Source organism: Aythya marila (genome assembly GCF_965140915.1).
Source record: "Aythya marila genome assembly, chromosome: 5".
NCBI lineage: Eukaryota > Metazoa > Chordata > Aves > Anseriformes > Anatidae > Aythya > Aythya marila.
In genome coordinates this window covers 64,475,913-64,610,603 of record NC_139046.1, presented here as the reverse complement: position 1 = coordinate 64,610,603, position 134,691 = coordinate 64,475,913, and the positions used below count along the sequence as shown (strand labels likewise).

General features: G+C 37.9%; 3 protein-coding genes across 21 annotated transcripts; 2 read left to right on the top strand and 1 right to left on the bottom strand.

Annotated features, from left to right (window-relative positions):
• Window positions 1-40,485: 40,485 nt before the first annotated feature.
• PTH (parathyroid hormone) lies at window positions 40,486-41,613 on the top strand (the record flags this gene model as incomplete). Its single annotated transcript, XM_082760561.1, has 2 exons — window positions 40,486-40,571; window positions 41,385-41,613. 2 exons carry the CDS (start codon window positions 40,486-40,488, stop codon window positions 41,611-41,613), a joined length of 315 nt encoding a protein of 104 aa, XP_082616687.1.
• A 4,438-nt stretch (window positions 41,614-46,051) lies between these two features.
• On the top strand, window positions 46,052-75,537 carry BTBD10 (BTB domain containing 10). Of its 3 annotated transcripts, XM_082761187.1 has the most exons (9): window positions 46,054-46,116; window positions 53,083-53,241; window positions 65,615-65,808; window positions 67,201-67,486; window positions 69,557-69,659; window positions 70,422-70,542; window positions 71,587-71,784; window positions 72,726-72,836; window positions 74,325-75,523. In XM_082761187.1, the coding sequence occupies exons 2-9, from the start codon at window positions 53,141-53,143 to the stop codon at window positions 74,633-74,635; spliced, it is 1,425 nt and encodes a 474-aa protein (XP_082617313.1). In that variant the 5' UTR covers window positions 46,054-46,116; window positions 53,083-53,140; the 3' UTR covers window positions 74,636-75,523. The 3 variants fall into 3 exon arrangements, with proteins under 3 accessions (XP_082617314.1, XP_082617313.1, XP_082617312.1); XM_082761188.1 differs by lacking the exon at window positions 53,083-53,241 and having other exon boundaries at window positions 46,052-46,116; window positions 74,325-75,516; XM_082761186.1 differs by lacking the exons at window positions 46,054-46,116; window positions 53,083-53,241 and adding an exon at window positions 59,366-59,965 and having other exon boundaries at window positions 74,325-75,537.
• A 251-nt stretch (window positions 75,538-75,788) lies between these two features.
• BMAL1 (basic helix-loop-helix ARNT like 1) lies at window positions 75,789-123,235 on the bottom strand. Of its 17 annotated transcripts, none has more exons than XM_082761182.1 (21): window positions 123,085-123,203; window positions 122,288-122,384; window positions 107,883-107,980; window positions 100,009-100,133; window positions 99,157-99,328; window positions 96,124-96,144; window positions 95,071-95,109; window positions 94,841-94,882; window positions 93,728-93,885; window positions 91,434-91,513; window positions 90,361-90,453; window positions 89,356-89,473; window positions 86,534-86,683; window positions 85,001-85,247; window positions 82,757-82,863; window positions 82,278-82,428; window positions 81,568-81,656; window positions 79,634-79,742; window positions 78,712-78,805; window positions 76,980-77,082; window positions 75,789-76,455 (listed from the first exon to the last, which is right to left on the bottom strand). In XM_082761182.1, the coding sequence occupies exons 5-21, from the start codon at window positions 99,294-99,296 to the stop codon at window positions 76,295-76,297; spliced, it is 1,902 nt and encodes a 633-aa protein (XP_082617308.1). In that variant the 5' UTR covers window positions 99,297-99,328; window positions 100,009-100,133; window positions 107,883-107,980; window positions 122,288-122,384; window positions 123,085-123,203; the 3' UTR covers window positions 75,789-76,294. The 17 variants fall into 17 exon arrangements, with proteins under 17 accessions (XP_082617308.1, XP_082617303.1, XP_082617301.1 ...); XM_082761169.1 differs by having other exon boundaries at window positions 75,790-76,455; window positions 99,157-99,304; XM_082761180.1 differs by having other exon boundaries at window positions 75,790-76,455; window positions 99,157-99,304; window positions 107,888-107,980.
• Window positions 123,236-134,691: the final 11,456 nt, after the last annotated feature.

The window sequence follows — 134,691 nt, the reverse complement described above, 5'->3', positions numbered from 1 at the left end:
GGCAGAATAGGGGAAAACCAGAAAAATACATGTAGAAGTTATCAAACATGTAATCGATAGGCTGAAAGTCACAGTTTTTCTTCACATTCATGGGTTCTGTGGGCTCCATACCTCTGACAAGATCACCACATCATCAGCACACATCAGGTGCATGCAGCACCACGAGGTGACTTAGCGGCAACACAGCAGAGCACAACATCACAAAGCTACCTTCAATGCCATCAGATCATTACAAGTATAAGAGCAGCCATAGCACAGCCTTATCCATTCACACTGATAATTGGTGAATTCTGTTCAGTGTACTCCAAATATCAACATGTTTCAATGTAGTAACATTTGTCTGACTCAGCCTCTTGCTGCACTATGACAAAATGTCTCAACAAAGCAAAGCATTCCAGTGATATGGAATGAGTTCACAATGCTGTAAAACTTTTTCATCTTCTCAAGAGCCTTAGAAATTTTAGAAATACTGTGAGATCCAATGATCTGATTATTTTTTTTCCCAGAAAATCCTGTCAAAGTCACAATTAATTTATCCTTCCTGAATTATTTATGAGCAGGAAAACATCACAGTGACATGGTAGCACAATACATTTGCACTTTAGTGCAGTAACATACAGCTTCTCAAAGAACCTACCCAACTGGTTATACTAGGTAGCAATGTGAAATCTTCATCAGAGGAAAAAAAAGAGAAGGCGCATAAACATGCTCTAGTTTGGGAATGCTCAATAAATTACTAAAAAAAAAAAAAAAAAAAAAAAAAAGGACAAACAAACAAAAACTAACACATAGGTTTGCATCAGTTTAAACAAAAGGTGTTTGAAAGCCTGTTACCCAGCACAAAAATGTAGTGTGACACAGGGTTATATAAATCTCCAGGTGAACAAACAAGAGAGCCTCCAAAGGCAAACCTTGGTTTGTTCTCTGTGAGAGTATGAAACAAATGCCCCCATATTCACAGTCAGGGGGAAGAGAAAGAGAGACTGAGACCCAGTTCATGTCTTTATATCCATTCAGGTTTCTGACACCTACCTACAAGTTATTTCATTCACAGGAATGTTCAAAGGACTAACTTAGTTGCATCTCTCCAATTTTAAGTGAGCCCAAGAGTTGTAAAAATGTTGTGCATTTTATTGACCTTTAAGTCTTTACTTTTACACCCTGCTTCCCAGACTAGGTGCCCCAGTCTCTCTGCTTTGGAAACTGAGAAAAGTGCCACCAGCAGAAGTGAGAAAGGACAAGTACCAAAATCATGAAGTATCACTAGAAATGACAGCCATGCCATAGGAACAAGCTGTTCATATAAAAACTTTGTTTCTCTGTGCATAACTTCATCACTATATACCTCAGAAACAGCTGTTTTTAGGCAAACAACCATCTTTTTTTTTTTTCTTTTTTTCAATAGGCTGTGGACATACTATAAAGGGTGCTTTTTTCTGCATAAACTAAGGCATGTATTTACCACAAGTTAGCTACTTGTGAGAGCCAAATGGATGCTCACTTCTGTTTGGTGAGCTTCTATATGGTAAATGCAACCATTTAGCTCAAGTATTAGTCATCATCAAATTTTACTTTCCATGCTGCCAGAAGTATGGACACAGACAGTTTCTGTTCAGCAAACTTACATTGTAGTAGCACTTTTGTGCTTGTGCTGATACTACACTTGAATTGGGTTAACAGCTGTATGTATAGGTGTTTATAAAGAGTGTATTTATGATGTTATGAGCATTAACAGATCTTACCCTTAAGCTGCAGTGCATTCCAGGACTGGGATTTATGCTAGAATTTATACTAGAATTTACAAACTTGCTTCTGCGGTTCATTGTGATATGGGAGATGCGATTTTGCAAAAGCACAAATCCAGGGCTTTGTATGAGGTACAGGATACTGTAATTAATACACGTAAAACTATTTGTTTTCTAATTTGAGATACTATGGTTGAAAGCAAAGGGCCTGACCAAAAGTAGTTAAACCAGTTTAGGAAAAGTCCAGGAAATTATTTTCATCTGTGTATTGAAACTAGTTACAGTACTAAAAGCTTTCTTTGGCTTCAAAACAGAGCAAACCTCTCATGAGAAGAAACTGTTACAATTTCACTCTCCCACGATGTAATGCTGGTTTTCGTCAAGCGCTGCTTTTGTCTTTTACAAATGAATTAACTGATTGAGTATACTTACTTAGCATTATGGATGTTTTTAAAATTTAATCTTTGCTGTGGGGGCACGTTGCTGGCTCACGGTCAACTTGCTGTCCACCAGGATCCCCAGGGCCTTTTCTGCAAAGCTGCTTTCCACCCAGTTGGTGCTATCTATATGGGTGCATGGGGTTCTTTCCCAGGGGCAGGACTTTGCATTTCCATTTGTTAATTAATGCTAATTAATATTCAGTCTCTATTGAATTTATAAAGAATAATGATATTCTACAGCAGTCTCTTTTCCTAAGCTAAGTAAGTTATTTTAGTCTTTTCTCATGAAAGATCTCTACATCCCTAGTCATTGTTGTAGTGCTTCTCTGCACTCTTCCTGATTTCATCTTTCTTTAGCGTGAGCCTAGTAACTATGATAATGTACAGCAATTAAAGCAATATTTAACTCACCCCTACTGGAAACTCTTTTCTTAGGTTTTATTTGTCTTTCTCATAGTTGCAAGAAATTACATATGTGTACATATGTACTTCTCCTTCTGTGCCATTCTCCAGTGAACAAGTCTCTAGCATGTAGCATTTTCATAATAGTTTCGGTCCAATGCCTAACACCCAGTACTATAAAATTTCATTCAACTTTCTCTTGCTTCAGTCTTCAGGACTACCTGGATATTCTCAAAATGTACTCTGATACTGTGCCTTTCGGCTCTTTCAGCTTTCTGATTACATAGATATTATTAACTGTATCTTCCCTTTTTGTACTGAAGCCATTAATAACGACATTATATATTGTATTGCCAAAACAGACTTTAAAGGAATTCAACAAGTAACTTCTACTTCCACTTGTGTATTTAGCACTGGTGATTATTTTCTAGTGGATTTGTCATCATTAGATGTGATTTCTTCACTGAAAATCAGTCTGCAATGGTGCGTGTCCTTTGCATTAAGCTTGTTCAAAAAGACTAGATTCACTACAAAAATTTTCACAGAAAAATACTGGCCTCTCACAATTTGTCTTTCATTGGGCAATACTCTGCCTTTTAGGCCTTAAGCTGCTCAGCTATCAGCTATGGCTGATTCTTATCTTTTCCTGCATGACTACACACAAATGTCACTTCTCTTTTTGCATTCTTGGTGCTTCACTTAAAAGCAGCAAAAGTACCTGTCCTGAGACAGGTATGATCAAAAGTATGAAACTTAATTTCCAAAGAAATTTATTTTTTTCATTGGAAATTAAGTTTCAGAAAATTGGAAATTAAATCTCAGAAAATCGCCTTATTTTGAAAAAAAAAATGACTAAAACACTTTTTACCTTTACTGGTACCATGCTATGTTCTGTCGGCTCAATATTAGTTATATTTGTGTTTGATATTTTCTCTCTTACTTTCTATTGAAATTTTCTGATGTAATTGCATTTTGGAATGGCTGATATCTACAAGAAGTGCTGTAGGGTGAACCTTTAAGAGGAAGGGTGATCCTTTAAGAGGAAGGACAGAGGCTTAGTTATGGCCATGTGAGGCTTAGGTCATCACACCATTTAAGAATGTGGCTATACAGATCATAGGACTAAAATATAACAGTCCAGTAAATAACAAGTTGTTGAAAGGTACCAGATATTACAGATGTGAAAGTTACTGCTCAGTTAGGAACAGCAGACTGGCTGAAAAAAGCTGTAAGACAGAAAGTGTAGTTATACGATCAAAGAAGCCTAATGGACTCTAGTGCCCAGCTATCGGAGGCACTGAGTCAGAAGTGTCCCTTTGTAAAATAATTGTATTCCATTTTTAACACAGTTTTAGTTTGTTTCTTTTATTTATTTATTTGTTTGTTTGTTTGTTTGTCCTTTAATTTCCATGCTAAATGTATTTATCAATGTACACCTTTCTTTCTCTGCCAGCACTTGCCTTTTGATTCAATGATTCCATGCGTAGAGAACAATTATTTCCCATTTCAGCTTTCATCTTATTGGGCTAGAATAGCCACATTCTGTAAACTTTCTTTTGTATAGAGAATCTCCTTCTTAATCACTCTGGGAGCCCTTCTTCACTTATTTTCTAGATTCAATTCACAATTGTATACGGTATTCCAGAAAAAGTTTCACTGAGAGCTTACAAAACAAAAATACATTCATGCCTCTGCAGAAAACAGATCTCTTGATGAAAGCTTAGCCTTATATTTGTTTTTCTATTAACTACCTCATGTCAGCAGTTCATAAAAAATGTGACTTTAAGTATGTTCTCATTTCCTCTTCTGTTATTTAAAACTGTTGAGGCTTTAGCACATAGCATTGTTTTTTGTTCTCAAGCACATTTCTATAAGCATTTCTATATAAATGAAACTTATTCCCCTACATATTTCTCTAGGCTATAGGCTCTTTTAATGTCAATTCAAACTGGTAATCATTAATTATTTGCGTTGATGATGTTTTTTTCATTTTATCACTGAATTACACTAGTGTGTGTCCACACATCAACATTGCCTGCTGCCATTTCCTTTTGTCAGCTTATTTCATGCTTCACTTTCACTCATTTTAGCTATTAATTTTCCATATATGATTGCTGAAATATGCTTATTTCTTTTGCTTAATAATTTCATAACATATTCTTAGATTTGCTACCTTTGAGTTCATGTTCTGTTCCCCCTTCTATTTATATTTCAGCTGTATTTTTCTTGCATAAGCTTCCGATTTGTTCTCAAGGACTGACTACACATACCAACATCTAATTCACATAAAAGAGGACAATCTCAGTCTTTGTTATTACAATGTCAAGAACAATCTTCTCAATCTTTGTAGTTACATAAAATTACACAAGCTTTTGTCTTATGATTACTTCATATTTTTTGTTGTTCTAGTATGCGGTTAATAATATCCTTTGTTATAAGCAGCACATCTTCTCTCAACGGTGTTAAAACCACAGCTATTTCTTTTTAGCTTAGTGACTGTTTCTGATTTTGTAACATCGAAATAATTCATATATTTCCCTGTCTACTCTGGTAAAAGTAAGACATTTCATGCTTTCAGCCATGACATAAGGTGCTATGTCTTCATCAGTAATATAATCACTGCTTCAGAAGCTTGCAGTTTGTTGGTGTTTATTGGATCCTTTATCCTTTGTTTGATAATGTTGTACTATATTCATTGCCACTTGACATGACAGGCAGATCAGAAGACTGAAGCAAGCTGTGATAAAGCCCCTCTTCATCAAAGGAATATGCAGAGGTGAGAAAACCTAGCCTGTCAAATACAGGGCACTTTTCTGTTGCCTTTCGTTTCTGTCCTCACAGTGCCCAGGTTCTCAAGAACAGATTTCAGTAGGGTAGTGGAAGAACTGGGACAGAACTGTTTCTGCCTTGACTATCCACTGAGAGGGATGGATGAAGTGAACACCTAATAGTGGTAAGTTACATCAATGTCATGGCTGGCACAGTTACCTAAGTATCTCCTGTGAAGTTGCCTGTGGATCCCTGTAGCAGGTGTGGGAATAGAAATGTTGTTTTTGCAGAGTTACATCGTTTAGAAGGAGGGAATGTGGTACTGAGATATGCTTACAGTGATAAGAAAGTTTAGCAGGCGACCTTGTAAAATGCAGACAATCAGACTCCTTAGGACAATTAGGTGAAAATCATGGTGTCAAGTCAAGTCAGATAAGTGAAGAAACATTACCACTTCAAGCAGTAAAAATGTCAAAAGAAATTTGAAATTTAACAGGCTGGCGACTGAAGGCCATGCATTGTTTGTGAAGCATCAGATAGATTGTGAATCTGGATTACCCACTCAGTGGGGAAACAGGGGAGGGTCCTGCCATCAAAAGGTATATAAACTGTGTTTTTGAACTAGTAGATGCGCTCTCTCCTGCTTGTGGGGCGCCCGCCATTGCAATTGCGAATAAATTACTACTTCACTGAGATCCTCGCCTGAGCCTAAGTTATTGGCTACGGAGTGTTTCTCACACAGGAAAATACTGAATAGAAAGAGGCATCTGCAGCAGAGGAGGAAGAGAACAGAGGGTTGGGTAAGCCAGAGAGAACAGAAAAGTTCCCTAAAGAAAGGTGGATCTGTTATTTTTTGTAGCCTGCAATGAATGAAAAGTGAGTCAAAAAACTCCTGCTTGGTCCTGTGACTCCAAGGGATAGTTAGTGGGTAAGGCCTATATATTCAGAAAAGATATATACCAGATTGCTGGGCATCAATTTGCTTATACCATGTGTCTGCCTATCCAAATTGAGCTGCAGGGATAGCACAGAGAACTATGGTCTTGTCATCAGGTCAGCAATGTATATCAGTTCTCTACAGCTCAGAGCTATTTGCTGTTAGTCCACCAGAAGCCCATACTTTCTGCCCTAAAGTCACGTTATCTAAAAAGCTCTACAGTTATCTTAGTTGCAGTCAGGTGCACTGGCACAGGGTGTCGCTGTTGCTGATTGGGTAGGGGAGATAGTTAAAGACAAAGCCCTCACAGAGTTTGTCTGTGGGATTTGGAATTGGATCCCCAGAGCAATGCTGGAAGGCACATTTTCCTGTGTAGTGACCATAATACTGTTATATATGGAGTGGTAATTTGTGTTGAGAATATGTTTGATATTAATAAAGAAGGGGATATGTGGGAGTGTGGCAATGGGGGTTGGCAAGCCCCTTGGTTGATGGTAACATCAGACTCTGAACGATGAGACCATCAGGAATGTAAAAGAGTTTAGAGGGAACAAAGAAGTGTGATTCAGGAGACTCCATGCAGTCTCAGGTTGCTTGTTCTCCAGCCATTAAGGCGTGGAAGTTTCTGGGTGTTTGCTGTTGCTGTTATATGCAAAGTTGTTTGACCAATGAAAAGCTGTTTTTGAAAAGGACTGCTGTGGGGAGAAGGGTGTAAGAGGGGAGCCTGTCCTCAAGAAAGAAAGAAAAAAAAAAGGCAACACGATGAAGTTATGTCATCAATAAAGAAACATGAAGAAGGAATGAAAAGGAACAGGCTAGCAAAACAGAGACCAGGACGGGAACAGGGACATTGATTGCCTCATGAAGATAGGTTCGGACAAACTCAGCAAACCGAGAAGTACAAGAAGCTCTTACTGAAAGTCAATGGAAATGGGCGCACTGGAGCTGCAAAGAAGCTCGAGCTGAGAGAAGTGGAGCCGCGCACACAACTGCCCCTCGCTGGTCAGCAGCTGCACATTATGGGGAATCATACGTCCTTAGAAACAAAGACTGTCCTGGTAACCTTGCAGCTTATTCTCCTTATTAACAATCGGACAGTTTATAATCCTGAAATATGGGACCAAATTGAGGTCAAGGTGTGGGACTCTGCTACGAAAAACGACAAGGTTACGGTGGGGTTGCTCGGCACCTGGCGAGCAGTCTCTGAGGCCTTTAAGAGCCATGTGGGGCCGCAATCAGAAACGTGTGGCTTGCCAGATAGTGAGGGAGCTGCGGGCTCCTTTCTGATCCCGACTGCTATGCCATCAGCCCCCCCTACCGCTACTGCCATCGCAGGCCTTTGCTGTTACGCCCCCTGGTGACCTGGACATATGATTGTCACATATGATTAACCTACTATAAATTACTGACTGGACAAATACGGGCCCTCTTGACTATAGAACTGGAAAAGATGTATGCAATTATACTATTTACAAAGTTAAAAATGAACATGATATAAAGAAAATCCATGCAGGAAGATTTTATCACATTGCGTTCCAAAACAAGACAAAATTTATTTTGACTTACACTGCTTCCGGCAGGTAAATTTTTTTTTTTCCTGCTGTTGAGACTACAGGGTTACACCTTCTCTGTAGATCTTTGCCAGAACATAGCTGTACTCCTCTGATCAAAACACATCTTTGACTTAACAGAAACGAATAAGTGCACGGTCTGAGACAGCAAGATTTATTTATGCTAGAAGTTCATTTTGGAAAATGAGTGGCTGAACATTAGTGATGTGAAGTGCCATTGACTTTCTTTCCTGTAATGTAGTCATGCCCCCTAGATTTGTCATTCTTCATCAAGGCTTTCAGGCTGGCAAAACACGTAGAGCCCTGGATAAATCACAAGAACAGCTACAGACTCAAGACAAAACAAAACTTCAATGCGTAAATGAGAGCAATATTCTTGCTGGAGATTCCATTCACAGATATTAAAGTATGGACAAATGCAAATCATACTTTAAGAAACCATATCATGATGAAACACATGTCATGTTGAAAAGCAATTCTTGTTGCTACTGTGAACTAGTTGCTCTGCCAACATCCCTGGCCCGAGTCTGGAAACTATCTCTAAATGATATAGCATGCAGCAGATATAGCAGTACAAAGACAAAAGGACTTTGTCTGGGTTACATTTATCTTCTGGCTCTTAGCCATGGTCCTGGTACCCATTCTGAGGTTTTTGACTTCTTCCCACCTGCTTGAGACATATTCTAGAATCCTATGTGGGACTGTTGTGGTTCCGCTTGAGTGGGCAGCCGAGCTCCACCATAGCCACTCTCTCACTCCCCCTCCTCAAAGAGGAATGGGGAGAAAATATGTGAAAAGGGCTCCAAGGTTGAGATAAGGACAAGAAGATCATGCAGTAATTAGTGTAATGGGCAAAACAGACTCGGCATAGGGAGATAGTAAGATTTATTGCCTATTACTAACAAGCGAGAGAAGTGAGAAACAAAGGAAAGTAACCAAAAAGCACCTTCCCCCCCATCCACCCTCTTCCACCTCCTCCCCCCGAGCAGCGCAGGGGAACGGGGGAATGGGGGTTATGGTCAGTCTACAGCACTTCTTCTCTGCCGCTCCTTCTCGGTCACTCTCGTCCCCTGTGCTGTGGGATCCCACCCACGGGATACAGTCCTTGATGAACTGATCCAGCGTGGGCTTCCCACAGGCAGCAGCTCTTCCAGAACTGCTCCAGATATGGGTCCATACCACGGGATCCATCCCTCAGGAGAAAACTGCTCCAACCTGGCTCCCCTACGGGCAGCAGCTCCTGCCAGGTCACCTGCTCCTGCGTGGGCTCCTCTCCACGAGCTACAGGTCTGGCCTGAAATCTGCTCCGGCAGGGGTCTTCCACAGGCGGCAGCCTCCGTCGGTGCAGGGCCACCTGCTCCACCGTGGTCTCCTCCACGGGCTGCAGCGTGGAACCCTGCTCCACCGTGGTACTCCATGGGCTGCAGGGGGACATCCTGCTTCACCATGGTCCTCACCACGGGCCACAGGGGACTTCTGCTCCGGCACCTGGAGCACCTCTCCCCCTCCTTCTTCACTGACCTTGGTGCCTGCAAGGCTGTTTCTCACTCCTCTCACTCTCCCAGCTGCTGTGTGGCGCAGCGTTTTTTTCCCTGTCTTAAATATGCTCTCGCAGAGGCGCAAAACAAAATCGCTTATTGGCTCGGCTCTGGTCAGCAGTGGGGCCCTTACCAAACATGGGGCAGCTTCTAGATCCTTCTCAGAGAAAAACACCCTGCTACCAAAACCTTGCCACGTTGAGTGGTATGACCTGGAATGTAATTAGAAATTAAAATTTAGAAAAATAGCAGTAGTGGTAGGAGATCACATTCACAGAAACTGTGGAACTTCCTGCAATTAACTAATTTAATCATACACAGCCACAAATCAGTAACAGAAAAAAAAAAAGAAAAAAAAAAAAAGTAGAAAAGACAGAGAGATCCCACAAGCACTGGGATCTCACATATAAGAATAGCATATTACACTGATTTGTAGCCATTGCCACAATGCCATATACAGTGTCCAGCTTATTTATGGCATGTAAACACCAATGAAAGGGAGATGTTGAATATCAAGGAGACCACCATCCTGCCTTTTGGTTTTTTTTAATTCCATTTCCTTAAGTGTCTGCTACTGGTCTTACTTTGGATAACATTGAGAAAAGTATTGGCTCAGTTTGGCAGTTATTATCTTTGTTAATGTCCACAGAGCACATTTACAGCTATTGAGCAATGTAATCTAAGTTTATGGTGCACAGCTGTGAAATGCTACCGATGCTGAGGCAGCTCTGTTAAGATAATTTCTCATCAAGTAATGAACTATATGAATTCTAATCCAGAAAGCGCTTTGCTCAGAAAAATTACAGTGAGTTGAGCATAGTAGAGAGCCTCATGTTAACATTTGCCATATTAGATTGCACTTTTATATTCTTGGCAACACAGTAAACTTAAACTTTCCCAAGGCAATGTTGTAACACTTGCTGCCATGAAATCATTTCTATTTAAGACACTAGAATTTATATTCTATGCTTTAATTTTTGATTGCAGCTGTAATATTGCTATAACATCTCTGCAATCTGAAACAGGACCTAACTCTTAAAGCAGGATTATCAGGTCTTCAGGTTCCCAAGGACCCAGCTTTTTTTTGCTGAAGACTACGTAGAAATCTTTGCTAATGAGAAATGAAGAATATTGGCTATTTGTCAAAGGTTTCTAGTTATACATGTACTATCATTCAGTCTTCAGCACAGAGCAGGATGTTCAGAAATCCCAAACAGTCTAACAAACACACATTAGTCATGGCATTGCCCTGCAAATTTGGATCTAATTTGCATATACTGTAATGATGGTTTGCAAATGCACAGCAAATCCAGCAACTCAGGGTGTGTTGGAATTACAGCAAATGCCTTGTTTGCCCATGAAGCGTATGGTCTTTGATGGTCTACAGCTGCCTGAATGTGTCAGACTCACTGTTTAAGTGCTAAACCTATGCACATATACTTCTGTCCAGGCAGAGACACAGAATCCCCACCCTAAGAATATCAGTCTAAATGCAATCAATGTTCATAAACTCTGCAGGACAGAGAAATAATTCTGAGCTGGGACCTCCTCTTGGAGATATCTAAGGGTCCAGTAATCTGGTTATTAAGGCACCTCCATTCAGGTGTTGGCAGACATGACTTCAGTCCCCACTTCCCAGTTAGTATCTTTAGTGTTAATTTTCTCCCAAGGTCCATGAGGAAGACCTTGGCAGCAGGCTATAATATAGCTTGTGTGTGAATCTTCTCTTGCTCACTGTTCCACTTCATATAATAAATTCTTCAGAACAGAGATGTGCATAAGAAGCAGTATGTGGGTTAGAAAATGGATCCCTCCTCCTAGTCAGGATCCTCTTAAGAGGGAAAACAGATCCCACTCTCCTCAGGAGAGAAACAACTATCTCTTGAGTTGTAAATTACACTTATCCCTGTTCTTGGCCAGACTGATTAGCAGGATTAGACTTGAGTGCATTGCTTAGATAACCTAGGTTTCCAATCGGGATCTGAAGCAATCAGATGCCTAAAAATCAAACACCTTTGCAAACTTTATTCAAACTAATTTGGTGAACTTTGAGGCTCAAATGTAGAAGAAATCAGACTGAGCATTTTTCTTCTGTGAGACATTTTAATAGCTCTTCTTACTTCATGATGGTCTAGGATGTCCAGTCTTTGGCCATAGGCTGGGTGTGACTTTCAGGGTATAGTTGGAGTTTAAATCTTACTTTTTTCTTCTGCTTAATGCAGGACAGGATTTTGCCAAAATTACTATTGCATAAAATACTGTTTTGTACTGTTTATTCTATCCAACCTTGTTTTCTCTAAAATCATATCAATTACATTTAGCTTATCTGTTTCCACTAGCTAAACATTCTTTGGTATTTCACAGGAATGAAAATTGTTCCAAAGTTCCATGAACTTTCCCTAAACTACAGTAATCTATTTGGTAGAAAGAACTGAAGATAAATCAAGCCTCCATATTGTTTTACAGAGGGTAACTTTTTCTTTCATTTCCTTCAATATTCCCATTCTAGTCCTCACTGTCCTGTATCTTCTTCTTCTGTTATTAGACAGGATGCTACAATCTCTTAGAATCTCTTCAAATCATAAAATCATGGGGAAAAAAATTGGCTGGAAGGGGCTTCATCTGGTCTAACCCCTGACTCAAAGCAGAGCCAACTCTTGACCAACTTCAAAATGAAATCTGACTGCTCTTGCTGCAACCCCCAATCTTTCCATTATTCTGATATATAGTGATTTCAACTCTATTGCTTCTATAAATGCCTATGCATGAGAAAGGAGACGTAATTGTTTTGGAATTAACCTAGATACAGTATAAGCACAGAGCTTGGGTGTTTCATTTTGTTCTTTGCATTAGTGTGTAGGTGGTAAGTTCTGCTGTGCACCTATGAACAAAGAATCATGTACAACCACAGCACTGCAGGGCTCTGTAATTTCCAAACCCTAAATTACAATGTAGGTAAGTGCATCCAGCAGTAATGTAGGACAAAATACACTACAGAGATCTTGAAATTAATCCCCAATTCAAATATTACAAAACAAGAAAGTTCACAAAAAAGGTTACATTGAAAGGAAAATCAAACTATATCAAGATAGGGCAATGGAGCTCTGGCACTCGCTGGTGACACCAGGCAGAAATCAAGGGAGTGGCAGATAAAGTCATTTTAGGGCTTGTGATCTCAGATTAAATTTCATGTAATAGCATGAAATGCCTCTGCTTGTCTGTTACATCACTCAAAGGAGAAGATAAAGAATGCAGACAGTTCTCAAAGAATAGCAGCAGAGCTGACCCATTGTGTTTTTTACTGGGATCAGATGCTTGTAAGTGAATTAGACTAGTAGCTAGATCAGTATCTACTTTTTCCCCTTAGAAATGTCATTAAATGGAGCTGTGCATCCAGCTGAAGATGCAGTGATGTGCTCCTCTTGTATTCCTCTTGCACGCAGAGGCCTTTTTCCATCCTGAGGCCCAATGCAGTCAGATAGGGTTGTCTGATCAAGGACTGACAGCACCCCACAGGAGGTGGAACACAAAGAACCTTAAGCAAATTCCCAGCAGACTAAAATGCCCCAGAAGGAAGCAGATATTAGCCCAGGCTATGGTATATTATACACCACAGGATAAACTGGAAAAGCCCTGTCTCTGATCGGCCAGCTAATTAATTTGAGTGCAGTGCCATGAGGATGCAATGATACTGCTTCCATTTCTGAGGTTAGTGCAGCCAGACGGGTTATGTGATATCTCAACAGTCTGGAATAGACACACATATAGTCAGTGTATAAGGGACATTAGCCTGATTATCTCCCTCAATAATTTTTTGATTGCAGCAGTATTAAGTAATTAGGAGTTGTGCTCTGGACAATGTTGCATATTCTCTTAAAGGTGACTTAATCTAGAAAAATTCAGATGACAGAGTTAGTTGCTTAGTCATAATGGAACTACGAAACAGTGCTAGGCTTTCCTTGCTGATCAAACATGCTGCCTTCTGGACACACACATTTGTCTGATTAACAGTCTTTCTCTGTCTAGACTGATGGGATTACCTTTGCATGCACAAACATGTAAGCTCTAGCTCTATCCTGATTCCACATCAAGGTGTGACTTGACTGTACATCACCCCTTCTTTTTTCTTCTCTCATGCCTGGGTTTGCAGGAGAATAAGATTTGGGGTTGTGCATTAGCAAGACTCTGCAGCATTCTAAAGAAGGTTCGCTATCTATGTGGTCAGGGGACAAGGACTCTAAGGTCCACTGCAATGTGGACCTTAGACTTCAATAGAATCACAGAATCATAGAACCACTGCACCAAGCCTGTCTGAATTTAAGAAGCGTTTGGACTGTGCTCTTAGTCACATGGTCTAAAATTTTGGGTAAACCTGTGCGGTGTCAGGAGTTGGACTAGATGATCCTTATGGGTCCCTTCCAACTCTGGATATTCTATGATTCTATAAGCTAAAAACATGCTTTTATTCTTTCCTTGCCTGTACCTATGGAATCATTCTCTCAGTGGTGTAATGTAACACAAAGGACTTTGAATTTCTGTTAAAAGGCTTCAGCTGTTTAAGGTTGAGAAAAAGTTGGATTTTAGTTTTAGTTTGGCTTTCACATGTCATATGCAACACACAGTTTCACCCATCATCTCTTTCTTCTACCTCTTTAATCTTCTTTTGGGGCAGCTCAGAGTTATTCTTTGCCCCAGCTATCGTGGTATTTCTTCATGAGCGTTCTTTGTTTCCCTCCAGTCAACAATGCAATGGCTGTTTTATTTTAAACTTACTTTCAGACAAGTCAATCCTGCTTATAATTTATGCCTGGGACCATGTTCTAATTCTTCAACAAATGTATTTTGTTTGGGGGTTCTGCAAGGACTTATCCTATATCAGGACATATATTTCACATGGACTGCTATGCTTGTTCTAGCTGCAATAACCCTTTTTGTTAGTGCACTGGTGCACTAGTGGCTAGCTTTGTATCCTGCAATTCTCAGTGTAGTTAAGGCTAACATACTTCATTTGTTCAGCCCTATCCTTTAGTAGAGGGTCAGCCTCACTTTGAAAAATTTATGAGATTACCCAAATTACCAACCCACACACCTTCAATTACTGCACTTTTTGGAGGAATCTTGCCATGCTCATTAGTATCCTCTGTTGTTTCCTGAGCTGCTATCTTCAGTTTCTCCAGGATGTTACATTATTAAAGATTTGTGTCTTTCTGTTTGAAATTCAGAGTTTCTCACATACATTCGTTTAATATGTGCCACAAACTGATTATAGCAAACATGCTCCTCTAGTTCTTCAGACACGTTTACCATACCCTGGAGCACTGTCCAGAATACTGTTTATAGATCCACTTCATTTGCAGCTCCTGAACCATTTTTGCTGGTAGTTTCCTTGTGACAGGCAATATAGTGCTGCTGGGATTCAGGGTCTGTCTTTCTTTTCCCCAGTTAGGATATTTCTACTGCCTAGACAGTGGTGGAACACTTGTTCACAGTTACAATTGAAAGTTATCAAATCCCAGCTGAATTCTGAGGAGTTCATCTTTCAAGCCATAAAATATTCATGTGTTTCCATTGACATTTTAAAACATATTAAAGAAGCATTTATACTGATCTTCCCATTAGTTAAAGCTTATGTTTACAAAACTCACATTTGGATCATATTTAATCTGATAGCTTCTTTTAATACCTTCAAAATGATGGCTTACTTGCATGAAATGAGTATGACAACAGAAAATACCGTGTTTTGAAAATGATTATGATAATAATAATTTGATTTGAAAATACTTGAGTGTACGCTTCAGATGGCTGCTCATGTTAAATAAAGCACTTCTCCCTTGAAATAGAGGATATTATTAGAGCGCCCCACTCCAAGTAAATATTATATTATTGGGTAGAACTAGTAGATTTTTGTAGAAATTTCTCATAAAACACAAAAAAGGTTCATCATTGCTGAGCAGAGTTCTTTAGAAGTAATATTTTTTTATAGCAATTCTTCCAAAAATGGCTCAAAACCACATTTGATCTAATTTTATTGTAAAATCCATGATGCTTTTCATTAGCAAAAGTTAGAAAAATGTTATGGGTCAATATATATTTTCTTGCTCATGGCTATCTGCTGAAATTGTCATAGCCCATGCTTGAGAGAAGTTAAAGCCAATGCTAGGTGAAAGGAAGAAAGTTTCTCCTTCACAGAGAAATTCCTTGTGTTGCCATGTACAACGGGACAAGACACACGTGCAACTTTGCGACGGAGTATCTTGAGGAGGACAATTGATAAAGGAAGCTCTGAACAATAAAGGAGCTTAGAAAGTTGTTGGAACTCATCATTTTCTTAGATATTCAAGTTGTTGCATGAAAAAGAGGTAGGTTTTTGGTTCAAAGAATATTTTCTCTTTCCTAAAGTTGTTTGAATCCTCCTGTGATGGAAGAAATGACACAGTTAGGGAGGACTCACTTTTTTTTTTTTTTTTTTTTTTTTTTTTCTGGCATATTTAAAATGTGAGAAAATAAGAGCACATTGACTAATTCTGCCAGGAGGAAAAAATTATCAAAACTGGTTCAGAAAGGATACTACATGCCATACCCAAAACCACGTTCCAGAGTCCAAACGGAAGAGAACAGAGAAAGCCAACTGAAAAACTGGAACTCCACTGAGTAAGATTTGCTTACTGCATGCCAGAACTTAGCACCGACCTGTCTAATACCTGGAAACCTATTTTCTTCTTAAGATCTAAGGGCATACTTTCATAACTCAAATGATGATTGCATGTCACATTTCGGTTCCCGCTGGAGACTGTCGAACAAAACAATTCTTGTTCACCTTAGCATTCAGGTTTTCTTTCAGAAGCAGTGCAAGTTTGATGATTTAGGGTGCAGCTAAATCAGCACTTTAACTCAAATCAGGCATGCACTTACAAAGCAAATCTCCTTATCCTATCCCATTACCATGCCTTTGTTCATACAGTGGAGCAACCTGAAACTAGAAATTTACTCTGGGAGACCTCCTAATGTGCCCCAACAACTAACTGGGTATTCAGTCCACAGCACTACAGTAAATCTGGAGTAGCCCCCTACCAAGACATGTGTGTTGGTTTGAATATATTGCAAACATGGGTTTCATTGTGGGTAAGATCAATTTCCTTGTGGGCATCTATACAAAAAGGATGAAATATTTCTCCTAGGCATTAAGAAAAAAGAACTTAGGGAAACTCTTGTTACAAAAACAATGGCACATAAACAGGACTGTAAATTGTATTCTATTAACTCATCCATTCTGCATAGAAGTGGATAGTATGGACTGAGTGTAGCTCCAGTGAGACTCCAAATTCTAGATATGGGATGATTATGTAGGAGTTTTAAAATATCAGGTTGCTGTAATGTTTTAATGGATCTCTTTCCAATGATTTTGTACCACAGAAAAGCAGAACTGATCCAGTTGCTGTGCAGATGGGCTGCACTTCACAAGTTTGAGACAAGACTGCTCGTTAAGAAGAGTGCATTTCATTCCAGAGGCCAGGACATACAAGTTTGTAAATGTTTATCCTTGGTATAGTATGATTGTTTCCTTGGCTCAATAAAATTCATAAGGAAATTAGGTTACTACTTCGGTTTTACTGATAGTGAAATTAAGGCACAGCGAAGTGAATTGGCTTGCTAAAGGCTAAACAGCCTGCCAAGGTTAAGAATAAAATTTGGCTTCCTAAGTCCACAGTTGCTGTTCTTTCTAAGCCAAACTGCCTTCAACTCATCCCAACATACAGACAAAAAATATTACAGCATTAGGTTTATTCAATAGCGTCAGCAAATATAGCCATGACTACTGAAAAGCTGAATACATAGAAAAGCTGGTGCTGAAAGTCCTACAACCTCGGAGAGAAGATGCATGTAGAAAAAAAGAGCTATGCATTGCATACCTATGAATCTTTCAAGACACAGTGGGTGCTGTGCATTGTCTTGTGCCACATAGTTCCCTGCAGGTGTCAGAATGCACCTGCTATTGAAATATGGTCTATATTTTCAGTCATATTTCTTCTGATGCAAAACCAGGATCATGAGGACATAGCTTGCTTTATAAAGTTTCTCTAACTTCTCCTGTATTTGGGGTTAGCACAGGGCCAGCATTAGCCCAGATTATATTGCAGGAGCTTTGTGAGCAAAATGGATGTATCTACAGTGATAGCTATAAACTTTATTTTTTTTAATTATACCTGCCCCTAAAATCATATAAGGCTAAGATTAATGTGAAACATAGTCATTTAACTGAATATTTTTGTCACAGTGAATTTATGTGTGCTGAGTGCACATCCAAGCATTCTAATACTATGACTTTAAATCAAAGGACTCTTCTGTGGACATGCTGCAGCATCTGAGTTAGTTCTGCTCTGTGTGTCCAAAACGCACTGCATGTCCTCTTGCACAGGACATGTATTCTTCTTTTGTTGGTTTTAGTCTGAAAGGTGATTCTTCCTGAAAGCATTTGCTTTCCTTCAGAAAATGGTGAGAGTGCTGTGCATTTTTTCGTCCAGAGAGGAAAGAAGTAGCTGGAATGTCAGTTTTCTTTAATTCATTTAGCTCTATCCAATGTATTATGGATAAGAAATCATATACAGCTACCTACATAAAGGTCTATATCAAGTCACATCCATGAATGTGCCAGTCACAAGCGTACAAGGTGGATTGTTATTAATGACAAAACACAATACTAATAGCAATGAATGATTCCCTTTACTATGTACAGACAAATAGAAAATTGAATCCAATGAAATGGCCGCCTGAATATCTGTCTGAGTCATGCTAAATACTGAGCACTAACGTTATCTTTCTCCAGGAAATTATTAACCACTTTCTTAGTAGGGAGAAAAGAAATGCCTTCCCATTCACAAAGATGATTCAGAAAATGTCTCTGCATGTCATAACACATGTTCATACAACTCCTAACAGGGTTTATAGGTTTCAGCTCGTTCTTTCTCACTGTCTAAATCAACTCATTAGCCTAACAGCAGTTAACTGTAAGAAAATTTCCACTGTTATCATGAACCACACCGCCTTTACCTAGACAAATGTATGTATTTTGTACAATTTGATTTTGCACAACTAAGACAAGAAGAAGCACGTGAACAACTCTATCATGAAATTTACACATTAATGCATTATGCCCTTAGATGGGCAGCCAAAGAGATGCAAAGAGTCTCTTTTTACTGTAATTTAAACATTTAAGTCATTAATTCACCTTTGTTCATCTGGTTTATAAGCTTTATACTTGCCTCAAACCTATTCTGTCTTTCCCATTTAGGGAAGTGGATTAGAGCTCTTCTGCTTTAAGATACGTTCTGACATACCAATTTTGATGCTGGGTGCAGATGCAGCTGTACACTATCTCTTAGTGTTGTTTCACTATCACCTCTACTATGTCTCTTTCTACTTGTTCCCTCTGCACACATTCTACGTGCTAGGTTAGAATTATGGGACTGACAGTTAACACTTTCATGTCATGAAGTCTGTGTGATTGTCTACTGTAGCTAAAAGGACAGAGAGGACAGAAGGCATGAGGAGAAAGAAAACCACGGGGTAAAACAGAAACCAACATTAGAGAAGCCATAAGCAAGTTCCAGCCTGGGACACAAGTACAGCTAGGCCACTAGATACCATGGGATAATATTCTGAGGAATGTTTTAGAAACAAATCTGGGAAGCATCATGGTGAGAAAGCGGCATCAGCCAGCTTTCAGTCATACAAGTGTTTTTTGCCATCATAGCCATTCATGCACAGAAAACAATGGAAAGCATTTCTGAAAGAATGAAATTATTATCATGGAGGATACAGCAACAGACTGATGTAATGCTAAAGACATTACTGGTAAAAATAGTCCAGTGTGTACCCTGCCCCACCTGTAGTTTAACCCGTCAGGCAGCTAAGCACCACACAGCCATTTGCTTACTCCCTGCCCCCCTACCCCAACCCCTCCCAGGTGGGAAGGGGGTGAGAATCAGGAAAAAAAGGTAAAACTCATGGATTGAGATAAAGATGATGTAGTAGGACAGAAAAGGAATGGAAAAAATATAATTATGATAAAAAAAAAAAAAAAAAAAAAAAAAAAAACACAAAACAAATGATGGACAATGAAATTTTCACCACCTGCTGACCAATGCGCAGCCAGCCCCTGAGCAGCAGCACCCCCCTGGCCAATTCCCCCAGTTTTATTGCTCAGCATGGTGCCATATGGTTTGGGACATCCCTCTGAACAGCTGGGGTCAACTGTCCTGGCTCTGTCCCCTCCTGGCTCCCTGTGCAGCCTCCTCATGGGCAGAAGCTGAAACGGCCTTGGCTCTGTGAGAGCTCTGCTCTGCAGCAGCTGAAACATCAGTGCATTATCAGCGTTATTCTCATCCTGAATCCAAAACACAGCACCATACCAGCTACTAGGAAGAAAATTAACTCTATCCCAGCTGTAACCAGGATACTCATTCTTGACGAAGTTTTCAAAAAAGTGATTCTTGGTTAATTAAACATGTAATCCTGCAAATAAAACTATGAAAGGTGGAAATACTCTAATAGATGTGTACCTTCCATTTGCACTTTCTTTTTGAACAAGACATTCAGTATAACAACTGCTCTTACATCAATTCACTACTGGAGCAAATATTAATATTCAAGCATGGACTATGAAATTCTATGTGCACCAATTTTCTGATGTGTTTGAATCCTGAAGGGTGAAAAAGAATTGTATATGTTGAGCTAAGGAGATGTCTGTCATGTTCATAAGAAGCATACACTTTTTAATGTACCACTAACTTAGTTTGGGACTTCTCTGGAAATGCTTTTGCCATGTTGGTATATTTAAATGATTTAGTATTTTAAATTATTGAAGGCAGAAAAACATAGAGCAAGGCATTCTGTTTTAAAAGTGGCTAGTGGAGCAGATCCTAGAGAAATAAAATGAAGTTACTCTTTATAAAAGATTTTACATGGAAAAAAACAAAACAAAACAATACTGGAACCACAGCGAGAACATACATGTATTATTGAATAATCTCTCCGTATGGCTTTAATCACTAGCTGTGTCACACTAAAGCTAGAAAAGCGGTTGTTGAAGTCATCCCTGTCATGAAACAATACTTCATATGGAATTTTCTAGAATCTCTCATGTTGCAGTCTCCAAGATTCAGTTTTCTTTTCTTTTCTAACTGGGATTAGCATGAACTAGAGTCTCAGTTGCTCTTTTTCAGTGTATTCAGATGTTAAAGGTAAAAGTCACAGCAAATGCCAGTTTCAGACAGTTCAGAGCTCTGATCTTAGAGCTATCTGTTAATGAATATAAAACTTGTTTTCTTGTACTGATTATGTTATTATGTTATTAACTGTGAAAGTACGCATATTGTTTGTACTACACCTGCAACTTTTTGTATTTCAGGTTGTGTGCAGAATCTTTCAGCCATTATTCTCTCAGAGTAGCTGTAATTTATTGCTAACAACATGATCTCTCATAAAAATTGTTTTGTTTCTAATACTTTTTACTTATTTTAAAATGAATCACGCTAGTCCCAGAATTCTCTGAATTCCTAATATTCAGGATTGTCTCTTTACATGTGGGAACACTGACTGTCAAAAAAAGGAGTTGGCATCCTGAACTTCATTTTGAACAACTGGGTAATCTACCTTGAACTGGAATAGTTTGTATGAGAAGAGACTTCATCTCAAGTAAAGGAAGGGAAGGGATAAAGAATGGTATGTTGTAATAGATGTTATGCTAATGTGAGCCTATAAAGAAAGGGACAAGAGCAACCGTACATAGCTGTCATTACATGGGAGAAAGGTCATAAAAAAAAAAAGGTATTTAGGATGAATGTTAAGTTACTACAAAAATTAGACAATGCTACTCACTTCCTAAGAGCAAACCTGAACTTCAGACTTGTCAGAAAGAGAGTGTTGGCCTCCTGAAACTTCCTTTGCATTCTTTTTGACCAAAATGTTCCTGTGTGCCATAGCTGCATGTGGCAGAACAATCAGGAAGCAAATGGTGGAATCAAGGAAGCTTCTTCTTGATGTACTATGCCTCAGTTAGAGATATCTGGGAAGGACCATGCAAGAGTAAGATGAGAGGCTTGGTGAAAATAAAAAAGAGCCCCCAAAAAGAATGTACATAATTTACAAATGATGTAAAAGACTTCCTTCCTGATCAAAGACAACATTCATTGTCAGAATTTACTGAGACATATGAATTATCTCTATCTGCTACCATAATATTTGCACCAGTGTGAAAGAGAACGCTGAGCAGAAATATGCTGGTACAGACCCACACAAACCACGCAGTCAACAGTGGAGTGCATTCTTGGAAGAAAGAATTGGCTTCACTCTAAAATGCCAAAGTGTGATCCCTGGGTCCTTGACTAGTTTGCAACTCTCAAAGATCACACTTGTACAGACAGGAGTGGTGGTAATTGTGAAGGTGCAATTCCAGCACAAAAGCACAGCTGCAGACATAAGAGTGGCATGTGGATGTGCTACACAGCTGTACAAGAACAGGTTGCCTGGAACTGCTGAGAGGATACATAGTTCTCCTACTTCCTCCTGAAAAATAGGGCTTCTCAACTGGAAGGCACTTGCTGTGCTCTTACACTATGTTTACTCTCCGCTACGAAGCAGGTTCTAGTCATAATTCCGCCATAGAAAAGCTTCTAGGAAGCACACTTATGCAAAGTGGAAAACAACAGCTGTGTTTTCTATTTAAAAGACTAAGTGTTAAATCACCTTCACGCAAACTTGCAGAACAATTTTCAAGGATTTGAGGAAAACAAATAGTCCTTTTGACTTGTTTTCCAGTTTGTAATGCTGAAATATTACCTGTCTGGAGCTGGTATTATTTAACCACAAATGTATTTTATTATTTTAATAATGTTCTTTACATGGTTTAAAGGTTTATAGAATTTGCACCTTTATATTGGAGAAGAGTATTACATGGTTTCAATGCTGATCTTCTTAGAATTAAAATTAGTTTACTCATACAATCTGGGTTATCAGTATCACATCAGTTGTCTAAAAAATATACATTTCAGTTATGAATTTGTTCAGAATTGAACATATGGTACAGTTGTATACATTCTAGCAAGTTATTTTCTTGCTTGTTTGAGAGGGTTTATGCTGATTTTGAGAGAATTATGAAAATTGTACTAATAATGCGAATGAAACTCTTTAATCTCCATGTCAGAGCACCATCTAGAGGCAAATAACACTCTGTATCATTGCACTCAAGATTCAATAAACGGACAATTTGTTTTTGAATTTAATTCAAGAATGTTAAAAAAAAAAAAAAAACAAACTTCTGTGGATTAGGGATTATTTTTCTTCTACAGTTATTATTGTTGTGATACGGAACAAACTGGTGTGAAATCTCCAGCAACTTTTGCAGAGAGTAGAATGGGAGAAATCAATGATCAAAAATGTATAATAATTTCATGACACCCAGGGCTGAAGAATGTTGCAGTCTTTCTGCTAGTCTTTGGAAGTATGGATACCATAGCTCTGTATGCTGAAAACATATGATATTTGCATGCCATGGTCTGAGACATCTATTAAGATTTCTTCAAGCAACATCCCATATTGGAGTACACCAGCATTAGCATCCACTTGAGTGCATTTAAATACCATTTCACATGCAGTAAAAGCCATATGCTTCCAGTATGATCGTTTGTGAGGCTATACTTTATGTGTTTAATATCTGATAGGGAATTATGGGAGTTGCTAGGTATTACATGTATTGACAGCTGTCTTGCATAGGCAAAGCAGTTGTAACACCACTGAAATTGTAGATTGCTTTCGGTTTAAACTGAAATGAATTAGAAATAGTGCAAGTAACCTGTGTCCAGAAATTAGTATTTTGGAAGACTATGGATATGTTTATGACTCCATAGACGATTTTGATTTTTCACTGTAAGACATTTTGATTTCTCACTGTGTGGCATTTTAGCTAATCTGCATTTTGTGAAAAGAAACACAAGATGCTACAATACATATAAGAGTTTGGAAAAATATGTCTATATACTTCTGTTTTATGTGATAGACAATGAGCCTCCTTTCTTCACAAATACCAGATGCATCCATAGGTTTCTGAAATAATTCCAAAGTATGTACTGTTGTCATGGATTTACTATGGGCTTTAAAATATTGTAAAGTATAACTATATCTCTGTCATGAAAAAAAAATCACATTTGAATTCAGTTTTGCATCCTAGACCTACTAGGGCTCTGTTTTCACAAAGGTATTCTAGCCTTGGTGGAAATGCATAAAGCTCAAGTATTAAAACACTTGAAAAAAATCCTCATAATAATCCTGATAATCCTCAAAATAGCTGTTAGTTAATAATATATATATTAAGTATAAATATATACCAGTTCCTGGGGTAATTTTTTTTTTCTTCAGAATCCTATTCTAGGTGCTTTCAGAGTTATGTTCAATATACTTTTAAGAAACACTCCCAAATTAAAAACACTTAAAAAAAATCACATTGTTGTATGAGCATTTGCAATTAACCAATTAGTCTACGCCTATCCAGACCATTTAATCTGACAGGTTTATCCATACCCACTATATTATAAATAGCTCAAGCCTCACTACTATCAGCAAAAACATCTTCAGAGAGGTTGTTGTTTTGGGGCTTTGTTCACCCAGCCTTCATTATGGTTGCTATATTAAGTAGCTAGATTATAAGTAGCCTGAATGTGCCGATCCACACTGCATTTGCATCTTCACCTAGCTGAGCAGACATATCCTAGATAAAGATTTTACAGCATTTCAGTCTGCTTCATTAAATCTGCATAGTCCCATTGACATCTCAGTAATATTTGGTGGCTATGAGGGTTGCTCTGTGCTAGGGTGCTACAGTCCCCTGGCTCTGTAGCCCTTTCACTTCTTGCTCTTCCTGCAGCTCCATTCCCTTCCAGTTTTCTCCATGCTTTTTTTTTTTTTTTTTTTAACTTTTCCTAATTTGCTTAGGGGTAAATTACTGTAAGACACATAGACAAATTTAAAAGGGACCAGGAAAGGACTTTCTAAAAACTGCAATCATGCTTTTTTGTTTCCTCACATCAGCTAAACGAAAAAAGGCCTTTTTTCTCCAAGTGAATGTGTTCTTTTCTCCTCCTCCTCTGTCTCTCCCTCTCCTTGCTTAATTTTACCAACCTGGTCAGATCTTGCTCAACCTCCTCCTGGAGAAAGGTGTGTCCTCCTTTCTTGATCATGCATTGTACACAGGGGCACAGAAATGACAAACCTCAAACAGCTACTACTTTCAGCTGGTTCACTAGTTGCAGAGGTTGAACAGGAGATGAAACAACATTTTAATAAACATTCCGTGAAAAAAAAAATCCATTCAGACTCCTACTGTCTTCTCTGGGATGTCACTATCTCCTTTCTGTCATCTGTCATCAAGTTTCCCAGAATAGATATAGTCTTAATTTTATTATTAATATACTTTTTACACATTGCACTTTCAGTGCTTCCTTAGTGTTTGCTAACAGGGAACAAAATTTGAATGGTCACGGATTACTTTTTGTTTTATGTTTATGTCTAGAAAACATGTGACCTGCACATAGCACCTGCAATGGGTCAAATACATAGCTTATGTTCTGTGCAGCTTGACTGGATTTAGCTTCTTGTTAAACTACACGAGCCCTCTAAAAATGGAAAACACTTATCTGAACATCTTTTCCACAGAGATGTGACTTGTTTGCAATTTCACCTTCAAAGATGAGGCACTAGGAGTCAGCTTTTAAAGTATTGGCTTGCAATAGTCTTCCCTTCTTTGTCAGAGTGAGCACTTGAACTGTCACTGTCAGAGGTACAGAGCTAGGAACAAATGTCATTTGACAAAATGTCACAAAATGAACTGTGGCCAGCCAACAAGTCTAACATTCCTTCCAAGTCTAACACAAGACAAAGCTTTGAAAGTTGAAGGAGAGAGAAAAATTTTCTGGGATTGGAGTTAAAGCGTACTTGAAGGATAATTACACTTCTAATGATAAGACAACTGAAACCACAAATTTCCTAAGGACCAAATGATATACTTGAAGATATATGTAAATCTCCCTGGAGAAATCAACATAAAGGATATACAAGTGAACTTTTATTCTTGTTAAAAATTAGAAACTCTCAAGGAATTTTGTTTCTGTGTTTTTTGTTGTTGTTTTGTTTATTTGTTTTTTGCACTGGAGGAACTAAGTAGTGAAATTATATTAACATAGGTCAATAGTTCTCAGTTCTTATATGTTGGATCCCCTGATATAGCCAAAGTCCTAAAAAAGTGAAAGGAAAGATATTTTCAAAAGATTCTTAATTACTTGTTTGAAAATATTTAAAGTTCCATTTCCATGAAAACCATCTCACAGCTAAGAATAAGAAACAGCTTAATACATACAGCTTTACAGACACAGTTTATTTTCATAAGAGGCAGATTAGGGTTAGGGTTAGGGTTAGAGATCTTTTGGAGATGTACAGTTTTGGAGGTTAAGATTGTTTTACTGCATTGGAATAGTGATATAAGTGCCATTGTGTGAATAAAATACTATGGGAATAACTATTACTACATCTATATGTTACCTATAGCTTCTTTATCTCAAATATCTACAATTTTTGTGCATATAGGCCTGGCTTCTGTTGGTTTATTCTGGCTAGAAATCTGTCACTCTTTGCTCTGCAGCTGATTAGAAATCTCATACGCCAAATTCATGAAGCTCAGTATTTGTAAAGGTGACATCTAGCTAAGAGAAAGAGTGAACAGACAAGCTGGTAACATCCTAAAGCATCCTTTCTAAATCTGTCAACATTCATCTCTCAACTCTTATATCGCCAGAAATCAGCTACACTGCAGTCCAGATTCCATCTTTGTACAACCACAATTACATTAACTTCATCAGAACTACCCCAGGGTTAACTTGGCCCCTTTTCTCTTCGTTAATACAGAAGTGGCCATGGAAGGGTTCAGTCACACTCTGTATTATCTGCTTAGTAAAATTGTTCAGATATTTTTCTTAGGAGGAGACCTTTTGGCTATCTCTTCTTCTCATACACTGAAACACTTGGTTCTCAATATGAAAAAAAGCATCCCAATTTTTTTGTTTCAGTAGCAAGAGCAAACTCATTCATTCACTGTGCTCTTGCTGATAATTGGAAGGCCATACTGTTTCTCTAAAGAAAACTTCCTCTTTTTCTCCACGTGAGAGCAGTGTTGCTAATAGCATACATCATACACTGTGGCTGCATTCAAATGCCTCAATAGATGTTGCTCCATGCAAAAATGATATGTGGTCTTTCCCCTTAGGCTTACCAATTTTTAATTCCCCAGCAAGTAAACCCCTATACTTGCTCATAGCACATGGGACACTTGAATCTTTTATTGTGGATGTCATGAAAGCAAACAGTTGTAGAAGAGATGATCCCAAAGCCAAACAACAATTAAAACCTAAGATCCTGAACTTATCCCTATGGTAGGAGCTGGAGGGAGCCTCTTACAAGCCAATGTCCTCCCTAAAACATCACCAGCTCTTCAGGTGCACAATTTACCAATCTTTTTTAAAAATTACATGGGTTTTAGTAAAACCTTACGTACTTTCACTATATAAATAAATTGTCATTAGATATCGGTATTTAATACAAAATTAATTTTGCTATGACAAGGACTTCATGTTGTGCATCCCTACCATTATAATGGTAAAAGAGCCACCTTTGTTAATGAATGCATGTTGCCTCTCAGAATGGAAATCTGGGAGCTAGGGAATTTCATCTGTAAGGCAAATTCTCCTTTTTAAGAACACAGACCGAAGTCTAGGGAGTTTAGAAGTTTCCCCAGTGAGAGCATTAGGCCTGTGAGAGCAGTGCTCTCTGAGGAAACTCACATAATAGTGCTTGTGAAATTGTACAAATAAAAAAAGGGAAAGGAAAGAAGGAAAGGAGGGAAGGAAGGAAGGAAGCAAAGGGAAGGGAAGGGAAGGGAAGGGAAGGGAAGGGAAGGGAAGGGAAGGGAAGGGAAGGGAAGGGAAGGGAAGGGAAGGGAAGGGAAGGGAAGGGAAGGGAAGGGAAGGGAAGGGAAGGGAAGGGAAGGGAAGGGAAAAGGAAGATCCTTACAGTTCGGGTGCAAGAGCCACTTAAGAAAATTTGTTCTATTTAATCTACATTGAAGGAAGCCGCTGTCACGAAACTCTTGAAAATGTTGTCAGAGCTCTTTTGAGTCAGAAAACATGGATATAATCTATGTGCACATACTGAGTAAACAGAAAAGGAATTACAAAGTACGTCTTCTACTTGTATATGTGATTTAGACAGTACGGTAAGTTCAAACACTTCCTCCCTAGTAATATTTTGTACCTTTGGTTTGTTTTTTTCTGGTTCTAAGAAAGATATCCCAAGAAATCAACTAGCTGCAGAGATGTAATGATAACATGAAACAAAGAAAATGCATGCTAGGCAAAGAATGAGCTTTGTGATACATCCATCTCAGCAGATCTGCCCTTGATTACAGATATTCATGACTAATGGCATAGTTTTAATTATACTGGAGTACTTATTGTTGAGATGCAGCAAGTAGATCAGATTTTCAAAAGCTTTTGTATTTGAATGTTTTGCCAGTGCTTGTTGAAACCCCCTAAGAGGTAATAATTTCCTATGAAACTTGCCAAAGCGAACTTCTAGGCAAAGTATTGCATGATAAAGATCCCAAATGAAGTAAAAACACATGGATTAAAAATAATAATAATTAAATGCACAAGTATTATTTCCTTTCACATAAATATTTTTATAGCATCTGGATATTTTTTTTCATGAGGGGACAAAAATTCATGCTCAAGTGGATGACAGCTCTTGACATGCAGTATTCTTAGGAAGACAGGAATTACTGAATCAAGTCATACTCAAGGTCTACATGCATTTTGACTTCTTTATTACTTTATTAACATATTTAAAGAATTCTGAGAAAAATAAGGCAAGACCTGTCAAAATGTGCCTTTATACTGCAAATGCCAGTGACACCAACTTGGGGAGTACAGTCAAAAGCTCAAGGCAGGCTTGCCATTCAGAAGGACCTAACATTCAGTTAGAAGAATGGGTTTACAGGAACCTCATGAAATTCAGCAAGGACAAATGCAAAGTCCTGCACCTGGGATGGACCAATTCCTTGCAATAGTAAAGGCTAAGGACTGACTGGCTAGAGAGCAACACTGCTGAAAAAAGCTCAGGGCTTGGGTGAACAGTGAGCTTAATGAATCAGCAGTAAGTAGGCTGTGGGAGCAACGAAGGCTAACTGCATACTGGGACATATCAACAGCACCTTAGGCAGCAGACTGGGAGAAGTGATTATACCTTATTACTCAGCACACACTGGACTGCATCTGGAATCCTGTGTCCACTTTGTGGGCTTATTGTACAAGAAAGATGACCAAGTTGAGCAAATCCAAAATCCAGTGGAGGACCACCATGATGTTCAGGGGCTTGGAATAGTTACTCTGTAAGGAGAAGCTGAGGGAACTGGGCTTGTTCAACCTGGAAAGGCTTATGAGGGCCTAATAACAGCCTTTTCATACCTAAGAGGGGTGCCCAAGATAAGAAAAACAGGCTGCATTGTGAGAGAATGAGACAAAATGGCCACAAAATGAAAAAGGTCAGATTCTGACTGGGTATAAGGTAAAGAAGTTTTCCCTTAAGGGTAATTAAACACTGAAGCAGGCTGCCTAGAGAGCTTCTGGGATCTTTGCTTCTGCAGATTTTCAAGAACCAACTGGATAAACCCTGAGCAACCTGGCCTGAATTCACTGTTGAACCTGCTTTGAGCAGGTGGTTAGACTACAAGGCTCCTAGGAATCAGAATGATTCTGTGAAACAGTAGATAGTCAAAAGCTTCCTTTAAAATTGTTACATTGACAATAGTCTCTTCAGAACATTGGGAAATTTGAAAAGCCCTTTGTATTCGTTTGTAATCTGTACTCAAAAAAATAGAAATGCAACTTATTTCCTATGCAATCCAAACTATTGATGTGATACCATCACCTGGTTAGTCTAATGTTATTTACACTGCAGCCATGAAAGCTGAATGACACGTGTTTCACTGTCACAGCACCAGGGTGTAAGTAAATGCCTGTAACAAAGTACTTAAGATACTTGCGCAGTGAGATAATACAGAGGAGTGTTTTATTGCATAGAGGTGGGATTGACACTAGCAATAACAGCTGTCAGTCTGAGTCTTCCCAAAAATTCAAAAAATGACAATCATTCCATTCAATATTCATATTTTTCCAAAAAAGCTTTTACTTCATGCTTCAGAGAACAGAGCTATAAATTAAGAAGAGAAATATGCATTCATATTTCTTCATAAACATGGCAGGCAGTGTGCCATATGACTGATCATAAGTTAGGAACAAAAGCCCGGGAGAGAAACATAACACAAATGGATAAAACAGTGATGGTTGATGGAAATAAAATAAGGATGTGTAGGTAGTACATACCTAGAATGAAAATCTAATAACACCCAAGAAACTTTAAAAGAAACATCTGCAGATTTTGTGTAATACCTCTGTGAAGACGAATACAGGGAAGATGAGACTGCAGCTCCACTGAAGCAGGAAATATGTGCCTCTTGCAGGAGGTAGATCATTTGTGGCAGGGAGCTCGTAAACATTGCATAACAGTGCAGTAATAGACTCACAGCCCTGTAGTCTGCATTGCCGTCTGGAATGCAGGACTCCACATACCAAATGAGTTCAGCTTTTGGTCTCTGCAACCATAATGTTATACAGTGTGGAACACTCTTAACAGAAAGTATCTCCACTTACATACAGTGATGGAGGGGCCTTTCACTGATATTTTCTATCATTCTAGGTAGATTTCAGCTTGGAGTTTTATAGACTTTTTCTTATTTCTTTTAGCTCCTCTGTAAAATAGATGTACATGTAGTTAACTCTTCCCTCAAAGATAGTATGAGGATTACAATAAGCAAGAGCACTGTTCCGGCATTAGTGATAAAATAACCATAGAACACTCTCTGCTGGAAGGATACTGTTCCTCTAGGTATATTCTTAATGTGATGAGGTCATATTTGAGCATCTGTGTCTTCAGATCTGCCCATTTCAACCCAATGTTCTTTTAAATTATTAGGCTGTTAGGCCACTGTAGCAATGAGCTCAGCTTGAGAAACTGCTCAGCTTGAGAAACCAGCAACTGGGCACAAAATTGCATGTATTGAGGTATGTGTAGTATTCGGTTTGCAAATCCTTTCAGGACACAAATGAATTGTAAAAGGCCCTTAGAATTGTAGATAGTCAGTATTTGGTCCAAGAGTGACACTTGCACTTAAAATACACTAGGTCTCCAGATTTGTACACAATTCCTCCTTTAAATATAGATTTTGGAACTCCAGAATAAGATCTATTTAGTGTAAGGTGCTTCTTAAATACTATTGTTTTCCAGAGGAAGAAACATTTCTCTAGCTTCTATTGTAATCTTAAGTCCAAGGACAATCTTGCAAGTGTGCATGATTCAGACTGAGTATTTCCCTTCCTCATATAACTCAGCCATGTGCATCCAGTCTGATGTGTACAGAAGTAGGCCTTTTTAGCCCTTGCTGATTTAACTTCAAAATTTGCATTACTGTCTGACATTTCAGATCTGCTCTTCTTTTTAAATGCACTTTAACAAACCTCTGCAGCCAAAGTCCAAACTGTCCGATGCTGAAGATTAGCACTGCTCCTTTGAGTTAGTGTAACTGTGTCAACTGAATAACTGCTCCAGTGAGTATTAAATGTAAGCTAGAGGGATGCACTAATTTTACAGCAGTGCACAAAGAGCCCAGTTTGCAGAGTGAATGAGTATGTTTAGAGAACTGACTTATGTAATTCATCTATTTTGGGCACTAGCTATCCCTGAAGTTCTGAAAAAGGTAACTGGGTTGGGCTATTTATAAAGTCCGTTCCTATAGTTACAGCACAGATGCTAGCATGCAACAAAAACAGTTAGCTCAAGCCATCTCTTCTGTGCACCTTAGTAAATCTATATTCTCACAAATGTTTATGGATCTCCCAGATACAAACAGATTTTTGGGTCCAGAATACTACTACTACCTTTGCACATTAGTTTGTCCTATTTCCTTTCAGCTTCTGACTGTGCCTTTGTACTGTTTTTCAGGTCATTTGTATTAGAGATACCCAGAGACTCCTTTAAAAGGAGTTTCCCAGTGTATGCAAGGGGAGACAGGGCATTAATCTTGAGAAAACTAATGAGTCATTGCTTAAATTCTTCTTCTGTCTTAAATATCACAAGGCTGCTAGGGATTATGGTTTAGGATGTGCATAAAAATTCATGTGAAAATGAAGCCCATAACCAACAAGTTCAGTCTTGAGATCATACAGAATTAGAAAAATTACTTTTTATAAGGAATTGAAGTAATGGTTTGCACTAGTATCGTGTATGTTTGGGCTGCTTCTTACGGATTCTGCTTTTTTAATATATATTTTGCTATATATATTCATTGCTGTCTTTTATTAAGCACTGAAATACAGTCAAGAGAGAATTTTGCAGTGCATAGTAAGAAGGGGGAAAAGAGTCAAAGGGAAGAAAGTTAACTGGCTAATGGAAGAAAGCCTGTTCCTAACATATGGGTTACCACTGAAAAAATCACATTAGGGACAGGACTGTATAGGGATGGCCATTTTAATATGGACTCTGAAGCATGGAAAAATGAAGTGACTTGCTCAGGCAGGTGATGAAGAGCCACAGATAGAAGTGGTTAATTTTCACCTTCACTTTACTATGCTAAGAAATAGGAAGATTACAATATAAAACAAAAGGTAGTAGAAAATGAGAGCAGAAATATAGGACTGGGTCCTTCACTACTCAGCCTTCTATATTGTCACTTATGCATAATGCGAGCTAAGCAAATTTTGATTTCTTAGTATCCTAGTTCAAAATGCATAATTAAAATGACAATATGTTGTGCAACAAAGTGTGGATCTGTGCCTTTTACTAAAAGCCTAGAAAACTAGGATAAGGAATGTAAATTTCAGATGGAGGGAGAAAAGCAGCCTAGGAATATGTTTCAGCAGAGGCTAAGCAGAGAACTAAATGTTTTATCAGGAAAATCAAGATAAACTGTGTAGTTTGGTGATAGAGAAGAAATATATATGCCAGCAAGCAAGATCCAAGAGACATACTGACTAGTATCATCTAATTCATTGAAATTACCACTACATTAGAGTAATAACATTCTTCTCTACTGAACATCATAATAGAAAAAGCCAGGCTGATGATTTTTAGATTCAAAACCATTTTCTTCTTTTTTATCTCACCAGCTGAACATAGAGACTGAAACATAGAGAAACAAAGAAACAAAATCAAATAACTGCTAAGCACCGAGACTCACGAATTTTACCATAAAGTGCATTTTACCATAGACAACACTGTCAAATCCAACCACAGAAAAGAATGAAGTAAAAAGGAGAAAAAGAAGTGACTGGTGGTCAAAATACATAAGGGGCTGGACTTCCTGACTAATTATATTATGATAGTTACTGTAAGAATTTCATGTTAGTACTGACATTTCGGGAAATTTTAAGAAGAAAAATGAGTTTTCAGAAAATTACTGATCAATATGGAAGGATTTAAAATATACATAAAATGCAAATAAACAGTATTTAAAATGTCTTTTGAGTTTTGTAAAAGAAAATGATTAATTCAAGAATTTGATATTGACAATTATTAATATCAAGTTAATAATTTAGTGAAAAATAATGACTAAATAAAGGAGGGAAAATAAAGAAAATACATTATTACTTCAGAGCATAGTATATATACAGACTAAATATACAAATAAGTTAAAAGAGTACTTGAAGATACTTCAGGTAAAAATATTTGACAACAAATTGAGTTAATCTTCAATAAAGTTTGCTATCTATAAGTTTTAATTTAAAGTATTTGATTATCTGGGACAAGTTCTTTAACATACAACTTAAAACATTTTATTTGCCATAATTAGCATCTCAAATACTGAAACACTTTGTATACAATACAACACATTTTTGTCCTTAGTAACAGTTATTAGAAGGTCTCCATCTTCCTGCATGTTTGCATAGCACCTAACACAGTATTTTCTTTCATAATCCAAACAAAACAATGTTTTTTTGCCAGTTCTCTATTCTCCACGTTTTTAAGCTGTTTATGAAGGATTTTTTTTCAGAACATTCACTGGACTGAAGAAGTCTGAAATGTTATTTTTCATTTGTAAATTGAATACATCATTCCCATGAGATTTCATCACGCTCCAGATCGCTTGCTTGGATACTATCTGCTCATCTGCAGTGACTGCAAAAAATATGGGAATATGAACTTGAAATGCCTTTTCAGTAGAAAGAATAGGAAAATATGTGGCTACCTGCATAAAAAATGCAGACCTTCATTGCTCCTTCCTGGGTCATCCTGAGTTGTCAATGCTGTTTTATGCAGAACTAGCATATTCAGTTACAACAGTCTTTTTAGGTCAAATCTCTTACTTGTAGGTATCTGCTGTTCCCTAGCTCCCACCTCTAGATTCCAGTGGATACTAATATGTAATTACTCAGAACTGTTTTAGTAGATGTCTTAATGGATTTGAAAATGTTTTAGAATGTGTGTGTGTGTCATACATGTTCAAGAGAGGGTTCCTAAATCTTTAAGCCTTGAGTGAGGTTCTTAAGCCTGGAAAGGGAGGGGGGGGGGATTTTAGATTCATCCCTGTCATCAATGCTAGATGCATTTTCTGCGCATTTTCAGGGATTACTTATACTCTCAAAACTGGTCGCCTTGTGTCGCTTGTCAGGAATGCCATGTCAATTTCAAGGATAACAAAAAAGAACACAAGGCCCCATTAGAGCAATACTACATTTCATGTCATTAAATGGGAACTCAAGCCTGAATCAAGTACTTACAGCTAGTAATAGGCCAATAAACACCGTGGCCTATATAGGACTGTGTGTCTGCATATGCATAAACATATACCATTCCATTTGGTATTGACCCCAGAAATCTGATGATCCAACAACACTTTTGAATTCTGTACCAGCTTCTTATCTACTGAAAAAGGTCATGAAGTACACTATGCTTCATTATAGCAATGTATTCAGCAAGACATTGACAACATGCTTCATTGTCATCAGGGCTAATATTCCACTAAGTAATTACTGACTATAAAATAATTTATCAGAACTTTAATATGTGAAGTAATATCTATAGTTTCATATACAGTTCTATAAACATTTATACCTTTAGTCTACAATTCCCTAAAAGTTATTTAGCAATGTGTCAGTACCTATGAGTTGAAATTTAAATAAAGCTTCCTTAACATTCAAGTTATACAACTGTATTTTCGTTACTGACCATTGAAATGTCTCTGTAGGAAATAAGATGTACCTCATCGTCATGACTTTGCTTAACAGCCATTTTAGCATTCCTCCTGGATGTTCTGGGCTGTTTCTCCAAGTTTCAGATTCTTCTCATGAGAAAGAGATGAGGTAAGCACAGCTCTCCATTTAGGCTTCAAAACAGCCATGTAATGCTATATGAAATTCTATGCAGCCATGACATAGGGTGGCATGCAAAGAGCAAACACTCATACATTCATGATTATGTCATCAAAGCCTGACATGTCCATGATAGGTCAATAGTAATTCGTAATAAACTGGGTATCTCCATTACGTAACTTGGATAAGTTACACTGACAGCACAAATGGGTGTCCATTTAGACATTGCATGTTTCACTTAATCAGTGAAAATTCTAAAAATAATCTGGATCAAAATTACCATTACAGTGTCTAGATTAAGTCCCTAGGCAACCATGTGTAGTTGAAGTCAGGTGAATGGGACTAGACTCTACCAGCTTCTGTTTTCTTCCTAATCTTTTTCTCAGTGATCTTTGCATTTAATCTGTATTTGTTTCCATAAAACAGAAACAAAGAGCATCAATTTTTTACTTTCCTTACAAAGAAATCAGGGAGATTTGTTAACATTCTGATTCTCAGATGAAAAATGCTATGTAACTGGATAAAGATTATTTCCAAATTTCAGTAGCTGCAAAAAACACATTTTATGAACATGGTAGACCACCTTTTGATTTTCACTTGTCTGCAGGTTTTTTCATCTAATTGGAAATTGGCATGTGGTAGAAGCTTCATCTAGCTGCAAGAACTCAAAAGGCACCTGAAGATACCCAGCATTGCTTAAATAAATTACCAAACATGCTGCTGTGGTATTTGAAAAGCCACAAATCTTGTCAATCAAATGAAGTTCTAAAGAGTTTACTGACTGTCACTTTGGATCTTCATTGTGTCAAGGCAGAACATTCCTTGGACACATTTAGAAAGGTTGTCTCACCAGTTATCCAGTGGGCCACCAATGATCTGTTCCCTTGCTCAATGATCTACTAATATTCTCTTAGTCATAGTTGCAGTTAGAATACATTTTATCTGGAACTGTCTACCGGAACAACCACAGTGGCAAAAAAATGATTTTGTAAATAACATGGAAAAAAAATAACTTTAACAGTTAAATCTTAAATCTAGGGGATTAGAATCCAGAATTTTTAAGGAATATTAATACACCAGATTATATAATTGATTTGTGAAAATATTTCTTGGTCACTTAGTATATAATCCTAGAAAGTATTATATTCCACTAATGTACCTCAGGATGTGTTTAGTTTCAAGGTACAATATAATACTTCTTCCTAACAAAAATGAATAGACTTTACAAAGTAGATTATTCAGTATTCAGTATTTTTGGAATACAGCCATTGTTTACCTAGCTGGCTGTAAAATCCGTCTAATTGCTTTCCACTTGTCTTCAACCTGAGTGTCTGATTACATGCAATGGTACCAATTCAAAGTAAGGTGTCACGCCTCCTGCAAACAAAGAAACACGGTGGTTTTTTTCATGTGCAGTTGATTAAAGTATCTGTACAATCTATAAGGGAAGGTTAAGGAAGGGTAGTTCTTTGATCAAGATACAGACTTGTCAGAGGAATAGGCTGTGGTCATCTTTTCCCTCCCACCCTGTCATTTCAGCATCTTCAGGTTTTCATCTCTCTCTCTGATAATGCAACAACATACAATTCCTTGCAACCAATTGACAAATTGGTTGCCTTTCTCTGGTAGATACCTGAGATATCTAACAGTTCATAGTTTCTGGACTGCTCTATTCAGTTCTACCCGGTTTTATACATTGGCTCATTCATAGTCTGATAGCCTGCCATTTTCAGAACATGGAAACTCAGAATCCATTGTGGGTTTTCTCGTCATGTTCCAAGAGAAGCAAAAATTGTCTCTTGTCTCATTTGTGTGCTGTAGAAATGTATTCTCACTAACATAAGGTAATTTCCTAAAAAAATTGTGATTTTTTTTTTCCACCCATTATCTATATGCACACTTATAAATTCAAAGGATGATGAAATGCTTTTTCACAGCAGAGATTTTATTTTTGCATTTGTTCCTTAAGAGTTTATATACCTCTTTATACCACAGTGACTACAAATTCTGGTTTTAAGCCTCCCATGGAACAGCATTTCAGCAGGTGTTAGCCCCGATTTCTCCTCTTCCATTAAGTAGTGCCCAAAAGAGACCTGTTGTTTTTTTATTGTTTTTTGTTTGTTTGTTTGTTTTACAGGGATGATTAAGAAAGAGAAAAAAAAATCAGAACATGAATCTTCATCTTCCTGAAACATTAAAAGAGCTCAACATCATTTTCAGCTGAGAGTTACTCAGTGAATACACTGTGTTCAAAGGAAAATGTTCACAATTACAGTATTTTGTAAAAGAATTACATTCATTTGGTCCACTAACTGTCATTCACACATTTGATATGCCATGTTTAGTGAACACAGATGACATGAGATAAGTATTTTCAAATAACCTGATTTCTCGGTATCAGGGATAGTCCAAAACATATTTTTTTTCAGTATATACAGATTAAGCAATATTTAACTGTAATTAAAAATTTATATAGTAACTATCACAGGCTCTATTAGTTAACAAATGTATATCTATATTTCAATTTTTAATTCTTTTTATTATTATTTTTGTATCTTCTCTCATTCAGGGAAAATGTTGCAGTTCTAATTTGTCTTCTATATTTTTTTCACATGCAACTTCCTTTCAAATGATCAAGTTTAGCAATCTTTGCTTGAGATTTTGGGTACAACAAATTTAGTACCTTTGAATAAAAATGACATTGAATAAGCAATCCTTTTTCAGAGTTGCTATAAAGACTACGTATGCTTCAAATCAGCCAGCTAAAATCACGTCTTAAGGGCATATGCACTAACAGACTCTAAGCTGTCTGAAGTCAATGAAGTATTTTCAACTGCAATATACTCTGGTGCTTTCTCTGTCTCATTTTTTTCAAGGCTCCAGCCTGGGGTCTCTTCCAGATTTACATGTGCATTGTAAAGTATGCAACTTCAATAGAAAGAGTAACATCTGCAGCTCAGGTTTGTTAATACTCATTTTGCAATTGTTCTTAATGGCTCATTGCCCATTTTCACTATCTGTTGCTACCAGTTTATACGAAAGCATGGTTTTTTTTAATGCCATGCCCTTGCTATATGTTGAGTTGCTAAAGCCTTCAGGTTAGCATTGTTAGTTGCTGAAGTGGATATAAATCTCCTAAGAAAATATATCATCCCCATAAACCTCTATATGCTTTCTTATTTGTGTAGGTAGAAGGATATTGACAACCGATTAATACTGGAAGCCAGCTCTATCCTGATCTCTTGAACATGTTTAAGTGGATTATTTCTTTACTTCTCAGATTACTATTTACTGAGGGAACCATGAACACTTTTTGGATTTTTTTTGGAGCTTCTGTGTTTCCTTCCTTTCCCCATGACAATACCATCTTCACAATTCAATATCTGTTCTGCCTTTTTGTGAAATACTACAGGTATATAGATAGCATAATCTAAATAGTATTCACTGTAAAAGCAATGATAGCTTCCGAATGGTGTGTTAAAGTGTGCAGATGTAAACATATATTTTTTTCCTGATTAAATGGGCTAGAAATCAGAAGAAGCATCTACTGCACGAAAACTATCATGCAGCCAAAAATAGTTTTTATTCATACATATGGGATAGTATTATTTACACATTTTACTTCTTAGAATGTAGGCAGAGTTCTTTATTTCTTTGCCAAATTTTTTAAAGTACTAATTTATATCACAGCCTCTTCAAATGCCTCCACTTTATCTAACACATTTGAGTGATTCAGGTATATCCGTAAGTGTAGGTGCAATGGGGTTCTAACACTATATTTTAATGACTTTTCAGTACCATCAGTTTCTCATTAAAAACATGACCTTCTATCATCTCAGGGCTTCTGCTCCTCTTCGGTATATTCTTTTACAAAGAAACCTGGAATCTGACCTAAAGTGTCAGTTACCTATTCTTATAGGTATAAGTATTCTTATTTCTCACAACTATTACACTTATTAGCTTTTCAGTATTTTTTATCTTGCATTTGTAGATCACTAACCCACTGCCTGCATTTAACATCACAAAGCTTTCTCTGCAAATCCTTCCAACCAGCTTCAGAGATCACACTGTCTTGGGCATAGATCTATGAGTAAAAGGGGACTTGAATTTAAAAGTCAAACTTCTTCACAGCTACCAAGGATACTTTTTCGCTGAGACCTTTCTTTTCCCTGTAAATGCCAAATTAACAAAAGCATCTGAGGGTGGGTACAAGAGAGTCAGGAGGGTGTGTGTTGAGAGTGACATCAACTGAGACAATAAAAGGGCTTCTAAGTTACTTAGAAGCTCTATTTTAGAGTTACATTTAAGGGCCCACTAACCAATTCAGTAGTCTTTAAATACACTTGACATCAAGAGACAGTCATCTGCCGACATACCCAAACGAGAAATCTGTTTAAGATAGTATCTGGTAAGTATATATTTTATTTCCAAGTTCTCTAGAAGGCTTATCTATAAGATTTTATCATTGATTCTTTATTCAGCTTTTACTTCAGCTTCTTTTCAAACTTAAAAATAGTATCTTACGGATAAAGTGAATGTATGTAAGATCGAGCTGTTTTGTTATCTGAACCGTATGTTTGAAATGCAGAAGTCCGACACAGTAAACTAGAAATTTTTAATATTGACTTAGATGAACTGCTAGGACCACATTCATTCTATCAAGGAAGATGCCATGTAGTAAATGCTTTTCTGACCTAGTGTGAAACTGCAGAAAATATTGCAAGAATGGCATTCTGGAGTTTTATATTTTTAATATTTATGTTACCGTCTATCAAATTTCTTAAGCTCTAGAAAAAAAAGAAGGAAAAAAAAAAAAAAAAAAAAAGGCTTTTCTGGCTGTCAATACTGAAAATCCAAACTGGAAACTGAAATTTTGTCTGTGTCATACCTGCTTGCTGTAGCATCATCAATAACAAATATTCTTCAAGTACAAACCAAGTGGAAATACTGATGATGATATACAAAGCAGAGTGGAAATCATACTGGCAAGGCAGGATTTATAATGAAAAAATGTAGGGCTTAATTCTCATTTCTCTATTGTGAGATTATTGTGAGATTCTCTACTAAATGGAGAATGAAATAACTCAGTAGAGATATGACACTATGCAAAATTGTCAAGAAGAGCGTCAGCTTCTTCATTCTAAAGATAATGCAACTAGATGACACAAAAGAAATAGCTAAAAGAACAAAACTTTTTCACTGGCATAGCTATATATAAGTATTTCAATAGACTTGGAGCATATCAAGTATAAATGATAAATAACGGTACTAAAAGGACACAATGCTTTTCAGCCAGTTATTGAAAACATGGGTACCTAGATGAGGATGATGCAGAGCAGCTAAGGCTCACAGAATTTTTTAGACTTGCCTACAAAGTAAGTTGCTCACAAAACTTAGTATAGAACTAAATTCTTCTGTTGCATTCCTTACTCTAACCCATTTCATGAGAAGAATGCTTTTAAAGTCACTTCTCTGATGTCTTTCTTCAACCTTTCTTTTTTAGAACAGTAATTACCTGAAATACAGATTTATACATGTATTAATTACTATCTTTGCAGACAAAATGACTTCTATAATAAGACTGGCCAAGACTGCAATGATTTTATCTGCCATATGCTTTTTTACAAACTCTGATGGAAGACCAATGATGTAAGTACATTATTATACACTTTGAAATTTTGCAGGATAATGTTAGCTGTTCTTGAGAAGATGGTTTGTCTGTATATAAGTTTATGTGTATGTCAGGCTTTCTATCCCTGTTTTTGAACCCCTTGGCCCAGCCAGCCACACTGTCTTCTAGATACATCTTTAGAGATCTCATACACAGAGTTCTTAAACATTTTTTGAAAATAGTGGAGGAAGAAAAGTCATGTAAGTGTTCTCTTAGGAAGATCACTGGGGACGGTTGGACCAGATGACCTTGGAGGTCTTGCCCAACCTTAATGATTCTGTGATTCTGATTACATGTTTGGAGGATCCTAAATAGAAAAACATCTTTCTTATTGTGCAAGAGTCTAGCTGGACCTCACCTGTGGGCACTAACATCAATCAGCATTGAGATACAAATCCACAGGAAACCATGCTTCCTTAACTCTAGTGTTCATAGAAGAGTACTCTGAACAAATACCATAATTTTATTAATCAGTTAACTCTTGCCATGTTAAGCCCTAAGCTCAACTACAACAGATAAAATAAATGGTAAATATACAAACACTATTATCATGGAACCGGACTACTTCCCATTTTTGATGCCTTCTGACTAATATACCTATTGTCATTAACAAATTACCATCCACCTTCCTCCTCTTCTCCAGATGTTATTCTATCTCTGACAAATTAGAAAGGAAGGTTGTACAGCTCTGTATTGCTGAACATTACAAAAGTTTCCAAGCCTGGGTTTTGAGAGAAAATCACGAATTCAGAAAGACTCTGCATCTGTTCCTTTGCTTTCCTTTCTTTCAGGAAAAGATCAGTGAGTGAGATGCAATTAATGCATAACCTTGGAGAGCATCGACACACTGTGGAAAGACAGGACTGGCTTCAGATGAAACTGCAGGATGTGCACAGTGCCCTTGAGGATGCTAGGACCCAGGGGCCTCGAAACAAGGATGATATCATCCTGGGGGAGATAAGAAGTCGGAGGCTGCTCCCTGAGAATTTGCGGGCACCAGGGCAGAAAAAAAAACATTGATCTGGACAAAGCTTATATGGATGTACTCTTTAAAAGAAAGCCATAATGAAAAGACCAAGAGCATTATATCTGTCCAAGTAAGCATGTGTCTGTAGATCACTGATCAAGTAGGGCATTTTATTATTATTTATTCAAACTACAATAACGATTAAAGGCTCCTTTCAAGACTGTAGCCCCACTGAGTTAGGCATTTCACAGCCAAATAAAAAAAATGTATTTACAGGCCATCCATGACCATTGCTGCTAATTTCTGGGTATCTTTTAAATAGCTAATATACCTTACAAATTTCCAGGGAAATTAAAAACAAACAAACAACACCATAAGAAAGCTAAAAATCATTTAAGACCAGTTCTACCACTCTTATACAGAGAGCATTTGTCTGTAATCATTAGGTCTACTTGCCCTGTTAATCAACAGTGCATAAATGCATCTGGCCAAGGGTTAAACTTTAACTTTGTACTAATGAAAATATGTAAACTTAAATCCACATTTATTTTCAGAAGAAGGCCTAAAACCAGATGAAACTGAATTGCATAGCAAAAGCTGCATGATAATAATTTCAGATTAAAGACTGCAAATATGAAAAATAGAAGCAGGAAAGTAAAGCTTAAGTTTAAAGTAGAATGAAATAAAATTAAAACAAGTTCTATATGAAATAGAAGAATGGAATTTTGCAAAACACAGAAACAAAGGGAAGGTTTGATTAACTTCCCCTTTTTCAAAGGATGACAATCCATAATTAATTGCAGAAACCGTGGGAGCAGAGATGGTAGCACATATTTATTCATGTCCCTAACTATATAACTGGGAAGGATTCTACACCAGACAATCACAATTGAAACAAAGATGTTGTAATACTTACATTTGTCCATCCTTCAGTCTATAAACTATCTATCTACGAATTTCTGCATATTGTGTTTAGGCCTCATGGGTAAATAATGTTTGTTTGTGAGACTACTGGCTCTCATAAGTTAAATTACTTATTTCACATGTACACTTTTATAAAATTGGGATCGCAGTTTGTTGAATCCCTGAAATGAAAATTAGCATGTAGAAATCAACATCTGGTACAAGAACCATTAGATATAATACATGAAAACTCTGAGCAGGATTCAAAAATAATTGGACATAAATACAGATGGGGAAAAAATAAATATTTTTTAAAAAGGCAGCAAATACAAAATTATTTTGAATGGTATATACAAATATGTGCTTAGGAGCTCAACCACTTCTGACTAACAAGACTGTTTTCTCGGCAGGAGTAATGGCAGTTTCCTCCAAACTTGCCATTGCCAGAATTCAAACCTAGATGAATTGCTGCTCTAAACTGCTGCCAAAACATCTGTGTATTCCCATATCACTTCTTGTTTGTTTGATGCCTAGCACACCTTGGGGAGCCTAGTGAAAAACTCACAAATAATTACAAATATAAATGCAATCTGCTGGAGGCTAGAAAGGCACTCATAACTAGTGAACTGTAGTTCATAATCTAGGCTGTATCTTTACTAATCTAAAGGCCCTGGTGCTGCAAGCAAGCAAGCAGATGACATAGCAGTGCACATCAGTGTGCCCAACACACAGGGAATGACTCCATACCACTTGTCTCTTTGTAGAATTGCCTTAAAATGCACTTTCTATTTATTCTTTTATCTGACATCTGTGCTAATTTAAATAAAATTGCATTTTTGTACCTATGTCGCACATATGTATTACAAAATAAAGTGGACCAAAAGCTCTTGGACATTACTTGAAAGCATAACTGACTGAGCTGTCACTATTTAGCATTTTGGGCATGATTATCAAACCATTTTATTTTATCACAGCAATATAAATGCAAAAAAAAAAAAAAAAATCTTTCCTTTAATCTTTCCTGCATACAAAATCATCCTGATGGTTAAAAATAAAGGTGTTTACCTACAATGCACAAGTTCATCTTCACCTGGCCTAATGTGTGCAACTTTGGTTATCTGTTTCACAGATTAAGGGGACTAGGAAGAAATAGGACCACTAAAGCAGCTACATATGATTATAAATAGTAACAACAGCAGCCAGAATAGAAATAAAAAGAGGCATGATAAAGATCTATGGAAGAATTAACAGTACAGAGAAACAAATGGTATTGACCACCTATCTTCCTACAGGAACAGTAAACCAGAGGCAAAGGATTGAGCTTGCACATGGCCAAATACTAGCTGTTAGCTAGTATGAACCAAAATCGAATCTCCAGACAACATTGCTGGAGGAGACACTTCAGTCATGATTCTCCAGTGTATGCAAGCTCTTTTCCCTGCCTTAGATTTACACCAGCGTTTCTATTTGCATCTAAGCACTGAAGTTTGCTCGCATTTCACAACAGAATTGACATGCATGTGACCACCAATGGAGACTTCCTGTGTCTCCTGTTACAGTGAGGTAAGGTTAGAAAAGTAGTAAGTCCACATCCTTTCTCATCCATAGGATCAGCCTCCCAAAGATGGGGTCCTACAGCGTCTCTATAAGGCCTCATCCCTTCCTTGAAGAATGCAGTTTCTATGCATCCAAGGCAGAAAACCTTGTTTTCTGGTTTGACAAAGGCCTTTTGCTAAGACCTGTGCCCTCAAACACCTCAAACATCTGTGCAGATGGACATCTACTGTACACACCTCTTTTAGATAAAATTATCAGTAAAAAGAAATATAATTGTGATTCATCATGATTCATCACTGAAACATCAAGCATTAACATCAATATCCATTCTCAGGGGAAATAAAAACAGTGGCACATAAAAAAAAAAAAGGCATGAAATATTAACAAAGCTAAAATCATGAGAACTCCAATTAAAATCTAGACAAATGGTTAAGATCTGTATGCAAACCCTGCTGCTGGTGATTTGTTTTTCTTAGCTTCTTCTAACTAACGCTGCTGAAAATATTGCTGTTTTGTATTGCTCAGCTTACTGTTAAATAGTGTGTAACATCTGACTCCTCACCTAGCTAGCACATTCAAATGCTTTTGTGCAGCCTGCATTGGCTGTCATTGTTTTTACCCATGGATTTCTAGAACTGCATGGTTCGCCTCTGTGTGGCTACTGTAAAGAATGGAAAACAGAATTCATTTAACGGATTCACATCTGCAGCAAAGCTTCTGTCTTTTATGGGGCATTTTGGTATAGTAATGACAGAAATCCTGGGTCAAAGGGCATTGGCTATCAAGTTCCAGTCTTTGGAATTTGATAGCCAATTTGTCAACTTCTTTCACTGGCTTGGTAATGTTGAAAAATAAACAACAGCAATACATCTTTAAGTCTGACAATACCCAAACTCAGATTATCAGGCACATTTCTGCAACACTCCCACCTGAATCACAAATATTACTTTGGCTGGTGTCACTCTGGTAATGACTCACTGCACAATAGCTAAGATGTACATAACTGAGTCCAAAGGAATTTTTGTCACATGTATTTCTTCACATTCAGACATCTCTCGTCCTCTTTTACCTTCCCTCTTAAGCTCTTATCTTCTTCTCTCCATTTTCATAACAATCAGCTAAAAATGGCTTAAGCTTTCAATACCACTGCCCAAAAGCCAGCTAGTGCAATTTAAGCACTTAAATAGATGTGCAATCCATAATATTACTGTTTCCAGCATTTCTTGCATTGATTTCTTAACTAAGAACCCTGCTCAAGGTGAATAGACAGGATATAGATTGAAATTCCCTCTTACCTGCATGATTTCCCTGGGAGGTCTGGCCCAACAGAGGCTTAGAACAGCATTTTATGAGGCTCTGAGATGCCCCCATGCACAATGGGGCTGCCCCAAAATAACCACTGTGCAACCAAACTGGCTTCCCACCATGCTCAAAGGGGAACAGACAGACATTCAAAACTTGCAGCATGGCTTTGCTCTTCCTCCTTCCAGACCCTCCACTAGTTCTCATTTGCTTGAGCACTCTTATTACCTTAAGTTCTTCAGCTCTTCACCTGATAGTAAAGATGTGTGTGCTTAACAGTGGTGATAATAAAGGATATCCTAGAAAACAGACGGCTGTTGCTTTCAGACATGGGCACGGCTGGAGCGTGGTACCTGATTTTCTCCCTGCGTGGGGAGCGCTCAGGGCTCAGTGTCACCCCAGCAGCTGGGGCACCTGCGCACACTGAAGATGCCGTAACACGGAACATGGCAGCCCCGCAGGGGAATCACGGAATGAGACACAGTCACCGAGTATATTCCTAACAGGACTGCAGATGGCGCAGCCCGAGGAACCCAGAGGACCGCACTAAGCCGAAACGCGTCTCTCGGGTTTACCCGGCAGCGGCTCACCACAAGCAACGGGCGGCGCTCGCTCCCCAACGCCGCCTCTGAGGAAGGCCCTCCCGTAGCAACTGCGTCGCCGCGCGCCCTCAAAGTCTCGCGAGATCTCAGCGCCACCGTCTCCTCCCCTTGCGCGACGATGCGGCTCTCGCGAGAGGTGGTGGTCGCCGGGCCTGGGCGCAGCGGTGGGGGCTCGGCCGCGGCGCCGTGTGGGTGAGTGGCGGCGGGCGGGGGGGCCGGGGCCGGGGCCGGGCGTGTTTGCGGCCCTGCTCCCGGGGAACTGCACGGCGCCTTCAGAGGGGCGTCGCGGTAGCGCCGGGTGGGTCTCGGCACGGGCGGCGCGAGGGCGGCACGGAGGCAGAGCCGCCCCGCACGCTGCCCTGCCCTGCTCCCCGAGCAGAGCTGTGCCTGCCCCAGGATTGCCAGAACTAATTATCTTCTATATATATATTTTTTTTTTCCCCCACATAACCACATCTTATTTGCAGAAAAATATTTAATCCCTCCGTGGTGAAGCTGTCACAGTGTAACTATGTGCTAGCTGCCCAGCGTTACGTCTTTTTTTCTGCTTCTGCATCCTGTCCTTTGTATCCCCCATCTCACCCCGCCTGTCGCTCCAGAACTCTTTCTGTTCAGAACTGGGGCCCAGCTCCGTCTCAGATCTTCCCCAGGTTTGTTCCTGTCAGTTGCCTGGCTCCTCTGCCCGAAGTAGAGGATGTCTGTTGTATCTTTCTGTCCCTCGCTGTTGGCTGGCTTCTAAAAGTTCAACTACCTGCTCAAAACCTGGCTTTTCCAAAGTAGCCTTTGGACTGTTTGTTTTGTTTGACTTATTTTTTTGACTTATCTTTTGTTTGACTTATTTTTTGTCTGCTTCTGTCTTCGTGAATCATTTTTGGTAACTTATTTAAGGAGTGCTTAAGTGCTGCTTCACCTTCAATAATTCTTTTTCTGGAAGACCCTCTTTTTCTCTTTTCTATTTGCTATTAAACTAGATGGTCCAGAAATGCAGCTCAAATTATCAGCTTCACGCAGTTGACAGTTCTTGACCGAACACTTTGCACTTGTTTTGTTTTATCTGATTTAAAAATATCCCTCTGCATCATCTTGCAGGGGTTAATTTGAACTCATATACCTTGAACACAGTCAAAAGGAACTAGCTGATTTTTGACCATTTCTCTGTAGTTAAGGAATGCTCTTCCACTGCATTAGTTTTGTCAATCTGTTATCGTCTCTGACTAGGTCTCTTTCATGCAAAACATCACAGATATTTTTTTTTCCTCTGTTAAGGTAGACAACTTCTCTTCCCAGGGACTTTAAATATTACATCTATGTTTGTCCCATTTCTGTCTCCAAAAATTCATTAGAGTGAATGGTGTCCTGTCTGTGGTCATCATTGAAATCTACTCATGATGCTGTTTCACACAGTTCTTCAGACAAATTTTTCAGCACATTTATCCAGTTTTATCCAGTTACATTTATCTCATGTAACTCACTGTATTCATTCTTGGAGCCCAGTTTTCCTTTTTTATTCACAGTGGCACTTGAAAATGGTAAAATGGTTGATGTGTGGCTGATTTATTAATCACAAATGTCATCACTGTTGTTTTTTCCTGTCTCTTTGTTCCAATTTGTATTCTTTCTTAAATTATATGCTTGAGACTGGGGTTATCTCCTCCTCTATGTATACAGAAGAATTAAAATCTCATAATGAGCTAATATTTTTCAGCACTGCTTTCCTCAACAGTGTTGCTTAAATATGGGCATGGTACTGTTCCTTATCAATGCATGTAGCTTTTAAGAATACATATACAACCAAGTGCTAGTTTAGAATTCATGCAAACTGTGGAAAAATATTTGGGATTTCTTTACTGCTGAGATTTATTTGTTACTGCTGGTGTGATCAGTGCTGTAGACCTTGCTTGTTACTTTGTAGACAAAGAAATCTACCTGATCCCCTGTTTTATGGTATTCATCTCCTTGTTGGTGAGGCGTGCTACAAAGTCCTATGTCTTTTCTTTGTTTTATGTTGCTGAGCCATGTGTGATGGCAGTGATAGAACCCAACTTTGTGCTGCTACTGCAGTGAGGATTCTGATTTTGTCTAGAAGTTGCTCAATCCATTGACTGTTTTTAAATTATTATTTATTTATTTTAGAGGTAAACCTAGTCTGATTTTACTCATTGGACCCTAATATAGAAGGGGGAAAAAATCACCTGCCTTCTGCTTTTTAGGTTTTCAATGTCAGATAACTTTATAATATGACCATAAAACAGCTAAAGCCTGCAATATAGTCACTGTGTATCTGTTACTCATGGTGCTATAAAAATGGGGGAATATCAGCTTCATGTGACTGTTTCTATTTTTTTTTTTCTTACTCATTAAAAGAAGCTTCAATCTTGACCTACTAGCTTCAGTGTTAGTACTGCATTGCAAAGGATGTTTCTTAGCTATGCTTTTATCATTGTAAGTTTGATAACATTTCAATGGTGAGGACTCATAAAGCTGCTGTGTGTGGCTAAGTTGTGGCTGCTGTCTGTGCTAGCTTGCAAGAAACTCACTTGGCAGGTATGGGTTTCCATGATACGTGGTGTTTGCATTATTATCATGTGTACTTTGAACTGTATTCCTTAATTAGGATGTAATATCATGCTGTTCTTGCATTCCTAGTAAATCTTATTTGTAAGTTTTTTGTTGTTTATGCTTTCGTGCTTTGCCTAGAGGCAGTGAGCAGTAAACAGTCTGTACAGTCTAAGTAACTGGGAGTTTTAAGATTGCCTGTCACAAATAATGCCAGGTTTTGTCCAAGCTGGTGACCCCTCTGATTAACCTGGTTCAGCTTTACAGGGCATTTCACTGATGAAGCTGGTTAGAGCAGATGAGCTGCTGAAACCTGCCCTACTTTAGGAAGCCTTTCTGACCAATGCTTAAATCTGAGTAGCCGTAAGACTGCTGAGTAGTAGTATTCTTTCTTCATGTTGTATTCTGTACTGACAGCTGGAGCAATCAGTTCCTTGTTCCACCTGATTCTGGAATGACTTCCTGGGCTTCTGCCTCAAAAGTTGGGCTATTTTAATCTTAGTTAGCCAGGCTTCAGAGCTTTGCAGCCTTACGTTTATGCCCAATAAATATGTGTCTGGCTAGAAATATATAGAAAGTTGTTTGAGGTTAACTTTACTCCTTTCCTGAAGGATTACTCAAGATTTTTTTTCCACCTGCGGTACCTTGAAGAATGCAAGCCCTGCATCTCACAAAAATATGTGTTCTTCTGTCCACCATTGGATGTTTCCTAAATGTTGCTCAAACTGCTGTGTGCTCTTGTGTATTACCTTTTGTCATAGCACAGAAATGAATATGCTTGAAATATTATTGAACACAATCTGTTCTACTGCTATCACAAGTTAGTATATGATACGTTCTTTTATGAGCTCCTGAAGTAGTGGTGTAAACATGTTAATTACTGGTTTTTGGAGTGCATCTATTGGCTCTACTATGTACATTGCTAGTTTCCTGAACCTGTTGCGTGTCTGTCTGCAATTTTACTGTGTCTCTATAGCCTAAAAAAAGCAAATTAGTAACAATTTCAGTTTCAAGTTGATGTTAGCAAATCTATAGTGCTCTAGCTATGTTGAAAGGTTTGAAAATCTGTCTGCTTCCTGATTTGTAGCAGTACTGTTCTACAGAGTTTCTCCTTGTGCTAATTTTCAGTACATTAGCTGTTTGCAGAGGGGTCAGAAATCCCTATTTGCACCTAGAAAATTGCTTATTAGCTAATTAAATAGCAATCAGGTTAGCCAATATGCCAGTATTGTGTGTTTTACACAAGATCTTCAGATCCGATTTTTTTCTTTAATGTGTTTCTAGTACCTTTACCAACATTTTTCAGGTATTTTTTTTGATTTCATGGGAGGCACTGGGTGGTGTTTGGGACCACGTCCTCTTGCACTTATATTTTGTTTTACACCCAATGCCAGAGTGTTCTGCAAGGAGATTTGCTTTTGTGTAAATTACCTGTATTGCCCACAATGTCAATCTATGCCAAACAAACAAAAAAATCCCCCAAAAAACTGTCATCATTTTAACCATGGTTGAAGCATTTATTTCTTTTGCAGAAAAAAGTGGATTTGTAAAAGTGTTTAAAATTAATCAGCTGGACTAGTTAGACACTACACAATGCAGCATTTGCTAATTGAAAAAGTAACTATCTTCAATAAGAATAATCTTATGATGTGTTTCTGTTACTTACGGTTCTAGGGGTTTGTTAAAACTTGGAATAAAACTAAAAAATACATTTGTTTATAATCAGCTTGAAAGCACTCAACAACATTCGAGAAGAATTGGCTTTGCTATAACAAGTTGTTTCTTAGAGGAGTGTTGTTTGTTAAGGTCCCCTTGAGTGGAGAATGCAGGGGAGACGTCGTTTGTAAGTCCTTAGCATGGTATGCTTGGGAATTTATATTAGAAGTTTCACAAGATGTGACTTTGGACACTTCAGGTTGTTGATCTTGGTCTCAGAATTGTGCTCCAAGTGTCAGCTGCATGTGGGTCTGGTACTCCTGCAGTCTGCATTGCTGAAACTCTCCTGTGGCTTTTCACATGCTTTGAGCTGGGAAAAGGGAATAGGGGGCAGTCCTGTTTACTCCTTTCTGACCTTTTGTCACGTATTGTTTGTAATAGCTTAAACCTGGCACGGCACAGCAAAGCAGATTGAGGAAGTGATCCTACTTAAAAGTTTTGAGTGCATGTGGAACTATACCCTCATGTCAAGCCTGTCACTTTAATTAAATGAACAAGGTGAAGAAGGCAGAAAGCTTGACGAAACTTAGTGACCTTAAAGCACCTTTTCAGCTGCAGTTTTTGTAATAACCGCTGTTTTTCCATGTCTGATGTCCTTATTTTAATGAAATAAGTAAGACCTAGCTGCTAGCTGACAAACTGGGCCTGATCAGGCAGTGGTTTGGGTCCATGTGAGAGAATGAGGTATTTATAAGGCTCCAGATGGGAAGAGGGAATTTGTGGAAACAAACAGAAGCTTGGAAAGTGAGGTTGTGTGTATGGTGCTGCACAAGCCTATCACTGCCATGCTTCAGCAAGAAGGGAGTCTCCCCAGGTACCTGCCTTAGTCAACAGCTGGGAGATGGTGACCTGCCAGGTGGGAGTAATTGCCAAGGAGTAATTGTGTCGTCCCAGGTGGAGAGTGCTCTGTGCTTCTCCATCTAAACTGCTGTTGCCACGAGTAGTAAAACTTGCTGTGTATCTTGCTTGAGTGACTTGGTCTAATGAATGCAATTTGTTTTGATCCAGGATAAAAGTTGTCCTTATTTTTGTATTGCTTGCGCATTAAAATAGTGTGTCGTACAGTGCCTGTGTCTTGAATGACAGCTGCTGAAGGAACTCGGTTCTGCATTTGTAAACCAGGCTTCCTTTCACTTGTCTCCTTAACAAGACTTTTTCCATTCTGAACTAGGTTTTAGTTTTTTTTTGTTTGTTTGTTTGTTTTTTGTTTTAAGTATCTAAACACACTTGATATAAGAGCGTAGATCCTATAACCTTCTGAGTATGTACTATCATCATGCAGTGACTGTGCTCTGGTAACCTGAATTTCCAGGTATAATACACACTGAAATGCTCGTTGGGACTTTTTGCATGAGGAAGTTGAGCATTTGCTATAATTTTTGATGCATTAAACCTTTAATAAAATGTTTTTTTTTTTCTTTCTACGACTTTGTATTTGACCTTATTAGTCTTCTAACTGAATAGTATGGAATTATAGAAACTATAGCAGGAAAAAAAACAACCATTTGGTGGAGATTATAAAAGGCTGCAGCTTTAACAATGTGACTAAGCAGCTGCTCAGCAGTTCACATGTGAATGGTGCTGAAGATAAAAGGTTAAGCAAATATCTATATTTTGGTTATACAGGAACATAAGGGATTTGCAGGACAGACTGTAAATAATCTGTTTACTCATTTTAGCTGCAAAAAATATTTAATTCTGGGAAATAGATTTCATACTATTTTCTTTGTTAAAATGGAACGTGAAAGAAAAACTGGTATGCAACTAACATTTCTAAGGAGCTAGTTCTCTGCTATTCCCCTGTAATAAAAATTTCAGGTCTAAATATAGCTGGGAGCTTTTCTCTTTTCCATGACAACAAGGTCTTTATTTGAGAAGCTACAGTGTTTTAAAGGAGAAGTCTCAGTTCCTTTGGGACTTGCTTCCAAAAAGGATAAGTTGCATAGAATGTAATGGAAATATACTAATTATGGGGGTGTGAGAATGTGATGTTTCTAAAATATTTAGCCTAAGATTTAAGAGAAATGTGGTAGGCTTGTCTATCTGTTACTGGTTTTTTCCAGATCATACAGTCATGTATGTTGGAAAAGACCTCAAAGGTCATTGAGTCCAACCACTGTAGGTGCTATAGAACCATCAGCTGGTCACTTGTGGCTGCTTCATTGCTTTTGTAACCAGGTCATTTTGATCTATAAAACTGTCTTGACAAAAGGGTTGTTTCTAGGCTTGACTTTAACACTAGTTGTTTTGGATTATTTTGAATTACAGTCACAAAGTTATTTTACCTGGGAGTGAGTTTTTAGTGGGTGTTCAACATAATATTGTACCTCAGTCAAACCAAGGGTAGGGTTATGATGATTTGTATTTTTCTATGAAATTTTGGTCTCTACTGCAAAATTCAGTCTACTGATTGGATTGAGTGTTTCTAAGTAGTGTTGTTTGTTCCATTTTGGAGTAAGGACTCAGATAAAAATGTTAATCTTAATTCTGTTTATGTTTTGGACAGCCACTCAAATTGTAAAACTAATCTTTTTACATTGGCATGTTTCTTTGAATTATGTTCATATGTTTGAAAGAAAGTGATGTTTGCCTTGTGTTTTATAACCAGTGACTTTTCTATTTGGACACAGTGCAATTAATTGTGGCAAAAGCTAAAGTTATCTGCCAACACTTATAGAACTGGTACTTATAACAAAATCTTTTTAGTGCAGGTATTAACCAAATGTGTAAAAGATTATGGTTGTATGATATAGAAGTCGTGCTTCAGAATACCCTATGTTCTGTAATTTTTAATTTAAACAATGAAAACTAACAACACTAAACTATGCATCTGTCTTTTTTCCTGTATGGCATTATTTAAAGGTAAACACTGCTCTCTTAATGTAGGTTGTGAGTGCTGCATGTGTGCTTTTGAGAGCAGTAGTGTGAGGAAGCTTACAGTGGAATGGCAGGACGGCCTCATCCTTATGACAGTAACTCCAGTGATCCAGAGAATTGGGATCGGAAATTGCATAATAGACCTCGTAAACTTTGTAAACATTCAAGGTAGGTGCTATGTACAATCTATTGCATCTCAGAACTACAATAAAAAACCATTCTAAAGGCTACTGTATCTGGTTGTGGCAAGTCCTGTCATAAATTTCATAGTTCTTTTGAAAAGAAATGCTACTTAATTCTTTTAAAACATATTACCTAACTGATTTGTTAGTTTCCCTAATTTATCTGTGCTTACGTTTGCTTTATGGTGAGTGAGATCTTTGTCTCTTTTTTTTTTTTCCTAAATGTCTTTTGTGTATATCAAGACACATCTAAATATCTGGGGCGCTTAATATGAATGAATTGCTTCCTGTTCATTGTTTTTTAGCCATTTGGTATTCCCTGTTAAGTAGCACATTTAAAATACTTGCAACTTGGTCATGATGATACCTAATGGTTGCTTACATGCAAGTATCATGCTTTATAGCACTTTCTTTGTAAAGCTGTGTGTCTGACCTTGCTTCCACCACCATGAGGATGTTTTCTAAGTGCTTCTAGAAGATATTTTGAAATTAACTAGTGTTTTTCCAGCATATTGTGTTTAAAAAAATATTACTTAAGCCAATTAGTTACCTAGCAAATGTATGTGAAAGAACATGTTGCTGGAAATACATCCAATATAAGCATCCAAAAAAGTGTGCATCTTTTGAGTTCATTGGCCTTTTAGAAACACTGAATATAACATCTGTTAGCTAGCTTAAATTGTTAGTGATGTAAGCTTTCCTACGTTTAAGATGATAGGAATAGAGTGAAGGAGCATGTTCAGTAACAGCAAGTTAATTCATATTTTTATTGTATAGATCCAGGTAAACTGGACTGCAGCATTGCCCAAAGCAGTTTGCAAGCAATTAATGTTGTTGGTTATTTTCCTGTCATTAAATCTTGGATAATTGAGAAATGTCCAAAAGGGTAGGGAAAAAAAAAAGAATGCACTGGTAATTAAAAGGCTTACAGGGAGACACAGGTAATTATAGGCCTGTTTGTGACCTTACTTCTACAGCGAATAAAGGAATGGTTGCCGCAGAACTGAAGAGGGAGGATCCTGCTGCTGGTCACTATGGGTTTATGGAATATAGCTTTGTACAGCTGATCTTTTTGTTAAGATTAGTGTCTGGTAAGCAGTTGATCTGCCCTCCTTATTTAGGGTCAAGATGGGGCCCAGTATCACCAGATGAACAACATAGGGCATATGAGTGGAGGACTGTTCACTGTCAGGTGCCAGGCTGTAATAGCAAATGAATAATTTGTTGCTGAGTCTAGATCCCATGCTACCTCCTGACTGGTGATCTGGAATAAAACCTAGAGCAGATACTAATGCAGATGATGAATGATGGAGGAAGTATTAAATAATGAAAAGGACTCATTAACAGTGTGCAATCTGACTGGTTTGATAAAATGGAAGCAAATGAACCATGCGTTTCTGATATTGCTAAATGCCAAATTAAACACTTAGGATCAAAGAATGTTGGTCAGTTTTGTGGATTGAATAAACTCTGTCATTGGCAGTTCAGACATTGAGAAGCACTGTCTCAGTGGGTAGTTACTTGAACAGAAGCCTCTAGTAACATCATACGATCAAAAGGGCTAATGCACCTCTTGGACACATGGTGAAGTTACTGGGAGCCAGGTATCAGCAGTTCAGGGAAGCTTTTGATTAAAGTGGATTCTGAAGACAGAAGATCTAAGTATCTTGTGAGACAGGGAACAGTCAAAGGTTAAGTGATGGCAACTTGAGCAGTCTGCAGAGATCCTTGCAGAAACAGTAATACAATGGTGAGTCTTAGGAAGCAAATTCATAATAAAATGTAGCAGCTGGAAGCTGAAGCTAGGTAAATCCAGAACACAGAAACAATATGCATCTTTCCATCTGTGGCCTGATGTGGATTATCTATATTTTGGGGACATGTTTAAATAAAAAAGCCGTGCAGCTTTCTGAAAAGATTATTTGATGCAGACAGGAGTGAATTAGAGGAAAGCTGTGACTTATGCCTTTCAGAAAAGCTGCTGTTGATCACTTCATAAAATCTGAACTCAGGGCGTACCCATCAGAAATAACTGCAGTTAAGTTGAACACACTTCTGGCAAAACATAGTCCATCTTTCCAGTAAAATGTTGAGCAGCCAACGTATTATGGAAGTTCTAGTATGGATGGTAGGGATAGAGTGTTTAAAGTAACACTTCTGTTACAAATAACGCAGAATCGTTTTGGAAAGCTTTGTGAATGAAAATCCAGCTTATAGTTTGAGGTTGTTACGGAGTAAGGAATACATTAAGGAGAAATATTCTGTTACCTTTTTCATTTGAGCTACTTGATTTCTTCAGCAAATCAAGTTATTGGAAAATAGTGTACTTTATTCAAAAGCCTAAACCAAATGATTTGATTTGAAGTGGCTGAATATTGACATATTATCATAATTTCTGACTTAATGGATGCTTTTTCTTAAGAGAAGTCCATGCAGAATGCAGCATAAGGGAAAAATGCTTTTGAAAACAAATTTAAAGGTAGAACTCGAACAGAGCTGCTTCATTAAAAGGTTTGAGTACTGCAGTCTTATTTGTCTTGCATTTTCAAAACAATTCTTATTATATTAAGGAAAAAATACTTCAGGTTTTAAAAATGAAAATGTGAAGTAAGAACTTTGTAAGAAATCTCAACAAGGGAGTAATACTTCAGATGCTTAGCTTGTCACTTCTTGAAGCTTTGGAGTGTTCAATCCACCAGCCGTAATGTTCTTAAAATAGCTTAAATAATTGTCTGGACTCACAGAAACCATCCAGGACTGTGAGCCATCCTTCTCCATGTGGGGCTTATGCAGCGGCAAGGAGAGCTGTTGACCCCTGCTCCCTTCACAGTGCCATCTGCTTAAGGCAAAGGGCTTGTGGCAAAGCTGTCAGGGGGATGCCCATATTAAACAGGTTAACATGTCTATTTTATTTTAGTTTATCAGCCCCAACTTTTGAAACCTCTGTCAAGCTGTAGCATTGTTTTCTCTCCTCCTTTTTCTTTCTTGTTCTGAGATGGGTGGTGAAGCAGAAGACAAGGACCAAAAATATAATGATGCAAGCGATCCCTGGAATAAATTGAAGGATCCTGACAGGGTGGAATTATATGGTGTTAAAACTGTCTGTAACTAGTAACAATACAGTCTTGTTTGTCCAAGCTATTATGGAAACCTTGGAGATAATTTTTATTCAAGTACCTGAATAAGATGGAAGAAAACTTTTGGGAATCAAATATTGACGGAACAGTGGCTAAGATTCAAGTAAATAGTCATTCATGTTTTCATTGATAAGTATTGCTGCTCTGTGTTTAGTATTAATTGTGCATTGGTTGCTAGCTTGCCACTTTGCTTATTAGCTTCCGCAGTGCTTTAGTTGTTGGAAGATTTTAATTTTAATTCTGTCACACTAAGTGCTTTGTCTAGAGTTGGGCTGGAAAATCTGTCTGAAACTTGCTTCTTTCTTAATATTTGTTCTGGATTTCTCTCTGCTGCTCTTTTAGACTCATTTGACAGTCCCACATTTGTTTGCTCTGTTTAGATAGTATTAGATTTGAAGTCCTCTCTGGCCTACTACATTAATGAACAAAATGTGGCTGTACCATGATTCTGTTTTCATGACTCCTGAATCTTTAAAAATCATGAGGTTTGAAAAATTTTCCATAGATGACAAATTATTGTGCAGATGCTGAATGCTGAGAATTTTTTCAGCTAATATTTTTGCATGCTGGGGAGGATGTACTCATGGGTTCTGAATGAAAATGCCACTTGCCTCAGCATTTTGTAAGTACATGAAGCATTCCAAAAGGCTCCTTTTATCATTCTTGGAATTATATCAGAATGTATAATCTGTTTTCTGCTGCAGGACGAGTTTCTATCCTTGTAAATAGGGTTTCTGCCATTGAGCAATTTATAGGATGGGGCAGGCCTACACCATGCATGCCACTAAGACAATTGAGCCTGTGAATGAATCAGGCCTAAGTCATAGCCTATGAAAAAGTTACCCTGTGTCATCTACTTTGTTACCTGCAGGCATGCCTGCTTTTAATTGCAGCCTGACATTGACAGATCAAGACCTTAATCTGGCATCTTGGTGGATATAAAGGCCTCAGAAGAACTGGGATAAACTGGGAAGAGATGCTCTTGAAATCTAGAAAAATGAATGGCACTTGATTGTTTTCAAAAACCTATCAGATTAATAATGTTTTGTAAGGCCCCTAAGACAGTGGTCTTAAACAGCTTTTTTTTCCTTCCCTTTTGAATTTCTTCATTTCTGAAAAGGCAGCTTGTAAACATTTTTGGAAAATCGACAACAACAAAAAGTGACAACCTTAGTGTCTTCTTTGCAAGACAGACCTTTCAGATTCCTTTTGAATCTCTCCAGCATACAAATGGCCACCAAATATCATCTGATATTTTTTTGTAGAGGACTTTAGAATCATGCAAATCTCCTCAGACTTGTTATTAAGATACAAAATAGTGTAGAGGTTAAACTGTTATGTTCATGTACATTCCCAGAATTTTTAGGGGAATTTTCTTCTACATTGCTCCTTCTTCTGCTCATTTCTGCTCTGAGAGTAGAAACTGTAATGGCTCTGTACGTGTTCAGTAGGTGGTTGGACCCAATTCTTTTTGAATATAAACTTCTGAAGCTAATTTTTAATAGATGGATATGCATCCTAGCCCCAAGGAAAAATATTATGCTTCTGATATTCTTAAAGATAAGAAAATTTAAAACTATGAAAAAATTCCTATATAAAATATTATATGTTCCTTTTTGAATATGGAGGAGGCATTGCTGTATAAATAGAAGCAACAAGTACTGTTGTATAGAGGTCATGTGTTGGGGTAGTTTGACAGAAGACATGAGGTATGGTTGTACATCTATCTAAAGGTTAATTTCTTGCTGTTGAAAAATCCCTTTGGCAACTGAACACACATGAAGCTGTCTGTTTCCTTCCTGAAAAGGAACTGAATTACTAAGAAATATATTGCTCATGGTTGAGAGGGCCTGCTGAAAAGCATCTAAGAATTTTTGAGTAGGAAATGTGTTTGCAGAGCTGCTGTGTTGTGCTGAGGGAAGATCCTGGAGCACTCCCCTGTAGAAGCGGAGAGTTCTTTCCATGGGCTGGCTGGTCAGAGACTGAGCCCTGGGTTAAGCACGGCTGCTGCTCCCTGCTTCTGTGTGTCTAAAAGGGTGGGAAATGTCTGTGAGAGGACTTTCGTAGCATGCTTTCTGGATGGCTGCTTGTAGCCACGTCTTTTGTGAATTATTTTGAAAGACATTACTTATACGACTGGCCATTCTGTCTCTGGAGGGTGGTTGTGTAAACCCTCAGGAAATCCTAAAAGCAGGAGGAAATTCACTGGCTCAGATAATTGAAATTGCACAAGCAGAAATTTTGCCTGCTAGATCTAAAGAACTGACTCTTCAGGTGGGAGTGCCGATGCTGTCTTGCCCTTCTAGTCACAAGTCTCATTTTTCTTACTGACTTCCTCTTTCCAACATCAGTCTTATGCTGAAATCCCCCTTGTGCCTTCAACTTTCATATTTTTGTTTCCCTGCTACTGCAAATCCCATCTGGATTTTTTTTTATTAGGAGACTTGCTTTTAAGCTATTCTGCCAGTGTATGGTGAGTCCTTAAATCAGCCTACAGCCATTTAACAAGACTCATTCTAAAATGCTGTAGCATAATGTTTACTTATCCCTCCCCAAAGAAAAAACCTCTAATATACATGTCAGGATAAAATTTTCTCATGTGCTTTGCTTCCTTCTGCATTCAGTGGTCTCATTCTGTTGCCAGGCATTGGATGATCTATTGATGCAAAGATGTGCTGTATCAGGAGTTGATGCGCTGGTTTCAGATCAGCAAACACACTGATTGCTATAATTGTGTGCTAATATTTAGGTTGTCAAAAAGCACAGTCATTTTTCTTACCATAAACTTGCTGTGAAAGACGTTTACAGTTTAAAAAAAAAAAAAATTGAGAAGAAGAAAATGCAGCCTCCAGAAGCTATTGCTTTATCTGCTGATGAGCTCAGTGAAAGGTGAATTAATTTTAAGTGTTAACCCAGACAGACTTTACAGGAACAAATTCAATGTCTCTGAAACTCACACGAATTTGTGTATTTTGAATGATCATGACCACAAATGGGATGTGTACCAAGAGAAAGTTAGCAGTAACCTTTTCAGATGTGGTGTTTGTGTGCTGAAGCCCGACAAGCTGGCAGGACTAGAAATAGCTTCGCAGATGGTACTTGGCGTGGCACCGAGCAGCTCTCCTCTCGTGCGCTCCTCGCCCTGCCTGTCAGTCGCGTCACCCAATGGCTGCTTGGAGCAGGGGAATGGCAAGGCTGAATTCAGCTCACAGGAGGCTGCGAGGTCAGACGTCAGGACTGCACTACGCATGGCTGAGTCAGTGACTGGGAGGAATTGAAGTGGATTAATACCTAGAGGGGCTCACGTCTTTCAATGCCTAATGGACTGCCTAGCTGCAACCTCTTGTCCTTGAGGGGAAGATGATGGAGGAAAAGTAAGGCTTGCTGGTGGTGTGATCAACTGCTGAAGAGACGATGGCAATATCAAATATGCTGAACTTAACAAGTAATGCCAAAGGATGCTGATCTGGCTTTCAAAGCTGCTTTCTTGGAAGGAACACAATTCCTTTGTGCTCTGATTTCAAGATTATTTCCATGCTTTTGTGTTTCCTCCCTGATAGATACCAGAGGAAGGTGCGTATCTGTTAACAGGCATAATTTGTGGGTAATATTCAGGACCAGAACGAGTAACAAGGAAAGCACTGTCCTTTGTGTGTACCGGTCAATTTACATATCTGCTGACAAAGAACAGACTTCAGGGGGAGGAAGAGGGGCATAAGCATCGTTGTTGTGTAAGTCATAGTCATAGGAGCAGAACAGATTTTTTTTTTTTTTTTCTCTAAAACCTAATAGAAATATTGCTGGAAGTTGGTCTATATAAAGCTCTATATCCACGTTCTGCAAATGTTGATTATGTGAATCATCCTAGGAAAAGTTCCTAAGTTTATATGTGAAGAGTTAGTTAATATAAGTTCTAGAAGATAAAGGGAGGGAACAAAAGGCTGAAAATCTTAGTTAATATTCAATTGCTGCATCCTTTATGCTTATATACAGTTTTATGCTATTTTTTATGGTTGCTTTTTTATGGCTTTTATATCAGTTTGCCACCATAATTCTGTGGACAAGGTGTGTTTATTGGCAGTGTTCAGTGGGATGCACACAAACTTTTTGTATTGGAATAAATGCTAATTGTTTTGGCAGTAGAATTAATCCAGTTTAATCACTTCTTTTAATCATTAGTAATATATTCAGAGCAATATGTTATGTATAAAGACAAACTGAAGCTCTCTGTCCACAGATAACTCCAAAGCATCATTAAATCATAAATTGAAGAGCTTTCACATTTTTTTTAGAAAAAGCTCTTCTGTTGCTGCACGAATAGAAAGCATACTAGTATGACAAATGTACCATTTTGATGGTACTCTCCTCCTTCATATTAAATAGGTTTCTTTAAATAAACCCTTTTGCTTATTTGGTTTTCTTTGTGAGATAGCTGCTTTTAAATAAAATGGCCCTTTCTTTTTACAAAGGCAGAGCTTCCTTTATCAGTGACTGAGGAGGGAAATAAATTCACTTACTGACCTAAGGTTCTTGAATAGTTGTAATGCTACTCTCCCAGGTTTCCTTTGGAGCCAGGAAAAGTAATATGTTGAATTTGTGAAAGTTGTCTAAATGCATAGATATTCATATGGCTGGTTTCTTTCCAGTCAGAAGGCAATTGACAAACGAAGATAGTCTTAACCTTTCCTTTATAAACTTCAGTGGACTAGGTAGTTTGCGTAATGATTTTTTTTCCAGCTTAGTGAATGAGGAAATGAGGCTGTTGATTTACTTTTTTCTTACTGTTTTAAATGAAATGCAATGTTGTTAAGCACCCAGGAGAAAATTTTTGTACCTCCATCCCTGCCTGCAGCTTCCCCGGTGCAGTGCACAGCTGTTAGTCATGAGCTGGGAAATTAATTGAAAGATCCAAATTGCCAGTATTTATTTTTAGAGAGAAAGAGAGATCTGAGACTATAATGACTTTCTCAGAGGCTTGAAGTAATGTGCTGTGCCCTTGACTGTTGTAGGCTGAAATTACAGATTAATAGTGTGACAGCCAGGTGCTGCATAAGACCAGGGGCTTCCTGGCACTTCTATTGGTGGTTCACTGGTGTTGTATCTAGTCTGTGTAGTGCATTAATGAACCACGGTATTTAACTAACCATTTGCCTGGTCTTGTGAGTAGAGCTGCTCTGCTTTTGTTGGTGGCTCTCATCACCAAGGGGAGCTGTGCTGACACAATGCAGCTCCCTTGTGAACACCCCTTTGGCTTGCCTGTAGGCAACAGGTTTGTAGTGAAAGCCTGATTTTCAATGAAGGTTTGGACTTCTAGAAAATGCACAGGCAAGTCTTGGTTAGCAGCTTCAGAAATCCATGTTTTAAAACTATGGAGAGACAGCAAATTCTTTGGTCTAACTTAACGAATGAAATAACTCAGAACAAGTTTTGCATCGCTGGAGTGAAGCAAAGAGTTTGCGTTTCACTGTGGAAACAGCCTCCTGTTCCCAGTGGCTTTGCTCGGAAGATGGGGGGAGACGATATTGCTAAAATGCCCTTCTATTGGGGGGGAAAAAAAATTGGTAGCTTTGATGTCTTTTTTCTTTTTTCTTTTTTTTTTTTTTTTTTTTTTTAAATGCTTGCAACTTCTAAAGCCTCTTCATAGTAAAATATAAGTCACAGGTTGTCCTTCCTATGTATTGGGCAAAGACGTAGCTCCTTTTTCAGCCTGATACAATTGCTCAGTGACAGGGTTCTCCAAGTCCAAATATCATAGATTAAAGCCAGTAAGTGTCTCTTCTGCTATGCTAGGTCCCACACCTTCCTTTATATTCTCCTTGCTCAGATTTAAACTCAGTTTAGTTGCCTCATTTACTGTAGAGCAAAGTTGTACTTCAGTGATAGTATTTATCTGCCTGCAAGTAGAACTTCAAATTTTTGTCACATGTGTCTCCAGTGGATCAAAGAAATGCGTTTAATTCTTCCTGTGTACTGTGATTCAACAGTGATAAGATTTAAGACTGACATTGAAAATGGCTGTTATTAAGATGAGTGGAGGGAGATTCATGGTTCAGTGCTGTCTCAAGCCAGACTGCTTGAATCTCAAAAGCCTTGCATTCTGCATGGCGTTCTCCTGGCTAGCAGGTGATGTGCTAGCTCACAGTCAGCACTAACCTGTACGTTAAAGGGAGACACGGGCAGCATAGAAGGCGTGTCCAGCTGCATCTCAAAAACTCTTCTTCAACACTCTTTGCTACTCTGCCAGGCTCAGAAATGACTGGGTAGGTGAGAGGGTCCTGCCCTCCTGGCTCACAGCCTCTGCCGTGGAGCTGGGGGCAGCAGCAGGTGCTGTGTCCAGGCTTGTGCCAGGCTTAGCACGGGGCTGTGGCTGACAGTGGCCACCAGCTTAGTCCCTCGCACAACCATGGATGAGGAAGAAGCGTGAGGCCGACTGAGTCAGTGCCACTTCCTGCAGCACCTGTTTTTCGTAGCTCCTGCCAAGAGATTATTAACCTGGGCTTATCCCACTGCAACGTGCACTCTGAATCACCAATTTGAGGGGAATGTGTTTTCACATATTTTTCTGGATTAAGAAACACATTCCAATTGTCATCTCTGTTAAAGGGTGGTTCGTGTCAGCTCTGCCAAAATGCATGGTAGGTTTACCTGTCCTTACAGCGGTTTGGTTTCGTTTTCTAGCATATGTCCCTTAAAGAAACTAGAACTCTTCAGCTGCAGAGAAACAGAGGCATGCACTTAGATGCTATAAAATCTGGCACCTGCAAAACTCAGGTTCCTCACAGCATGGTCAAAAATACTGGGACTAGGATCAAAATGCACTGTTACAAAAGGCTCTGTCAGGGTTTGCTGAGATATTCTCCGCAGTACTGCTGGGTGCAAGTGTGGTAGCTGGTTTGTATCTGCACAACGTGCTCTGACCCCATAGGTGTAGGTGAGATGGAATTTTCCTAAGTGCGTGACTATTTCTTTTGAAGTTTAGCTGTAGTGTAATTATTAATTAATCATATATAAACAGCATTCAGACTTCGGGTTCATGTTACGTTTTAATTATAAGCTACAGTCCTCCATTTCTGATGCTTTGGAGTCGTATTTCATACCTATTTAAATGGTTAGCTTCTGTATGCTTTAGTAAATATGAAAGAAAGGTGCAAAGATTTTCCTGAATTGTTGATGGTCCTTGAAAGGGAGGTTGGCAGATCTTACCCTTGCAAACTTCTGTACATTTTGTTTTCATAATACAGAATTTAAAGGAACAAAACAAGTAAGGAAATGGATTAGCTGTGCTGAAATACATCTTCATATACTCAAAATAGTGTTGGAAGTCCTGTGAAAAATACTATTTTAATTTAATGAAAATGTTTGGATTTTAATCCTTAGACTGTAAAATCTGAACACTTCCAGCCATGAGCAAGTCTTGCAGTTGTTTTGCCTTATTCAATAGACCTTTGGCTGACTTCTCATCTTAAAGATGCATGTCTTAGTGCAGCATATTTTAAGCTTGGCAGGAAACAGTATTGCAGTACATTCTGTCTGCACCAAACTTGCTTTATCAAGCTCTTTCCCTCAGTTGGTGTGGGGGGAAACTTGTGTTCCTTAGCTGAGAGGTATATTTCTTATTCATTGCATTGTGTTAATACTCATTTTGGGCCATTTTTAGCACCAGTGTAAAATGAAGATCTGTTACAGGTTTTTTGTTCTCATTTATGTTCTTCCTCTTATCAGTCACTGAAACACAAAGCTGAAATATGTTGAGTTAGATGCTTACTTTTTGGACTAGTCCTGTGTGGTGATTTTTTTTTGTTGTTGTTTTTTGTTTTTTGTTTTTTTTGGTCACTACTTCAAAGCAACTTTAGAAACAAAATTATTCTATTAAAAGTAGAATATTCTGCTCAGCTTGCTTGTTCATACTTGTAAAAATTTCTTCTTAGCTAGGGCCTTATTCTTACCTCTTCATGTTCTTGAATGCTACAGCATTCCTAGCAATCATGTTTAAGGTCTTTTGGTAAATGGTGTGATTCACAGGTTGCAGGCAAGTGGAACATTGAGGATCCTGTGGGAAATGATGCCTGTCTTTGCCTGTCAGATCTTGTAGCTGCCTGCATTTCTGTCTCAGTTGCCCAGTACTGGAGGTTTTGGGAAAGTTTCTCTCAGTTAAGCATATGCCCCATAAATGAGGAACATTGTCACGTCTGTGCTTGAAAGGCAGATAGCGAAGGAAGTGATTTAGGAATTCTGGTGGGGTACAAAGACACAGATGTGTCTGTGCTCTGCTGCTAGGAAATCATATTTAAGAGTACAAACGAAAGGCATATGTAAAATTCAGCAATAGCTTTTGCAAAATGCTATTAAATTTTTAGGTAGTTTCTGAGAGTAGTGAACCTTGAAACTGAGAGGTTTTATTGATAGGTTTAATTAATTACAAAATAGAATCAGTATCTTAATATAGGGAATGTAACATAACTTTTTCACAGTCTCAAAACAAACAAAAACATCTTAAACCATTAAATTAAAATCTGCTAGTTTAAAAAAAATGTCCTGCTTGTTACTGACAGTGCTGTAGGTCTTAGCTTTAACAATGTAATTTGTATGTTTGTTGTATTAGTTGTGATCACTTGTTACTGCTCCTTCAAAGAGTAACTGAAAATTCAAAAAAAGAACGCACAGAAACTCCTGGTTGGTAAACTTCTGGCTGGTGTGTCTTGACGTATTAACTAGTTAAAGGCTGATCTACTTTAAAAAGGGCAAGTTGCAATGGGAGGAAAAAAGCTAACTCAATACTAAGAGCCTGTGCTCTGAGAAATGTTTTCCAAACCAGGTTTTATTGAAAAAAATGACCCCTAACTTTTGATTTCATTGTTTGATTAGAGCACTTAATTTTGGCTCTTATTTTTAAATAAAATAATTCAGTTGTATTTGAGTAACCTGTTCTGGAAGGGATTTTTGTGATTGCAGGTTTGCAGGTAGTCTCATCTGATCAAGCAGCATCTCTTCGTAGGTCATGGAGCAATAACCAGCTAATTCTTGTTGTTGTCGTGATGTTCCAGACCATTGTTTACATTTGCAAATGTAAACAATATGAGTACAGCAAAGAAAGAAAATGGATGTGAATAATATTAATCTTCACAATTTACACTCTATGTACATGTTCTGGATGCCTTTAAAATTTAAATGTAAAATGTTTCTGAAACTTTGAAATGCTGAACATTTTTCTTCTGTTTTCAGCACCTCATCTCGTGTTGCTAAAGGAATAGACTGTACAAAAATGAGCCTCCATGGGGCAAGTGGTGGACATGAGAGATCAAGGGACAGACGCAGATCAAGTGACAGATCGCGTGACTCATCCCATGAAAGGACAGAATCTCAGCTCACTCCATGCATCAGGAATGTTACTTCACCAACAAGACAGTACCATTCTGGTGTGTTCAGATCTATAATGTTTCAGGATTATTTTTTTTTTTAAGCTTAATTACTATTTTGTTAAAGAAATACAATAAAAAGCATTATTTTTGTTGATGCCACAACATTCAGATTTCTTAGATGTACCGTGGGCTGGCAGTACCATTTTTTGCTAGAACATCATGTAGGAATACATAAAAGTTATGACTGTATTTAATTTGAATCACAAGAATGATATGATCTAGTTTTCCTAAGAAGAGAATAGACTAAATTTCTGGTTTATTTGGTAGGGCTTGACTACATAGAAGTAAAGAGGTTTTTTTTAATTAAGTGACAAAACCTGATTTGTTTCTTTAACCTATAGCACTAAACAAAAACTGCAATGCATAGCTCCAATACTATGTTGATTTGCTTTTTCAATACTAGAATGCAAAAATTTTCTTGTCAAGAGTTTGGGGAGACAAGGTGGTTTGGTGTGATCTTTGTGAGGTTCAGCAATGTCAACTGCAAGATCCTACCAGCTGGGTTGGGGCAATCCCTGATATCAGTACAGTATGGGTAATGCATTGGTTGAGAGCAGCCCTCCGGAGAAGTTCTTGGGAATACAGGTGGTAAAAAATTGGATGTGAGCTGGCAGTGTGTGCTTGCAGCTCAGAAAACTGATTGTATCCTGGGCTGCCTTAAGATAAGCATGGCTAGCAGGTCGAGGGGTTTCTCCCCTACTACTCCGCCCTTGTGAAGCCCCACCTGGAGTCCTGCATTCAGCTATGGGGCTGCAAGCACAAGAAACATGTGGAGCTGTTAGAGTGGGTCCAGCTGAGAGAGCTGGAATTGTCTAGCCTGGAGAAGAGAAGGTTCCAGGGAGACCTTATTTGCAGTATTTTAATACATAAAGGAAATTTAAAAGAAATACGTGGGGAGACGTTTTACCAAGGCCCATGGTGACAGGACAAGATGGTAATGACTCGAAGTTGGAAGATTTAGATTGAATATAAGGAAGAATACACACACACACACGAAAATACACTGAGGATGGTGAAGCAGTAAAATAAATTGCCCAGAGAAGTTTCAGATAGCTCATTGTTGGAAGAGTTTGTGGTCAGGTTCAATGGGGCTTTGGGCAACCTGATCAAGTGAAAGATGTCCCTGGCTGTGGCAGGAGGGCTGGACTTTAAATGATCTTCAAAGATCCCTTCCAACCCAAACCATTCTGTCATCACCAAGTAGTAGAAACTTTGTGTTCTCATATCTAGACAGTAGCAATTTTTGATGTCTTCTTTAACTAGAATAGCTTTAACTAAGTTTTTATCAGTTTGGCATGTTATGTCCCTGGAAAAATATAAACTGCATAGTGCTTATGTGAAGTTATAATTCTTGGTTTTTGTTTTTCTCCCACCTTTTCCCCTCTTAAGATCGAGAAAAGGATCACAGTTCATCTCGACCAAGCAGCCCTCGTCCTCAAAAGACTTCACCTAATGGTTCCACTGTTAGCATGGTGAACAGCAGCAGAAACAGTAGCCAGTCAAGTTCAGATGGGAGCTGCAAGGCTGGTGGAGAAATGGTGTTTGTATATGAAAATGGAAAAGAAGGAGCTCGGAATGTAAGAACTTCTGAACGGGTAACACTCATAGTGGACAACACCAGATTTGTTGTGGATCCTTCTATTTTCACTGCACAGCCTAATACAATGTTGGGCAGGTTTGTATCTTTTTTTCCTCTCCTTAATCTCTAACTATAGGTGAGAGTCATTTTGTAGGTGTGTTTTTTAAAGGTACTAAAACTATTTAAATGGCAGTTGAACTCATTGCTTCAGCTGATCTTCTAACACTTGATACTAGAAATTTGTAAAGGTCTTTAAGTGAAAAAAGAGATGAAAGGTCTCTGCTTGGCGGGGATGTCAGTGGATGTATATTGCCTAGATACATCATAAGTAAATTAACATTTCATATGAGAATGATATTCATTTCCTTCTGTCTTTCCGGGTATCACTTCTGTATTGAGTCTGCCTCATGCTATCTGTTTTTAAACCTAGTTGTTTCATAAAACAAAGTCATGAACATATAACTTTTTTCAAAAGCAGCAAGGAGGAAAACTTGAAGGTGTTTTTTTTTTTTTTTTTTAATGGGCTTATCTGCACAGTATTCAAGCTCAACAGATTTATCTTCTGAAATGCTTTTAAGAAAGGGGATTATCAAATGAGTATTCTCGGTATAACACGTCAGAGTCTCTCAGCAAAGAGAACTAATGTTTAAAATGATCAGTAGTTGAATGAAAGTCCACTTATTTGTGTCCAATACTTCCTATAGAATCTATGATGAGCTACTTATTAACATGTTTACGTGGGAGAAGATTCTATACTTTACTTGCTTGGATACTGACTGTTTTCACATTATCCAGATGTAGAGAGCAATGCTTACAAACTTGCAGCAAGAAAGACTTGTTTTGCCTGTGTTGCTTTAGATTTGGCTTTTTTATTTAAAAAATAAAAAATAAAAGCAAGCATTTTGGATGTTTCTCAGTCCAAAAGGATATAATCATATTATAATTATGTATATATGAAGCTACTTGTCAAGGCACAGGTAGTATATACAATGAACTAACTTCATGCTTTGTTTAAAACCCCCATGTGGGATAAATGGTACCTTGTTCCCTGTTTTGTGGAAAGTTGAGGGAAGAGTTACAGAGAGACAAAAAAGCTGTTCTGTATAAAAAAAATAAAGGGAAATAAGTTGAAGCAATCATTAATTTATGGAAGGCTTTTGCATACTTACAATGTGCGTGTGTGTATATACACACACACAAAAACTATACAGACTAACAAACTGGTGGTGTATCAGCATGTGTTGAAACAGTATCTCTTTTCATGTGCAGCCAAAGCTCTGCGTGTGTGTGTGAGGAAGTGGTGCTGGCTAATATAGTAGATTTTTTTTGTGCGTGTATTGCTGTTATTCTCCCCTGGGGACTGGTTCAAGGAACAAGCTTATTTTATCTTCTGCTAATTCACAAGTAGGTTAATAAAAATGTGGAAATAGTGTTCTAAAATGCAAGTTATTTATAAACCCACTCTTCCCCAGTGTCAGTTCACAGGACACTGAGCAGGAACTGCTTAACTAAAGTGCACTAGGAGGTAAAAGTAACTAAAATAGGAACATATTCTTTGCCTCAAGCCTGTATCCTGTTAGACTGCTGTTTTCCAAAATGTTTTTTGGCTTGAAAAGTGGTCAGAAAATGCATGTCAAATCATTAAGTGAAAAAAGTGAATTTGTTTTATCTATTTGTTCATCTTCTATCAGAATGTTATTTTTAAGTTTGGAATTAACTAAATACCTTAATTTAAACTGTAGTGAGTTGCATGTGCTTGAACACTTGGTTCTATTTCTTAAACTACTTCAGGTGTTTTTAAATAGAATTCCACAACAGAGTCTGGTCTACTGCAACACCTACCACAAATGGACAAAGGCTTTTTTGGGGTTTCTCCCACAGCCTCTGGAACTGTCAGGAAGTGGCTTGGTCTGACTACTCTTATGATCAAATGATATGGGCAAGTTAATGCTGAAGAAAGCTAGTCCTTCCAGAATTCCACTGAGCTTTCTATTTTCTAGTAGTCTTGCTAATTACAAGCCAAACTGTATGTACATAAATAGGCTGGTTTTATTCCTTGCTTTTTGAGTGCAGTTTCTGATGTATAGCTTCACAGATTCACAAAAAAAAAAAAAGCATAGCAAAGACAAGACATAGTAACATAACTGACTACTTATTTTTGATCAGGATGTTTGGATCAGGCAGAGAACATAATTTCACACGTCCTAATGAAAAAGGAGAGTATGAAGTTGCTGAAGGAATTGGGTCTACCGTGTTTCGTGCTATTCTGGTGAGTTTTTATGGAGTGAAAAAAGGCAGGTACTAAAAGTATTGTTAGCACAAGCACTGTAAGTATTAAGAAATGTAAGTTCTTGATTTAGTCTTACTTACGTATCTGGACTTATTGGATGGAACAAACACTTTATGTATTGTTCTCAAGAGGGGGAAGTTGTTTGACATGAAAACACTCTTAGGTTTTTTAGTTACATGCATGTGACAGCCAGGGTGAATACATAAAAACGATTTAAAAAAATACAGACTGTCAGAAATCTATTTACCTTCTATGCATCTAGTTCACCTAGTTCAGATGTATTCTATTCATTCCTTCTTGTGATAAAATTAGCTAAAATACAATACCGAAAGTTAACTTACTGCAGGCCACAGGAGAAAAGCAAACTTCAGTCTCAGAAGAAAATGTGCCCTTACATATTACATGTCTACGTAAAGAAATAGAGATGCTATACTGCTTCGTCAGTGGAAGTAGAATAGCAACAGCTGAGTGAAGTATATATATATAAAAATCATCATACGTGCACCAAAATGATTTCTATTAATAGTTTTTGCTTAAACAATTGCTTTAACCACAGCTTACTGCTCTGAAAGCAACTATCTGAGTAACTTGATGAATTTGAGGACAATAATATTCATTAAGTTGTATGTTTCTTTTCACGGGGCTTTATTGTGGAGAAATAATTTGGTTTTTGAGGCTGAAATGTATTTGTCAGTAGATGTTTAAGTGATTTGTGCTTGCTTGTTTGCTGCATGACTTCAGGATTACTACAAGACTGGAGTGATACGCTGTCCTGATGGGATATCAATTCCTGAATTGAGAGAAGCATGTGACTATCTCTGTATCTCTTTTGAGTATAGTACCATTAAATGCAGAGATCTCAGTAAGTATGGAACTTTAAAAAAAAAAAAAAAAAAAAAAGACTTACATGTTTAGACTTAAGACTAAACATGGATTAATTCTGAATTGTATCCTTTAGTAAAGTAAGGAACATGTCTGATACTACATGAGCAAGATACATCCTATTATCTCTCTTACATAATAGGGCTCTAAAGGTGATGGATGTGCAGCTAGCTTGTGAAGAATAATGGTTTAGATATTTGGATATCAGATATTGAAATATTTTTCTGTTATGGTGGGTGGTATGGAAGGTTAACAAGTTTAAACTTCTTTGATTAATTTGCAGTACAAATACAGTAATGTTAAGTAGTATCTTTTTGCAGAAGAGAGGGTAAGTTACTTACCTCCTTGCTTATGAGAATTAAGCTGCGTTGCTAGCTTAACTACAGCTTTGCTGATGATGTAAGGCTCATCTGAGCACGTAGCAACTGTCCAGCTTGTTTCTTCCTGAACACAGGCAAAGCTTTGGCCAATGTTTAAAATGAACTGGTGTGTCTTTGGTTCCTGGGATCTTGTGTTATTTGTGTAGTGCCCAGTGATAACATGCAACCTCACGTTGTGTTGGCTGCTGAGTCACATTCAGTGCACCTTGCCCTTAGAAGGATTTCACAGGCGGTACTAGGAGGATTTTGAGAGGCTTTAGTTTTAAGCTAATTCTTACAAAAAGTGGGTTGCATGTGCTCCTCCTTAACAACTGGCTGAAATAGTGTTTCCTTTTACGAAGCCCAAGAGTCTTGCATACAATTATCAAATGTTTAGTGGTAGTGAAAACATTAAGGAGGTCTATGTGAAGTCATGCCAGTGTTTACCCAACAGAATGTTACTATCTGCAGGATAATCCTATCAGTTTGAACTTCTGGTAAAAATTTCAAAAAGTTCTGATCTTACACAAACTAATAAACTAACAGTGTCTTTACAGATGTCTGCAGTCAATAATACACAGTAAACAGAACTGCTGTGTTCCTTGCTCCTGCCTTCATTTCTTTACCGATCTTTAAAACGTCTGCTATTTAAAATTTTGTTCCAGGTGCTCTCATGCATGAATTGTCAAATGATGGTGCTCGCAAACAATTTGAGTTTTATCTAGAGGAAATGATTCTCCCATTAATGGTAGCCAGTGCCCAAAGTGGTGAGAGGGAGTGCCACATTGTTGTGCTGACAGATGATGATGTTGTTGACTGGGATGAAGAGTATCCTCCACAAATGGGAGAGGAGTATTCACAAAGTAAGCTTATTTTCACTGTTTCCACCAAGCCACCTCTATGGTAGTAGTAGTCAACGTGCTCATTCAACTTATTTACACATAAGCACTGTTAGCAAAGTCTTTACAAAATCCTTAATGCTTCACAAAAGCTTTCTTACTTTTTTCCTTTGTTCAAGCATATGTTGCATGCTATGTTCAAGTCTAATTAAAAAGAGGAGATAACTTTTAATACCAGTCAATGAGGGGAGAAAGAAATACTTTTTCAGAAAGTTCTCAGAAAGATGGGTAGGAGTCATTGTGTGAGAGCAACTGGGGGGGTGGGGGAGGGGTGTCAATATTTTGAAGTGTAAGAATTACATCTATAGATCAGTTAAAGCACTGTGAACTGTGTTTTCTTCCCTGGATGTATGGTGTCCTTGCTGCTAGAAATCTCTTCAATGTGAAAACTCAAAATTCAGTTTTGAGGGGAATGTAGGAGCTTGAAGTACCCTTAGTACTCGGATAGCTTAAGATCTTTCTAGAAGTCTCTTTTAAGCTGTATGGAGGATGCTAACCTATAGCCCCACCTAAAATGTGCAGCCCAACTAAAATGTCTGCAGGAATTCCATCTTGGGGGAGTTGGGGGAGAAGTCCTTTTCTGTGGAGGGGCCTGAGAGTATAGAGTATACAATGTGGTTGGTGAATTGTCTTATTATATTCCTAAATCCAGCAAAAAAAAAGTGTATGAAACAGGATAAATTAATAGGGGGAAAAACATAAAACACAAAACCAACAAGTTTCACAGTGCCTTTGGCTACTTTTCTCTGATTTCTGTTTTGGATATTTTAAGGAGTTTTTAAGTCTCTCCCCTTCATTCTGAAATAGAATTACACGAGTAGAGCAGGACAATGAGATCTTGTTGTTTGTAGGATTAGAAATATAATCTTTTAATACAATTATTCCTAATTAAAATATATTTTTAGTTATTTACAGCACGAAGTTGTATCGATTCTTCAAATACATTGAAAATAGAGATGTGGCCAAATCTGTTTTGAAAGAAAGAGGACTCAAGAAGATCCGACTGGGCATTGAAGGTAAGAAAAGTATTGCGTACAAACTAACTCTTTGGGAAGCAGGTTTGTTGTATTTACCTGATGATCATCTGTATAGTTAAAGAAACAGTGATTCATCTTTCATATTGAAGTTAGATGATATATTGGCTGGGGGAGTGGTACCTAATAAACAACTGGTCCAGCTGGAAAACCTGATTGCAGATCAGTCATGAGCCTGTAATATTTATTTATCTGCTAGACTGCTTACAGAGTAACTTAGGTGGTTTCTCCTGTCTTACAGCTGCATTTAATGTCTTTTTCCCTTTATTTTTCATGCAGAATGTTCTCTGTTCTTACTGTACTTTGAGTCACGGTGCATTTTTACAGCTTTGTTCTGTTCTTGGCCTGGTGCTTTTTTCAGGGCTTGAAATGAAAAAAATTAAGTTGTAGGTAGATGTTTTCAGGAAATACAAACCTATCAAACAGATCACTAAGGTGCAAAGAAATACTAATCTGAAATAAAAGTCCTGTAAATTCAGGATGCTGATCTGTAAAGTTTCAGCTTTGGCCTTGCAAAAAACAACTACAGTTAGTTGTCTTAGATTTTTATTGTGAATATAACAACTGGGTTGCTCTGTATTTCATTTTCTTCCTGATTGTTGGCCCAAATATTTAAAAATCCAGTGTTTTGTAATTTGAAGGATTTTTTGCATTCACTTACCAAGTTGTCATGGTTACATTTGTAACTTGCCAACCAAAAGCAAATGCTTTAACAGCTTGCAATCCTTAAAAATAAGTTCAGCTGAACAGAGTGCAAGCCTTCAGACTGACATGCCATTAAACTAAACAAGATCTGTTTTTGTCTGTAACACTGGCTAACACCAGCTTATTTCTGCTGGCTTTTTTTTTTTTTTTTAGATGAAGAGCAACTATTTAACTAAATTGTAATGCTAGTACCCCACAGTAATACGCAACTTCCTAGTAATGAAAATTACTTAGGGCAGGGAGGGAGAGATGACATGAATGAACATAGCATAACCAGAATTGTTAATTGGTTTAAAACTCTGTATTTTCTGAACTGCGGGAACTGGGCTGAATGTGAGATGAAAGTGCTAAGATTCTGCTTGCAAATTTAAACCACTGATCAGAGCAACACTGCTCTCTACCTTTGAGGTCTTGTTTCTTGCTTTCCAGATTAGTATATTAAAAACAGATTGACACTTCTGGTCCAAGGAAAAATCAACTGGCATTGTGTGTAAAATTTGGAGAGTTGTCTTATGACAACATCGACATTATCAATAGCATTAATCTCTTTCGTTACAGTTTCTGTGGTATTTTAGCCTCTGTCTCTATGTTGTCCCTGCTTAGATAACATTAAGAACAACACAATTGAATGTTTCCATGCAGGATGCTGATAGTAACAACTGCTAACTTTCATTGTTTCCACATACTGCTTTTTGTGAGTGTGAAAGAAAACCCTGAACTAGACAGTACAGGAAACGTTAACTTATGCTGTACTCTGTATTGTAGGTTACCCTACATACAAAGAGAAAGTGAAAAAGCGACCAGGTGGAAGGCCAGAGGTGATTTACAACTACGTCCAAAGGCCATTTATACGGATGTCATGGGAGAAGGAGGAAGGAAAGAGTCGGCATGTTGACTTTCAGTGTGTGAAAAGCAAATCTATCACAAATTTAGCAGCAGCGGCAGCAGATATACCCCAGGACCAGCTTGTGGTAATGCATCCTACCCCCCAAGTAGATGAGTTGGATATTCTGCCTATTCATCCTCCACCTAATAACAGTGAGATGGATACTGAAGGACAAAACCCCCTCCTCTGATCTAGACTGTTATGAAAACAAAAGCATGCTACTTTAAAGTGACTCTGTACTCAATTCATATTACACTGCAATTCCAGTTTTCTCCATTGTGTAACAGTGTTTAGGATATTGCAGTATGGACCTTTTAGAAGTCCAGGTGGAGTATCTGATTGTTAAACATCCAGGAGTTACAGTTACATACATGTATTTGTTTACCAGTAGATTTGTGACATTGGTTATTTGTACACTGGACTGTCCTCACTCTTAAGCCCATTGAAAACAATGGGATACTGGTGGCTAGTGTACTTCAGTATTGTTACACTGGGGTTAGCATGCAGAATTGGAATTGATAGTAGCACTTTACAAATGGTTGATAAATGGAATTTCAAGCCATTTTTATAAAAAGTATTGCACAATACTAACAAAGTGCTTCTATCAAAAGTATTAATTGTAAATAGTTTTGCTCTGAATAGATTGACCCTTTTAAAGTTATTGTATATGGCTGAGCACAAAACTACTTACCATTGGGTTTTTGGATTGAGGACATGATTCAATTACCCATGTAACATCTTGTTCTTCAGTGAATTTTTTTCACTTGTTTGCAGTGTGAGCCATGGTCAAAAGCTGTGAACGAGGGATAGGGGCTTTATCTTAAATTTTGCCTTACCTTAATATGTTCACAAATATTTATTTACTAAATTTTTCGTAAGTGTCATGAAATAGGAAAATGCAAATGGTTCATTCTTCATTTATTGATGATTGTAAACAAGTTTTTCATGCAAATAAAATTTCCATTATTTTAATGGGTTTGAATTATCTGTGAATGAGATTATGTATACAGAGGAGTTTTGAAAGTGCTTTTTTTCCCTCAGGGTGGTTGGAGATCACTTAATATTAACCACCTTAGTGAAAAACAGGTATTACCTAAAATTAAAAAGAAATCTGTTGCACTATCAGACTGTCTTAATTCACCTTATTCTTAAGTTTTTCTCTTAGTTGAAATAGTAATTGACAAGTAATAGCTTCTCTGTAAAATTTATCATAGTGATAAAAATGCTGTAAGTGTATGTAAGGCATTGTTTTTCTTACCTTTTTCCTCCAAAGCTAAAGAATTGATAAATAGGCAACTGCTGCTAGCATGCATCTTCAGCAGGGTTCTATCAAATTTATTTATCAAAGTAAATGCTCCATCTTAGAACAAGGGAAACATTTATTTTAAAAATATTGAACTGTCTAGTACATTACACTTCAACAATATTTATAGTAAAGGATTCTTACAAGAAAGAATAAACAGCTTTATGGTACAATTAGTATAAGAAATATCCACATGGGGACTGTTTTGCAGTGTAAAAACACACCATACATCTGAAATGGTCATTTGCATATAAAAGCTACCACTCATCCCAGTGAGTTGCACAGTGATTTAAAAAAAAAAAATCAAACAACAAAATCCAAAATATACAGGTATTGCAAGCTATACACAGCTAACCAAATCAACACAACACTGTAGCGGGTTATTCCACTTTGTCTGAAGTTACATGTGGTAGAATGAATTGCATTCTGATATGGCTTTTATGAAATTCATACATAAAAGCTTCTCAATCCAACAAGCTTCACAGACTGTAGAACTCCACCAATAAATGCACTTTGATATTTGGATGTTGAAGCAAGGTGCACCACTTACAAGGGCCATGGCAAATCACTAAAATCCACAGGGCCACCAAGACCTGCATCTGCTTCAAGAAGGCTCATGATTACTGCCATTGCTGCTTCATCATTGCTAGGGCTGCTTGATCCTTGATCGTTGTCAATCATGTCAATGCCTATATGCGAGTTCTCCCCTGTAAATATAAAGGCAGTAAGTTGTCAAAAGTTGTTTTGTGTGCACCTGCTACAGTCACTTGCCATATGACTTGAAGTACAATACCTGACCAGACTCAACTATGTGGGGAGTATTAACATGTTTGATAAGCAGAGTTTCAGGGATACAACTGACACCCGCACATCAGAGCACAAAGGTTAGGTCACTTCTCAGGTATGATCAGACCAGGCCCGTGAGCCTTCCTTCTCATCTCTAGTTATGTAAAAGTACTCACAAAAAGCAGGTCAGGCATTCAGCTAATTCATACCAGGTCAGCAAGAAAAGAAAGGTATCCAACTGCCGCTTCAAAAATGATAATACAAAGTAAGCTAGCAAAGCACAGTGCCAGGATACTCCTTGTAGCTACCCCCTTAAGGTGAACAAAGTGGTAGGGTATGTACTGCAGCTGGTAAAAAACAGGCCATCTCTAACAGCCATCATGTTGTTACAGTTGTCTGTGTAGTTAGCTGATACTTGGGTGCATTTGTGTATGACTTCACTTACCAAGAATAGAGGAGTTGTCAGAATATGGGTAACCAGAGCTGTCTTGGATTTGCCCAGATAGTAACCCGGCTGAAGAAATGTCTGGAGTGCCACCATTCAGGATCTGAGAAAACAGAAACCATAAAACAGCATGAAATGTTGCATTAAGTCTCAACTGTTTTAGATTAGGATTTTTAATATAGGAAGGATGGATTTCCTGAAAGAAAAAAGAAAACAACTCGCACCTAAAGGCTAATCAGACTAATTGTAAACTAGGAACTACCTTCCTCTGTATTGTCTACAAACTTATCAGACAGTAGATCTGTTCCTTTCTGGTGGGGGGACGTCAGCACTACATGCTAAACTTCTGAAAAACTGCCAGAAAAAGTCCTGAAAGGATTTCTGGGCATTATCATTGTAAATATTCCATCTACAAGTAAGAGTAATCACAGCTAACTACAGAATGTTTTTGAATTTACAAATACAGTGCATATTGCCAATTAAGATTCTCAGTTTTAAGAGTACAATCCTCCTAGGTAGAGGGAGACTGCATGAGCTGAATATTGCTCCTGGATTTTAAAGTCTTAATTTTTTTGGTGCAGAGCAGCACAGCACTACCATGTACACCAGAGCTCACACCAGGCAAAAGTGCCTTCCCTGGCCTTTTTAAACAAATAGTAAAGGAATACCTGAACTGTAGTTTTGAACAGCTTAGATAGGCATACACTAGAAAGGGTGTAGTTTTGAGCTTCCTTCTGAGGGCAGCATCATCTGGAATGTGTGTTCTTTATAGAAAACTAAGTATTCTAAGGCAAAATATTGAGGGAGCATACTATAAGAAATACCATATATCTACGTGTATTTTCCATTATTCCATTATGTTGCAGTAGCCTGCTATATGTGATGGTGACTTATTCTTGGGCAGAAGGAGCATGAATGATTGTTCCTAGAACCACAACTCAGTTTGTTCCAACTTCAAGTTTTATTTTCAAGTACAAGGCCAGAAATGGAAATATTTAGTGTCAATTATATGCTCCAGTCAAGCAATTCTTATGTATAGTCATCACAATTTCTGGGAAAAAAAAAAAAAAGTTAAATCTGAAGCAGTGTGTGAATGCACAGAATAAGGCTTTGGATAAGTGCTCTTCCAGCTTTGAATATGGCATCTATAAGTAGCAATGTACTAGATGACTTAACCTCCAAAGCACTTGTACTGGCTGCATTTAAGTGTTAGCAATGGTATTTGAACGCTACTTAAGCGATCTTAGAAGGCGGCACGATACATAGAATTGATTTAAAAATAAAATGTCAGTACACAGTGAAGTATCTAAGTGTCATATTTTGTGCTACAGCAGTACAGTATAACTTGAAATTCATTTGAGCATCATCAGTGCTCAAATGATAGCAATTCCATTGTTCACCAGTATGTGGTGTGAAAGAGTGGAGGATCAAGAGACATGAAGAGAGCTGTTTCCCTACTTCTGTGGTTTTTTTTTTTTTTTCTGTTTGTTTGTTTTTTGTTTGTTTTTTAAAAAGTAAAGAGCATGTGGATTTCCAAAGCTGTCAGTGCTTAAGAACTGTTGGTCTCTGCACTTCACAGACTACTGTAACAGGATTTTCCTCCCACCCTCTCCAAGAATACTTTGACCTGCTGTCAAACTTTTTCAGCCAAGCAGTTAAAAGTTCAACACCATAATTCTATAACACGATTTGTGTGTCACTACTGCTACAAGACTGTACAGATTGTTCTTACCTTCTTGTTTCCTGGGGAGGATGTATCAGGTGGTGGTGTGCTGGTAATGTTCAGTGGACTTGAACCACAGCTGGACGGTGATGATCCTCTTATCCTATTGTATGGGTAACACGGAATGAATCTACCAGGGGCTTTGAGACTTAGGTTCCAGAGACTCAGAGTTTCAAACGCCAATCTTAGTATCAGGCATACAGTGTTTAAAAGCATGCACTTCATTTTTAGTTTCTTCAATTTTCAACATTATTCAAATCAGCAGCAGTAAATTTTTATTTGCAGCTAGATAAAGTCTGTGGATAAGTGGCCCAGCTTGCTCAGTCTACAAACTTAAGCTGTTTCTCATGCTACCCTCCTTCTCCCTTACTTGTTCCTGTACAGCCTTCACAGAGATGGAACACGGGAAAAGTGTTGGATACTGAGGAAAACCTAATTTTTGTGTGTTACACTTCAGTTTCTATCAGTGATAGAAACTAATGTGAGCTCAGTTCCACTCCCCTAGACTCATTAAATGGGCTACTGCTACAGAAGTATGCTGGACATGTGAAATAGTTAATATATGTATATATATTTTTATTAATAAATAATGTATTCATTATAAAACTGACAAATTCCCAGACTAAATGAAGGTGGGATAATTACAAAGAAAAGCAATTAGACTTGGGAATTTCATCCTTGGCAGAGTTCCCCTGGGAAAGCTGAACAGAATGCAGCTTTGAAAATAGTTAACAGCTGCCAAAGGACTAGAAATAACCAGGTGTCTTGTAATAAAATGAAAACAGCCTCAGATATCCTGTATAGGTAGCTGTAGATGTCTACTTATACAATGCAATTGTATCAGTATGTATTTAGTTTGAAGAAAAACCTCCTTACTGCCTTTTAAAGAACAATGCTGATTTTCTTATTTCTTCATACCATTTTCTCTCACCTGTGAATCTCCATGATCTCTTCAGCAATCATCCTCCCTATTTTTCCTGCCCCAGCTCTTGTTCCACCTGGAATGCCAGGGACAGTAGGATGGGTCCTTTTTGGGCCACCTGAAACAAGTAGGTTTCTGAAGTGAGATAAAAGTTTGCACCTGTATTCCAAATAGCATTGGTATTTAGGCATGCAAAGCTCCCACAGCTTGTCAGAACTACCTAAGCTTTATTTACTTTCAATTCCAATAACTGTTGAGTATCCTTAAATATATGGAAAGCTCTGACTTTGACTGAGCTATGCTGTCTATCTTAGACATCTAGGTACACCTATTCTGGTACACCTATACAAATCTGGTTGTTTCAAGCACCTGGTAGTACCTCTAGTCCAGACATAGTAAAGAATAGCTCATCACAGCTGCTTTATTCTGTAGCTGAATAGGCTCATCTCCAGCCATGTTTATTTTTTGCTTTGTGTTAAGAACTTGCCACCACAGACAATACAGAATAGATCTGAGTCACCTGATGAACATAAATTAAGCCTCTGCAGGTAACTGCAAGTATCTAAGAAGGGGGGAAAAAGTGAGGTCTGAACAGTTAGAAGTTCATTGTTTCTTTATGCTTGCACAATACTTAAGAGGTAGATAGGAAGGAGCCTGATCTATTCCAAGGCATAGTAAAGAAAAGATGCCATTCTGAAAGGGGAAGAAAGCCACAAAGTATTGTTTATGCATAACAGATAATTGTCATCTTTTAGAAATTTATACTTAACAACAGCAACCTTCAGTATCTTTTTAAAGCTCTGACCCATCAGGAGGCAAGAAGGTTCACTTAAAAGCTCATCAAATCCTTAGCAGAACCAGAACCACTTGAAATTAAGCTTTACTCAATCAACTTTATTTTTCTGGGGACAAGAACTGTCAGTATAACAATACTCTATGTCTGGTTTCATCTCAAAGTTAGTATTGTGGCAAGAATTAAGTTTAGAATGGTTTGTTTTATATTTTTTCCATTCTCGAAAGGCCTGTACACTGTACTACTGCCATAATTCCAAATTTGATTACTAGCCCTCATACCAACATAGCAGCCTCTCTTCCTACCACACTGCTAACTGCTCCATGCTTTGCTACCATTCCTCCTCCATAGTTCACTTACTGAACCTCATTTTTCAGAAGAGAGATAACTAAAAAAAACAAGTCTGCTGAAGTTTTGCACTGTTTTGCTAAGCATTTGTATACAATTTAAGAAGTAATTCCAGACAAGCACAATATCCTTGTTCTATGGCTGTAAGTGCATAGCTGATAAAAGTAGTATCTAGTAAGCAAAGTCTCTAAAAGCAATGGTTCCCAGTTCTGGAAAGTATAAGTACTATCATCATCTTTCCTCCCCAGTCCTTCATTCATGGGCTATAATTGCATCCTCCTACTCTTCCTCAATTCAATCCTGATCCAGTAACACTTGGTTATTAAATCAAGCTCCGTTCCACATTATGTCGCACACCACCTGTTATAAAAGATATTTTAGTCATCTTCAGCAATGGTAGCAATCCCATGACAATTACTAGATGTCAGTCTTCATGTCCTGACAAAAAGTCAAACAAAGGTAACAGAGGTTATAAGCTGAACAGCTAACCTATGTTTATGATCCAGCCACACTGAGTGGTCATAGGCACTGACCACAGAACTGGAAGGCAAACATTTTTCCTTTAAATCGCCCATTCAACCCTAGACTTATTTCTTTTATCTGGCTCTTCCACCTCTCTTTGATCAGCTATAGACAAAGTTGGTATTTAAGTTCAACAGGACAAGAACTGCATTAGCACTTCTTTTCCCTAAGCCATATTATTCTTTAAGATGTTAGCAAAATTCTAAGTGTAAGACTTCAACAAATCTGTGCTGCTAACTATGCATGACTACTGGACTGCAAGGAAATGATTGGCAATTACCTTCTCCAGCCTGAAGCATGCTGTCCATGCTATGTGGAGAAGCTGCAAGCTGTGGAAAGGCCGCATCTCCACTATCAAGAATGCTGGTGCTGTGGATTTCAAGAATTAGAAGAATCAGTGCTAAAAACGCCTGTGGAACAGTCATTCTGCCAGTGTGTCACAATGGAATGCTTCAGGGTTTAAGTAGCTCGTGAGTCACTATCACCTCTGTGAAAGAAGCACTATGACTGACACCAAGGCTAGATAAACAACAGAAATAAAACACTATGTTACAACTCAGAAGTATGCAATGCAGAACCCAAACAGCATCTTTAAGACAATTTTCTCTGCAAGTTAATTCCACTGTGAAGGCACAGCAGCTGTACAAAATCGTCAAACGGGGAAAAAAAAGTGGAGGGGAATTCCTTCCAAAGCAAAGAAATGCATCTCCCTTAAGTCCCTACAAAGATGAACACCCCTGGTTTTCCCAGTGAAAGAAAATACTTTTATTTTTTCCAGCTTTAATAAACACTATTTAGCCCATCTTGCAATTATTAAACTAATTTCCCTCCCCTCACATATGCAGCTCTTCTTTTTTTTCTCCAGGGTGTTACTTGGAGAAGACACCTATTGCCACACAGAACACGTGCATGTATACATGTGAAATATCACCTGAAAACAGTGCAAAACAATCAGTATTTACATAAATCTACTTAGTGAGAAATACTTACGAAACAACTGTATTTGTTGAGACGATGTATTCTACTTCTTTGGTCCAAGGGTTCATGAAACTGAACCAGCGACTCCTCAATGTAATAAAAGACCCATCTTTTATTTTAAACTTATAGCAATTAGTTGTAATTTTTTCTCTTGTCTGCAAAACTAAAACCAGACAGAAAGTAACTTTGTGTGGAAGAGGCAGCATGATTATATGAGCAATATCACAGAAAACTCAATTCAGTTAATTCCTCCCTCTCATCCCTGGAGAAAAATGTTATTTCTGTAGTCAACCCCCTTACCCAATGTGAGCCTTAAATATTCACAAATAAATCCGTGGAAGTCTAAGACATTTGGCACATACAGAACAATGATCTCAACTAAAGCATTTACAAAGATACCCAAATCTTTTACAGTTTGCATAGTTCTCTTAAATCAAAACTATTCACATTATTTATACAAAATTTCTTTACTGAATTATTCATAATTGTACCTTGTCTATGACATTCTGCAAGATGTCCTATATCATCTTGATGAAAATATTCATAACATGAAGTACCTAGAAGTTCCTGGGGTAAGTAAGCCAGGATGGCTGTTGCCCTTGGGAACGACAAGGGAAAGGAGGTAGGGGAGGGAAGGAAGGTAAAGAAAGAAAAAAAAAGGAAAAAAAAATATATGTATATATTTTCAAGTTGAAGTATTAATGATAGCTTACTGAAACACATTCTGAAGATGGGAAAAGTACAAGTTATGCTGAAAGTTATTATTTTAGTGTAACAAGTGTTTCAGAAGCATTTTCTCCCCTAGTTACAACCCTCAAGAGTTGGACAAAAAACAAACAAAAAAGCAAACAACAAACCATCAACCAGGCCCATATGAAAAGGTTAACAAATAGAATTTTCCTAAAGAAGCATTAAGAAACCTACTATGCATCTGGTTTAAATCAAACAGAAGCATGAAGCAAATACAACTATTTTTTTCTTTCATCAAAAGCAGACACAAAGCCAATTTATTTTCTTCCTCATCAGAAAATTGTACAACTAAACACACCTGCAGTACAGGAAAGTCAGGGACTCTTGATCAGACTCTCTGGTAGCATTCCAGGAGCTGCTGGCATGGATGGAGAACAAGAAACTACTGAGCCCTAGTAATTTCAGAACCTGACTTCAAGAAAGATGCAGTTGAATCAGGCACTCCAGAGGCCAGCAACAAGAACATCCAGAAACTACCACCTGAGGAAAGATTGAACTTAACTCCCTTCCTACCCTCACAAGAAAGACATTTCATTACACTTGTGACTCCCATCTCAAAGGAACATTAGAACAGCAAAAAAAAGAACAGATAAAATCTGTTCACCTAGTTATAATGGACTTAAAGTGCAACAAAAAGGATTCAGATTTAGCATTCAGATGGAAAACAAACAAGAGTATACACGTTTGAATCCAAGTCGTCAACGTTTTCTGAATCATTATTTTGGAAATACTTCAATATCTATCAGGATAATAGGTTTGATCTTTCAAAAACAGAGTTCATAAACTACCATACCTTGGCATGACAGCTTGGCACACTTTCTGAACAACAGAAAGGCTATGAGTATTTTCAAAGCTCCCACAGTGACCACCAGTTTTAAGTACTGCTGCAGAAGAGCTGGTATTTCAAAAAGCTTGCTACCAAATTAAAAACAAAAGAGAAAAAAAAAAAAAAACACCCCAACCAGACAGACACCATTAACAAAGGTTCTGCTTACTGTAATTTTTCCTCAAGACAATCAGCTCTACTTCCTCTCAAAGTCCACTAAAAATCAGCAGACAGCAGATACACCCCAGAAACAAATTCCAGCAGGCAGATTCTGGCAGAGTTTGGAGCCTGGTCTTTTTTTTTTTTTTTTTTTTTTTTTTTTTACATTTTAAGTAATTGGGCCTAAGCCACAGACTCAGTGAAACAGTCTCCGCTGGGCAGTCTCAACCCATCTTGGCAAGGAAGTGAAACAAAAACACTCCCCCCAAACAACCCGTCCCCTCCCCAGTACCATCCTTCAACCACCCCTTTTCCCTTGGGAATGCCAGTTATTTTGAAGGAAGGTTCAGGTCATGTCTCTTTACTAAGTAAGAAAATTCAAGCAATTTCTTTTTTAAAGATAAAAATTAGCCTTAATAAATAAATAGATAATAAAACTGATGTTTGAAAGAAGATACCACATCGGTCTGAGTTCTCAAATCTTTTCCAAAAGTAAAGCTTATGGAAAGCTTTCTTTCTTAAAAATACATAAGATCATATACAGAAGTATTAATTCAGCAGAGTATGTCCAAGTAGATAAATGTATATACTACCAAAGCTTAATGCAGCCTGTGCGATAACTTACCCACGTAGCATTTGCAAAAGATTGCAAACAACAAAATGTTGTAATTACAAAGTCCAGTTAAAAAACAGGATAGCATATTCTTCTGAAGATTACATATATACACATATTCCTAATGAACAGGCAGAAATGATACTTGGATTATTCTGTCTAGTAAAAAAATAGTTTTGGAGCTTTTGTTATTTAATCAGTAAAACCTAATAAATACATAGTGGTAGCTTTGAGCTGGATCTCAAAAGCCAAAATAATTTGCAGTTGGGATTTAGAAAAAAGCTGAAAAGAACTTTTTTTCCAATAGTAGTTACACTTCTCTAAATACCACACTATCATCAAATCAGTATTAGAATGATGTATTGTGGAAATTACAAGTATTCTTACCTCTGATCTACAAAAACAAACTTTCCATCTATCGCATGTCGAGAAACATATTCTGTAGGTTTCACCCTGATCTCACCGTTGACCGGCTGCGGTACTACATGAGGATGCAGCCGTCCAATTGCAACAAGACAGCTTAAATTACAACCCTCATTATCTGGTTCATTATCTTCATCTAGTCCCACTTTTGTTGGTGGCCAGCTTTTTAAATAACCTGTACTATGGATAGTGCAAAAGCTTTTGCGGTCCACTGTAAAAAGAAAAAAAACAACAAAACAGTTAGGCCATAGATACTGCTTTTGGAGAACTCATCTCTCAGTTCTGCTAAAATACATGTACAGTTCCTCTCTCACCCAGGATATTTGTGACACTGCTCACTAAGGGCTTTTTCAGCACTCCTGTTTCAATGCAGCTCATTTGAGATACATCCATGTAAAAGTTCTCTCTACAAAGTCATTGTTTATACTGAAACATCCCATCGTTCAGACTAACTTCTGATCATCTTTAAGTAGAAATTGCATCACATCTTATTTCAGCAAAGGATGCTAATGTAATGTTAATAAAAGGTTGTTTGAAAATACATTATGTTAATAAAGGATTGTTTGAAGAAATTGATATATTAATAAATAAGACACCTTGGTCAACTTAACATGAATCTCCTACCAAAAAAAAATGGCTGGCAGAAAATGCACTGTTTGGGTGTACAGAGGATAAGTTGCACATGGAGGAGAAGACTAAGATTCACAATGACAAATAATACAGCCCATATCTGAAAGAACTGATACTCCTCAGCACTGAGCAGGCCTTATAACTGCAAGAAAGGAGACTTTCACAGAAGAAATCCTTGTGCCTAACTGCATAAAGTGATTTACTCAGGGATGAGCACTGAAGTATGATACAAATTTAACTAATAAAAAATGCATTCTCTGAAGTACTCAAAAGAAGAAACTTTCAAACGTGGTCAAAATATATACTCCAATATATCTGGAAGAATACACTGCAGAGGAAAAAATATCCAAACCTTAGATAACATTATGACCGAATACTTCTGGTGTAGAAATACTGTTTCCGCTACTCAGAATGTACTAAACCCAGAAATGAACTCATAATAAATTCATTTTATAAGTTGGATATCCATCCAGATATTACTTGTCAAATATGGAGCAGAAGAACAGCAAGGGTAACAGCTTCTCTTTACTGGAGACATGGGCTAGAACATTAAGCATGAATGTAATGTTTGGCTTCTGAAGATGCATTAACCACACCAGAACCATCAGCACAAACTGCCAGCAACAATTTCAAGAGAGCAGAGGGGAGAATTTGGCTCTATATGCTAATCCAATATGTTAAACAGGAAAAAATGGAACAGTATCAAGAGAGAAAAGTAATAGACCAATACGTAGTTCACATAACATCTTATGAAGAAACATTGATGCTGCTCAATAAATATAAAAACCTTAACCACCGCAAGTGAACAGTTATATACAAAAAAGCCTGACTGCCACTATACTTGATAATAAAATTCATAATTGTTACCTTTCTTCTTTGAACAGGTTGAAGGAAAATCCTTGTCTTCTACTTTCACTGAAGGTCTATTGCACTTCATCCTACAAAAGAAGGACCGTCTTGCTCCAGAACATAGTCTTGATGGCCCAGGCGTTATATCAGTTTTAACTGGGAGTCCAGCTGTAGCAAACAGAGGAAGTGAGGAAGCCTTCTTTGGAGGGTAAAAAGTTAACTGAACAAATAATTACATCATACTATTAAACTGCATGATGTTTTAACTTTCTGAGGACTTGCACAAGGTCCCAGTCATTATATCTTCATTCAAAAGCTGAAGTGCAATTTTGGAGATTTTCATTTACATGAACATGCACAGGATAGCTCAACCAACCACACAGAATTTCTGATTACATTTTCTACCATGAAAGCATTGACACAAGCTTGAGAACAGAGGCTTCTAAATGTGAAGATTAGAAATAGATGGTAAAAGTCCATACAAGTTTTGCGATAAACATGATTTCTTCAAACATTAATAAACAGATTAAAATTAGGGAAAGATTATTTACCCATAACTAGAGCAGTACTTCATACATATAGTTACTAGATAAGCCTGTGACCCTTCAGACTGGAAGACTTATTTTTAATCACAAAACACACCCAAAGAGCCTATATGCATGTACAAAGCAGAACAGACCAAGTGACATTCCAGGACCCTCTCAACTGCAGTGTCTCAAGACATATTTTTACATTGTTCTGACAATGAAGCATAGCCAGCAGGTCTATGGAGGTGATTCTCCCCCTCTGCTCTGCTCTTAGGAGACCCCATTTGGAGTGCTGTTTCAGCTCAGGAGGCCCCAACACAAGGACATGGAGCTGTTGGAGTGGGTCCAGAGGAGGGCCACAAGGATGAACAGAGGGCTGGAGCACCTCCCCTACGAAAACAGTCCGAGAGACATGGAATTGTTTAGCCTGAAGAAGAAAAGACTCCAGGGATGCTTTATAGAGGCCTATCAGTACTTAAAGAGGGCCTACAAGAAAGCTGGAGAGAGACTTTTTACAAAGTCACATAGTGATAGGACGAGCAGGAATGGTTTTAAGCTAAAAGAAGGGAGATTTAGATGAGATGTTAAGAAGAAATTCTTCACTCAGAGGGCTGTGAGGCACTGGAACACGCTGCCCAAAGGAGCTGTAGATGTCCCATCCCTGGAAGCGTTCAAGGCCAGGTTGGATGGGGCTTTGAATAACAAGGTCTGGTGGGAGGTGTCCCTGCCCATGGCAGGGGGTTGGAACTGGATGGCTTTTAAGGTTCCTTCTGACCCAAACCCTTCTATGATTCTATGATGGAAGGGGGAAAAGGTAGCAGCGACATACACAGGGACTGCAAATCCCCAAGACCTCTGATTATGTATAAGAAATTTTTCTGTCCTCAAAGAAAGTTCATATGAATATGCCCTAACAATAAGCCCTGACCTTTATCATATACTTGCAGGAGATTCTCACATTCTTTTCTATGGAAAAGAACCGTAGAAACATGGTACAAAAAATGCACGTCAAATCTGGAAGCCATCAACAGAGTGCTGGTACAACCAGAGCGGTAGGAAGATGCTTGGCATGCATCAGAAGCATGGGATATCAACAAGGCCACTGATGCAGCTAGAGCTCCAGGGGAGAGTTCTCTGGGATATGGTGGAGGATTTAAATCACATAGCAACTTTTTTCACAGCTTGCTAACTACTTCAACTACTTCTGCATAGGGATGTATATAAATGAGCAGCTACAAATGTACAAAACCTTCTAGGACCCTGTAGACTTTTAACATAAGGAGGAAAACGGTGATGCCAATGTTTTAATTAAAATTAGAATTGCAGGAGGTCACCTCAAGGAGGTGCTGCAGACTGACTTTCACCATATACACTCTAAACTGCCATTCAGTGGACGAAGTACAAGTTGTGCCCAAGTCACTTATGCCAACTTAAAAAATAAAAAAATACTAGTACTCTTAAGAATATTTGTTCTTGAAAACTTATCAGTTGGTCTATCACAGCAGATGAGAACACTAATTTGTCGTATTTATTTTTGCCCTAACTTTTTCAGAGGCATGCAAAAAAGGGGATAGAACTGGATGAGCATGTTTCATGACCAGACAAAACCACGAGCTAGAAAAACTTCAGCTGATCCAGATGCCTCTAGGCTCACTGCCCTGGAATGACCTTTCTTGGCTCCACTTTCTGAAGTTGTTCTGGTGGCTTCTTTGCAACAGAGTCCTACCAACTTCTGACTTGACAAGCATAAGACTTAAAAACCTGGAAATCTGTAGTTGTAAGATACCACTTTCTACTTAAGCAACAGACTCCTGTTATGAATGTAGATTAAACTCACACTCATCTCAAAACAGCACAGATACAGAACTACTTCAAAACACCATAATGGTCTAGAACTAAGGTGTACAGTAGGAAATGATTCTAATGACTGGATTAAAAACTTTGTAAAAAAAAAAAAAAAAAAAGTTAAATCATTGCTGGAAGTGGCAAAACAAAAGAAAACAAGAAGTCCTGTCATGACTGACAGTTATGGATAGCCAAAATAATACTGTGTATATCCTGACCACTGACTGAAGGATTAGAACAAATACTTCATGTGTCAGTGGGAAAAATTAAACCTTTGATGCCTGGAAATGAAATAATACCTCATGTGAAGCCAGTTAATGCATCTATACTGTAGGGCATGCAAAAACTACAAGCTTCTACATTCAAGTATCTGTTTCGTACTTTGTCTTCTGTCTCTTCCTTGGCATCCCCAAAACACTTTGCATGTTAGTGAAATATTCAGAAGTATTTTTCAAAAAGAATACTCACTTTTTGCATCTATAAGCCTTTCTCGTGGTGCAGTGTCAGAAGAGGAGAGCTGCTCCTTCACTTTGGCAATGTCTTTAGGATGAAGGTAATCAAATAAACTTTGACCAATCAAATCATTCTGTAGGGATTGAACATTTGATCAAAAATTTAAATAAATGTACAGTGTATATTCACAATTTTAGTACCAATTACAAAGAATCCTTCTACATGTAAGTCTAACCAATGAACATCAAAAATCTCAGATCCAAGATTAATTGGAAGATATCAGGATGTTTTGAAGTTACAGAATTTTCAGTAAGAGGTTTACAGAATTAGTATGCTCAATCAACCAACAGGTATTGTTGTTTCTCTTCAGTTTCATTTTGTATGCTACACGTTTTAAGTAAAAATTATAGTTGCAAATGTTCTTTTTCAATATTTACTTGATTGGTAGGTATTTGGTACATATCTAGCTAAAGGCTGGGTGATGAAAGCTTTTGAAGCTAATACAATGTTTAAAGTTGGAAAAGAGGGCAGATGTATAAATAACGATCTTCATTATTTCTGTCAATATACATTGCAAGTTCCATTTCATTTTAAGACTATATTTAAAAACCTGGCTTTGGTATTATTGATTCCCAGTTTCCTTAAGTAATTATGCTAGCAGAAATAGAAAGATAACTCAGTTGAAAAAATCATGTAAAGCTATTGGAGAAACCTCAAACTGATTTTTCTATAGTTATTTACAAGTCAAATTAGTTAACACTTCGCGAGTCCGATGTTAAAACCTAACCTGAATGTGTCACAAACAGTGAAATAAAGTTGGTACCTTTTTACCTCCTTCCTTTGAATGGGAGCCAGCAGCAGTCTTCTTCAGCAGCATGACAGAGAAAAACTTTCTTTGCAACAAATCGCAGCTTTCAAGGCAGACTATTCACACAAATACCCCTCCCATATCAACGTATAATAATAAAATAACTTTCAAATCTTTTAAGGCCTAACATTACTTAAAATGGAAAAGAATACCTGACTGTAGTTGAGGATCTTGAAGACAGATTCTGAAACAAACAGTATCTTCCCTCTGTCACAGCCCACAACAAAAAGAAATCCATCTGCTGCCTAATTATGAAATGAAAAAAAGTAAATTTCTAAGTTATAGATCTTCATTGCACCATCATAACCTTTAAAAACACTTTGTAGACAGCAGGATTTCTACACTAGGAGAACTCTTTTAACATTTAGAGATAACTTAGTCAACAGACACTATGTGAAATTACAATGAAGTTTTTTTTGCATCTGCAAACATTTCTGGCATCATTCTGGGCAGAATTTACAATCACTTATGTAGGAAGAAAGAATATTTTGTCCAGTAATATTACAATGATGTTTAATAATGCCTGTTTTAAAATTATTATTTCAACTGCACTTATTCCATAGTTCATATTTCAGAAACTAAATGTAACCTGTGTATTTATCTATCTGTCTGTAGGCAAGTTTTGAAAGTACTATTTTTTGACCACATAAAAGCATGCAGGATTAGCCCCTAGCTTTATAGCTCAAGGTCACAATGCTGCAGAAATTCAGTTCTGAATATGCTGCAATTGGCCACTGCAGTTCTTCACAAATTACACAAGCTACTAAAAGTGCTTAATTATTGGCACAAGCCATATATACTCCCCACGCTATAAGTATACACAGGAAGCAGCCAAACACACTGTCACATTACATCAGTGACCTCTAAACAAGGTGCTTGTTATATCATTGGATGGTAATAATCATGTTAAGGTAATCCATTGCAGAAAGTCTGTAAGAAAATTGTTTTTGTTCATTTCATGAAGTAACTGAAGATTCAGATGGTTACCATTAAAACAGCAGTTTCCTCAGATCTCCCCTTAAAATCATACCACTTAATTTTAGAGATGTTAGTTATCTTTAAAACCCAGATACTTTATGCAATAGTCTTACAGATTGATACATTAATTTCTATAATCAAAACATCCTTAAGTTGTGAAGCAACTTACAAGGCAGAAAAATACTGGAGTTTCACTTTGGGAGAATTATATTCACAGACATTAATATAATTAAAAGCTGAAACATACCCTGAGAATAAGATGTTTTAATTCATCATCTGATAGAAAAGCAGGCTTATAGTTGGCTTCTGTATATGGGTTTGTAGCACCTAAAGAAAACAATCCCCATATCACAAACTTAATTTGTGACACAAAGAAAAAAATATACACTTAAATAATTTTTATTTGGCTCTTTTTTAGACTGTTATTCATTTCACCTGTTCTTTAAAATGAAAGGCGCTTTTTGGTTTCATTTTACTATCATGACAAATTCTGTTGGTACTAACTCAGAAAAGAATGAAGCTTTTTAGCTAAAAACACAATATTGCATGATGTAGCAACACAAATGCCTTCTGAGATGGAAGTTTTTTTGGACTTTTTTTTTTTTTTTAAACTCAAATGCTGTGCTTGATTCATGGTCTATACTCAGAATCAGAAACTAAAAGTAAGAGATAAAATAAAAATCTTCAAACTGTTTCTTCTCCCTAGATCCTAGTAAAACATGACAAGGTGATGTAAACAGATTGTCAGGTAGGATCTTGCAAATCAGTACTCTCATGCCATGCCATGCCATGCCAAAGACAAAACATTCCACTGACTTTACCTAACAATGCAAAAAAAGCCAAAAATGAGCAACCAACGAGGCATCATCTTATTAAAGAGTGATTCTTTTTATCTTATTCTCTACATAAAAACAAGAGAGTCAAATTAGTAACCACTGAACTGCTATAAAGTATCAACATGACAGTGGCAGAAAAAGCTGCACCTTACAAAACTGCTAGGTTAAGTATGACTGGAAGATGTCTTGTGTCCTAAAAACTAGAATAGTGACCATTTCTGTAAATTACCAGCATCACTATTCTTTCTCAAAGGTGGGTTGCCAACCACTAGAGCAGGCTGCTCAGAGCTGCATCCAGCCTGGCCTTGAATGCCTCCAGGGATGGGGCATCCACAGCCTCCCTGGGCAACCTGTTCCAGTGCCTCACCACCCTCTGAGTAAAAAACTTTCTCCTAATTTCTAACCTAAATTTCCCATCTTAGTTTAAAACCATCCTACCTTGTCCTATCACTACCAACCCATGTAAACAGACATTCCCCCCTCCTGTTTAGATGCTCCCTTCAAGTACTAGAAGGCCACAATGAGGTCTCCCCGGAGCCTTCTCTTCTCCAAGCTAAACAAGCCCAGTTCCCTCAACCTTTCTTCATAATAATTCATGGGGTTAGCTAATGGAAAATTATTATTTTCTCACCTACAAATTTCCCTGCTGGATCAGGGTATCAGACCATGAACCAAGCCATCCTGTGGTTGCTCAGTTGCAAGGAAGAGCGGAAAGGGAGGCCATATCCCTTACATGGTATCTTGATGTTAAAACAAATCAGCCACAGCTCCAGATAGAAAGTACAATTGGCAGCATTTGCTTTCTCATGACTTCCTTCTCAAACTCTGGTAGCCCCCACAAACTCCTTTATTTGTTCTAGGATGTGATGTTTTTGTATTCTTACAGCTTCCATAGGAAAAGAAAGTACTAAAGATGACAACTGTAAAGTCAAAGGAGTTTCTAAGGAAGGGGAAACTGAACGTAAAAATGAAATGTATCCTTATTATATTTTCCTTTTGTAAACAGCTCTTCAAAAATAGGTAAGAGAGAAGGCAAAAATGTTCATGGCTGCATCTGATGAAGGGCCTGCAGCACTACCAAATGAGAGTGTTAGGTGAAGAGTTCTGAAGAGAATTTCATCTCAAACCAGCACAGCACAGAACCAACAAAGCTCAGGGCTCCAGCAGAATACATAGCTCCAGGGAAAGAATAGCATTCTTACATCAGTTTCATTCACACAGGAAAAAAGCTAACAACAGCTACAGCAGAAGATCTTTCAAATGTCTTTTTTGTTTGTTTGTTTAAATAAAGCTCCAGAATTTAAACTCCACTTTGCTAAAAGACTACACATTGTTCTCTTCATACTTGAGAGCATGGCAGTTTTTAAAGTAGCTCTGGTGAATTTGACAGGCACTAGTCCTTTCAGTTCCCCAAATATAACTACACCTGACAAGACTAGTGCTTTAAACTGCTTTGGTGCTCATAGCTCATGAAAAAAAAAATGCAACCTATGGACCTACAGGAGATTACAGTAAGCTATAAATGAATGTGCAACATCACACGCTAAGTAAAGGGGAGAAGTCCTCCCAAGAGGTGTTAACTTACTTCTCTTTGACAAAGGGGCAAGAAAAGGGTAGTAAAAGCATGACTTTGAAGAAACGCCACTGTGTTCTCCTCCAGTCCTGCTCACCCCTCACACACACACATTGCCCTCAATCAACTTACCACGTAATGTTTTCATATGCTGGACAGCCATTCTCAATACAGTGAGCTTATCCAGTTTTCGAGACATCGCGTTGCACGTTGGTACCAAAGATGCCAGTTCATCTATAAAGCTGTTCATTTTATCTCTACGTCTTTTTTCAATTTGACTATGAGCCTCCCTAAACAAGTGAGGTGGTGGGGAAAACAGAAAAAACATTAAACCATATTAAAGAAATAGTAATCCCCAAATCCTGTATAACAACAACACAAAATAATCTCCCCTTGATAATTTAATCACCCTAAAAAAGTACATACAGACTTTTTCAGACATTATATGATCATTACTTGGAACAGTAACATTTACAAGCAATAGGCAAGGTTGCAGCACTTGGCTCTAGTTTACCAACTATAGATATTGTTGGTCATATAGTACATTGAATCCTCAGTTCTGAGCAATCCATGAAACAGCAAAAAATTGTCTGGAGATTTCTCCTGCTGAACAACACCTTTGTTGTTGTTGTTCCTAGCACTGAAACATATCAGGAAATCATAGAGGTTACAGATAAAGAAATATATAAATTGTATATACCAATGGATAAAGCATTCAGTTGTGTACGTGTAATCAGCATACTGTATGAATGGACTAGTATTTAACACTACCTTTTGCTGTGGCAATATAAAGCTTCTAATCATCCTATAGTTTTCCATTTCCAAGTATTTGAGATACCTCTGAACTAAACTCTTCCTACCCAGGAAAACTGATGATAAACACTAAATGATTTTTGTTTTTGTATTTTCACATATTACAGTCACTATTAACACTTCTACAACCCACTATTGAGTTTGAAAGAAATGAGATTAGGAATATAAGATAAGAAACATGTGCAGGCTTCAATTTCCATGTTAACACTAACAAGAAGTGACTAAAACAAAAGTTACCTACTGAATCAGCATTTTCACAAAACTATAACATGCAGTTTATACATGAAAAAAATGATAATGTAAAGATAAAGAGAAACGAGAAAAGGTCAAAGTTAGAAAAAACAACTTTCAAGGTAAAGCACGGCCACATATTTCATATATGGCAAAAGGCAAGATATCCGTTCTTTTCAGCATACTTGTTTAGAGTACTACCTTGCATTTTTTATTCTGCCTTGTTGGTCTGTATACTCCAATCTGTTAAGAAATGATATCACAAAATTACAGTACTGAAAACAATTTTTAATGAATCATATATCTACTGATATTAATTAAAATAATTTTTAAAATAGAAACTGTTTGAGACATTTGACCAAACTGACACTGAAAGAGATCATACGTCAGTACTGTGGAACTAACGTTTTAGCGACTGTATCTAATAGTACCTGCCATGTTGGTCATCTTTATCTGTATCCATACCTTCCCTGCAGAAAGAGAATATAGCAATATATCACAAATTAAGCAATATATCACAAATTAAGCAATACCATAAAATCAGAACAAAGTATTCCTGTCACCTTTAAATCTTGAAAACAAAAAGAAGAGTTTAAAAGTAAGAAACTGGAAGAACTAAAGAAGTTCCTCATTTTCCATGATATTAAAACATTTTCTTAAAATCAGTTGCATTTCCTTTGAAGCAAACAAAACGGCATGGTTTGATATGTTTGACAGTAAAACATGCTGCAGTTCAAGTCATCATCTGCTACAAAAATATTTTTCAGTTAACTAGAGAGGAAAAAAACACCAAAGGAAATATCAAAGCAGATATTTTTCATGCCTTCATCAAAAGTATGGCTACTAACTTGCATTTAGAACAGTTAAAAAGTTCAAACATTGGCAGTTATCAAAGCACCTACCATAGAATTCACAAATTGCCCTGAATTAATTTGTGACTGTACATTCTACACCTCAGTGTGCCTTACAGTAGTTGATTTTGAGATAGGATATGGTAATAATCTGGACAACATAATGCAGTAGAACATTGGAAATGGACAAATGCACAGAGTGGATGGGAGACTGTATAAAACTAAGCAGACGTACTTTAAATGAGTACAACTTGCAGTGTATGTGACTGAATTTGTCTCAACATCAGAAAAAAAAAAATCTAAGGAAAAGAAAAAGGATCCTCCTTGTTACATTTTAATATTGTTAACACAATACGGAAATAAGTAGGAGAGGAAAGTGTAAGTCTTCACAGCAGTATCTGGAAATAAAATGGAGAATGCCTAAGTCTACAGGACTGTTAGACAAAAGAATTAGGAAAATAATGTTTTGATACAGATAAATCCGTACAACTGTGCTTTAAGCTTGTGCTCTTAAGCCTGCCTTAGTCTGGTTTAATTTTTACCTGAAAATCTTAGGTAAAGTGGAGGGAAGGCAAGGAGAAGCATCAAGCATCTTTTTCAAGTGAAACCAATTACTGAAATATTTATACTTACTCAAAAGGAAAGCCATCAAGTCTGAAAAGAAAGAGAAATTAAATACACCATATATAGGAAATAATAATGTCTTTCATTTTCTACTGAAATGCTCAAGCTAACTTATATTCTATTTGAAATGAAAAAGCACGATGAAAACAAAGACAGTAGTAGTGACTGTAGTAGTGACTGTATTTTAAGGAGACAAGTTTGTTCAAATTAATCTGTTTTCTCAGAGAATAATTCTGCTTCTTAAGAAAAGCTAACGTAGTCCATTGTGCTTAATGTGAAAAATTAGTAAAGCAACTAACTTAAATTATGTCTATTATGCAAATCATTGAGATACTGTTTCATAACCAAAACCAAAAGATATGTGCTTTATGCACGATGTCCTTGCAGTTAGATAAATGGAGTTTCGGAGGACTCCAAGGTTGGGAATAAAAATACCGATATGTATCCCAAGTTTCTCAGATTTTAATTCTGCCCAACAAAACAGATGAACATTTTGTTTTGGTCAGTACCAAAGTCCTAATTCTGAACTTTACACAAACTTTATTGTATGAAAAAGAAAACGAATTTCTACATGCAAGTTAACTGCTGGCATCACTTCAAGACTGCAGAGTCTTCTGAAATCCACTGAGCTTTAACATGAGAGGCTACATTCTATAAAAGCCTTATGAAAAATCTTCTCATACTAGCCATTGATATAGCACTTACTCCCATTCAATACTGGACATTGGTATTCTTTAAAATAAACATGTTATTTTTTCATGTATTATTCACTGAACTTCTTAATTAGTCATCTTTGTGATTAGTTTTTAAAGAAGTTTGAATAATGCTTAAGGTTTTATTCATCTCTCAACATTTGAGTTACTGATTTTGTCAATGGCTCTGAGCACTTCTGATGCTCACAAAGAAATAGCATGTGGGTCTAGAATAGGACTTAGAAACAAGGCATCAGTTATCCACTCATGATGCCACTTTTAGCTACAGGATGCAAAATCCTTTTTAGTCTTGTAGAAACACAGAAAATAAAACATAAAAGAGGTATTTCCACCAGGTAGAGGGTAATTTACAGAAGTGTCAGGATAATTTAATTTCTTATAAAATATTATTTCAATGTTTAACACTACTGCCAAGAAAAGAAACTGTTTATAGACCTGTGCATGAAGTCTTGGATTCCAGCAAGTGACTAGAACACTCTGTAGTGGAAAACAGCTAACCTTTGCTGAAGTGACAGCAATAGGTTGGGCAGGAATTTCCCTAGAGGAATAGCAGCAGAAAGAACTGAAAAGAAGTTGCTAGAAAGCTGAAAGAACAGCTGACCAACAAGCTTTTTTGTACTTGAGAGGTGGATGAAGAACCACACTAAGACAGTCAGGTTCTTCCTTACGCCCATCATTCTCTGGCAAGTGAAGCATAAAACTGGACACACACCATTTATAAATCATTAACAGGCAGCAAAAGCTGAACAGTGATTTCTGAACAATACACATAGAAAGGGAATTCTACCTTACGTTCTACTTAAAAATAGGAATATTTACTACCACTTCCTTTGCAACACGACATGAACTGCAGTACGATGACAGCTGTTGTAAACTGATTTTACTTAGGACTCGAGGAAACGGTATTTCATGTATTTAATAAAAGGCACACACAACCTAAAGGGCAGAATTATAACTTACAAGAGCAAGCTGTCTTTTGGAAAAGAAGACTTGAGCAATGCTTCCTACCCAGAAGAATAAAGATGGAGAAATTCTTTCTAGAGAAGAGGAAGTTGGTATGATTGAGGTTGTTCACTGAATTTTGTAGTAGTCAATTCAACTAAAGGGAATCACGTACTCTTCAGGAAGGTTAAATGCATATTACAGAAGAGATGTATGCAGTATGTTTGTGGTCTCTAAACAGTAATTAAAGTTTTGCACATAAATTCTCCTAAAAGGAACTCTATGCACAGAGCATCTAATTCTTAATTGTCTTCCACAGCATGGATCAAAAATTCTACCCCTCCCTGTAGAAGGAATTGCCAAGTATCAGAAGGCCCACAATGAAAAATGTGTGTCAAGAAAAAAAAAAAAAAAAAAAAGTCCTCCATAGAAGGACTCCCTAAGTGTGTTAATAATGGATATAACCCATTCACAAGTTACACTGCAGCTAGAATCTGTAACGTTACAATACATACGAAAGTTGCACAGTGACTTAGAGTAAGGATGTTGGTCTTGGTGTACCTACCATGGAAGACATTACACAGTTGGAAATTTGGCAGACATCACTACAACCTTCACTATTCTAAAGCACAAGTGGTATGATTTCTTTGTGTTTCAAATACCTGCCCTAAGACAGAAGGTATTGCTTGGATGATGCGTCTAAACAAGAATAAGAGAAGCAGCTTTCTTGAAACGAAACCATATTCTACCACTGATTCAGGAGAAAACATTTTTTTATTTTTCCAGGAATAACAGTTTGCAATCAGAGACCAACATAAGATTAAATCAGTTGATTAAGGAAAAGGCTGATCTACTGCATCAAACCAGAGACTACCCAGATTCATATTCAACTGGGAAACCAAAATAGCTTCATCAAGCAAAGACTGGCAGCACACTGATAGGAAGCAACAAACAGGCAAAAAATAGGTGAAGAGAAGGAACTATTCCTAGTTTTGCTTCTGCTTCTTAATTATTAGCATCCTTCCTGTTAGTGAGACTTTCTATTTGCTACATGAATGATCTACATCATCAACCTTCATGTTGTCCACTTCGTCAGTATTAATTTTTTTCCCCTCATTTAAGCCAAGGTTTCTTTCTTCAGCCATACCTCATTTGATAGCCCTCAATTTTAGCTGCACTAATGTGAAGGCATTATTTTTATTACTAAGTAATGAACATTCCTCTTAGCCCATAATAGCTTTTTTCTTCTTTACAGCCTTTACAACAGGTTGTCAGGAAAAGGTTATTAAAAAAAAAAGTCATAAATATCTCTATTGTCACCCCCCCACTGTATTGTTCTGTTGCAACCTCTTTTCAGAAGGGTTAAATCAAGAGAAATCCAACTTACTGATAATCAGTAGAGCTTCCCTTCCTTTTCCTATTACAATCCACTCCTGAAGTGCTAAGGGAACTGGAGATCAAGTCAGCAGGGTCCGGTGACATAAAATCACTAATGGTAGAAGAAATGTCCATCCTTTGGTCTGCCATTGGATTGTCTAATGTTATCAAAAAGATAAATGCTGCCACATAATAGAACCAGAAACATATGTATTTTTAATACACAGAACAAATCTCAAGTTTAGTATAAGCTTAAAAATTAGCTTAGAATAGCAAAAATTACAATCCCATTATTTGCTTTTGTCATAAAACAGACATAGGCTATTTCTGTTTTTTAATCTACTTGTATATTACATACAAGCCATGACCATTCTCAAAACACATTATTTTACAGAATTGTCAAAATGACTTAACTAAACCAGGCTTACTCATATCTTAACTGGAGGCCAACTGCTGCTACCTAACATAAGCAAAGTCTAAGTTCTGTCTGTCTTTTGCTTAGTGGGAACACTGATTTTACCATGTCTCTCTTTCATTTGAAGATGGTATTCTCAAAGTTCATAAGGTTTGACAGTTCTACCTCCCTTGGATTTTATGGAACAGAATTCAAAAGATTTCCATAGAAAATAAACAAATTAAATGAATAACTCCATCAAAGCAGAATCCATAAATGAAAAAAACTAATAATCCAGTGATGGTCTAAGATGACTAGTTAAAGGTACAAAAGAATTCAATTAGCTTTTTTCCTCTAAGAGATACACATTTTAATCCTCTAGACTGCAAATCTAATACTGTTGGAAGAAACACTGTAAAGCTTATCCATTACTAAATGCCATCAATTGTAAAACAATAGAGATTTTACCTGAAAGCTTGTCTTGGAAGCCTAGATCCACCTGAGGGAAGAAGATGATGCTCAGCCTGAAGCAGTTGACCACCTCAAAATATTTTCATGCCTCATAGTCTGTTTAGTCAAGTACTTTCAAAAACCTGAATGGGAAGAAAAGCAGCAAGCATTGTTTTAGACACTGTTGACAACAGCAAATGTTTTAAATGAGAAAAAAAAAATCTTAGCAACACAACGGTTGAACTTTAATTTCCTTATAATATATAGAAGCTCCATCTATCATCAAAAGGGTTAAATGTTGGGATGTGCAGACCAAGTACTGCAAGAGAAGGAACCTCCTCAGCATCACTTGCCTTTGGGCTCTCTTTATCACTCTTTGGTTCCTGCAGCTAACCACATAAAACCCCTCCATTCACAATGAGCAGATTTGAACATATTTGATGTCACATGCTAGCAGAACGAGGCAAACTGTTGTTGCAGTACACAGAAAAACCTCCTGGTTGCCTTACTTTTAAGGTGGCCATAGCAATAAGATTGGGCTGGGCTTTCTATTTTATTTTTCCTTACAACAGCACTTGCCATTTTCAAAGAAAAGAATGGTTAAACTTATTGTTATATTCTGCATGTTTCAAGTTTTATTTAAAATTCACACCCCATACTGGAAACTCAAGTCATAACTGTGTCTCCTAACTACACTGTATACCTAGTGGATGGCATGCAGATTAATGTTCTTCCTTCCATAGAAACTTATTTTTCAGCAAAACTTCTATGTGAGACTTGAAAACCATCTCAGGACTGCCTCTTGCAAGATCTTTAAAAGTCTTCTGGATATGCTCTTTTCTGGTTAACGTATCTGTGATCATTGTGTCTGCCTTTCCAAGCTGTGATGCCAGCAGAACTTCCCAAGCACACAGATCAGCAAGCTCCCACGACACTTTCAGAAGTTCTCAAGTCTAAAATGCTAGTATTCTGTCCACGTGGCCATATTATAACCAAATCTACTGAATCCCACATACAGATATGCTAAGAGTTAGAAGATAAAGAAACCCCGCAAAATCCAAAGTCAATAGTATAATTTTCTTCAGCTCTGCCAGAATAGCAAATTCAGAACTTATTTCAGTAAGTTTAACATATTGGACTCACTGGTCCTATTACAGTAATGACAGTCAGGATCAAGGTGCTTAAATCCAAGGTCAGGCGAGTCATCGCCTTAATACCACCAATGTGTGAACACAGAATCATTGCTGCTCTACAAGCAGACCTTCCAAACTGCTTTTGAGGGCTCACCATGCACCTCACCAGACAGCTTCTCTGTGGTCCTTTCTCAAAAATGAAAAAGAGTCAGGTGTTTATGAGTATGTGGACATCCTGGTCCTGGCAAGTTGGGAGCATCGGAAAGCCATGGACAAAAGCTAAAGCAACACAAATGTTAATCAAATTGTGTGTTGCCATCGACTCCATAGCCACAATTGACTTTACAAGAAAGCCTTTTTTGCACACTAATACAGCTACTTGTAGACCAGGCCTTACTTTCACCTATCTGTCCTTTCCTAGTTGTCTACTTTATCTCTGCTACTCAAGCAGCCCAACAAAGTACAAACTTGATTATGTTACTGTGGTTTATGAGATTACTGCAGATTAATTTACAACCCTCCAGTTAAGCCACAGTCACTGCCCATTTCTCTGCTCTTGATTCAGATGCAAAAACATTATCTTTGACCTCAGCTGATGTGCAGAAGTTAGTTACAGCTATACTTCATATAGCCTGTGGCTAAGGGGAACAAATAAAGTGATAAAAGTACTATGACACCAAACTACCTCTTATGCTGTCCAATTACTGTACATCCATGATTCAGTCTCGGAACCTAATCTAAAACCCTGAGCACTGTGTAATGCACCTACTAGAAACTTCTGACCACCTTCATATGCAAGCATACTTGTTGAACTCACATTTTACCGCATAATGTAATTTCATTGATCACTTAGGAAGACCTCAGACCTCAGGGTGGAATGTGCTGGAATTAAGAATAGTGGAAAAATAGATTTAACACAGTCCTTTCCTTATACAAAATGCCTGCGACACCCAGAGTTTCAGATTCAAAATGAGAACACTGCACAAGTCGTCGGTGTGCTGTAATGCAAACAAACTTTGCTTTGTTCTTCACCTCAAAACATAAATTTCAAAGCAGTTTTTAAAAAAAAAAAAAAAAAAAAAAGAAGTATCCATTCAACTCTGCTGCTCTTTTAAATCGTCTAAACAATTGCCTATATTTGACAGTTTCAAAGCAGCTACTTAAAGTGTCTTGACCATTTAAGCAGTGCAAAACTACATGAAAAGAAATTGAGAATTCTGCTTTTTAAAGTCAGCCCTTTTCCTGCCATTTCCCAAATGCTCATCCCCGTTCTAACAACCACAGTCCTACATTTCAGCAATATGGGAATTAAGAATCATGCATGTCTCCTGAAATGAGGTTTAAAGTTAAAAAGTGTCAACGCAATGATCAGAGCAAAAATTGGTATGCCCTGCTGTAATAAACAGTGAACAGTTCAGATAAATATGCTATTGCAAGGGTTTCTTAACATTCTCAAAAAGGGAATATTTTAGTAGCTTTTCAGTCTCAAGCTGCTAGTTGTTCAATGGCTCAAAAAATCCCCTATGAAAAGCAACACAGTAATTACCCATACATACAAACAAAGCCCAAATCTTCCATTTACAAACCTTACCCTCTTGCCAAAGTACTCCAAGGACCTACTTGAAAATATGCCATGTAGGCCACTTCCTGATTAAATTCCCCCAAAGATGAGAATCAAATGATATTTTGTCATTGAATTGCATGACAACGTCTCTTTGCAGCCTATTTTGGACTGCTTCCTTCAGGGTTCCCTTCCCTTGCATCCAATCTCATTCTCTAAACCCCTATAACAAGGCTGATGAGTCAATAGAAACAAATCTTCCTCTTCATCCCTTTAAAAAGAAAAAAAAAGTTAGCTGTCACATGACTAGCTTAATGATGCAGGAAAGCTGATCACGAGTACATAAACACCTCTGAGCAAATCCAGGTCAGAACTGAAGTAGGTCAACCAAGTCTGCCAAGCACCCACTCAGGAGTCAAGACCTCTTTATGCAAGCACCACCAGTTTCAATTACTCCCAGGGAAAAGTCAGCTATTTCCAGCATAAAATACAGACTTATTTTAAAAGAAATATAATTCATAACTTTATGAATCAGAAGTGTGTCATTTCTTAAAGCATTTTTTTGCAATGATTGAGGAAAACTGTGGTGTGGTTTCCTTAGGAAATAATTAAAAATATGCTCATCATCCCTGTGCATAATGACTCGAACCAAAAACAAATAGCTACAGAAAGGATTTTTTTTTCTTCCCTTCACTGCAAACTCCACCTCAGAAGTAACTGTCACAGCATGAACGAGTAAGAAATAGAACAGGATCATTTACCTCCGCTATCTGTATTTCTCCAAGACGTGCTGTGGGTGTACGTGTACTCCACATGTGCACACACTGACTAACCATGGAAGATTTCTGCTCAGCAGCACAAGGACTGCAAGTGCCCCGTGATGCAAGATGCATACAGGCACACAGGGGCATGGCTACTGCAAGTGACAAGCAGTTCCTACATCTAACAATCTTTATTAGGAAATGGTGTGAATCAAAAGAAGGTCTTTGAACTAAACCAGTGGTATTTTCCTTTTCCTTCAGTAGCTAAGGAGCAGCAGCAAGAATACCTCATATTTGTCCAACATAGTGATGCTGTTTTGTTTTAGTGACACGTTTGTGTTCCTTGAACTCCCTAATGTTATTTGCAGGAACATTCTGTACTCCCAGATGATAAAATGCCCCATGGCATTATCTTGTGTGCAGATATAGCTCGCAGCACTCTCTGGAGCAAAGAAGTGATTTTACTGTTTTGCTTGTTGAGGTCATCTTTTTTCCACTCACTCACTCAACACCATGTTTACCAACCTCTGGCAGCACACAAGCCACATCTGAATTTTGGTGCTCTTCCTTACCCAAGCTCTTTGCAAAGACCAGAAGCTCATGTTTCCACCCCATCCATAACCATGCTCGCAAAGCAGCAGTGATCAAGCAGCCTCCAGCACCTCTCACATTAGCAGCTGCCACTACCCAGCCCTGCACAAGATGGGCTGCATGAGCAGCCTTCAGCTGCTCAAGTGACTTACTGTTCAAACAGATGCTCCCTGTCTTCTCCAAGGAAAAAGCAGCAGGCTGGAGGGAGGCATCCCATGAAATTAAACCAGCTACAAGATGAATCATTCTGACCTAAGGAAAGAAGTCTGCACAGAAGAAAAAGTCTACAGGCAGAAACACCATCTTTCAGCTTTAGGAGGTGAATTGAAAGGCAGTTTAAACAGATCTCAATAGATCAATACAGTGTCCACATGCACTCCCAACCAAATCCAGGTTTGTTCATCGCTAGTATCTATGAGAAAAGACAGTCACACCATCGCATCACCGCAGGAGTTTTCTAGACTGACATAGTGGTAACAGAGCCATAGGACAATATTCTGAATTTATCTTTATAGAAGCACGTGGACTTTCAGCTCAAGAGAGGCCTCAGATCCCTATCTCTCCTTGTTTAAAAGGGGAAGAACTTAAAGCTTTTACTTCCAGCTATTTTGTCAAAAGACTTCTCTGTTGTTCCAAAACCTAGAAGTTGTAACTAAAATAATTTTCTCTTATGCTGGAAGTTTAGAACTGGACCCAGGGCCACAGCTGCGTCTCACCAGTACTGAGTAAGGTGGAAGGATCACTACCCTCAGCCTGCTGCTAACAGAGCCCAGGAGGGCTGTCTTTCTAACAGAGCCCAGGAGTCTAGTAGCCTTTTTCATAACTTTCCATGACTGCTGGCTTAACTGGGTGTCCCCCAGCACCTCCAAGATCTTTTCTGGCAAGCTGTGTTCTAGCCGACCAGCCCTTAGTCTGCACCAATGCACGGGGTTTTTCCTCTCCAGGTACAGGACTTGGCATCTCCCTTTGCTGAACTTCATGAAGTTCACGTCAACCCGTTTCTCCAGCCTGCCAAGTTCCCTGTGATTGGCAGCACTCCCATGGGGCTTATCAGTCACTCCTTCCTTTTTTGTACTGTCTGCACCTGTAGGTATGAAGCTTCAGAGAGCATGGGAAAAAAAGGAAAACAAAACGGTTCACCAAAGAGAACCAAATATATATATTAAAAAAAAAAATAAATCTAGTTCTTGTTCTTCTCTAAGTGAAACAGACAAGTGCCTGCTTTTAGGCTGATGAAGTCCCAGTGGAAAGCCTTTCTGTTGGAAATCACGGAATCACAGAATTGAAGGGGTTGGAAGGGACCTTGAGAGATCATCGGGTCCAAACCCCCGGCAAAGCAGGTTCCATAGAGCAGGCTGCTCAGGTAGACATCCAGACAGGCCTTGAATATCTCCAGAGAAGGAGACTCCACAACCTCCCTGGGCAGCCTGTCCCAGTTATCACCAAAAGTTTCATCTAGTGTAAGCCTTCAGATGCCTTGTTACAACAGGTCCTGCTCACCAAAACATCCAGTGTGACTTCACTGGACACGGGCACAGCTACAAAAAGCAGTTATTCGGAGAACAGCTGCTTGCAGGAAAATGGCTGAGCTTGATATCAAGCATTTTGATTTTTTTTTTTAAAGCAACAACAACAAAAAAATTACTTTAAGACAATACCATAGACATTTTGTTCAGCACAGCACCCCAAAATTTCTGTAGTGTAAGTTACAGAATAAAATAGCTATATTTTATCTTTAAAAACAGGGCCTACCAGTGTTAAATGCTGATAAAATAAACTCACAAAAATCTGTATTAAGATGTAGTATTTAATCTTAATTTATTCCAGTCCTTCAGAAGACTTCGTGCCTGTGTGAGAAGCAACACAGTATTATATTTTCAACATTACAGGGGGGGAAAATGAAAAAAAATACTAAAATGAATAGACAACAGAAGCTTTAAGTCCTCTGGGCTAGATATCTATTTATTTAATGTCCAAATTTATTACTCTGCTAGTAGTGATACACCCATACACAGTTAAAATATAAAAATATAAAAATCGATCCCCTCAATTACCCAAATATAAACTTTGCTGAATTGTCAGTGTTACCATGCTAGATACTCACTCCAGTGAATGTAATCCTCATTTTTAACAACCCTAAGCCACCCAAGGGATTTTGAGTGGCTGAAAGACAGCCAGAAATCCATCCTACCCAGTAGGTTAATCAATTATCCAGAATAAACATGGTTTAAGTAACAACCTCATCAAAGCTGTTGGTGACCTCTGTAGTAGTTAATGTACTTCCAGTGTGTTTTGATTGGAATCCTTGGGGGGGGGGGGGGGGGGAGGGGAACTAAACGCACCAAACAATCTCAGCTGAGGAGGCAGTGGCTCTGTGAAGTCTACCAAATTGTACACATTGCTTCTGAACTGTCAACAAAATGTCTTATCTTGTGCTGCAGTGTGCAGTCAACTTCAAAGAAGAAATTAAAAAAATATCTTCCTTAGGAGGACTGCACACAACCAGGACTGACATTTCCAGAGCAGGAGAAGCATATAAGAAAAGTAGGTAAGCTACTTAACTCACTCCTTATGTTCCCACAACTTAAAAATCAGCGCATTGTTAATGCACAACTGCCAATGCCTACTTTGCACTTGCACTCCATAAGATGCAGCCTTCTGTTTCCAGATTTCACCTTACTCCTACAGATGAGAACCGGCCTATTGCAGAGATGCTTCAGGTGCAAGTTTTAAGGATATCTGCACCCTCCAGTTATCCAAACTGAATAAGCTAAGTTTCACATAGTTAAATACAAGTCTAATTTAGAGTTTAATAATGTCACAAAGCCTGATTGCTCATTTTAACTATTTTGATGACCATGATATGCTCTGGGTGAGCTCAAGATTTCCTTGCTGTGGCTCAGTGAAGCTCCTGTATCCTCACATTTTGGCAAGTATTCTGCCTGCAGTTCATCATCATCAAAGTTGTCTTTGAATGGCAATAAAACAAAAGCCTCACACAAAGTTCTATGAAATGTGTTTTCTAAAGTGTCTCCATATGAAGCATCAGTATTCTAAAAACACTTTCTCATTTACTTAAAGGGCAGAAACTGTATGTATATCAAACACCTAATACTGACACCCAGTCTGATCTGTGGTACAGCACACCACAAAACCCATTCTAGGATTTCTTCCTCAAGCTTTGGTGTGTGCTTTAATATACCTTGCAATAGGATGCCTTGATTTAAAGACTCAAGTGAGAACAAACTTCTGCTCAATCCACTACTCTTTTTTTCCACTGGCAAAGCACTATTTTAGTACTGTTAGCTACCCCAGCTTGCAATCTCAGAATCTGTCTGTGTGCTTTCATCAGGTTTTTATTTTCTTGTCCCCTCCTCATAGTGAAGAACTGTAGGCAAAAAAACTTGACAATACATTCAAGCTCTGTTGCGTCTAATACTACCTATGTAATATCTCCTCACCTGACTCTACGTTTTTGCATTCAGGGATGTTAGCTATTTGTCAGTTTAACAGGCTGAGCTTCACACTGCTTCTAGTCCCTCAGGTACGTTAAGTAAGGTGACAAACCTAGTTTCCTGGATCTTCCTTTTTTTCAGATTACCTGTTCCAAACACCGTCAGACATACTGCATACAGTTGATTCTGTTTTCCAGTCACATTATTACTACAACAAACCCAAACACATTTGGCATGCATGAGACCTTTCATTCAGAGACCTATTGCCAAGCAAATCGTAACTAATAGAAAACAGGTCGAAAACAGAGTTTGTATCTTCAGAGAACAGAGTACAGAAACAAAAGGGCAAAAATATCACTAAAAGGAGTGTAGGCATGGGTTATATTTATACCTTACACTTTCATTTCCAGGTTTTCACAGTCCCTCTGGTCCTGTTAAATTCCATCTCTGGCTGGAAGAAGCAGTCCCTGCTATCAGCACTCTGCCAGCCTGACAAAGAAAAGTTGACAGGCTGTCAGTTTACCTTTGCTCCCAAAGAATGCCTTGGGAAAAGCAAAATATTTTCTGCCTGCCTGGAACCAAGCTAAGGGTATTCCCCACCCAACTGTTTCCTCCAGCATGCGTATCTCTGTGAGGTTTATTTTTCCCCCACTGGTTTATCAAAAGTTCTTTTTAACTTAACTTTAGGCAAAATGAGCCGTCAAACACATATGCACCAGACCCATATGAATACCAGTAGTTCTTCCTTCTGACTACTTCAGTACTATATTAAAGGCTCACCTTCATTTTTATTCTCCCACTATTTTTTGGGCAGAAAGACATCACAGCTTTTTTTGTTAAGTATATGAGTAGGTAGTCTCCAAAGGAAAAAAAAAAAAAAAAATCTGCAGGAGAACATACAAGACAGCTTACCAAGCATTAAGTTAACAAGGTTTGTGTGTGGAAATAGAGAAATTTACAACTTATAATTATTTACAAACTCCAAGTTTTAAGAAAACAACCCTCCCCATGCACACACACACTCATGCAAGTAGCCCCAGCTACTTGCTACTTGTCCATGTATCTTGATTCCCTTTATGTGGAGCTTATCATTTATATTAGTGTTTAACAATTTTATTTCCTGTACTCATGCAATTTACCACTAAAATCCATACCCAGATAGTAAAAACTGAGACACTGCAACAATTCAGCACCTGAATGTAACACACAAGCATCAAGAAAAGATACACAGACCATTTTCAGACTTATTCAATGTTTCAAAAACAGCCTCTCCCATTTAAGAAATGGGATTTTCGGAATGAGTGATCTAACGCTTAGAAAGGCAGCACTTCAAAGTTATGACAGCTCATACTGAGGCATTATCTGATATTCTGCTCTTCAGAGAGATTCACAAAAAGTAGTGGCAAAGTGCAACACCAGTGAACACTGAGAAGTGGGGCAAGTTCCCAGCACTTCCCTAGGGTCTGCACTGATACTGATGCAGAGCATTACAAGGAGAATTGCTGTGCCTGAAGACAAGCCAACCAGTTGCCCAGCCAACAGTAGTACTGCCACAGGATAGTGCAAGCACAACTTCAGGACTCCTCCTTTAGGCCCTATACTTCCACAGGATTCAACTGACTATGAAACCAAAATGACTATTAAGAGAAGTCCTTTAACAGGACATAAAAAATAAAGTTAGATGTGTCATCATGTCAAATACTGAATGCAATAGGTGATACACTCTTGGCTTCTTCTACCTCTCTACACCAGCTTTTTACATTCCCTTCTCTCTTACTGGGATAAACTGGAACTTCTGTGCAATGGGACGCATCTCCATAGTGAGCCCCAGGTACCCCACAATGCGCATTTCACTAAAGCCAACACCCAGAAAAGTCTGGCTTCTCAGGCTTCATAAATCACAGTATTCAATGAAAGACTCAGAGGAGCAAAACAAGTGATGATTTAGGGAAAAACCAAGCAGAATATTTCTTGTCTTACACAATGATGTCCAGAATGGTACGTACCTCATCCAAACCTGCATGGCTTTGGAAAGTTGTATTTGTTTAGCTCAGGATAAGCATCACATACCAAAAACTTCACAGCAGCTTTACAGAATAGTTGCTGTAACATCTTACTGCCACAGGAGTGGCTTTGCTCCCTTTTTGTTCTCTTTCCTGTCTCCCTTCCCCCAGATTTCCCTCCAGTGCTCTAGCACAGACTGCACAGTCCCCAGAGCCTGTCTGCATAATGTGTCCAATCAATCTGCTCATCTGGCTGAGTAACAACTTGACAGAAAGCAGTCTTCTGTGAGGTTAGCAAGCTGGACCATCCTACGGAAAGGTCAGATGATACCCAGAAGTACCACAAAGAAGGGGGTGAGGCATGCCAGGAGACAGGAAGGAGCAGAACAGTCCCTTTCAACAGCAGTGAATTAAAATATCCCTGTTACATCCTTCAACTGCTCTTGCAGCTTACTCACAGCAGGATTTGTTTTCACATGCAAATCCCCACATGGTTTAAGTAAGGCAAGGTGTGCTGATCTCTTCTACTAATCCACACCTGCACTGTAACATTTTCTCTACTTCAGGAGCTTGTTCTATTGTGAATGACAACTTATGAATATATAGGCTTGCTAGAGGAGGCTTCCTATCCACTCCGTTCACTGCTTCAGTGTGAGCATGAATTTTATTTTTCTGTGAAAGGCATAAAGCAATAGGAAAGCCCTTGACAGAAAATGCTGATGAACCACGTTCCTTTTTTTGTGTCTATACATTAATGCTGATGTTGAGAAGAAGCAAGTTTCCAAAGCAGTGACATTCACTTGCCAGAGATACATCTAAGACTTGAAATTTTCCAGGCAGGATTGTAAGACTATAGTTTCTATTTGAAATAAATAGTCAAGTTTGAATGTGTCCTTTTATATTACATGCAGAACTGAAAAAGCATGTTAAAATTGCTGTTATATTTAGAACAAAGTCTCTCACCACCAAACCAAGACAGCCCTAAATAAAGACAGAGTAACAATCAGAACACCAGGAAATCAGAATTCACTTAATAGGGCCCTTAAACTATACAGACATCTTGACTGTTTAAAAAAAAAAAAAATTAAAATAAGGCAAGTGGGGAAGAACAGTATGTCATGCACATTAAAAAAAATAAAATCAAAAAAATCAAAAATCCTGCCAACAACAAGCATGGGTAGAAGAGAAAGAAAACTCATTCAGAAAACAAAACAAAATACAAAAGCACTCTTAGTAAAAACTGAAGATTGTTGGTTTGTTTGCTTGTGTTTTGCTTGCTGTTGCTTGGGTCAAACACCTATCCATCCAATGCAGGGAGCAGCAGCTCCTTCCTCCCAGATGAAGAGGAGATACAAGACAGAGAAAGCAGACATCCAACTGACAGTTGCAAGCAGAAGCTTTTCCAGTCCATTGTTGTATTCCAGAATAACACTCCACAGCCCAATCCCACAGGACCTTGAAAGGATCACCAGACAATTCACATTCCTCCACAGAAAGTTTAAGTTGGGTTAGATGATCCTATTCCACAAGCAGATCTGTACCAAATATTAATAATGGTACAGATTGGTTACCACTTACAAATGCTCATAATTATTTACAATTCCTAAACAGTACAGAGGACAACTTGGATACCATCCAACAAATCCAATTTATTAGAAAATGGAAAACTTTCCAGCTTCACTCAGTAGAACAAGATAGGCAATGATTTCTATATAAGGAACAATCAATCAATTAAGCTAGTACTCTTCAGCTTAGAAAATAGGCAAGACCAACGTCTACAAAATGATCAAGTCAGAGGGACAAACACAGCTTGGTTGAAAGGTTAAAAACAACACAGCCCTTCACACATGAGGTGGAAGACTATGGAAACTCCCAGGCAAATAACCTGAAGGCTAAATGTTCACCTGGCTGCCAAAGAGAGGTGAGACCAGCTCACAGACGGGCACAGTGCTGAGGGATCCCAAGCCTGGCTCAGGAAGTCTGAAGGTAACTGGGGGCCTACACTTGTCCTAATCCTCCTCTTTGCTGGGCCACTCGCAGGCACTGCTTGAGGTAGGACTTCACAGTAATCAAGTCTGGGTTACAGCATGCAACTCTTACCTTCTTCTCGTTACTAGTGAAGATATATTATTACTGTTATCTCAAATTTCTAAGTATTCAAGGAAAACTTCTACTTTCAAGGATGACGTAACATGCTTTCATAAATATCCACAGCGAAAATGTAAATTATTCTCACAACATTCCCCAAAAACTGTTTGAGGTAATCTCAGGTTTACATCAGCTAACCTGCAGTCAGCAGCAGAACATCACTTAACGCCAGGTGGAAGATTTAAATTCAGCACTTGGTAAACAGAATTTAGCAAGGCAAAGGTAAAAGCTTACTTTATCAGAAATAATACTCTAATATAGGAAACAAGATTTATACGTTGGGTGTTTGCTTTCATAAGTGGAATTTAAAACCCAGTTCAGACAACTAAATTTGGATACAGTGCCTAAAAGGAATAGTATGTAAAATACCACATAAAAGGCATTAGGCACAAACTACCCAAACCAAACATGCAGGACAGCTGTCCCATTCTTCACCAGCCTAAGCTCTTGAGTTACTACACAGCTCTCCACTCTATGGAAGTCTAGCCTACAGTATTAAATGAAATTTAAAATCATTGACTACAGCTCACAATTCTCTTTTAAAGAGGCCAAAGGAGCCAGCAAGATAGGGAAACTGTTACTGATAACACAAGGGGTGGGGAGGGAGGGGGGAGACAAAAAGGCTTAGAATAGAAAAGAATCCCATCTTTCAGGGGATCATATATTAATCACTATAAACAAGTATTTCTTTTTTCAGGGTCCTATTTTCCTGCAATGTTCATTTCAGCACTTGATCGCTAGAGTTTTGTGCATTAGCTTGCCTACACTTACTAGAGAAATACATACTTTTTTGCACGTATTTTTCCTCAGTAGCTAATCTGGTGCTCCACTGAAGTGTTTTTAAGGATATCTGCTAAAGCCCATTCAGGTATCTTCAAAGGGTTCTGTCAAAGAAAGGTTTGCCTTGTTTTCTAGTACTGCTGAACAAAAACCTCTAAGATGCTCCACTTTACCCATGCTTTTCCGAATACCAGTATGAATATCCCAGTAATATTTTTAGCCTTCTAACTTTTAAGTTGTTTTGTAGAACGGTTACAAGAGTCGTTGCAGATGTTCCCCTTCTCTGCTGCAAGTCTTCCTAGCCCTCCCTTCATTCACAGTCTGGTTAAAGCTGTGTCCCCCTCAGCTTCCTTCTGCTCAAGAACAAAGCAACTCAGAGAAAAGCATAAAATTTTTATCCTAATACTGATACAAGATTTGGTTAGGTTTATTCCCCTTTATGATCATGTATTCTGATCTCCCCTGCTATAGGCAGCAAACAACCTCATTTGCTGCTTTATACAACAAACTGATAAGCTGTAATTCAGGCCAAAGTTTATTTTAGAAAGATATTGCAGATCAACTGATAGGTTGCAAGAATCTATTACCCTCCTCCCATCTTTTCTGTTTCAAAGCTTAGTTCCTCTTGTTCAAAACTGTCAGCCTTTCTAGTCTGTCACGTCATCAGCTAAAGGATGAATTCAATTAATTGCTTTTTCTTCCCATAACTAAACTGTCATGTTTCTTTGATCTCCCACTGTAAGGTTGTATTTGCAAAACACAGTTTCTCTCTTGAATCCTTTTCAGTTTTCTATAAACTTTCTGAAGTACAGGAAAGTTTTAAAGTTAGGACAAATTTAATATCAGGATTAATTAATAAAGAGATTAAGCTACCTTAGTCCAGCTTGATATCCTTCTTTACTAACTCAAAAATGTATTTGTCCAGCTCTCTGTAACATGGCACTGGGAACAGCCGGTCAATAGAATCCTCCCAGTCACTTCAAACAAAATAAGCTTTCCGAGACTGTTGTCATCTCTTTAGTTTAATATATAGACACATGACCGTTTGACAACTAGTTAGAAATGGCACACGTATTTCTTAAGTAAGATCTTATCAAGCAACACAGGCTATTGGAGTGATAATTAAACAGACCAACCTGCTCCACTCGGCTCTCCCAAAAGTACCTTCCACCATTATGTGATTAATAAGGATCCTGAATAGAGTAACATCAAGGACAAACACAGGTGGAAATTGCCAGAAACCACACTACTGACTAATCCCTGCTTAGATCAGAGAGTAATCACGTGAATCAGTTAACTAGTTTATTTAATACATGGACTTTTAACAGTACAAACCTCTCTTTGTGGGATTCATGTGACAACTTGCATATTTTTTATTAGATGAGAAGTTGCAAATCTAAATGTTTACACCTCTGTTATTGACAGTGTGATTGCAAGAGGTGTTAATCCCCTTCATCTTTCAGCTGTGTTCTCCCATGTAGCACTGTCACTTACCCAACCTCACACTGAACTCTTCAGAGATGCAAAATAGAGTCAAACTATCCCTGCCAACAACAGCAAAATCTAGAACTTTGCATACATCACAGCGTGGAGATTCGGGGAATCAAACCAGCATTCTACAAAGGAGAGAGAGAGACAATGAGCTCAGCAGTACAGGGCTATGTAACTTACTATGGTAAACCAACAAGAGAACACATGGGTTAATTTCTATAGGGACATTCAAACAAGAATAAGCCCAGAAGGCCTCCAATATAACAGAAGTATTAAAGAGTCTGAAAAGTGGTATTCGTTTTGTTTGTGAACTGCTGCTTTGCGTAAGTTTACTCTTTTTATAGAAGACTTTTTTTTTTTTTTAAATCAACACTTGTGTTAAAGCAAATCAGTCTCTATTACATCGTAGCACAGTCATGAATGAGCTCGTATAAACGCTATTCAATATTGAGGTACATTTGGTTTAAATATTGTTCTGCATTAGAATGACACATAAAAACATCAAAATAATCCTACTGAGATAGCTGATGTTTATAAACTAAAAAGCAGGAATGTGGAAACTATAAAGATAAACTGAAATGAAGCAGAAAACACAGGAAGCCAGCAGAAATTGACCACACCTTTTAAGGGTGGAAGACAATGATTAGATCAGATGTGGAAATTATTCCGATGAGTACATTATTGGAAAGACGTGTGGAAAATACGGAATGATTTAATAGAAACTTTCATGTTATTGCCAAAGAAAAAAAAGACTCATCCAAATTACATCACTGGGAGGAGTTAAAGAAGATATGCTCTGTTGTATTTGAAGGTGGAAAACTATGGTACTTTGCTACAATAACCAATTGAAATGAAAACCAAAGTTAAAGAAGAAACATTAGGGATAAATGCAGTTAAGTAGAAACCTCTTAGTCCATCAAGGTTCTTTCAGGTGTTGAAGGACCAGGAAAGCTCCCTCTTCTGCTTCCTGCACTTCTCCAAAACCCATTTGCCAGCAGCTCCTACAGACACCCATGAGAACTTGCACCAGTGTTATTTTCTGCCAACACATCATTATTACAAAACGTCACCACAAAACATACATTAAAAAAAAGCAAACAAAGCACTTCAGCATTTACAGAGCTGAGAGAAAAGAGCAAGAAGAAACCATACACAGGCACCTTCCATATATACGCGTATGTTTAAATAAAAATCAGAGACCAGTTAAGAGACCAGTTACCAGGCTTTCGGAAGATACCAAAGAAAAGTCACCAGAAAAATGGTTTACACTCACAAATAACAGAAAATGAGACACCAATGGGCACTTTTCCCTTGCTTTCTTATTGAACAGAGGATTGTTTTGGTCCTGCTTCTTTCTGGTATAGTCAACTATTTGGTCCTTACTGGTGTTCATATATACTGCAAAAATAAATAGTCATTAATTAATTTTAAGTAGCAGGTACAGATTCTCCCACAGCCTACTGACTTAAAGTTTTTCTTATTTTCCATTAAGTACAAAAAAATAGCTTTTTTTTTTTTTTTTTTTTTAAAAAAAAGCATACATCAGAACCCTACAGAAAACAGATTTTCATGTCATTGAACAAAACGACAGTTCTCCTAAAGGGCTATTTCATAATTACATCACGGACAATCTCTCTCTAAATGGAAGCCTGTGTAGGTTTTAGAGAGCGTTGCTTTCAGGAAACAGAGCATGCACACAAACTTACAGCACAATGAGATCTTTGCCAAGACAGAGAATCATTCCTAAACAGCAACCCAATGTTTTTTTTGTAAATGCAGACAGCTCCCCATCCCCAAAAGGAGCAGAGATGTATGCAATTAGCTTACTGAAGTCCAAACCACCTATCATACTGGTGGAAAAGAAGATCATCTTCTTTTTAGTCTTCTTCCTATATTTCATTTCCTCCAGGTTTCCTGGCAAGCCTAACTGGAGACATGGCTGGGTCTCTGCCATTTTTAAATAAATTATCAGTTTGACAACATATGAGTACTCAGCACTGTTACAGTCAAGCAATCATAGTAAATGAGCTCCTGGGAGATATGCGTATCTGAAACACTTCTGTATTTGCATCTAGAAACCCTGAAGCACAAGAACCAGTAAGGGGAAAGCGAAGACAGTCAGAGGTCTAGCTGAGTTATTATTTTTCACTACAAAAATAATTTAAAAAAATGGCTGAATAAATAGTGGAAAGCTCCACTGTCTAGCTCCAGAGATAAAAGTACGAAGTTGTTTATTTTTTACTGGCTCCTAGCTATCAGTATCAGAACCAGATTTTATTTTTTTTAATGTATTCCACTTCATGGAATAAATTAACCAACAGAGCTTAATGCAATAATATTCTGCTGGAGATCCCCTTCTTCCACAACCACATCGCACTGTAACATACTTAAAACAGCACTCTGCACACTCGCTGCCTCGACCACATCTCCTCCAGGTCTACTTATTTTGTGAGCTGTGCTGTTTCTTGACCTACAAAACCACAAATGTTTCTGAAGTCACTAGGTGTATGGTATCAGTGAACTGAGTAAACTCCTCACCCCAAGACTGATTTGAGATATCTTTGAGCCAAATCACATTCCCCCACTCAGTATGCTTGCTGGGCACCTAAAGCAGAGATGTTTCTGGCTATGGGTTTTCACTTTTTGTCCCATCCTAGTACTTGAGCACAGCCCTAGCGATACCGCCCTGAATAGCGACAATTCCCACACTGGTCCTTCAAAGATTCCCAGAAGTCCTTTGGTAGACTTGAATTCCAGGGGGGAACATATATATATAAGGGACGCAGATGGAAAGCTTGCATTCTGGCTACAGCCACATACAGCTGCTAAATTCTGCTCTGAGCTGATAAGGTGATAACCTCTACCAGGAACAGGAATGCTGAACATCAGTTCCTACTTCATTCATCATTTGGAATCTCTTACATGCCCCAGATTGCTTTTGATGGATTTTATGTCCAGAAATAACTTCCTAAAAGATTCTAACTTGCAGTACAATTAATCAGAAGAAGCTGATGAAGCTGTTTTACATGTTGAGCATGTCAACTAAATCAAGACTTCCGCCTGAGCAACGTGACTTTACCCATGTAAATCAGAGCAGGCCAAGCGCTGGTAGATTGCAACAGCCAACTATTGTAAAGGTCTCCTCTACTTTTTTCTCACCTTGTGATGCTGGATGAAGTCAAAAGTGTTAGAGCAAAATAAATAAAGAGCTACTTCAAGTAGGGAAGTAAAGCAGGCATTTGCCATAGAAGCGTCTCGGAGTAAAGTCAGATAAATTAGGATGGGAATTAATTTGGCATTATTTATTGAATGAAGTAAGTAATTAAGAACCCTTTATTAATAGTGAGGATATCTATATCAGACTGAAGTAGATTTTTAGATGTTGTAATAGTGAAATACTCATCTTTCTTCAGACTGTTCGATGGCCAGACAAGCTGACCAAGCTGCACATCCCAGATGGGAAAAATAAATAAATAAATGTACACAAGCCCCAGGATTTCCACTCCAGATGAAATTGAAAATTCCAGCATAAACTCAGACCAGCCTGAATTCATCTCTCCTACTTCTCTCCTCCTGTTACAAACAGGAATATTCTGTTGCTGGCCTTATATTTCTAATATACAAGTAACTTTCAGAATTTGCACCCAAACTACCAGGCAAGCATTATACAACAGTGCCTTCTGAACAGATTATTCTTTAAATGGCTATTAGAAGAGCAGTTCCAGCACGTCAAATGGTTTTATGGGAGAAGTACCTCTAGAAAATCACTGAACTCACTTGACAAGTTTCTATAAACAAACTGCAATATTCAGTGGCTAGTTTGGTCATTGCTTCAAAATAATGTTTTCAAGTAATAGAAACAGAAGAAATTTTAAAATTAGGAGAAACAACACTATTTGTAATAAAAGTCTTCCAATCTAATGTGCTACTCCTACACACACACACGTCTCCTCATATGTGATTTTTCACTAAAAATGGTACTGTGAGAATGAAGTGTTGTAATACAACTCATTTAAAATTTCCTAATTTTGCGTATCACTAGAAATTACATACTGTTCAAAAACTATTAATTGAAATAAGAGTTCTGCAATTGCAAATTTTTGACAGCATCTAACATCACAGAACTTAGTTTTTAAAATTTAAGGTGATGGAGACTGTTCAAAACTTACAAAGTCATAAGAACCTGGGTGTAGATTAAAACTACAGTATAACATACATTACTCTAGGTCAGCAGGTTCCCTACTGCTCCAAGGCTTTAAAAGAGTATTAAGGAAAAAAAAAAATACTGTAGATAGCAGAGCCTTCTAAGGTCAAACTTAAGTAATTTTCTTAACTGAAGAACTATAAGTACAACTCAAAGATGTTCTTAAATATGTTGAGAGTACAGTGTTGATATTGACTTTAAAACAAAACAAAACTCACTGAATTCATTTCATCTATAACAAGCGAATTCATAAACCCAAATGCAAGGACTACATGAAATGGCTTGGCAACAAGACACATTAGGAAAGGCAACAGAAGAATAGAAAGGCTTCCTGTTTCTCAGTCGACGATTCTAAAACAGCAATGTGAAAAAAACAACAATGGCAAGTCAAGATCAGAAAACATTCTAACATAAACCTCAAAGACTAGCATCTGTTGGCTTTTTATTTTTTGCAATATACTTTGGACCCCCTGATTTTACTCCTGGAAGACAGTTAAACCATTCAAGCCTATGAGCAAGCTTAATAGGACTTTAAAAGGTTATACGAAAACTAATATATACCAATAGCCAAACTGCAACATAAAGCCTAGATCTCAGGAGGATTTAAAACAGTTCTCAGAGGTGCTTGAATAAAGGACAAAAATAAACGTAGAACTTGAGCCAAAGCCATTCTGCTTCACTCTCAAGACAACCACATTGCACAGATGCAACCTGAAGAATAAACATTTTTAATACATATTTTAATACTTTTTAATACATATTTTTTGCTTCAGATTGGAAGAGAAGTCCTGAATTTCCTAAGGCTCCATCAGAAGACTATATATAAGAAAAATTCATTCATAGCAATCCAAGAACAAACTAGTTCAAGGAAACAACAAAATAATCAGTTCTGAAGACAGAAAAAAAAAATCTTCAAAAGTCATTAAAATCAAAGTATGTTATGTTTATTTTCTCCCTTTTCTTTTCCTATGATGTAACTTTTCCTCTTCACTTCATCTTTTAATGTTCTGCAGTACAGCATTATTTAGCAATTTCTACCAAATTCCCTCTGATCTTGTTAGACAAACTTGATCTTAAGTTAGACAAACTTGAAAAGGCAAAGCCACCTAGATGGAAGTTTCTAAGCCAAAGAATGCTTTAGATCAAGAATAATACTTATTTCCGAGTTCTCTGATAGCTTTATTTCATTCTCCCCCAAAACCTATGTCAACCCTAAATGGGTAAAATTATCTGCAGAGTTTTCTGGGTACTCTTGAACTGGGACCACATGCAGTCTTAAAAATACATGGATTCCATGAACATATTTTCAGCTGGCACAAAAATTAGGCCAAACAGCTGCAACTGCATAAGCATATATGACTTACTATAAAATGCCTTCCTATTAAAGTGATTTGAGAGACATGATGGCAATACACACAGCTAAGGAACCACCAAGCATATCCTCCCTAATGTTACAGCAACTGCTCACTGGGAGATATATTTCCATCAGACACCCCAAGTCAGGACCGTTAAGAATTTAGCAATACGTTTGTTCATTCCTTTATACAAGGTGCCACTAAATCGCCTTGGATCTGTGGAAAATAAAAGCCTACTAACATTTGTAACAAAATACTGTCAAAACAAACATGAAAACTACAGTCGTCTTCCTTGACTGCTTCCATTTATATGAATGGGCTGCTTTTTCAGTTCGTACAGAATATCGGCATCTCGCACCACATGAAATGTGGCATGTTATTTCACCACTCCAAATCCTGCCAGTGATATTTCTTGCTCTGTAAGTAGCCCACTGGCACCATTCCTGCAGAAGACCAACCTACAAAACCACAGCATGGCTTCAGCTCAGGGTCACAAGTTGTTCTGACACCAGCAGCCGGCCGAGAAGTGTGTCTGACATCAGAGGCATTGAATAACTGCTTCTCAAATGGCAGGAGGCTGAAAAGGTTACAAATTCTGCACGCCTTGGCTAAGAAATATCTTTTTGCAGCTGCAAGGGAGAAAAGATAATCTGAACATAAAGAAGAAATGTGAATCCTTGCAGGCACAGAACGGGTAGGGAATATGGACTGCGCACACATAGACAATATTATCAGCCAGTTCTTGAATTAAATTACACAAACATTACAGGAATTATAGTAACAACTAAAGTAAGTTAGAAACAATACTGAATGCAACAGAAACCATTGATCTTCTTTGGGACAAAGACCACGATGTCAGACTATTTTTTTAGTTAATAAATATTCCAGACTATCAAAGCAAGAAAATGCTGTTTTGATCTGCATTCTTCTGCAGTACAGATTAGAAAAGAAATTACATTTCTCAACATCTGGTGAAAGATCAGGTTTCCAAGGAGATGAAGTCTGGGCCTTGGATAAGTAGCCTTACTGCAGTTTTCCAATGAATTGAGGTAAAAAACACAGGTGCAACGTGCACTTCATGCTAGCGAGCTATCTGCCTTGACATCCACCTCATTCAATATGAAATTTACTTAAACATACACCACAGGTAACGTACACCTCTTTTGAAAGAGCCACGAAATACCTTCTTTACTTCTTCAAACACCTCTAGAACACAGACCCTAACATCTACAGTATGATCAGAGTTTTCAATAACTAACTGAAAAAGTCACTGCTGAGTTCACTCATCGTCATCTCACTTATTACATTTATCTAAACCAATTATTTTGGTCCCAAGCTTTCTAAGTATGACAACAGTCAAAGTGAGTTTCAAACCACATTTGAGATATTAAAAAGAGAACTCTTGAGTATTCTTTGCATTCTATAGACTTACTGAGAACAAGGAAGCTACGCAAGCTTAAAAATATGTATTTATTTTGGGCCTCTCTTTGCAATCATTTACATATGCTTTTACACATTTTCCGTTGAAGAAAATTAACTTTTCAGAGAACTTTAAACTTTCTAATACTTGGAGATATAGCTAGCTGCTTTTTACTGCATTTCTGTCCTCTTTCCGAAGTTTGTTGAAGTGCAAACATCAGTTTGTCTATGGGCAAACTGATGATAAAAGTGAAAAGTGTACACTTTACAGAACTAGGAGAAAAAAAGGCACTATGGGATCCATCAAATTAAATTCACCTTGCTTGACCTAACAACTACGTAACCTTTCAGGTTTTCCTGTACCTCCTGTCAAAGCATTAGTGCACAGACAGTGCACTAAATTAGTGCTCTGTGTTGAAAACAAAAGATTGAAGTTGAGCATTAATACAATGCTTTTGTGTTCATCAGTACATAGAAACCTACATGTTTCTATGTATTTCCAGTGTGCTTGATAGCAATTTGCTTTTTAAAAACGTTCTTATTCATCTGCAGCACACAGGTGGCAGCTATCACACTAGGTCCCAGCTTTGTCATCATAGTCTTGGTTAGTGTTAAGGAACTGTGTGTAACTAAGCGCTGCCAATGAAATCCGATGAATGTTCATTTGTTCCTATTGCCGGTTTCCCCAAAGAATCTTTGAGAGCAGGTATTTGGAAGAAAAAATAACATCTCCAGTAAGGGCCCCCTATGAACACCACCTTCCTGATACATATACCCTTAGCAATGGCCCCCAAGCACAGCAGGTTTCCTGGAAGTTGATGGTGGCAGTGACTTGGCAGAGGGACTATTTTCATCTCTGGCTTTGCAGAATCTCAGCTACAGCTAAGGTAGTTTACAGACACTCCTGCGCCATCCTGAGGGGCCTTGTAGGGAAGCTCAAACCAAAGCAGTTATCCCCAGTTTCCAATGGTACTTCTGTCTCACCTAGGCAGTCTTCAGATGGAAATGGCAATGGAAATACACAGCATAAGAAGAGAACACGGGATGAAACAGTGTGTTAATCTCTAACCACAGTATTTTGTTGCTATTTTACAGTCTGTTTTCACACGTAGATATAAAATCATGAATGGTCATGAGAAGTACAAACCCACAAAGCCTAGAAGTAGTAAAGGTTTTCCCCTCAATACGTAAATACGGTTTAAAATATTTGGACGGAGGCCTACAGTTGCTAACGGCTCCAATAACTGTTTACATCTGATTATTCCTAGAGCACACGAAATGTGCATTCTTTTGGGGGCAGAGTTTAACTTGATCCTTTTGTCAGACCACGTACTGAGTCATTCAGTTAGTACTAACAGTTACACAAACAAACAGCCTTCCTTTTCCCCCTACAAACCTGGCCACAGCCTGTGTGTTATCAGTTGCTCCCACATCAGAAGCCCTTTGGATGAAAGGGGACCGGACAGTCCAGGGCAGGTCCTTTATCTAACCCACTGAAAAGAAATTAAAATGACATTTCATTCTGAACGTTCAAAGGCCAAGGTTTTGGAAAAATTTCTACTTAGACTCAAGTTTATAAAGAGATTAAAAATAATTTTAAAAGATGATGGTTATCTGCAGCTGACCCCTTCTACCTCCAACACCATGCAAACACTTAAAAATCACTGCGAGCCTATTTGCTTCAGAAGGAAGTACACACACCCACTTGTTTCCTCGCTGTTATTTTTGAGAACTAAACCTTTCCAGAGCTGTCACAACCGAGGCACTGGAGTAACAGAAACTTCGGCCATTAAGAAGACAAATGTATTCTCCGGGAAATTAAACAAAGAAACAAACCAGATCAAAAAAAAAAAAAAAAAAAGGCACGCAAAATCCTGATCCTGGGAAGCCACCGTCGCGTTCCTCCCGCCCACCGGGGATGCCCCCGGGGCCGGGAACCGCCAGCGGCCGCGCCTCGCTCCCCCCCCGCCACCTCCGGCTCCGGCTCTGGCCCCGGCCCCCCGGCCGCAGCCCCCGCGCCCAGCCGACCCCGCTGGCCAGGGGGCGGGGCGGGGCGGGGGCAGCGGGCGGCTGCCCGGACGGCCTCCGCTCGCCCTCCGGGGGGCGCCGTCTCCTGGGCCGGGGGACCTCCCGCCGCCGCCGCCGCCGCCGCCGCCCGCACGCCCGCCCGCCCGCACGCCCGCCGGGGCTCACCGCCGGCCCCGCGCCCCGCCCGGGCCGGGGGTGCCGCCGTCGGTCGGCGAGGCGAGGCGAGGCGCTCGGCGCAGCGGCCCCGTCCGTGACCTACTTTCCGCCTGGCTCGCCACCCAGCGGCGCACCACTAACCTACTTTCCAGCCAATGGCACCCTCCGCCGGCCCCGCACCGGACGCGCCCGTCCGCCAACGGGCGAGCGGCTCCCCGGCGGTCCCGTCCAATCGGCTAACTGCCGGGCCCTCCCGGAGCGCCAGCCAATCGGCGAGGCGCCTGTGCGCGCTGGTCCCGCCCCTCCCGGGGCGGAGGTGCGAGGGCCCGGATGAGGCGGCGTGGCCGGTGGTGCTGTTGGCCGCGGGGACCCGGAGGGGCGGCGGGAGTGGCTCGCGCTCGTCCCCGGCGCCGCCATTTTCTCCCCTCCTCTCCCCTGCTTTGCCGTCCTGCGCTGTGCGCGGCAGGCGGACAAGGTCGGCGAAATACCGAGCGCCTCCGGGCAGCCTGAATTCAGAGAGTCTGTGAAGCAGGGCCGGCACGCGCAGGGGCGTGCTGCAGGAACATGACCACAGCGTGGCTGGTTTCAAGCGCCAGCACGGTCCCGGTGAGGTTGTACCATCGCTACAGCTTGTTACCGGTGCCACACTGTGACTGAGGCTTCCTGTCCTGTGCTGCCGCGTTACAGGTGTAAACATGTCAAGAAAAGGTGTGTAGACACGTAAAAAAAAAAATGCGTACGGCTGTACGCATGTAAAGAAAACATCGCTGGAGAAGCTCGGCCTGCACTATTACCACATCGCAGTGCAGAAAGGGTTGTGCCACCCCACTGTCACGGAATGTGCGCGCCCCCCGTGACAGGATTAAGGTTTGGTTTCTACTTAATTGGGACTAAACACAGGCACGCAGGAGCCCCATGCTGAACGCGTACCTCCTGCCCCCGTCAGGATAGCCCTGCTCGGTGAACCGCCCTCCAGCAGGACAGTGTAAACGAAATATATTAGCCAGATGAAAATGTTTACCATGAAAGCAAAAGAAGAAAACGCATCTTGTTTCAGCAACCATTTTTCTGCTTTGATTTGCTTTAGCGCACAGAAGTTAGGGAGGTGGAGAAATCTCCTTGACTACTTCTTTTTCACAAGTCTTTGTATTTCCATTGTTGTTTCTACTCACCTGCAGAAATAATCTTCCTTATTCATTCAGCCACATATGGACTGCTTTAATGAGCCCAGTCACTGTTGTAGGGAAGGATGCCAAAAGTAATGATCTTTAGTTATTTCTGTAGGAAAGCAACGTGGCAGGCCATATGTCATATTTCCCAGTAAATGATTGTTTTGAATTGTTTTTATACTGTAGTTTCTATTCGTGAGATATTGAAGGAAATAAGAGCATCTGGTTAATCAGATTCTGGTTTTCAGCATATGATGATTTATACCAATAGTGCAGGGAATTTATAAGTCAATAAGGCATTTTATAGAGAGCTGTTACACCTTTAACATTTTAAGGGTGCAGAGTTTATCACTGAAGAGCTAAGAAATCACAATTTGAAGCTTAATGAGATCTAAGTTCCACTACTATCACCAGGAAAGAGTTTGCATCACCCTTATACCACATGTTTATAAACACAAAAAGCAGATAGAAGGGGTCAAAACTTGAGCACAGGTAGGGTATTTTTTACTTAAAGGGTAATTCTTGAAGAGGCACTTCAAACTGAGATGATACTGCAAATTGTGGAACCTGCTAGGAAGACCAGCTCTGTCGTGTGCACAGATGCTTCTGTTTCAATAGCAGAAGCATTTCCTCATCCAGTCAATCCTGACCTAATCTTCAGAATTTGTTCTGGTTTTAGAGAAGGTAGTAAATTACTCTTTAATCAGAAATGTAGCTGCCTCCTTAGCTATGTAAGCGTGAATGGCTACACCATACTTACACATCAAGAATTTGGACTCATATCTGGCTTCATTTTATGATGTAGAAACAGGAGAAACATCTGTTATGTGGTGGTTTTACTGAAAATTGTGATTATCAATAGGAACAACTAGCCTGTGTTCCAACCTATTGCTTCTCTGTACTCCATTCATGGTTAAATAGTACAGTAGCCACTTTCTTACACTTAGATTTATGACTTTGTATCAAGATTAGGGGGTATGTTCTTCATTAAATACAGCCTACCTAAGGTATAATAAGGTGTATCAGGTGGTTCACTTTAGAATCTGCAATTTTTCATTAATTTTGTTCTAGATATCCACTTACATGCTCAGAAAGGAGTCTGCTTTGCTTTGGTAGTAACCAGCCAAATTATTTCTTTGATGTTTTAGTTGTCTTTTCTCTGAAGCATGGTTTGTGGCCCCAGTTAGAGATACAGGGAGACACATCTCTGAGTCTTTGGAGCATGGGTGTTTTTAATATAGTTTGTTGATATTATTTTACATGTTTATTTTTTAATGTCTTCCAAAGTATGTCCAAGATAAGCTGTGTGTGTTAGCAACAAACTGTGGATCCAGCTGCTGTACTTTTTAAACACCTGCTTTTTGCTTATAGATTTTCTGATATGCAATATTAACTTCCCTGTATTACCCTTCTGTCAAATCTCTTCCTCAATATGAATCTTGGAAATTTACTGTGACATACAAGTTATAATCTTACCTGCAGTAGGAGTATCTATAGCTCATAGAAAGTTTACAAGACTAGAATATCTGAACTTCTTGTTCTGTCTCTATGTTACAAAACCCAGAAAGACTCATATTTGTCACCGTGTTGCACAAAAGCTCATGACATGCTTCAACCCACTTATAAGCTTGGTGCTGTTTGCATACTGATGCAAAAAAAAAACAAAAAAGTCGCAGTGATGTTCTATTTATTATAGTCTGTCACAGTTCATGTGTGGTTGGCTCAAACATACGTAAAACAAAAGTTTTGTCTCAGTGTGCTATTGTTTATTCATTCCTTTCATGGTTCTTCAAATTCTTGAGAAATTACAACACACGAGCCAGGCAAATACTATTTTTTTCTGCTTTTGTTTGTGGAAACACTTACCAATTTGAAGAGTGTATACTTTCTCCTACCACAATATATCCACACTTGAGCATTAAAAATCATAAAACTAAATATAATGCAATAAATGTTGATGTTTCCATGTGTCTGCTTCCTTTTGTACTTTTAAAAACCATTCTTCATCCTTACAATCATTTCAGAAGGTAGAAACTTATTTTAGGGGAAAAAAAAAAAGTTCTGATAAAATCCATAGATTTCAGCCCCAGGGTTTCTAAGAACACCAATTAATATTCTGAGACTCAATAGGAACTCACAAGAGTTGGCAATTCAATATCTGGCAGCATAACAGGAACAGGAAGAAGGATTTAATGAGGAAAATTAGGTTAAGGCTAGAGTGTTAAGAAATTCTGAATACTTCTCTGCAATACTTGTTCAGTCTTTATGGATGGCTCAGGAAGAATAATTTGTGTCTTTATCTGGATCCAAACTTAATGGAGATCAAAACACTTTCAGAGCTATTACTTCATTAAAAATATACAGAATTTAATTAGTATTTCAGAGGATGGAAATATGTCAGAAGTGAAAGAGAGAGAGCAAATTTTAAATATTTTTAAAACATTTTAGTGAATTAAATATTCTAAATTAAAGATCTTAAAGGCTATAGAAATACAGCCTTTTCAAATAACATTTTTTTTTCTTTTCCATCAAGAACTTTTCTTCCTAGTTTTTCTTTCTTTTTTTTTTTTTTTCTTATTTAAATATTTACTAAAGTTTTATTTACCGTTTTTGTTGATAAATAAAATAATCATTCTTGTAGTAATTTTAATTCAATACCATATTCCTTTCTCTCTTTTACAAATTGTGCAAAAATCTGGAGGTAGCTTGTGTAAGATTCTTACAAAATAAAAAATAAATAAATAAATCTAGCAGCAGCTATTTTGTTGATAGAGAATTAAACCAAAGACGCTCTTGAAATTTCTGGCAGCATTTCATCATGCATTGAATACATTAAGACCCAGGATGGCATTTTACTTTCTTTTCATGGGAGAGGATGTTACAGTTGTTTTATGGTCCCTTGGCAGCTGCATCTTTGAATAAAACTAATCTGTTTCTTCCATACTCCTAAGGAAAGCTATAACTTTTATGGCTTTTTTTTTTTTTCTTCATACTTCTTGCATCCTTACAAGAGTGGTGTCAGCTTTGCTTGAACAGTGGTATGAGAAACATAATCTTTCTCTTGGAATACTGGAAAAAATGTTAGGCATTAGTTGCTGCATTTCAGACAGTAGCAGCACTCCACTGTGGTAGAGTAAACCTTCATTTGTACTTGGAATAAAGTTTTGTTCAAGAATAGCAGATTCGTCAAATCTGTAAGCTAAATTTCACAGAGTAGAGACAGCAAGGCAGTACATACACAGCTTTGACTTGAAATGAGGATAAGAATCAATGAGAAAAAAAGCAACAAGAAATCTTCCTGATGATCATAGGAAACTTAAATGAACCTTGACTTGATGGTTTTAAAGGATAAATAAGCAAAACCAGTTGAAGAGAATGGGATAGCTGGAATTGTAAATGTCATTAAAATATTTGAAGTCTTCCTTTTTTTTCTTTTTTTTTTTTTTTTTTTTTAACTAATTAATAGTCACAGACTGTATTAGTTAAGTGTATATAATAACCCCCCTTTTACAGATTGGGTAAACAGACCTAGGCATTAAATGAGTCGGCCAGGGTTACACCCACACACTAAGTCAGATGCAAAGCCACAATTATAAGTGGAGTGCCTCATTGACAGCCTTCTAAAGAGTTTGGTAATCCACTCAGCAACTCTGCTTATTTTCTCATATCGCTTACACAAAAGGTTTTAGCTATTTTCCAGATTCAAGGAAAACTTGTAACACCTATTCTAAAAAGAAGCAGTGAAATACTTAAAGGCTAGGGGCTTGGTTCCATTTTCACTTAGTGCTTAGAAAGCCAATAAAAGCAGAGCACTTAACAATCCATGGTTTTATTAGAAGATGGTGGAATTTGACTCCATTCCTTTAGGATTTCCATATTGACAGGTTGTAATGTGACAATGAGAGAGTGATTATTCTTAGCCTTTGATCTTGTACACGTACTGGACTTTATTCTGACAGTCTTAATTCTTAAGTCAGAACTCACCGTTGATTTCACAGATTCCATTAGGCACTTGGAGAAAGGCCTCTGAGGTTAAGCATGTCACAGGTTGTTACTTCCCCTCAGCATTACAAGTGTTTGTATTCCTGACAGTGTTTTAATGTAATGTGCTTTCAGAGAGAGTAGTGATTAGTTGTAGCCTAGGAACTGTCTTTTAAAGCAAAAAACAATGCAGCTTTTACGAGGAACTGTCTTTTAAAGCAAAAAACAATGCAGCTTTTATGTTCACTGTGATCTTTGATTCCTCCATTATCTACAGATTATGTTAATTAAGTAGTCTATTAATATTACATTGCTACATAATAATGTTAGAGAAACAACTTTTTTGTTGCCACAGAAGATATATGCTATTTTAAAACCAGAACAAAACACTTTCTGAGTCTTACTGGTATTTCAGCCGTAGGTGTGCCTGGTGTGCTGTAAATTGGAAAGCTGGGAGGACTCCATCTTGTTATTAGTTTATGTAGAAAGACAGGAAGTACTTTGGGAAGGTTTCTCTCTTGTTCTGATTTCCAGGAGTTACTAAGCCAAACACATGAATCACAAAGCAGACTAGGAGGGAGTTTCTGAGTGTGGCATGAAAACAACAACTGCATTTTAAAGACTGAAAAGTCAAACAATTTGTTACCTCTGTTCTGCTTCAGATTTTTCATGGAGAATAGAAACCCTGGTAATACATGACAACGCAAAGTCTTAGTGCATGAAATGTGAAGTTTATATAAGAGATACTACCTTACTCATCAGCTGCTCTATTTTAAGCCTTGCTCGACATAGGGACTTTCGTTTTGTGATCTATTTGGACAGCAGCTGGCACATTAGAATTGCACAGTAGCTGGCATCTTTATAGTCTAAAGGATACTCAACATAATCCTGTAACATCTATTCTCACAGTTGTGTTCAGTCACTCATATTCCATCTTGGTGTGTTGTCTTTTCTCACATATATTTTCTCTCCATTTGATGTTAAAATAAAGGTCAGCGTATCATCAACATTAACATTAGTCCTTAGTAATATTTTGCTATGATGTGATCTATATATCTATATACACAACATATGCCATAAAATTGATGTGACATTTCAGTGCCTGAAAAAGGCAACAAAAATGAATGCATAGTAACATATGTTGGGGATAAATTCCAGTGACTAGCACAAATAACAGAGAACACTGTATATGTTAATTCTATACAAAAACAATTTACATAGATCATTTTGATCTACTTAGAAATATTTACATTGCATAAATACGAAATGGATGCCAGACTGTAACCTAATTCCAGAATCTAGCAATTGCAGAAGTAGCTTGCAAATTTCCATAAAATTCTAGAACTTCATCTATCCATTCATATAGATGGAAGTAAGTCTTTCTGTATGTTAAATTCCAATCATCTCTAAAAAAATGGCAAGCAGTGATGACAGAGGCTAAAGATACCTGTTCCCAAAGATGCTTCAGAAAAAGATTGATGAGAAGAATAAAATACGGGTACTGCCTGGGTATGGCACGCTTTGGACCCTTGTACAAAATTTGAAACTAATGAAATTTGGGGTACTCTGCATATTCATTTATGACTTTTATTACTTCCATTTCTTTGCTTCAATGTGTGGGAAGATGTCTATATGTATTTTATAGGTTTGCATCATCTTCAGGTATCCTACAGACTGGTGCTTGGACCAGAGATTAAGAAGCAACACATGAGATTACAGGGGACTCTAACAACTTAATGACAGGCCAACTTGCAACACCCAACAAAATAAAATCCTATATGGAGATTTCTTCACATGCATGTACTCCTACTGCAGGTCATCTGGGTCAGAGAGCTGAACCAAGATGAGCCTGCCTCTTTGTCAAAGTTGGTAAGGTACATAGAATTCTTCCTCTTACGAAGAGAAATTCTGTCCTAAAAGTATTCTCTGACTTTTCTTTTTGGAGAATAATAATTATTTTAGGTATCTGCTTTTGTACTGTTATTTTCAACTTGATCTTTTAATTAATTGAAACTTCAAGTTGCAAGTCGCAGATTAGGGAAGCCAATTATTTTGAATTTCCTTGGGTTTGCTCCCATAATACTTATGTTGTGTCACAATTATGTTGATGGTATAAAGTAGCATACAGTTTTTCCTACATAACTCTTTTAATTTTGTCTTGGAAAATGCTACGCCTGTCATAAATACGACCTACAACATCCATAGTATAATTTTATTTAAATACAGTATAACTGCTCTAAGTAAAGTTTCAGCAGGCTCTTTTTACTTCAGTTTTAGTGACTATTCCCTAAAATATTGTTTATGCTTTAATATCAGCAGTTGGTTACATAACTTCAGAATCTTTCTGAAAAAAATAACGGAGTGTATACTGCATGTATAAATGCCAAGCATGAAATGATTAGTAAGGGTGGATAAATATACTCATGACAGCATACACTTTGCCAAAATCATGAATTGAATGTCTGCTTTTTACAGATCTGATCTACATTTCATTAAGTCATTTGATAGACTCTCTTAAGTGATCTTTGGATCAGGTATTTGAATGAAAAAAGAAAACGTTCTTCTGCGTTTGTTTTTATTTTCCAGGTTTATATGTGTTGTGTTGTGAACTGGATGCAAAGCTATTTTTCACAGTATCTGTAAGTACACAGATCAAGTTATTAGTGAATAATGAAATGCAGTCCACAAAAGGGCTTAAATATTGCCAGTGTTCTTAGCTTGTCAATGCACTCCTTTTATGATTTAGTAGTACATTCCTATTTACTGAGAAAATATTCATTAACCATGCTAAAAGTTACAGAACAATCTCACAGAAGGAGAGTATAAGAGATCTACCACAGACTCATGAAGTTACTTCAGACTAAATCCTTATTTTTTTTAAAGGGAATTATTTACTTAAACATTTCTAGATCTGGGTCTTTGACCTTTTGTTTATTTTTAATTAAATGTGGATAATATTATTTTACTTTGGGTATTGATTCAAAGCATTTTTAAAATATTTTTAGTCTCTTTAGGTTCTCCACTAAAATACAGGATAAAAATACAAATCATTGTCATGCCTTTTTTTTTTTTTTTTTTGCCATGGTTCTTTTGTGGTACACCTAATTCTTTTTTCATGCTATTGTTTTTTCCTTGTGGTATTCGATGTCAGCTTGAAGTTCAGAGGATAAAAGGCTAAAGTGCCACAAATAAGCATTTAAGATAATCAGAAATTATATCAATTAGCTGATGTAAAATTTCTGCCACTAATGAAAAAAACGGACTTCTATATTTTAACGTCTCTGCAAACATTTCTGCATATTGCACTTGGTATTTCTCATGAATATTGAATTAGTGAGCTCCCAAATACTACTCAAAATACCTTACATCACACACAAAATGGAAATATGAACTGCAGCCAATATTCACTTGGAATACTAGAAATGCATTCTGCTATAAATTATGTCTTATGAAACCCTGTGGAGTCCATTTGGATTTTGTAATAAACCATATTTTTGTGTAATATTTCTGAGATATTACTAGTATTACAGTAATTAGTATAGTGCAGTAGTAGCTCTCATTAGGAGTGGGTTCTAGTACGCCAGACACCAGCAAAATAGACAGAGTCAGTATTTTTGAAAATGTTTAAACAGCATAGAAACCTTTCCAATTTCAAAAATAATTTAGGCACTTAGAAAACACTATTTTATTGAAAGCCTATAGTGCATAGGATTTTATTTGTAGAACTCATTTGAAGAATGTAACAATGGGATTTCTTCAGATTTTATCCTGGTTCCTCATTAAAATGTAACAGTTTATGTATAGACTTTGGAGATTTCAATGGACATAATAATGAAATTCAGAATAGTTAATGTAGTTTAAATGTATCCTTAACTAAACGTTTGCTCCAAAACTGAAGATTTAAGCAAGATGAACAAGAAGTTGCTAGAAAGCATTGTCTAAGCAGTATCTTCATTTTCATTCCTAAATTTAAAATGATGGTAAATGGGGAAAACAGATGGTTGTATGGTGAAGCAGCAGGTCATTCCCTGTTTCTCAGGAAAAGTGTATTTCATTAATTCAGGTAACACCATCCATCTCTTTGGTTTTGGCACACAGTTGGTCCCAATCATAACATGTTTTGTCTGGGACTCCCAGCCTCTTGTCTAAAGCACTTTTTTTTTTTTTTTTTTTTTTTTTTTCCAAGTATAACTACCAGTAGAATTGTATTGAAATGATATTTCAACTATTTACAGCCCTGGTCATTATAGTCATGCCAACAGAAATCTGCAATATATTCATTGACCTAAAGGTCTATGTGTTTATTCTGTAGAAAACAGAAAGGCAAATGGACAAAGAAGACATGAAAATAATGTTTATCATAAAAGCCTGCAAAATCAGTCGATCATTCTTTTCTTGTCCCTGAGAAAGTAAAGATGACATATCTTACATCTTATAATGAATCCTAAGGACCTAAAGAAAATTAAGGGCAAAAAAGGTTTTCCTTAAGGCTGTTAAGCCTTGTGGATCCACATACCTCCACTGCATGATTTTAAAGTCTATATACAAGTCTCTGCTGAGCCCACATTAAGAAATGTGGTATTGCCATTTGGATCATCTAGGCATGAAATTTACTGTGCTTCAGGAGAAATATTTCTGCTTTGGAAGTGATTTTGGCCTTCGTGAAGTCAGGAGGAGAACTGAAAGAGAGTTCTAATAGTTAAAAGTGAAGAAGAAAAGCAAGGAAGGAGGGGTTTGGATCAGTTTGTCTAATGGTGTTAAGGTTTTGAGAGTGAGAGAGTATCTGTTTGGTCACTTTGGGTAAGGTTAGCACTGATCATGCAGACACATTTTGTCTTTTTTGAACCACAGCATTTAACCAGACGTATTACTGGGAAAAATAAAAAATAAAAAAAAATTCTACTGCTGTTGGGCATAGTTTTCTTATTACGGCAAAGAAGATATATTTTCCTTTTTTTCCAAGGTGTCTCTTTTAAAGGATGTCTATGTTTAAGGACTGTAATTGTGGCTGCATAAACAATGTTTTGTGGGTTTGGCTGTTGGCCTGTCACTGAGAAAGCAGTTAAATACACGCATGCCTTATCATTACAAGGCAAATAGTTTGGCCAATAAATAATCATTGATTGTCTTAAATATTTCTGTGTCTGTTTAAGCTGGGGGGTTTCTCCTGATGACAAGAAAACATTCTCGATGATGCTAATCCAAGATAACTCAGATGTCACATCAGTTGCATAATCTCCATAACTATAATCATATTCTAAGTCTAATTTTCTGTCTTTCAACACCTCTGTTAGTTTGATGTTGGTCTCTAACTAGCTCTATATTTCCATGGTTACTAGTAGTCAGTCACAATGGTTCTGTTAACCCCCAAAGGCAGAGCGATTATATCTTTTTTGCTGTAAGAAGCACAGAATTAACAAATTGAACTATATATAAATTAAACTATTGTTTTTAACACTACAATATAGACTTCAAAAGTTAATTTTCAGTAACTCAGAAAGCACTTAAGTCTTTTGCAACCATTACAACTATGTCATATTTTTTGTAATGATGAGTTTCTGTTCAAGAACCCGGAGGGTCTTTTTTCTTTCCTTTTTAATATTGATTTAAATTTGCAATAGATTTGGAAGGCAGTGTATTTAAACCAAACAATTCAGGTTTAGACCTATCCTGTAATCAAGTAGTCACAAGCAAGCATTACTTATTAGTATGTATACTATTGTTCATTTATAAAGATATGAAAAATGGAAATAAGTAGCATGCCTACTTGCCAGAGAATACCTATGTAGACACATCAAAATCAGACTAGAAATTTCAGATCTCAAAATGCTGTATGTCTTTCTTACAAAAGACTGACTGGAAGTCCTTTTCTGACTTTCACATCTCATCTCTGGTCAAAACCTGGATTCTTCCCAATAAATTAAGTGCAGAGAATTGCATCTTCTGTGAGTGAATCAGAGGTGTTATATACCCTTAATAGGAGAGCACAGCTGGAAGGAGCAGTGTTTTTCTGGGAAGTTTTCTTCAGGTAAGACTAAAACAGTTGTGTTTTGTTTTGTTTTGCTTTGTGTGTGTGTATGTGTTTTTTTTTTTTAATTAAAAATAAAATAAAATACTTATGTAGCCATCAATTATATTATCTAGTGGTGAAGAACTCTGTATCAAGGAGAGGTTTCTGGATCTTCTCTGGACAGAGCAGTTAGTGAGTAGCTGAGGGCAGAGAAGCAAGATGAAATGACAAAAGAAAACCAGATAAATGTTTAGTAGGAAGAAAACATCTTGTGTGCTAAAAAGGTTTTGTACAGTGTATGGTGGGTCTGTCTGAGCTGGAGTCACCTTTTCCCTGCAGCAGCCCACACAGTGCTGTGCTCTGCACTCGTAACTGGAACAGCACTGATATCACGCAAGTGTTGTGTCTATTGCTGCATAGTGCTGGCACAGCATCAGGACTCTTTCCAAGCCCCCA

Bases quoted from the DNA above. Each gene is read 5' to 3' on its own strand.
- BMAL1 (XM_082761173.1), bottom strand. From the start codon at position 99,296: ATGGCAGACCAAAGGATGGACATTTCTTCTACCATTAGTGATTTTATG. The intron at 90,454-91,433 runs GTATGTTTCAGC...TTTCATAATTAG, and splicing joins TAAAACATCTTATTCTCAGG to GCAGCAGATGGATTTCTTTT. The intron at 77,083-78,711 runs GTAAGAACAATC...CTGTTTTCTCAG, and splicing joins CCTCCCCAGGAAACAAGAAG to ATCCTGAATGGTGGCACTCC.
- BTBD10 (XM_082761186.1), top strand. From the start codon at position 59,841: ATGCCAAAGGATGCTGATCTGGCTTTCAAAGCTGCTTTCTTGGAAGGA. The intron at 59,966-65,614 runs GTGCGTATCTGT...TTCTGTTTTCAG, and splicing joins CTGATAGATACCAGAGGAAG to CACCTCATCTCGTGTTGCTA. The intron at 67,487-69,556 runs GTTTGTATCTTT...ATTTTTGATCAG, and splicing joins CCTAATACAATGTTGGGCAG to GATGTTTGGATCAGGCAGAG.